The sequence below is a fragment of the Phyllostomus hastatus genome, unplaced genomic scaffold (genome assembly GCF_019186645.2).
Source record: "Phyllostomus hastatus isolate PE091 unplaced genomic scaffold, TTU_PhHast_1.1 phas_contig_36, whole genome shotgun sequence".
Taxonomy (NCBI): Eukaryota; Metazoa; Chordata; class Mammalia; order Chiroptera; family Phyllostomidae; genus Phyllostomus; species Phyllostomus hastatus.
Genome location: NW_025333862.1, coordinates 6,511,110 through 6,654,053, shown reverse-complemented (window position 1 = coordinate 6,654,053; position 142,944 = coordinate 6,511,110). Strand labels below are relative to the sequence as shown.

Genomic DNA, 142,944 nt, shown 5'->3' with positions numbered 1-142,944 from the left:
TGAGGGTGGTGCCTGCTCCACCCAACTACACTATTCTAGAATCTTCCTCCTTGGCACACTCTTTCCAATCCCTCCACAAACTGCAGAATGATCTTTCTTTCCTCACTACCCCCAGAAGACATTTCTTGGGGTAAACAGAAGACCTTCTCCAGGACCAGACCATTCTATCACAGGACTGCATTGTGAAAGAACATCCTTCAGAGCACCGTTACCATAAGTTTTATTCCCCCTTTACTCGGGGAAGGAGAATGGAATGTTTATAGAGCTTTAGAGGAAGGATCAGGCAAAGTTCAGCTTGTTTCAGGAAAAGTTGATCAAGAATGATTCTTGGAAGAGGGAGGACCTGTGCCCACAGATCACAACTATTGATTGGACCATTTGAATTTTTAAAAAAACTTTTATTAGTATTTATTTTATCCTAAATTTATTCCTAGGCCATATGTTTTTGTTTCTTCAGTCTATTCCTGGATATCTTTTTTTTTTTTTCCTGTGCAGCCACCTCTTCTGGGTTAATAACAGTCTGCTCTTTTTCAGTAAGATCATCTCAGTGTGGCAGGGAGAGCTCATGTGTAGGTTAATTCACCCACAAGCTCTGTAACTTCCGTGCCACACCTTGGGAGCTTTGTTCCCCTGAATGTGCTCAATCACCAGAGAATCTACATCTAAACCCTTAAGCTTAGCATTACTCTTTGCATTTTCAAGCATGTGCAGCAAATATTCAGCACTCTTTTTGGGCCACCAACTCTGTGTCCAGGCCCATTGTTTGGCCTGGACACACCTACCAACTCCACCAGTGTAACGACAGAATGGCACACATTGCTTCTGTAAAGTAACACCCTTAAGATACGGTGGCTTTTCAGATATGCATACCCTTGATGGCCTGGGCAGCTTTGCACATGTTCTTAAAGTGAACACAAAGATTTGGACCTCTTGATTTGCATGAATTTGTGGGGTTTTCTGGGTCAGGTGAATAGCAAACCGTTTTCAGAGTTCACATCTGGCTGCTTTCAGGAAGAGGAAGACCATTTGAATCTTGTCAAGAGAGGTAGGGGGAACAGCTAGGGTCTTACGACATTGTAATTTACAGTAAGAAATTTATATAAAATTTATACATAGTCTTCCACCTGTTTCTGGCACAGAGCTCTCAAAGGCCTTGGAATTTCCTAAGTGATAGAGAGTGATTAAGGTGTCCTTGTCATGTTAATGGAGTGACTTTTAGAACACCTCTAGATCACCTAAGTATGGGGGCTAGTTGGCAGGTGACCCTACCAAGTGATTAGAGGGTTAGAACTCTCAGTCCCACCTAGCTGACTTTCAGGGAGGGAAGATGGGCTGGAGGTTGAATCAATAACCAATGGCCAATGAATTATTAATGAATCATTTCTATGTAATGAAGTTGCCCCTAAAAGAAAAACAAATCACATAAGGACAGGATTTTGAGAGCTTCCGGGTTGGTGAACACGGGGAGGTACAGGGAGAGGGGCATGCCTGGAGAGGGCATGGGAGCTCTGTGCCCCTCCCCACACACCTTGCCCAGTGCATCACCTCCGTCTGGTGGTTCCTGAGTCATATATCCTTTTATAATAAATTGGTAATCTAGTAATTAACAGGTGTCTCTGTATTTTGTGAGATGCTCTAGCAAATTAATCAAACCCCTAAGGACAGGATAATGGGAACATGCAGCCTCTAGCCAATTGTTCAGAGCACAGGTGAGTGACAACCTGGGCTTGTGACTGGCATGTGAAGAAGGTGGGGCAGACAGTCTTGTAGGACTGAGCACTTAACCTGTGGAATTTGATGCTATCTCCAGGTAGATAGTGTCAGAATTGAGTTAGCTTGAAACACCCAGCTGGTATCTGAGAATTGCTTGCTGATATGGGTCTGCCACTGCTTCCCAACACACACAAATTGGAATTAAATGCAGAATAACAGGGCTAAAGTCATGTGTATGCCAGAGGGTTTGGAAGAGTAGCTGCTGGGAACAGACATGAGAAGACCCACCATAAGAAATTCTCAGTCCACTCAAGATGAGGTAGTACACAAACAAATCAACATGCCCCCCTCTCTGCCCCTTTAGCATCATTGCTAGCCCCTTTCCTTTGCTCCAGCCCTGCCCTGTGTCCGCCTCACTGGGTACAGAGGAGCCAGGGCTCAGCCAGACCTGGTACTTTGGTCTGGGCAACAGAAGAGGGGCCTTGAGACCTGGGCTCTCGGGAGGGGAGAGAAAGAAGAACCAGCTGAACTAGAAAGAAAGATTCCTCTCTTTCTCTCCCAGGCTGAAGAGAAAAGGAAATGGGAGAGCATGTGCGGTGAGCTGTGAAGGAATAAGGGACCTCAAAAGGTTGGGTGCTCCCCCATCAAGAGCCAGAGAAGTGAGTGCTGCTTTGTTTTCTCCATGCATCTTGTAGGATTTAAAGAAGGCAGGCTGCTGACTGGCCCCATTTTGTAGGGCTTTGCATGAGAAGGGGGCATGTTACCTATTCAAGGTTTATCTTCCCGACACTTCAAGGCCAATATTCAAAACATCAGGTTCCAAGTAAGGAAGGTTTATTGATTTAGAAGGCACTAGCTCAAGAAGATGGGGGGAGGGGCCTTAAACTTTCTACAAATCCATTTTAAGAAACCCTAGAATTCAGACTTCTTTTAGGTCAAGGGAATGGCGAATGGCAGGGCAAGAGGTGTATGACATCTAGGCACCAACTTGGATCCAAGGAAGAGCCTGAAATCTCTGAATTTTTTTGTTCCCTGTCCTTTGTCTCCTGCTGATCTGAGTCAGTGTTGAGGCTCCTGCAGATTTTTACCAAAAGCTTAAGCCTCAGGCAAAATTCTTCTAATAATTAGCAAATCTATAGCAGGAGCTACTTGCCTGAAAGCTGTGGGAGAAATGCAGGCTAGAATTAAGATAGAGTCAGGAAGAGCAAGCATTTCATTCTGTTACAGGCGTGGTAAATAGCCCAAAGGAGAATATAATCTGATGGGGAGAAGGCAGGGCAGTAGGCAGATTGAGCTGAATGCTATGCACAGCCTGGAAGATCCCAGACACAAGATAGCCTGAGGTTGGGGCTGCCTACAAGTGGGATGGCCTCACCAAAGGCTGAGAGGGCCCAAGGGTCCTTGATAATGATTCATCATTCTCTTGTTCCAGTTCCAACTCTCTAGACTGCTCTCAGCCATTGGACAAAGTATCCTCCAGATGCTTGTAGGTATGAAACACACAGGAGAGGTAGAAAAAGGCAGACCCCAACAGAGTCAGCAGCCCAGCCCCTCACTTAGTCCTGTACTGGCCTGATGGAGTGACCACCACACCCACATGCCTCACCTTGGCCAGGTATAGACTATATACATTTCCTCCTTGGTTTAGCTGGGTCAAAGCTGGAATTATTGTCAGAGGATTTTATAGAAAACTAAAGAAAATACAAAACCCCTAAATAAGAAAATGCAAAAGCCATGAAATAGAAGAGTCTGTGGAGTTCAGATTCCTTACTCAAGTCCAGCCACAGACTACCTGGGCTAGTCTTAGTTCTGTGGCTTCATTACAGAAAACTAGAGGACCTGGGTTCCATTCTTCTCTGTCCCTCCAGCTCCTAGCATGCTGCTGGCCATCCTATAAGAAGGTAGTAAATGTGTCATGTTGGATAAATAAATGAATGGATTCCCAGCATACAAAGGCAAGGAGTGGCTTACTCAAAGGTCACTTGTCCAAACATTTGGTTGTCCTCCCTATCCCACAGAGAACCCACTTTATCCATCTTCTCCCTAACCCCTACCTCAGGGAGCAGAGAATAACCCAAATGAAGTGATCATACAAAGCTGGGCAAACATGATTTTAAAAAGTCAAGGGTTTAGAATGCTCCCCTAAAGTGGGTTTTATTTCCAGTAATGCGCAAGTCTTGCTGGACATAAGGCAATGTGCCTTTTGACCTTCCTTTGGGCCTGCCATTCTCTGGGAACTGCTGCAGTCTCACCTTGGTGTGGTTCCTGGGTGTTTTACCCTCTGGGTCCTCTCTTTGTTTGTCCACGTTGTGGACTTCATCCTGTAACTGGGACTTCCCATCAGAAAATGGCCTCTCTGACCCTGATCTCCAACAGAGGTGCCCACAGCACCTGCAGAGTGTTGCAGGCTGGGCGGATATGCACAGACAACAGACGACAGACAGTAAGGACCTGTGTGTGTGTGCTGCAGGGGGCATGGGGCTGTGAACACTGTTTCCTCAAGCTACTGAAATGGAATTTTGCCATAGTCTTGTGTAAGAATGATATACACTTGAGTAACACACAAGTATTCTTTTTTCTTTAGAGGCTTTGGTACAAATAAATGAAAATACTTATCCCCATAATGCATTTTCTAAAAAAGTAAATTTGCAAAGCACTACATCAGCTGCCTAGGTTTCCTCATCCACACATAAAATAACTCATGTTTTAAAGTTAACCAGCAATGAAAACTGTAAAGCATATTTTCAGTTCTTTTATTTTTTCTGGAACTGAATTTGGTGATCTACATGTGTAATTTATAACACAAGTGTGCCACAGACAGTAAATTTTGTGGATGCGAAAAGACAAGCTAAGGATGATGTAAAAGAAGCATTATAATATACTTCAGTATTTGGATATAGGTGATTCACTTTTTACCAAAAACACAGTAGGATAATTTGACTACCTCTTAGAATATACAAGAAAGAGGAAAAGTGAAAAAAGGGTGATAGGAGGACTGGAACAAGACATGCCTAGCACAGTAATCCAAATAGAGGAGGTACCTTCCAGACAAGAAAAAGCTAAAGGAGTTTATTACCACTGAACCAATATTACAAGAAATGTTAAAGGGACTTCTCTAGGAAGGAAGAAAAGAGAGAAACATAATTACAAAGAATAAAATGACAATAAATATGTGCCTGTTGACAATCACTTTAAATGTAAATGGATTAAATGCTCCAATCAAAAGACATAGGGTTGCTGAATAAATAAAAAGATAAGACCTATATATGTGCTGTCTGCAAGAGACCCACCTTAGAACAAAAGACACATGCAGGCTGAGAATAAAGAAATAGAAAAGGTATTTCATGCAAATGGAAATGAAAAAAAAAGCTAGGGTAGCAATGGTTATTATAAGACAAAGGAGACTTTAAAACAAAGGCTATAATAACAAAGAAGAAGGTTATATAATAATAAAGGGATCAGTCCAACAAAAGGATGTAACCCATGTAAATGTTTATGCACGCACATAGGAGCACCTAAATATATAAAGCAAATATTGATAGACATAAAGGGAGAGATTAATAGTAATGCAGTCAATAGTAGGGGACCTTAATAAACCATTGACATCAATGAATAGAGATCCTCCAGGCAGAAAATCAACAAGACAACAGCAACCTAGACAGATGGATTTAATTGATATTTTCAGAGCATTTCACTTCAAAGCAGCAGAATATACTGTATTTTTTGGACCATAATATACACCAAGATTTTAGAGGAGGAAAATAGGAAAAAAATTTTTGAAGTAAAAAATGTGGTAACATATTTAATAACATAAATAACATAATATTTCACCAATGTAAATGTAAACAGAACTCAACAGCAGCATTAACAACCATTATTCCTCCCAAATTTGATGGGGGAAAAATGCATCTTATAGTCCAAAAAATATGGTACATTATTTTCAAGTGCACATGGAACATTTTCCAAGATAAATTATATGTTAGAACACAAAACAAATCTTTTTTTTATTGTTGTTCAATTACAATTGTCCCCATTTCCCCCTCATTCCTTCCCCTGTCCTTCCCATCCTCCACCTCCCACATTCAATCCTCTTCCCTCCCCTGTTGTCCTTGTCCCTGGATCTTTTACATGTTCTCTGACTTGACCCTTCCCTTCCCCTTAATGCAAAACAAGGCTTAATACCATATTTTGCCATGTATAATGTGCACTCACATTTTTGTGCATGTTATACACAGGATTATTATATTTATGTATAATTGTACATATACCCATGTATGTAATTGTTATATCCACATATAATGTGCATCCTTATTTTTCCCTCAAAAATTTGGGCAAAAAAGTGTGTACTATACATGGCCAAATACAGTAAACTCAAAAAGATTGAAAACATATCAAGAATCTTCAACCACAATGGTATGAAACTAGAAATCAATTACAAGAAAAAAATAAAAAACACATGAACATAGGGAGGCTAAATAATATGTTACTAAACAATGAATGGGTTAACACTGAGCTCAAGGAAGAAATCAAAAGATCACTTGAAACAAATGAAAATGAGAACAGAACAATCCAAAATCTCTGGGACACAGCAAAGAAGTCCTAAGAGGGAAATTCATAGCAATACAGGCCTATCTTAAGAAACAAGAAAAATCTCAAACAATCTAACCTTACACCTAAAGGAACTAGAAAAAGAACAAACAAAGCCCAAAGTAGTAGGAGAAAGAAAATAATAAAGATCAGAGTGGAAATAAACAAAATAAAGTCTAAACAAATACAACACAAAAGATCAATAAAACTAAGATCTGGTTCTTTAAAAAGATACAGGATTGATAAATCTTTAGTGAGACTCATTAAGAAAAAAAGCAAGAGGACCCTAATAAATAAAATCAGAAATGAAAGAGGAAAAGTAGCAACTGACACCACAGAAGCACGAAGGACTATAAGAAAATATTATGAACAACTACATGCCCAAAAATTGGACAATCTGAAAGAAACTGATAAATTCCTAGAAATATACAATATTTCAAAACTGAATCAAGCAGAAACAGAAAATCTGAACAGGCCAATTATAACCAAAAAAAATTGAAGCAATAATCAAAAAAACTCTCAGCAAACAAAAGTATCTATCAAATGGCTTCACAGGTGAATGTTACCAAACATTCAAAGAACTAACACCAATCCTTCTCAAACTAGTCCAAAAGATTCAAGAGAAGAGAGGTCTTTCAAGTTCATTTTACAAGGCCAGCATTATCCTAATTCCAAAACCAGATAAAGAGTCTACAAAGAAAAAAATTATAGGCCAGTATCTCTGACAAATATAGATGCAAAAATTCTCAAGAAATATTAGCAAGCCAAATTCAGCAATATATTAAAAGGATCACACACCACAATCAAGTGTGACTTATTCCTGGGATGCAAGGTCGATAAAATATCTGCAAATCAATTAATGTGATATACCTCATAAACAAAATGAAAGATAAAAATAATACAATCATATCTGTAGATGCAGAAAAAGCATTTGACAATATTCACCAATCACTTATGATAAAAACTCTCAGCAAAATGGGACTAGAAAAAACGTACCTCAACATAACAAAGGCCGTACATGACAAACTCACAGCCAACATCATACGCAGTGGGGAAAAACTAAAAGTGTTTCCCTTAATATCAAAAATGAGAAAAGGAGGTCCACTTTCACTATTCTTATTCAACATAGTACTGGAAGTTCTCACAGCAACAATGAGACAAGAAGAAATAAAAGGCCTCCAAATTGAAAAGGAAGAAGTAAAACTGTCATTATTTGCAGATGGCATGACACTGTGAATAAAGAACCCCAAAGATTCCCCCCAGAATCTATTAAAATTGATAAATGAATTATGTAGCAGGATACAAAATAAATATTCAGAAATCAGTTGCATTTTCATACACCAACAATGAACTATCAGAAAAGGAAACTAAGAAAACAATCCTATTTTCAATTGCATCAAAAAATAAAATACCCCAAAATAAATTTAACCAAAGATGTAAAAGATCTGCACTCAAAAAATGATAAGACATTGAAGAAAGTGAAAAAGATACAAATATATGGAAGCATATACTGTACATATGGCTCACAAGAATTAACATCATTAGAATGTCTGCACTATCCAAAGCAATCTATAGATTCAACAGAATTCTTATCAAGATATCAATGATATTTCACAGAACTAGAATGTGTATTCCAAAAATTTATATTAAACCACAAAAAAATTTATATGAAACCTGAATAGCTATAGCAATCTTGAGGAAGAAAAACAGAGTTGGAGGTATTGTACTAGCTGATATCAAACTATGCTACAAGGCTATAGTAATCAAAACAGTATGGTACTCACATAATAGCGGACATATAGATCAATGGAATGGAATACAGAGCCCAGAAATAAAATCATGCCTAAATACCAATTAATATTTGACAAAGGAAGCAAAAACATACAATGGGGTAAAGATAGTCTATGCAATAAATGGGAAAAAAAGACAGATACATACAAAAATATGAAATTAGACCACCTTCATACATGATATACAAGAATAAACTCAAAATGAATTAAAGACTTTACAATGTGTAAAAGTAGAAACCATAAAACTCCTAGAAGAAAACATAGCAGTAACTCTGTCATTTCTCTTAGCAATTTTTTTTTCTGATATATCTCTTCAGGTAAGGGAAACAAAAGAAAAAAATAAATAAATGGGGCCACATCAAACTAGAAAGTCTTTTCATGGCAAAGGAAATCATCAACAAAATGAAAAAACAACTTACTGAATGAGAGAAGATATTTGCCAGTGACACATTCGATAAGGGGTTAATATTCCAAATTTATAAAGAATTCATACAACACAACACCAAAAAGAAACACAATCCAATTAAAAAATGGGCAGAAGATCTGAACAGACGCTTTGGTAGAAAGAACATACAGAGATTGCCAATAAACATGAAATGATGCTCAACATCACTGATCACCAGAAAAATGCAAATTAAAGCCACAATTAAAATCACTTCACACCTGTGTCAACCTAAGAAATATTTAAACCTGTAGCAGGGATGTCCAAACTTTTAGTGTCTCTGGGCCACAATGGAAGAAGCATTGTCTTGGGCCACATGTTAAATACACAAACAGTAATGAAAGTGTTTTAAGAAAAACAAACAGAGGCACAAGTGGATGCACCGTACCTCCACACACAACCAAGATTAGAACAACAACAATTTAGAGGTAGAATAACACCCAGAACTGATAGAGAATTTATCTGAATGGAAGTCGGACAGCCAAGAAGTTGAAATAGACCCATTCATCCAGACCGGTAGGAGCAGCAGAGAGGAGCAGCCGGGCATGGGGTCACAGCATGGGGAGAACAGGGAGAACTGAGTGCGTAAGGCAACCAGGAGCGCATAAGGCATCTGGGGCACAGAAGATCACAGTGGGTGGACCCTGAGTACGCAAGTGGCAGCTGGCGGACCCAGTGAGGCGGCTATTGTGGACCAGGGCAGAGCGCGCAACCCAGGATCCCAGAGAAGGGACTAAGGTCCCAGGAGAATGGAGCTACCGCCATTGTTCCCTCCCGCCCCCACCCCCTCCTCGCCCCCACATACAACATCACAATCTAGCAACTGGGGTGCCCAACCCCGGTGAACATCTAAGGCTCCGACCCTCACTGTAATAGGAGCAACCAGAACCCACCCCCCAAAAAAAGAGAGAGAGAGAGAGAGAGACGTGTCTCAAACAGAAGCACAGATCAATGCCCCAGGACTCATCCTTTTGAGCGACTAAGAGATAGCCAATCTATCAGATGCACAGTTCAAAACACTGGTGATCAGGAAGCTCACAGAATTGGTTGATTTTGCATGCAAATTAGATGAAAAAATGCAGGTTACCATAAAAGAGATGAAGGAAGATGCACGGAGAACCAATAGTGATGGGAAGGAAACTGGGACTCAAAACAATAGAGTGGACCAGAAGGAAGAAAAAAACAACCAAACAGGAACGAATGAAGAAATAAGAATTCAAAAAAAAATGAGAAGCTTAGGAACCTCCAGGACATCTTTAAATGTTCCAACATCTGAATTATAGGGGTACCAGAAGGGGAAGAGGAAAAACAACAGATTGAACACGTATTTGAACAAATAATAAAGGAGAACTTGCCCATTCTGGCAAAGGAAATAGACTTCCAGGAAATCCAGGAAGCTCAAAGAGCCCCAAAGAAGTTGGACCCAAGAAGAAACACACCAAGGAACATTATAATTACATTAGCCAAGGTAAAAATGAAGGAGAGAATCCTAGAAGCAGCAAGAGATAAGGGGACAGTAACCTACAAAGGAGTTCCCATCAGACTGTCAGCTGATTTCTCAAAAGAGACCTTACAGGCAAGAAGGGGCTGGAAAGAAGTATTCCAAGTCATGAAAGACAAGGACCTATATCCCATATTACTCTATCCAGCAAAGCTTTCATTTAGAATGGAAGGGCTTCTCAGATAAGGTCAAGTTAAAGGAGTTCATCATCACCAAGCCCTTATTATATGAAATGTTAAAGGGACTTATCTAAGAAAAGAAGATAAAGAAAAAACATGTATAGTAAAATGACAGCAAACTCACAATTATTAACAACCACACCTAAAGCAAAACCAAAAGAAACTAAGCAGACAACTAGAACAGGAACAGAACCATAGAAATGGAGATCACATGGAGGATTAGCAACAGGCAAGTGGGAGGAGGAGAGAGGGGAAAAAGGTACAAAGAATAAGTAGCATAGATTGTAGGCTGAAAATAGATAGGGGGAGGGTAAGAATGATATGGGAAATGTAGAAGCTAAAGAACTTATATGTATGACACATTGTTACAGAACAGAACAAGGGGGGCCTGGGACAATATACTATTATTTAAAAGGCCCCCAGGTCCGTCATGTCCGCCGCCTGAGGAAAGATGTCTCTCAATGCCCGAGATTCGTGAAAAGGAAAGGAAATGTTTATTTAATGCTACACAAACTTAAAGTAGTGACCTAATGTCTTTATCAAAAATCCCAAAGTCCCCCAAAACACCCACAAACAGACACAGTCCTTCCTTCCTTCCCCCTTTGCCCAGTCCAGAGTACCGTATTTCAGGGAAGGAAAATGAAGTCCATGGCTCAGGCATCCCTCTGGTTCTTAGTTAGTCCTCTTTCTCGACTGGGAGACCTCCCTGGGTTCCCGGCACCCTCGGCTGAGTCGCCAGGATCTCTGCTAAAACCAGGTGGTGGTTCCCCCTTCTAAAGCTGCGGGGGTCCCCACTCTGTCCAGGCCTCGTGGTTCTCCCTTTCAGGGCTGCGGGAAGGGGAGAGTCCCCACTCTGCCAAAGCCGCGTGGTTCTCCCCCTCAGGGCTGAGGGAAGGGGAGAGTCCCCACTCTGCCAAAGCCGCGTGGTTCTCCCTCCTAAAGCAGCATGGTTCTCTCTGGGATGCAGGAGTCTCCACTCCGTCAAAGCCGCGTGGTTCTCTTTCCTATGGCTGCGGGAAGGGAGAGTCCTCACTCTGCCAAAGCCGCGTGGTTCTCTTTTTTAATGGCCTCCAAGTCTGGGTTTTAAATCCCCGTGGCCAATCTTCCTCTGCAGCCTCATTTCCGACTTCTCCCACACTCGGCTTCACATGCCAGAATTCATATCCTTCCAGCTTTACTGGGCTGCCATCTTGAGTCTGGGCAGGTGTGGCCCCATGTCCTGGAGCCAATTTTCTCCGAGCTCCCACGCAGGCGCTGTAGCTTGGGGGGGGGGGATCTGCCCCCAGTCACGTGTTGGTGGGGAAGTTACTTCCATTCCCCTGGCTCAGAGATGATCACAGTTATTTAACATATCTAAGCGACCAGCCAAAGGCTATAGATATGTTAAATGACCACGCCAGAGGGTAGCTGCAAGGCTGTTGCTATGCAAAACAGATCTCAATGGCCTTGCTCCATTTGTCCCTTCCCCCAGCCCACACCCTGGGTGGGGGGATGGAGACATCTTAAAATCTCCTGGACACCTTAAGTTCTGGACCCCATTTCAAATGCTCATTTGGGGTCCCCCCTCTTGACTGCACCCTGTAACAACCTGGACATGACTAAAGAGGGGGAAGTGGGTGGGAGAGGGTGTACAGGGTGGAGGGGAGTGAAGGGGTGAAAATGGGACAACTGTATTAGCATAATCAATAAAATATATTAAAAAAAGAAAAACAAACAAAAAAAGATTTTAAATAAATTTACAATTTTGTGTTGGGCCGCATTCATAGCCATCCTGGACTGCATGTGGCCTGTGGGCTGCGGGTTGGACACCCCTGCCAGAGAATTATTGTGAGTTTATTTGAGCCAAACTGACAACTGCCAGGAAACAAAACCTCAACAAGTTGAGATAATGCTCTAGAGAATGGCAGTTTAACACCTTATTTTATACATTATAATCAAAGGGGGAGGCATACTGGGGTTACATGAATCCATTGGTGATAGATTATGGAGGCAGGAGAAAGCAAAGCAGGGAAATCTCTGGGACTGGATGAAAAGTAAACTGGAGAGACACTTCTTTTACATCGGTGGGTACGGGACAGCTAACAATGAACATTCACAGCACACATAGAGATGGTATGTGGGAGAACAGTGTAACAAGGAGGGGCTTTGGGGGTCCCTGCTCTGATGTGAGATTGTGCCCTGAGGGGTCTGGAAAAAGGAAATTTTCTTGACATTCCAAAGGTTCATCATCTGAGATGCAAAAAGACAACAGACAGGCTGAGTAAAGGTCAAGATTGACTTTGTTAGGGAAAGATACCAGCCTGGGACATGACTACCTGCTGTGAACTGCTTTTGGTTAGTAAGTTTTTAATTTCAGACCATCCTATGTGGTTACTTCAGGTCTCTGAGTTTGTAAGACCACCACGCAGGATTCCCCTGAGCTTGTCAGGTTTAGTATGTGGCTCCTTTTCTCCCATACCTGTCAGAATGGCTATTATCAATGCATCAACCAACAAGTGTAGGTGAGGATGTGGAGAAAAGGAAACCCTTGTGCACTGTTGGTGGGAATGTGGATTGCTGCAGTATAGAAAGTCCTTGAGAAATTAAAAATGGAACTTCCTTCTGATTCAGCAATTCTACTCCTGGGTATGTATTGGAAGAAACCCAAAACACTAATTTGAAAGAATACGAGTATATGCACATCTATTTTTTTTGCAGCATTATTTACAATAGCCAAGATATGGAAGCGGTCCAAGTGCCCATCAATAGACAAGTAGATAAAAACATGATGCTACATACACACAATGGAATATTACTCAGCCATAAGAAAACAATAAAATCCTTCTGAAACAGCATAAATGTATCTCAAGGGTATTATGCTAAGTGAAATAAGTCAGACACAGAAAGACAAATACCATATGATTTCATTTACATGTGGAATCTAAAGAACAAAATAAACAAACAAAATTTAAACAGACTCATAGATACAGAGAACCGACTGATAGTTGCCAGAGGGGAGGGGGTTTAGGGGCTGGGTGAAACAAGTGAAGGGATTAAGAAGTGCAGGTTTGTAGCTATAAGATAGTCATGGGGATGTAAAGCACAGCAAAGGGAATATAGTCAATGATAGTATGTCTATGTAGGGTGCCAAGTAGATACTGGAAATATCAAGGGGGAATACTCTATAAAGTATATGATTGTCTAACCACTATGCTGTACACCTGAAACTGTTACAAAATAATATTAAATGAGAACTATAATTGACAATATAAAATTTAAAAATGAAAACAAACAGATAAATAGAGTGGGTGCCTAATGAATGGTCAGTGAGTTGATTAGAGGTGATGAAGTCAGGAGTTGAAGTCAGCTGGGTGAGATGTCCACAGGGTCCCAAACAAGGAAATGCCCACCCTGGGGCCCTGAGTCATACTGCTCATGTTCTCCTGATTTCTGATAATGACAACCATCTCTTCCACCAGCTCAGCATCTCTCAGGAATCAAAGCATGTTCACAGTTACAATCTCATTTGGATTTCAAAACACAGTGGATGAGAAAATTGAAATTATTAATTGCATTTTACAGATAAGAAAGCTGAGGCTCAAAGAGACTTAGTGACTGACCCAAAGCCCAGAGTGATGCTTCCAGGTCTTGAACCCAGTTTTCCCAACAACCTGGCCAGGATGATTCCTGACTCTGACTCCATCTGCTAAGACTTTGCTTTTAATTCAACTCTCCACATGGCCCCACACTGAACATTCTCCCAGGACTGACCATGCATAGCTCCTAACCTTATTTCTTGTTAGAGCATGACTACTATGATGCTTGTAGAGCCAGGTTCAGAGATAGGCACACCTATTTTAGCTCAGGAAAGTCTCTTTCTAACCCCAAACCATAAAGTACTATGACCTCTCTGCTGGAATGACCTCCTAACTGGGCTGTCTGTCAAAAGCACTTTGTGATGCTGTGGAAAGCTTGATGGACTTGGAGGCAAATCATGCAAGCATTAGTTCTGATTCCTACCTGGTTAAGTCATTCTGGGTGAGTTCTTTCACCTTCTTAAACTCCAGATAATAATACACACCATTCAGTGTTGTTGACAACATTAAATGAAAGCCAGCCTACTAGCTGCTCAACAAATGCTACCTCTTTCCTGTCTACCCTTTTTCCCTCCCCCTTTCCTTTCCTTCTTTCCCCTTTGCTAGAGTGTATCTTGTACTACACCCCCAGAATGATCTTCCTCAAATTCTGCTTGCATCAGGCTCCTCTCCTGATCACAAATCTCAAGTGGCTTCCCATCTCCAGGTCCAGTCACCTCTTCGTCAGCCATGCAGGGCCCTCAGCTACTGGCTCCACCTTCCTTTCCACACTTCTTCTCTTTTCACTGGGGAACATGCACGTTCTGGCTGTGGATTCTCATTCACACTGACTTGTTCCTCTCTGCCTTGCTTTCACTCCCTCGCCTGTGGATGATGCCGGCCAGCAGTATCCATTTTGGCTGCAGATGTTCGTCAACATGCGAGAAAAACATACACAGAGACAACCAGGTCCTGTGGGGGAATAGGAACAGCAGGGCCACTCCTCATGTGGGGAGCGCCTTGGCCACCCTCTCTCCTGGAGGGCACCATGGTTACTCCTCACGTGGGGAGCACACCACTTGGCCACCCTCCCTGGTGGGGAGAGCACCCCATTCCCCCTCCGGAGAGGCTTTTTATTGGTTTCATTTGAATAAGAATTCAAGTAAAAGCTCATTACTCATTGCTAGGAAGTAAGGATCAAACAGTAGATAACAAGGAACTCTGAGGGCCTATTTTGACTCAGGGTCAAAGAGCTATAAAACTTTAAAGAACAAACTTCTTCCTTGGACCCTTATCATTCAACTGAGAGCATTCTAAACAAAGCAGGTTTCACAGGATCTTACATATTCTTTCTTAGGCCTGATCACCCGGGGAACCCGCCCTTTTCAGCACAGAGCTGTACCACCCTGTCATTGTTTCAGGCTTAGGTGGAGCAAGGGAACTAAGTCAACCAAGAGATAAGGAAATTTTCTCCCAGACAATGAGGACTCAGGCTCTGCCAAAGCCGAAGAGCAAGGGTCCATCACCCCCTTTTGCTGTAGCCCCCAAAGTCCTTTCTTGAGGACCTCCCATGTTATCATGCCTGTCTTAGATCGTTCCCCCCTTGGGGAACCTTACCTGTCATTGGCTAACCGACAAAGCTTTGGGGTTCAGTTATGAATGAAGCAGCAGAAGCAGCATTCCTGCCAGGGAGATAAGCTTTTGTCTCCTTGCTGGCCTACGGTTCCAAGGGCGTTCCCTTAGCCTTAGCCTTAGCCTACGCAGGGGTTACAGCCTCTGATACCAGGCAGGGCCGTTCCCAACACTCGCCCTCAAGGATTGCCTTCTCTGGCTCCCCCTCCCTGCAGGTACTCCTCACTGTTTCGTGGATCTCTCCCTCCTCTTATTTCTGATTTCACATACTGTTCATATCAATTTCTTTGGCACCAAAACACAGAGACAATTGTATCTTTAGGTGTGTATCTCTCTCTTACCAATGTTACTGTCTGTTCCTCCAGGACAAAACACAGTTCTTGACCTCTTTGAGTCCTCACTGGGCCAGGAGTGAAAGTGGGAACCCAAGATAAACTCCAGACTCATGTCTGCAGGCCTGGGTTCTAATCTTGGCCTAGCACTTGCAACTATGTGATTTAGGGAATCTTGCTTTTCTCAGATACACCATGTGTAATTTAACTTTTTTGTCAGAAGATTGCCTTTTAAGAAATGTATTTTTTTCTATTGGATAAATATTTATTGAGCACCTATTATACCCTTGTATTATAAAAATGTCTGTCTTTTTAAGACATATGAGCACATAATCTCAATGTAGTAACCTCAGCTTTGGAACCCAAATCCTAGCATAAAGTTTATGGAAATTAAACAAATTAATTAAGATTGTATATGAGATGCCCTGGCTGGCATAGCTCAATGGATTGAGCGCAGGCTGAGAACCAAAGTGTTGCAGGTTCGATTCCCAGTCAGGCCACATACCTGGTTTGCAGGCCACGGCCCCCAGCAACCGCACATTGATGTCTCTCTCTCTCTCTCTCCCTCCCTTCTCTCTCTAAAAATAAGTAAATAACATCTTTAAAAAAAAGATTGTATATGAGGTTGTATCATTCTTGACAAATAGTCTTTGTTGAAGACTATTTGAAAATACCAGTGCTCAGCAAGTCTTTGCTAAATCTGAGTATCAGGTTCTCAATAAACTGAATGTAATTAACCCACTCATTACAGTACTGAAGATACGGTATTGAGAAGAATATACCAGTGTCCTGTCCCCATGGAGCATTCAGCCCAGCAAAGGACAAAGTTGACATTAGATAAAAAGTGACAATTGTCACATGGAATATTATGAGAGCATGGAAGGGGACCTAATGTGGGGTATGGCATTGGAGTAGACTTCTCTGAAGGAAGAACTGAGCTCACATATGAAGGATCGATAGATGATGGGCATTCCAGGCAGTGAAAACAGCAGGTGCAAAGGTCCTGAGGCAGGAAAACACAGAACCCTTTCCAAGGAATGTGAACTCAGCTTGGGGAGCAGAGAGCAGGGCAAGGGGAGGCTGACGTGGGCTGTTCTACAGCATGCAGAGCCTGGCAGGCCATCCTGGGTGATTTGGACTTGCCGTGCAGCAGGGGGCCACTGGGAGTCTTGGACCAAGGAGTGACATATTCAGGGTTGTGTTTTTGAAAGCTCACCCTGGTTGCTGTGTGAAGACTGAATGAAAGGGCAAAAGAGGGAACTCAGGAAAGTGAAGGTGAGTTTAAAATACACTGGTGCCTGGAACAATCAGGATAACAACCCTGAAATGTGTGGGCCTGACAGCTGACCTCTGGGGTGGGCGCCCAGAGAGCAGCAGCAGCCTCCAGTCCTGAGCACCCTCCTCTTACTAAAGCACATTCGTCCCGACCCACCACCTCTTGTGTTGTCCACACTTCCTTCTCAATGGGCAGCCTGGTTTAGGATGGGGGTGGAAAAAAAAATGCAACCATCACCCCATTCTGAAGTACAGGCTAAGCCACAAACTGGTTTGAGCCTGTCGGTTTAGAGCTGCAGGGCAAGACCCACCTGGCCTGGCTCAGACTGGCCTCTCCGCATTCTTGTGCCCACGCTCACCCCGGGGAGGCCAAGGCAGAAGTAGGGACCTCCTTCCACTCCTTCCTTCCCAGACAGGTGGCAGCGGCCCAGCCTCCACTTACATAATCTGAGCCCAGGCATTGGTCTACTTTCTTATTTGGGGCTGGGTGGTTTCTGGAGGTAGGATTAATAGGTAGGTTCTTGACTAGAGATGGAAATAAGAACCAGTTCCTAGTCCCAGTAGCCCACTAGGCCCCAATGGTCTAAATTTGGGGCATATCCACAAATCAAACACTCTAGGCTCAGGTGGATCTCTCAACACTCCCTGTTCAATATTCTTCTCTTCTGTTGTGAGAAACTGCAGTGACCATTGACTGGAGCCAGGGGACTTTGATTTTAGACCTCTGCTCTGTCACCAACATAGGCAAATAACACAACTTCTCTCGGCTTCGTTTTCTTCGACTGTAAAATAAGAGAATGATTACTTGTGCTTTGTACACCTCACCGAGAATGAAGGTCAGAGTGAAGGTACTTAGAAAAGTTAGAACCACAATACCAGTGTAAGAAGTGTTAACAGCAATATGAATGATAACAATAAAATCAGTAATAATAACCTACATCCATCCTCACCCATGGCTGGCAGAGCACTGAGAACCCCTTAACTGGGGCTCCAGAAGTAGTGCTCCAACCAGAGCTAAGGCCACCTCCCTGGCCCTGACCCCCCACAGCCAGCACTGGGACGGAGGCTCAGCCCCTCACACTGGTGCAGCACCTGGTGGGGCGGCTTCCATGTGGCACTGAGCATAAGCACTAGGCCACACCCCTCTCAGCTCAGACACACTTGTCCTGAAGCTCCACCTGACTGAAGGAAGTGTGGAGGTCTTGAGGGAAGGGTGGTGAACACAGGCTCAGAAATGTCATTGTAGCTGCCCTGGGCAGGATTGAAGCTGCTGCCTAAAATTGAGAGGGTTTGGTGTCCAGAGACCAGGTAAAAGGAGGAACTGAGGCCAACTGGAGGACAAAACATGAAGTAGCTACATGTGCCTTCCAAGTCCTGACCTCACCTCCCCACAAGATGCCTCTCTGTCCCAAGGTTTTTCACAAGGGTTTTCATGTCTAACCACCCTCCACCACTGTCATTACCTCCCACACACCCAGGGCTCTGGCACTGCTCATGAGGTTAAGCCAAAGGAAAGAATCTCTAAGAACACATATATGTACATCGAAGCCTAATCAGCCAAGATCATCAGGCACGAACCTGTCATCTGACAAAATCACATTTATAGATTCAGTGTACTGAGGGAGGGCATTCCAAAGGACCTTCAGAATGAGGCTCAGAAAGAAGAAAGACAGAAAGTATCTTTCTCAAGATTTGAGTTCCTGCAGAAAATTTTTGAGGAAAGTCTCAGGGAAGTGAGGTTCAGTTCTGAGTTAGCTGCTGTTTCTGATACGAGACTGGGGTACACGGACATCAGCTAGGAATGGGATGCTGTCAGGAGCAGAGGGCCATTAACCGGTACCAGATGAGCAGAGCAAAGCACTCTGGGAGCATCACTGGTTAGTTAGAAAGCTGTGCTCACTCAAAGAGGAGGGTCTTTATTTTTTGTGACATTTTACATCTGCAAAGTGTAAAATGAGAGAAAAAATGTTTTCTGTTAATTTTGCAGCTGTTATCTGTGTCTGTCCTCCCAACCTGATTAAGGGCAGGGCTGCTTTTTTTATTTTTTATCCTGAGTTGATTTTCACTTTCAGTTTGGGACAAAGCTTTCAGTCTGTCACCTGCCACCACCGATTACAGAAGCTCAGGTTGTGTGTCTGTCTATCTATCACATATCTATCTATCTATCTATCATCTATCTATCTCATATCTATCTGTCACATGATGATTAGGGACATAGTTCCTAGACTCAGCCTGCCTGGTTCTACCACTTTCTTATCTCTTAGGTCTTTGGCAAGATATTTATCACTTCTGCCTCTCAGTTTCCTCATCTGTAAAGCAGGGGGGAAAAAATAAGAGCACTTGCCTCAGAGGGTTGTTGCAGAGATTAACAAACAGTAAGTTCTTAGGCCAGTGCCAGGCCCTTACTTAGTGTTCAATAAACATAAGTTCTCTTTCGTTTTATTATTTTTTATTTTACAGGTAACCTAGCTTCTGATTAAAGATAGCAGATGCACTACACACATTTTCTTCCCTCCCCTCAAATAAGAGACTCCTCTATATAAAAATTAAGAATTAAACTGTATAAACTCTGAGTACTGAAGAGACCAGTGGAGAGATTATCAGCAGATGAGAGAAAATAAGTATGAGGAAAAAATGAGGCAGATGGAGGAGTGACAACCGTGAGGCTGAGAACAGAGCCCAGAGCCTGAAGGAGAGAGTGACTGGGAGACACAGGCCAGAGGAGGGGCTGCCATGCTCCACAGAACCCAGTGGACTTGGGTCTAGGAAGTGCCCAGTGGAATGGAGCCAGGAGTGAGACATGGGCATGAAAGGGGATGTGCTGAAATCCGGCTACGCAAAGCTCAAAACATACAGGAGCCATGCCCCAACCTCCCCAGGGCAATGGAACAACCCCAAACCAGAAACAAAAAAACAGTCTCAAACAAACAATAAAAAATAATAAAGGGCTTTTTTCTTGAAAAACTGAATGGTCCCAGAGAAAAGATACTCTCAAAATGGTATGTAGATGTCCCCCAGTGCAACCACTGGTTGCCCAATTCCCCAGCCTGAGGCAAGGTAAGGACCTGCACACAGAACTCTCAGTCTGATGTTTTAAGATGTGAATAGACAACTGAGGACAGCCAGATACCTTGAAGGAGCCCTTACCATTGTGGGAGGGGGGAGAATTGTAAACAAATGGATAATTTATAGAAGAATTTCTCTAAATATTTAAATTAATATCCTAAGACATATTTATTACATCCATTAAAAAAAAAACAACAACCCCCAACTAAACATCAAGTGTAGGCATAGAAAAGAGGGATTTTATTTTTAGAAATCAGGAAATATACACATAGATGAGTATGTATATCTAGATAAATAACTGATATATAGATAAACCTGAGATAGATTGGTTGATGATAGATAGATAGATAGATACATAGATAGATAGATAGATAGATAGATAGATAGATAGATGATAGATAAAAAGAAAGAGAGTTGACACTCACTTTAAGAGATAACATGTACTGTTAAAATAAGACCATGAACACCCATTTGCCTACCGCCAAGCTTCAGGAAAATACTACCGGTTCCTTTGACAACTCTGTGGTCCTTCCTGATCCACCTCCCACTCCCTCTAAGGTAACAACTAGCCCCAAATTTGTGTAATCATTCCCTTGCTTTTCTTGTACTATTCACACATAAATCTATCCCTAAGCGATGTATTGTTTAGTTTTCTTTATTTTTTATCTTTATATCAATAAAATCATACTTCATGTATTTTTCTGTGACATGTTTTTTCATTCAACATTATATTTGCTTTTAAATAGTTTTATTAACATATAATTCACATACATAAAATTCACCATTTTAAAGTGCACAACTCGACAATTTTTAGTATATTCACAAAACTCTGCAAACATCATCACCATTTAACTCCAGAACATTTTCATCATGCTCAAAAAGAACTCCTCCACTTGTGAGAAGGCACTCTCCACTCCCCTCTCCCCAGCCCCTGGAAACCACCAATCTGCTTTCTGTGTCTATGGACTTGCCAGTCCTGGACGCTCCATGCAGATAGAATCATACAATATGCAATCTTCTGCACCTGGCTTATTTCACTTGGCTTCATGTTTTCAAGGTTCATTCATATTGTAGATGTATCAGACTTCATTATGGTAATTTTTGGTAATACTCCATTGTATGGATATACTACATTTTTGTTTATCTACTCTTCAGCTGATGGGCAATTTGAATTGTTTTCATTTCTGAACTATTATGAATAATGCTGCTGTAAACATTTGTGAAGGTTTTTTTGGTTTTGATTTGTTTTTGGCATGGATATATGTTTTGATTCCCTTGCAAAATACCTTGGAGTGAAATTGCTGACCCATATAGTAATTCTACATTTAATGTTTTTTAGGAATGCCACACTGTTTTCCAAAGTGGCTGCACCATTTTACATTCCCATTACATTTTATCCTTTATGCATTTTACAGTTGAGGGTCATTTAGGTTATTTCCAGTTTCTGGCTGTCATAGACAACAATTTTATAAACATTCTTCTATAGGTCATCTGGTGTGCATGTTCAAGAACTTCTTCAGACTGTATGTCCAGAAGTGGAGTTACTGGGTGGTACGATATATACATTTTCAATTTTATTAGATAATTCTGAATTGTTTTTCCACAGTCCCATTCTAGTAAGCACTTCTCTCAGTAGTATTTAAGAGTTCCTGTTTCTCTACATCACCTCCAACTCTTGACATTATTGGAGTTTTTAAATCCTGGCTAACTGAATGAGCATGCCATGTTCCCTCACTGTGTGTTGTTTTTCAATTGGCATTCCCAACTACTCATTTTACTGAGCATCTTTTCATAAATTGATACATAGAAATTGAAAGAACAAGAGAATTCTCCAAAAGAAGAACTAAATGAAATGAAGGTAAGCAATTTTTCAGATATAGTTTTGAGTAACAATTACAAGGATACTAAACAGCATGAAAAAAAGACAGAAACCATAAAAAGGGACCAGTCAGAAATAATGAATGCAATATCTGAAATAAATAATACACTGGAAGGAATAAACAGTAGGTTAGATGAAGCAAAATATTGAATGAGCAATTTGAAAGACAAGGTAGATAAAACATCCAAGGAGAGCAGCAAAAAGAAAACATTATTTTTAAAAAATGAGGAAATTTTAAGAAAACTTTGGTACAGCATGAAGCATAAGAACATCTGCATTAAGGAAATACCAGAAGGAGAAGAGAGTGAGCAAAGGATTGAGAACCTAATCAAAGAAATAATGACCCAAAACTCCCCTAACCCAGGGAAGGAAAGAGACACAAGTCCAGGAAGTGCAGGGAGTCCCATACAAGATGGACCCAAAGAGACTCACACCAAGACACATCATAATTAAAATGGCAAACCTTAAAGACAAGGAGAGAATCTTAAAAGCTGTAAGAGAAAAGCAGTTAGTTACCTAGAAGGGATCTTTCATTAGACTAGGGGTGTCAAACTCATTTTCACCGGGAGTCACATCAGCCTTGTAATTGCCTTCAAAAGGCCGAATATAATTTTAGGACTGTATAAATGTAACTACTCCTTAACAGTTAAGCGAGAGTTCAGCACTGCCGTCGGGTAGAAACAAGGTGCCGGGCTAGATAAAACAAGGTGGAGGGCCGGATTTGGCCCGCAGTCCTTGTGTTTGCTAACTGTGCATTAGACTGTCATCTGATTTCTCAACAGAAATATTTCAAGCCAGAAGGGATTGGCATAATATATTCAAGGTGATAAAAAGCAAATACTTACAACCAAGGCTACTTTACCCAGCAAGGCCATCATTTAAATTGAAGAAGAAATAAAGAACCTCCCAGACAATAAAAAGCTAAAAGAATTTGTTAACACCAAACCAGTATTGCGACAAATGTTAAAGGGCTTGGAAGAAGGAGGAGAAAACAGAGGAAAACAGTTAAAAAATAAAATGGCAATAAATATGTACCTATCAATAATCACTTTAAATGTAAATGGTTTATGTGCTTCAATCAAAAGACATAGGGTAGCTGAATGGATAAGAAAACAAGATCCATATATATATGCTGCCTCCAAGAAGCCCACCTCAGAATAAAAGATACATACAGACTAAGGGTTAGAGGATGGAAAAAGACATTTCATGAAAGTGAAAAGGGAAAATAAGCTGTGGTAGCAATACCACAGCTTATCTGACAAAATAGACTTTAAAACCAAGGCTATGGTAAGAGATAAAGAAGGACATTATGTAATGATAAAGGAAACAGCCCAGCAAGAGGATATAACCCTAGAAAAATAATTACACACCCAACATAGCACCTAAATATGTAAAGCAAACCTTGATAGACATAAAAGTAGAGAACAACAGAAATACTGTCATAGTAGGGGATTTTAACGCCACAATGACTTCAATGGATAGATCTTCCAGACAGAAAATCAACAAGAAGACAGCAGTGTGGGGGAGCTTTGTCCACCAAGCCCCTGTCTGCCACAGATGAGAATAAGTCTACCAAGACATGATCTGCTTGGGGAGGAAAGGTGGCTGATCTCTCACAGGAGAAGGACCAAGAGCCTTTTCCTCCACAGCTTTTATTGGGTTCGTTTACACAGGAATTCAGGTAAAGCTCATTTCTCATTGCTGGGAAGTAAGGATCAAATAACAAGGAACTCTGAGGGCCTATTTTGAGTCAGGGTCAGATAGCTAAAGAGCTGTAAAACTTTGAGGAACAAACTTACTTCTTGCTTGGACCCTTATGATTTAATTGAGAGCATTCTAAACAAAGCAGTTTTCACAGGATTTTACATATTCTTTCTTAGGCCTGATTGCCCCAGAAACCCGCCCTTTCCAGCACAGGGCTGCACCACCCTCCCTCATTGTTTCAGGCTTAGGTGGAGTAAGGGAAGTAAGGCAGCCAAGAGATTAGGAGATTTTCTCGCAGACAATGAGGACTCAGGCTATGTCAAAGCCGAGGGGCGAGGGTCCAGCACCCTCTTTTGCTGTAGCCCCCAAAGTCCTTCCTTGGGGACCTCCCACATGATCTTGCCTGTCTTAGGTTGTTCCCCCTTTGGGGAGCTTTACCCATCATTGGCTAACTGACCATGTATTGGGAACCAGGCAGGGTGAAGTAAAAGGAGCAGAAGCGGTGCTCCTGCCAGGGAGAAAAGCTTTTGTCTCCTTGGTGGCTTATGGTCCAAGGTCATTCCCTCGGCCTTAGCCTTGACAGGGGTTACAGCTTCTGATACCGGGCAGGGTGGTCCCCAACAAGCAGCCTTAAAAGATACACTAGGTCAAATGGATTTAATTGATATACAGAGAGCATCTCATCCCAAAGCAGCAGAATATACATTCTTTTCAAGTGCACATGGAACATTTTCTAAGATAGACCACATGTTAAGACACAAAACAAGTCTCAATGAATTTAAGAAAATTGAAGTCATATCAAGCATATTCTGTGACCATAATGCTATGAAACTAGAAACCAATCGCAGGAAGAAAATTTAAAAATGCACAAATACATGGAGGCTAAATAACTTTACTAAACAACGAATGGGTCAAAAATGAGATAAAGGAAGATATCAAAAGATACCTTGAATTAAATGAAAATGAGAACACAACAACCCAAAATCTGTGGAACACTGGGAAAGCAGTCTTAAGAGGGAAATTCATAGCATTAAAGGCCTATCTCAAGAAACAAGAAAAAGTTCAAATAAACAATCTAACTTTACACTTAAAAGGAACTTGAAAAAGAGCAAAAACAAAGCCCAAAGTGAGCAGAAGGAAGGAAATAATAAAGATCAGAGCAGAAAATAAAGTAGAATCTTAAAAAACAATACAAACGATAAATGAACACAAGAGCTGGTTCTTTGAAAAGATAAACAAGACTAATAAACCTTTAACCAGACTCATCAAGAAAAAAGGAAGAGGACCCAAAAGAATAAATTTGGAAGTTGAAGAAGAGAAATAATGCTGACACCAAAGAAATACAAAGGATTGTAAGAAAATATTATAAACAACCATATGCCAACAAATTGGACAACCTGGGAGAAATGGATAAATTCCTAGAAACATACAATCTCCCAAAACTAAATCAGAAATAATCAGAGAATTTGTATAGATAGATTACACCTAGTGAAATTGAAGCAGTAATCAAAAAATTCCTAACAAACAAAAGCACTGGACCAGATGGCTTCACATGTGAATTTTAGCAATCATTCTGAGAATAACTAACACCTCTCCTTCTCAAACTATTTCAAAAAATTAAAGAGGAGGGAAGTCTCCCAAGCTCCTTTTATGAGGCCAACATTATCCTAATTCCAGCCAGATAAAGACACTACAAAAGAAATTATAAGCCAATATCCCTGAAGAACATAGATGCTAAAATCCTCAACAAAATATTAGCAAATTTAATACAGCAATACATAAAAAAGATCATGTACTGTGATCAAGTGTGATTTACTTCAGAGTGCAAGATTGGTATAACATTCTCAAATCAATAAATATGATACACCATATAAACAAAATGAAGGAAAAAAACCACATGGATCAGATCAAAAGATGCAGAAAAAGCATTTGATAAAATTCAGCACCTATTTATAATAGAAGCACTCGGCAAAGTGGGAATAGAGGGAACATGCCTCAACATAATAAAGGCCATATATGACATATTCACTGCCATCACCATACTCAACAAGCAAGAACTACAAGCATTCCCTTTAAGATAGAGAATAAGATAGGGATGTCCACTTTCACCTCTCTTATTCAACACAGTACTGGAAGTTCTAGCCACAGCCATCAGACAAGAAGAATGAAAAAAAGCACCCAAATTGGAAAGGAAGAAGTAAATCTGTCTTTATTTGCAGATAATACTGTACATAGAGAACCCTAAGGATTCTACCAAGAAATTACTAGAACTGATAAATTAATTCAGTAAAGTATCAGGATACAAAATTAATATCCAGAAATCAGTTTCATTTTTATATACCAGTGATGAGTTATCAGAAAGGGAAATTAAGAAAACCACCCATTCACAATTGCTTTCAAAAGAATAAAACACCTAGTAATGACTCTAACCAAGGATGTAAAAGACCTGTACTTAGAAAGTTATAAGACACTGAAGAAAGCAGTTAAATAAGATATAAATAAGAAGAAGCACATATCATGTTCATGGACAGAAAAAATTATCACCATTAAAATGACCATACTACCCAAATCAATCTATAGATTTAACTCAATTCCTTTCAAGATACCAATGTTGTATTTACAGAACTAGAACAAATACTTTAAACGTTTATATGGAATTATAAAAGGCCCTGAATAGCAACAGCGATCTTGAGGAAGAAAAACAAAGATGGAGGAATCGCACTACCCAATATCAAACTATACTATAAGGCCATAGTAATCAAAACAGCATGATACTGGCATAAAAACAGACACATAGATTGATGGAACACAATACAGAGCCCAGAAATAAACCCACCCCTTGATAGTCAATTGATATTTGACAGAGGAAGCAAGCACACCCAATGGACTAAGGATAGTCCATTATTATTCAATAAATGGTATTGTGAAAATTGGACAGATATGTACAGAAAAATGAAACTAGGCCACATTCTTATACCAAACATAAAGATAAATTCATAATGGGTTAAAGACTTAAATGTTAAGCCTGAAGCCATAAAAATCCTAGAAGAAAACATAGGCAGCAAAATCTCAAACATTGCTCGTAGCAAGATTTTTTCTGATATATCTCCTTAGTTGAGGGAAACAAAAGAAAAAATAAATGGGACTGCATCAAACTTAAAAGTTTTTGCACAGGAAAGGAAACCATCAGCAAAATAAAAAGGCAACCCACTGAATGGGAGAACATATTCACTGATACATCTGATAAGGGGTTAATATCCAAAATTTATAAAGAACTTATAAAACTCAACACCAAAAACACAAATAACCCATTTTGAAAATGGGCAAAGGACCTGAATAGACACTTCTTCAAACAGGACATACAGATGGCCAATAGACATATGAAAAGATGCTCAATGCAACTAATCATCAGAGAAATGCAAGTTAAAACCACAATGAGATATCACCTCACACCTTTCAGAATGGCTATCACCAATAAATCAGCAACCAACAAGTGCTGGCAAGGATGTAGAGAAAGGGGAAACTGCACACTGTTGGTAGGAATGCAGACTGATGCAGCCACTGTGAAAAGTAGTGTGGAGATACCTCAAAAAATTAAACATGGATCTGCCTTCTGACCCAATGATTTCACTTCTAGAATTTATCTGAAGAAACCAGAATCACTAATCCAAAAGAACATAAGCCCCCCTATGTTCATTGCAGCACTTTTTACAATCATCAAGATATTGAAGCAGCCCAAGTGTTCATCAGTAAATGAACAGGTAAAATAATTCTGGGCCATTTACACAATTACGGTTAAATAAAAGGAAAACTTTACTCTTTGTGACAGCATGGATGGACCCAGAGAACATTATGCTAAGTGAAATGAGCCAGTCAGAGAAAGACAAATACCATATGATTTCACTTAATGTGGAATCTAATGAACACACTGAATTAGCAAGCAAAATAGAGACAGACTCATAGAGAGCAGTCTGACAGCTTTGGGGGCCATGGCTAGGTGGTGGAGAGATGGAGTGAAAAAGAAAAAGGACTCATGGACAACAGTGTAGTGATTGCAGGGTCGGGGAGGCAGTATAAGGGGGATAAATGGTAATGAAAAAAATATAATAAAATACATATTGGGGGTATAAAATAAAATAAAATGTTAAGGAAGGAAGGAGGGAAGGAAGGAAGGAGGGAAGGAAGGAAGGAAGGAAGGAAGGAAGGAAGGAAGGAAGGAAGGAAGGAAGGAAGGAAGGAAGGGACGAGCAGCCAGAGGAACTGACCCAGCAGGGGAGAGAGAATGGAAAACCAGGCCTACCCCTGGGGTTAGAGAAACATGGCACTGAGAAGAGACTAGGGCAGGAGGAATTCGGCTAAAAATAAGAGAATTTATTCCAGAAAAACTATAAACTCAGAAACAAAGGGCACAGCTGGGGATTAACTGGATGTGTACATTGAACAGGGACACCTCCAGCCTTTCTCCATTTGGTCTCAATAATGCAAGAAGAGGCTCGTCCCCCTCCCCCACCCCAGGCCCGGAATTGGAAGATTCTCTGGAGAGACAAGTCGGCCCAGGAAAAATGGCCATTGCTACTAAAGGTGGGGATTTCCGCCAGTGAATTGGGTGGGTCCCCGCCTAAAAAACAAAATAGAACAAATGAAGCCTAGAAAGCCTCCATTGGAGCCTGTCAGTTGGACTGACAAATTCCCAAAATATGTGCAGCCCAACCAACCGATGGTCAGTGCCTCAGTCCACGAGGCTTTGGAGGGAAGCCTGTAAAATCTGAGCCCAAGGCCAAAATAAACAGAGAAAGGGAACTTGGGACAAACAGACACTTGCAGGTATCAACAAAAACTATATAAATAATCCTTTTCAGTAAATAATAATTAATATTCCTGGAAACATGAGGAGATACTGAATGAATCAAATCATGTTACATTTTTTAAACGAATGATTTAAAAATGAGAATGAGGGGTCAAATATATGGTGACAGAAGGACACTTGACTTTGGGTGTTCAACACACGAGGCAATACAGACAATGTGTTACAGAATCGTACACTTGGAACCTACATATTATCAGCCAGTGCCACCCCAATAAATTCGGTTAAAAACTTTAAAAATAAAAAGAGAATGTTCTTATAAAATACAATATGATAGCAGAAGTTTATAAATATAAATATATATAAAATAAATTTACAGAAATCCTCTTCTTTGGTCCTGCTCCTCTTACCTCCCTTTTAACCTTGTAAGTGCAATAACTGTGTATGGGGCCAGGTGGATACTGGAAATATTGGGAGAACACTTTGTAAAGTATATGATAGTCTGACCAGTATGCTGTACACCTGAAGCTAATGCAAAGTAATATGAATGTAAACTGTAATTTTAAAGATTTTATTTTTATTTATTTATTTTTAGAGGGAAGGGAAAGAGAAAGAGAGGGAGAGAAACATCAATGTGTGGTTGCCTCATTTGCCCCCTAGTGGGGACCTGGCCTGCAACCCAGGCATGTGCCCTGACTAGGAATCGAACTGGCGACACTTTGGTTCGCAGGCCAGCACTCAATCCACTGAGCTACACCAGACAGGGCTGTAAACTGTAATTTTTAAAAATATTTTTTGAAAAAAGAACCTGTGGGTCACATGGAGACCACCAAGTAATCCAGGATAATTCCCCCAGATCAAGATCCTTCATTTAATCACACCTGCAAAGTCCTTTTTGCCAGGTAAGGTGACAGATTCACAGGCTCTGAGGATCAGAATGTGGACACCATTGTGGAAACCATCATTCTGCCTACTACAAGTGTCCTTTAAGGTGAGGTCTCAAAGGACTGTAGTCCATTTCTCCTTTCTGAACAGGCCCCTCTACCTCTGGTTCACAGAAAACTCACTTTTTTGCCTGACAGAATCTAAGCAACTGTCCTTGGCTTGCCCCACTCCCCAGACATCCAGCCAAGCGGCAGCGCCTTTCCCTGGACTCCACTGGCAGGAAGGAGTCAGCCTGCGCCCTGACTGCAGGGAGCACACACACTCCACGTGTTCAACGAAGCCCGTGTCATCATTCCAGCCACAGGCAAGCACCGCCGTTCTCCTTCCTGGGGAAGGAGGTTGGTCTCAGCCCAGGCCTCTGCGGAGAAGTCTGCTTCACTGTCTCCCAGTCTCCACCCCCAACCCTCTCCCATCTCATTCAGGAGTCACCGCACTGTTCTCTTCATAGAATTTTCTGCAGGCCTGCCTCCTATCTCACTCTGGGATTACTTATCTCTTGTTTATTGGTGAATCACTTAAAATATTTAACTTAATCTGCTTTTATGAAAACAATAAGAAAACTGGGCAGAGGACACAAAAAGGCAATTCACCAAAGAATAAATATTCATTTAAAATTCATTCTCCAAGCCCTGCCTGGTTTGGCTCAGGGGATTGAGTGCCGGCCAGTGAATTGAAAGGTTGAGCATTTGACTCCCTGTCAGGGCATTCAGGGCACATGCCAGGACACACACTGGGGCCAGGCCTCCAGTAGCGGGTGTGTGAGAGGCAATCGCACACTGATGTTTCCCTCTCTTTCTTCCTCCCTTTTCCTCTCTCCAACGATAAATAAATAAATACATACATACATACATACAATTTTTAAAAAATTAATTCTCCAAGTGATAAAATATAATCAAATTAAAATAAGATACCATCTTCACGAATGAGCTGCGCCAGGTCCTAAAGTTTGGTAACACCGTTTGAGGGACTGCATACACTTTCCACACACTGCTGAGGGGAATGCGCATACTTGGGATGGCAGTGTTTCAGCAGGCATCAGTCTTTCAAATGGATGCTTGATGAAGTCATTGGAGGGTGTACAAAGATGAATGAATAAAGACATTCACTGAATCGCTTTTTTTATTAACAGAAGTGATTGCTTATTAACCAATAAAGGATTGGTTTTTAGCAGCTTACAGTGTCTGTATATAATGCAAAGCTTGGTAACCATCTGAAGTGATGTTACAGAAGATCAAGTGGTATCAGTAAATAAGTCTGGATACACTGACAAACGAAAAAGCATGCCTTGAAAAACAGTATTTACAGAATAGTTTAATTTTGTGGGAAAACACATATAAAAGATAAACGTTCAGATGTTAAAATTGGGTATCTGTATAGGGTGGGTTTATAGGTACATTTTAATTTTCTTTGGCATTTCTATATTTTTAAAAATAAACTGTGAAACTACATTATACCTTTTATAGTCAAGTCCACTTTAAAAATAGCAAACAGTTTGTTCTATCTCTTCAGCACAGCTGTCTTTGGTTTCAACGTGAGCAGAGCCTGCTGGGTGGGAGTTGTCCCAGGGCTCTCTGCCTACAAGATGGGCAGGAACACGGAAAATGGCCCCACAAGAACAGGGCGGGAGAAATCCCACGTCAGGACGGGGAAGGGTGGGGTGAGCGCTGGCTCAGACAGGTTTCTGCAGCCCGCGCGCTATTAATAGGTGGCATGTCTACCCTCCGGGGACCCCAGCAGCAGACACTGGGTCTGTGCCCAGGAAGGAGGGGAGAGAGGGCATCCTGTGTGAGCTTCAAAGGGCTGGTTAAGGAAAGAAAAAAATGTATGAAATAATTGTAGCACTATGCAGTAATAAATTCAAAATAATATGGAATTATTTTGACATCCTGGGTGGATTATATAAGTGGTAGCAGTAGTACAGAGTAGATAATCAGAGTTCTGAGAATCTGCTGAGAAAAGGTAGGTGAAATATGTGGGCAAATAGATTGGCTGTAGCCAAAAATCTCCTTAAGGAGTGCCTCACGCCTATTCCGTTCTGGTGGAAAGTGTTTGTGGAAAGAAGGAAGGAAGGGAGGAAGGGGAAAGGGGGGAAAAGACAATTCAGGTGAGAGGTATGAGTAAGTCCGTGGTTCTCAGTGGGGTCCTTCGACCAGAAACACCAACATCACCTGGGCACTTGTTAGAAATGCAAGTTCTCAGGCCCCACCCCTGACCTAAGAATCAGAAACTCCGTGGGTGGGGCCCAGCCTTCCAGGTGATTCTGGTGCAGCTAAAGCTTGAGAACCACTGGGCAAAGCAAAGGCTGGAAGGCGGCCTAGGCAGGTTGGCTGGCTTCACTGGAGTGAAGAAGCCACATCGAGGTTGACGGGAGGCCAGGTGGGAAATGTAGGAACTGGGAAGGCTCTGTAGTATTAGAGGTAAAATAAACTGATTTTTTTTTCACAAATGACATGGGTGGTATTTACATGTAATGAATATAAAGGAAATGTTGTTTTTTTTTAAATCACCCATATTGTCTCCTCACCAGCACATCAGTTCACTTAGCACTTCCTTATAGTTTTTTACAAATGTACAGATAATGTTAATACTGCTATAATGAAGTCATGTGAGCCATTTTGGGATTTTGTTTGTTTTAGCATTTTGTAGTGGGCTTTTCAATATATTAAACAAATGATTTTAAATTTTTATTATGGTTTGTGCTATTGTATTTTATATTTTAGGGTGTGTCTTGAAGATTGTTACAGCAGAACCAAATAATAAAATAATCAAATAATAGGTTTTAAATTTCAAAAGTGGAGGTGCAGGCCAAAGACCAACACACTTGGAAGTAAATAAGTAGCCAGAACCAGTTTTTCTCACCTCAGAAACTCAATCAAGTGCACTGCGCTGGGGCAGGCCTGCAGAAGGAAGACCTGTGTAACCTCCCCACCCACCCACCCACTCCCAGGACCTCATGGGTAGGACCCGAATCCTCTTCCTGAAAAGAGTCTGCGGACGTGACAGGTGTGGCAGAGGTCCTTCCTCTTAGCACCACGAGAGCAGCTTCTGAGGGGCCACACACCACAGCATGTTAGGGAGGAAGCGACCTGTAGTTCTCTGGCACCCAGGAGGAAGCAGAATGCCTGATACCACAAGAGACCTGGGTTTTGAGTAAGGAAGCTCACAGTGTGGCAGATGCCACCGTGGTGAGCAGGGACCAGCTCTGACCCACTGAACCTTCATGGTTAAGCAGGGCCGTGTCTCGGCAGAGGCCACAGGGGGTCAGGGGTGGTGTGAGCCACGGCACAGACTCCAGGCCTCATCCTGCAAAGGCATAGAAGAGACCCCTTCAAGCTGCCAGGAGTGTGAGCTCTGAGTTTACTGCTTTACATAAAAGAAGTCTGAGAGTGAAAGGCCGATGTCACTTCCTCTCTGCTATGAACAGAAGTTAGCACCCAGAAGAAAATGCAATTATCCAACAAATATTTACTTTTATATTTCTAAGTAATATATAAATTTAGAAACTACCAACACACACACACAAGAGTCCCTTTCTGGGACTTTTGTTCCTTTATTAACTTAAAATGTATCAATAAGTGAGAACAAAACTTTAACTCTGTTTGGGACATGTTGTATCTATAGGCAATGCAGAAAGAGATCTCCTTTTTCCCCTTTTAAAAGGCATAGTTGTGATTTCTTTATACTTGTGTCAGAAGGACTCAAAACTCTTTCTGTAGCGCTGTTAGCCTCCTGCCAGGTGGGTGGAACAGGAAGCTTCCCGCAGGAAGTAGATGTGGGGAGTGGGACAGCCTTGGAACCTGCCAGATCTGCCTCTAGCGAAGCCCTGCACGTCCTCTTGTTCCCTCATATCCCATGTGTCCTTGTTTGTCTGGGATAGTCCTGACTTACACCTGTGGTTCCAACACAAGGGCGAAAAGTGCCCACTTTCACTTTCAGAAGTGTCCCTAATCTGAGTGATAAATTATATGGTCACCCAAGCCATGGCATCTTTCTGACGCAAGGTGGTGGCATCTGCCCGCAGTTGAAAAAGTACTGCAGCCCTGGTTGGTGTGGCTCAGGGAACTGAACACCGGCCTGCGAACAAAAGTGTCCTGGTTCAATTCCCAGTCAGGACACATGCCTGGGTTGAGGGCCAGGTCCCCAGTAGGGGGCACATGAGAAGCAACCACACAATGATACATATTTCTCTCCCTCTCTTTCTCCCTCCCTTTCCCTCTGTCTAAAAATAAATAAATAAAATCTTTAAAAAAAAAGTACTGCAGTTTGTGGGCAGTTCCAGCATCTGTGGCAGAGAAAGGGGCCCCTTCACTAACCTAGGACAGGGCAGAAATAAAGCACCATTCCAAGGGGACCTTAGAATGCGAGGAATTAGGATGTGAGGATTTGTAAGGGCTCGCCTAGTCCATCCCCTGCCATGGGGCAGATGGCACAGCCATACTTGGCAGCTGTGAGAGAAGCTGTCCTCCCTCAGGGTGGGGCCTGTCTCGGCATGTAAAATTAGACGTGGTTCAGGTACTTTCTGTGTGACACCCAGGGACGGGTCCAGTGCCCCAACAGCTTTTGAGATGCTCACCTGCACTATTCCTTGCACTGAAGGTGTAGGTGCTTAGGGGTGGCCAACTGATCCACGAAGAAGGTGTTTGCTTCCAGATGATACTTTATCAGCTCTTTTCTTTTTTCCTTCCTGTTACTGGGTTGAATTCTGTCCCCCCAAACATAAGCTAAAGTCCTAACATCCAGCACTTCAGAATGGCTTTATGGAAAATCAGGTTATTAAAGATATAATTAGTTAAGATGAGGCCATACAGAGTCGAGTGGATCTTTAACCCATTATGACTGGTGCTCATGTAAGAAGAGAAGAGGAATAGATCGCAGTGATGGTGCCATAGGCCCTGGAACACCCGGGGAGCTGAGAGGCAAGGATGAATCCTCCCTACAGTCTCTGGAGGAATCATGGTGCTGCCTGCACCTTGATTTTGGACTTCTAGCCACCAGCACTGCAAGAGAGTAATTTCTATTGTTTTCAGTCACCCAGTGTGTGGGACTTCACAGCAGCCCTGGAAAGACATGCCCTCCCTCCAACACTGTTACTGGTTCCAACGTATTACTACCTATTGCTGTGTAACAAGACTACCATGCGGGTAGCAGATTAAAACAGCCCACATTTATTATCTCAAGATTTCTTTGGGTCCAGAATCCCAGCACAGCGTAGCTGAGTTCTCCGCCAGGCTGCAGTCAAGGTGTCAGCCAAGGTTGGGTTCTCACCAGAGAGTCCAGTGAGAGAAGGATCCCCTTCCAAGTTCACATGACTATTGGTAGGGTGCTGGACTCAGAGCCTCATCTCCTTGCTACGTGGTCCTCTCTGTAGAGCAGCTCATGTCTTGGCCACTGGCTTCAGCAAAGACAGCCAGGGACAGAGTCCCCTAGAATGATGGCATGACAATCTTTTGCATCTTAATCACAGAAGGGACCGCTCATCATCTTTGCCATGTTCAGTGGGTAAAAGAAGTCACAGATCGCACCCACCCTTGAGGAAAAGGTGTGAAGAGCAGGAAGCAGGATCACAGGGGCCACATTCTGTAAGGGGAGCAGGACAACAGATTTCCTGAGAATTAGGCTTCCAGGCTGGATTTTCAGGGGCTTGGGCTCCACAGCAATTTCTAGTCACTGTCTCCCCACACATCCAAAAGCTAAAACAGAAATTTTTCCTCAGCATTTCCAGGTTGGGAGCAACTTCTCACAGGTCTGTGGGGTGACCCCCTTCCCAGCCGTCCCCCTTTCTCCCTGCTGCCAGTTGGACCACGGCACAGAAGGAGGCCCCTGACCCCTGGGGCAGGGCAGAGTGTGCACCCTGCAAACAGGTGGTCCCAGGCAAGGATGGGCTGTGTTCTCCCACAGTCTGATGGCATTGCCTTCCCCTGAGGAGAAATCAGCTGCTGCTGCTGCTCCTGTGCTTTTCCTTGCCTCTGGGGCTGAGCTCAGGAACAGTCCCACTGCATGGCAGGGACAGCGCTCTCCTGATGTGTCTCCACATAGCCCCCCATCCTCCTTTGCAGTTAGGCTGGGGCCACCTGACTCAGCCAAGCCAAGCACGTTTGCTGTGGCACTTCTGGGGTGAAGAAATGAAAACCAGTGTGCCTCCTCTGTCCCTGTTTTCCTCGACTCAGCAGACTTGGAGGCCATGTGTCAGGAGGGCAGTGCCACAAAATAGAGAGAGCTCAGTTCCCCTGAGGTGGCCCTTCTTGGGGTAGAGCCTCTGTCCATCCACATGGGATGTCCTTTGAGAAATAAAGTTTTCTGTGTTAAGCCATTTAGATTTCAGGGTTTGCCTACTACATCAGCCCAGCAATAAGTAGCCTAGCCCAGAACCTTTGTGTGGGTTTCTTTATCAGCCCCCAGGCAAATGGTGAACAAGAAGCCCAGTCAAGCTCATCTGAAGTCTCCAGAACCTGTGCTGGGGTCAGAGACAGGCACTCGGAGAGAAACACTGACTAGCGACTCTTTTCTGTGCCACTTACAAGCTGTGTGACCTTGGGCAAATCAGTTAACCTCTGTGCCTCAGTTTCCATACCTGTAAAATGGGTTCTACTGGTACCTTCTCATATGGTTTTAGTGAAGAGTAAATGTGTAAACAGGTAAGCAGTGCAAATAATTCCTACCTCATTATGCATTTTATTAGCTAGGTGCAGATATGCATTCTGGGGTGTTGAGGGGCATTACCCAAGCCCATCAGCACAGGGCCCTAGGGACTTCTCCTTGGCCTTTTTCCCAAAACAACCCCCACTCCCTCCTCAGAGTCTTTCTCCCCTGACTGCGCCTTTCAGGGTATTATCTCTTTTTCCTTAACACTAGAGGGCGCTTCACAACTGACACACCATCCAGAACTCCCGTACAGGTTCTCCCAGCCTAGTCAGCAGCAGCGGCAGCTGACAGGAACCAAGCAGGTGGCTGAACTTGAACTTGGAGTATATCACTTTGAACAAAGAGATGGACTTCTCACTCATCAGAATGGCAACCTAGCTTAAGTGTTGTCAGCACACTGCTATTTTGACTTGTCCTGGACCACTTTCTTAGGCCTGTTCTTTTCCTTCCTAATAATTAACATATGTGATTATATACCAATTAGTTTAATGTTCCTCTCCCCCCACCAGGCTATAAGTGCCACAAAAGGGTGGGCATACCTGCTTTGTTCACTATATCCAGCATCCAGCTGGTGTATGTATTCTTGAGAAATACATGAGGACTCATTAAAGTAATCCCTCTATTTCTTCTCATACCCTCTTTCCACTTACCTACACACACCCCCCACACACACCGCTGGACATCAACCTGACCTCGTGCTGCTCATCACTGCCATCCCAACCTCACCATCATCTTTGATTATTGTCACAATTTCCTGACCCTTCTGTATTTTTCCAAATGTTTGCTCTCCAATACATCATCTAGAAGGGAGCAACTTAGGTAGTGGGGAAGGGGGACAAACTTCCTTACAGCTCCAAGATCCTTGTCTACATAAAGTGGGCATAATAACATGGGCTTAGTGGGTCATTGCAATGTTTAGATGAGATCATGGCAGGCATGTGGACTGGCAGAAAATAGACATTCAATAAAGGATTCATATTTGCATCAGTAATAGTCTACGATTTTACCAAAGGAATGGGAACTATTCAGGCGAGCAAACAGGAGACTTTAGTGGATTAGTTCAAAGACCACTGAGGGAAATAGAGAGTGCATTTAATCTAACATTTCTCTTTCCAGAAGGTATAATAAGCATCACCAATAAGTAGGAACTAGAAGTAGTTAGATTTGTTGCAATGAAACTTCCAGGAAATTAGAAATATTTGAAAATGGAATTTCAAATATTATGGTGAATTCTCTTTCACTGGAGGTAATCAAAGTGAGGTGAAATGTTTCCTTTTTAAAGAAGTCTTTGAAGATATTGTACATCGAGTAGAGACTGAATTAGATCACTTCTAAAATCCCACACACTTCATGATTTTATGATAATGTATGATTCTATGAGAAACTTTTCCCAGCTTCTTCTTAATGAACTTTCTCATCCTTTTGAGGTCTTTTTTTTTTTTTGGAATATGTAAGTTTGTGTTGATATTTGAGTTTTCCTGTTTCTTCTACAATTAGGTAGAACATCTCTTGAGGACAGTACCTTTGTGTCTTTACCCTGCCAGCCTCTCCTTATGCATCCAGCACTGTGCCAGGATCACCGGGCGCCAGGAGTTGTTAGAGTCCAACCAGGTCTCTGAGAGAGAAAAGTGTCCATTCTGTTTATGCTACGTCATGGGGCTGCAGGTTCCCATTCCCGTCTCTCCTTAGAGATAAACCCCAGCTTCATAAATTGAACTGTTAGGAAGAAAATAACCTAGGAACATTGGGAGCCTATAAATCAGCTATTGAAATGCCCAGTGAGGCTTCATTGTTTCCTTGGGCATCTTTGTGTAGCAGGCATAAAAGGGGGAGGGGTGGTGGGTGAAGGATTAAGGGGAATGATCTCTGAAGGTAAGTTACCTTCCAAAATTAAGTAATTTTGTCATTGTAGATCTTAAAAGAGACATGATGAACAAACAGGCTTTATTTAGAACTTAAATCAGAGTAAAATTTCCATCATGATGAAGCCTGTCACAGTGTAGCAAACCCGAACACTGAATACATCTGCTTGTTTCAGTATTTGGTGGGAAGATGGTCCTTGAGAGCCCCTTGTTTTCAGCTCCTGCGGGATTTCAGGCAGGTGGGGTGAGCCACACAACAGTCTCTCTGTGAAGAAAAGCTGCAGTGGCCCAATGTCACACCCATAGAAAGGCTTAGATCCAAAGAGAGTGGAGACATTCTGGGAGTACATGGGATCCCAGAACTTAGGACAGGTCAATGGGGTGGATGGCCCCTGCCCAAATTGTTGTTTTTATCTTTCAGATTCTTCGAAACTCTGACCCACAGAACTGGCTCGCCTCTCCCTTTCCAGAGCTAGCACTACTGTCTCTGACCCCTGAACCCCCACCTCCACCTTGCTTGAAGACATTGCAGAGACCTCCCCTCCACCTCTCCTCTTAGTAACCAGGCAAAGTCACAACATAACCCAGCGGGGACATGCTGGGCCTGGTGGGGAAAGACAATAGACCCCCAGGAGGCACAGTCCTGGCCAACGTGCAGCAGCTGAAGGCAGAAATGCTGGGTCTGGGACCAGAAGGCGCTGGACCAAGGGGGACCAAATATGGGTTAGGACAGGAAAGAGTTTATTGATTTGGGAGCACTCCACAAGGATACAAGATTTAACACCCTAGCAAGGACGCTAGGAGATGACTTTGCTGTTCCAGTGGCTCCAAGAAATATGGAAAAAGGTGAGGTTAAAATGCTAGCATTGCCCCAGCAGGCAGTGAAGAAATGGAAAAGCTCAAGGAAGTGGGCATGCTAGTGTGGATGGATACACCTACCATAAGGCTGGAAGACCTACCAGATGACTCTGTTCCATGGAAAGGCCTTCGGAAATCCACCACTCAGAGAAGCTAAAAGAAATGAGCTATCCACTGGTATAGCTCAATGGATAAAGTGCCAGCCTGTGATCCAAAAGGTCACTGGTTCAATCCCCACTCAGGGCACATGCCTGGGTTGCTGTCCAGGTTCCCAGGAGGGGGTGTTCAAGAAGCAACCACACAATGATGTTTCTCTCCCTTTCTTTCTCGCTCCCTTACCCTCTCTCTAAAAATAAATAAATAAAATCTTAAACTAATAAAAAAAAAAGAAATGAGCTAGAGAGGATACCAGCTTCACCAAGAAGATCAACCAGGGCTCTCCTCTGTGAGCCTGGACTGGTGTAGGTTAGGTGGGTGGAGGCTTTGCTCAGTGACTGCAGTGGTGATGACAGGCCCAGAACCATGGAGGCCCAGTGGATACAGTTCTCACAATGAGCAACAGGGTGGTAGGGGCAGCCAAAAGGGGCCTGACCCACAGAGACTTTTGGAGACAACTAAAAATACAGTGTCCTTAGAGGCAAAATGAACAGCCAACCAACAGAGCATTTCCTAGCTTATGCCATTAGAAGTTAAGAATGGATGACAAGGAGTTGAAAAGCAGTGGCCCCAGTAGAATGTCATGATCCCTGGCTTGTTTTCTGGCCCTGAGCCAATTTTCAGACTCACACTCAGCCAGTCCCCAGGAGAAAACAGCCTTCAACACCACAGCAAGCAGACAGTGATGACTCCGTAAATCCCCCTGAAAGGAACCCACGGTCATTTATTTGGGTAGCTGTATGCTTGGGGAAAGGAATTCCCAAACATTCTGAGAACTGTTGGAACTGACATGATAAGGAATCCCCAAACATTCTGAGAACTGTTGGACACAGAGTCAAAGCTGACATGATACCCAGGAGAACCAGAATATAATCATGGTCCCCTCTTCAAGCTAGTATAGTGGGACATGCAGGGCCAGGTAATAAAGTTCCAACCAAGGTCTGGCTCACAGCGTGCCCAGTGGGTCTGCAGATACCCCTAGTGATAATTTTTCTAGTTCCTAAATGTATAGGTGAGGCCAACACACTTGTGAGTTGGATCACTGGGTCTTAGGCTTGTGGGGTAAGAACTATCATAACGGGGAAGGCTATGAAGAAGCAATTGAAATGACCTCACCCCAGCCAAGATAATACCTACAAACCAATGTCTCATGGTGTGAGAATTGTGGGTAATAGTGCCACCCTTAAGGATCTAAAGGATGCAAAGTGGTAGCTTCCATAATATCTCCATTCAGTTCTATAGTTGGCCCCTACAGAAACCTAGGGCACCGTGGAGGATGGCAACAAGTGACTGCCAACTCGATGAAATATTAGCCCCCATTCCAGCCACTGTATCTCTTTATCCACTACAGTCTTCCACCCCCATCCGCGGTTTCACTTTCCACAGTTTCAGTTACCCAAAGTCAAGCTCAATGAGAAAATACTAAATGGAAAATTCTAGAAATAAACAATTCACACATTTTGAATTATGCATCACTCTGAGTAATATGATGAAATCTCGCACCATCCCACTCCATCCCACCAGGAAGTGAATCATCCCCTTGTCCAGCGTCTCGATGCTATAGACACTCTCTGCCCATAAGCCCCTCAGTAGCTGGTGAATTATCAGATGGACTGTCACAGTATCACAGTGCTTGTGTTCAAGTAACTCTTATTTTACTTCACAAAGACCCCAGAGTACAAGAGTAGTGATACTGGCAATTCGGATTTGCTAAGAAGAAAAACAAAAAGTACTTCCATTGAGTGAAAAGATAAGTACAGTACAATCAGATATTTTGAGAGAGAGAGTTACTTGACTCTTATTATAGTTTTAATTATTCTATTTTATTATTTTTTATTGTTGTTAATCTCATACTTTTCCTAATTTATAAATAAACTTTATCATAGTTATGTATACATACAGAAAAACACAGTATATATAGGGTTTGGTACTATCCATGGTTTCAGGCATCCACTGGGGGCCTTGGAGTGCATCTCCCCTGCAGATAGGGGAGGGGAGGGGTGGGGCTACCACAGAGCAGATGGACTTGGCTTCCAGCACAGAGTATATAGCCTTGGTTTGGTGAATGCAATCTACACTATTCCCTTCAGAGAAGATTAAAGACCATTTGCATTTACATGGGTGAATAACAACATATATTTACAGTTTTGTCCCAAGGCTATGTTAACTCCCCTGCCTTCTGTCCTAATATAGCCCAAAGGAATCTGGACCATCTGGACATCCTGAAGAATGTCACATTGATCCATTGTTTATGATATTATGTTAATCAGGCCCTGTTAGCAAGACATGGCTAGCATGTTGGAGAATTCAGCAAGACACTCATGCTTCAGAAGATGTCAGGTAATCCTTATGGAGATTCAGGGGATGCCACATCAGTCATATTTATTTTTAGGGGCCCAGTGATCAAGGGTCCACCAGGAAATCTCATCCTGAGTCAAAGACACCACAGCTCCCTCCACACCTCCCACCACAATATATCTTATAGGCCTCCTTGGTTCTGGAGAAGGCATATTCCACACCTGGAAATACTGCTCTGGCCTACACACCCAGTGGCACAGAATGCTTCTACCTTTGAGTGGGACTCAGAGCTCTGCAGCAGGTCCAGGCTGAGACACACGCAGTCCTGCTACTTCATGCTACAGGTATGGGTGTTGGGTACAGATGCTATGTGGCACTTACAGCAAGCCCCAGTTGGAGAATTGCAGCCTAGTCACGTAGTACCCTGTGGTTCTTTGGTAAGGCCATGCCTTCTGCAAGGGAGAGTCATGTGTCTTTTGAGAAACAACTCCTGGCATGATACTGAGCTCTGGTAGTGATGTAATACCTGAACATAGGACACCAGATGAGTAGGCATCTAGAACTATCCATCAGGAGCTGAGAACTATTATACCCACTGAGTCAAAGATCAGGTAGGGACAGTAGCCATTAGTCATAAATTGGAGGTTGTACAGCTGAGACCGAGTGCAGGAAGGACTTGAGGGCATAAGCAAGTTGCATGAGGAAGCAGCCAGGCCCTCATGCTGACCACCACAGCTGTGTTAGTGCCCCTCAGCTCACATGGGCCATGTAGGCACCTCCTATAACCACATGACAGGAGGGCAAAATCCAAGCTTTGCTTATAGAGGAGTTGTTCCAATATGTGGGTTCAAGTTGAAAGTGAACAGTAGGTGTGTTACAAGGAGTGACCTTGAAACACAGTGGCAAAACAAAGGCTTTCCAATAGGTGGAACTTTGGACAGTATACCTGCTCATCTACTTGGTGTGAAAGGAAAAAAATGGCCTGATTTTAGCATACAGAGGCCTGGATGGAAAAAGATTGAAACATTGGTTAGAGACACGTGGCTGGACATGGGAGTGAGTGGCAGGAAGTGTGAAGCTCTTTGCATTGCATGTGAATGCCCACTAGAGAGTATACACCATGGAAGAGACATTCAGCTACCAGGCAGACACAACAACTTGGCCATCTGACGTCAGCCAACTCCAGGCATTAGCCACTGTGGTGCTGGCACAATGGACACTGAGGGAAGTAGCCACAGTTAAAGGGATGGAGCTATGCACAGACTCCCACCAAGAGTAAAGGCTCCCACTAACCAAGGCTGAGTTTATAGGTGTTACTAATGAACATCCAACTTGTTAGCAAAGAAGAACACCAGGTTCCCCACCTATTACCATTCCTTAGGGAGGCCAACTGCCTTCCTGGTGGCCAATTAATTATTTGCCCCTTCCATCCTACAAGAGCCAATGATTTATTATCAGAAAAGATAATGTCTACTCCAAATAGCATGGTAACCAGATAATCCTAATCAGTAAGAAATGTATTCAGTTCAATCTCAAGACTCAAATCTCTCCACAGAGTTTATGCTAAGAACTATTGATCAGTTTTTCTACAGCGATGATACCATCACATTGAGATGAATTACATCTGAGGTCTTAGACAATATACTCCTGTGTTCTAGGAAATGATCTCTTGGAATTCCTTACTTTGTGCTTTTACTAGCAGTGTGTACATGAACATAAACCATCTCAGCACTCTCCTGATAGTCTATGGAAAGGCTTCAGCGTTCGGAGAGGCTTAATGTTGCTGGATGGCAGTCTTTGCTCTCAGCCACATGATGGTGAAGGTTGTGAAACCTGCTGAATGTCATTGCCCAGCAGTCTTCTGTTATGCCAGGGAATATACTCCCAGACCCCAGTAGATGCCTGAAACCACGCAGAGTATGAAACTCTCTCTATATAAAATGCATTTTGCTATACATTCATAGTTACAGTAAAGCATAATTTATATATTAGGCACAGCAAGAGATTAACAATAACCAATAATAAAACAATTATAATGACATACTATAACAAGAGTTATGTGGTCTGTCTCGCTTTCTCTCTTTCCCTCAAAATCTGTTAGTGTACTATACTCACCCTTCTTCACTGCGTCACAGTGTGAGATGATGCAATACCTGTGTGATGAGATAGAGTGAGCTGAATGACCTAGGCACTGTGACTTAGCACTAGGCTACCATAAGGGTCACTGGAACACAAGCACTGTGATACTTTGACAGTCAAGCTAATAACAAAGATGGCAGCTCCTAAGTGACTGATGGGGGCAGTGTGTGCAGTGTGGGGACGCCAGACGAAGGGATGATTCATGACCCACCTGGATAGAGCAAGGCAGCACAAGATTTCATGGCGCTGCTCAGAATGGTGCACAATGTAAAATGTATATATTGTTTATTTCTGGTATTTTTCCACTTAATATTTTCAGACCATAGTTGACTGCACGTAACTGAACCTTGGAAAGTGAAATCACAGATAAGGGGAGAGGACTATTATAAAATGGTTATTGGTACTATACAAATACTTCCTTCTGTTATCATTTGCAGGAGTGACAATTCTCACAGTTATAGTCTTCCATGAGCTTCTAAGTAAATGATGAAGAACTTGTAGGGCTTGTAGTAATCCAAGTGTTTTTAAGCAATGTTTTCTTCAACATTCAATATTCTGACCCAAACTTTGGTGAGGAAGGGCGAGGAGGGCTATTTACCCCACAAATAATAGGGATAAAAAAAATCTCACATGTGTGGGTTGAGTAAGCTGAAATCCACGATAATGCACAAGGAGGAATGTAACCCTTCACTATATGGGTGCATAAAATATTTCCGTACATTACTCTTAATTACTCACTAGAAAACATGTTTTGGAAAGGGAAGAGATCAATATGTATTGTTTTATCACACAAATGACTTCCCTTGCACTGGTTAGTTTTCTGCTTGCTGATTCCTACGCTTGTGTGTCTATGTAGCAAATATAACCCTTTGCTGAGAGGATTTTAGCCCTTTTAAACTGGGATGGCGGACTGGGGGTAGATAAAGCTCTTCAGAAATCTGACATTTGGTCTAAGTGTTATTTAGGGGTCTGTGACCTGAACTCAGCAGATCACAGTGTCATGAACCTGTGTAAAGAGGCCGCCTGTGGCTTTGTGCTGGGCAAGAGAATTCAGCTGCACTCCCCAGAGCAGGAGCCAGTACAGCGTGCTGCCCCCATAAAGCTCCAGAGAGGGGACCACCTGGGCTCTGGGACAGCAGTCTGAACCCTGGGCCAGTGCTTTGCAGCTAACGGGACTTTACTCTAATTCATGTCTTTAGTAATCAAAAAGTCTTCAAAGGGTCCAAAAGTAAATAAAATAGAAAAGACACCCTTAAGGATGTAAAATGACTGCATTGTTTGTAAAATAAAAATTAGATAAATATTTATTTTTAAAATACAAAAATCAATTCAGACGTGACCCAAATTGATTTCTTTTTAATCTTTCAAATACCAAAATGATGAAGTGGCAAAAAAGAAAGAAAAAGGAAATGTAAAAAAGTAACAGACTTCTGAATAGATGAAAACCTTCAAAGGGACTTTTTTTGAGGGTTTGATCATTACCAGACACTCTCTCTCTGTTGCTGAAAGCTAAACTGTTACTATTATTATTATCATCTACCGTTTCCTGATAATTTGCAAATCACTTTAAATTACATGAATTATCACACTTAATACACATAGTAACTTTACGAGGTACAGACTGTTATCTCTCATTTTACAGATTAGGAAAACAAGGATTAAAGACAGTAAGTAATCTTGCCCATATCACTTTCTTAGTAAAAAGTAGGGCTGGGATATTAACTTGGAAGGAATCTAACTCCAAAGTCTACGTGACCAACCCATTAATCAACCTAAATGTCATGCAGCTCCCTGAGGAGTTGGGATGGGAAGTTAACCAGGCATTAACCCTTTCTACCACCTGCACAGGGACCATTCAACTCTAGAATAGCCTCTGGAGGTAGGGCCGCCATGAACACTTCTGGGGGTTGTGCACTGTTCAGGCACACCCCACTGAGGGGATGCTGTTCTCGTTGCAGATGTGATCTAACTGGTACGGGAGTCTATAGGTGACTGTGAAGATACTGAACTCGGGGACTGGTGCTCTTGACCAAGCCCTGGACAGCAGCACACACAGCTGTGCAAGGTCACTGGCACACACACTTGCACATGATCGCCTTGTCCCAGCCCAGGCATCCTGTGCAGTTGCTTCATTTCCTCCCTTTTTGCTTTCAAAGTAACTCAAGTCTCACCCCCAACCTGTCTTCCAACCTGGAAGGGGGAATGCATAGGGAATACATGCTGCCACTATGGTTATTCCAATTGTGCAACGATATGTCAACTGAATTTATTTTTCTTAAAGAAGGAGGGTCCTTTCTGATTGGTCCATGGTTGTCTACAGGGGTCCTGGTGGGAGTCCCACTTACAGTCTGCAGTGCCTCCATCCCCCAGAGCCCTCAGCTGCTGAGTGCTTGTGCAACCGGACGGGAGCCTGGTCCGGAGCGGTCTGCCTACGGCCAGCTATAGCGTGTGGGTTCTTGGCTTCGTGTAGGAAAGATTTCACAACAGGTGACTGTGAGGATACATTTATTAAAGCTGGGGACAGTGAAACAAGGGAGGACTTAGCAAAGAAGAAGCAACAGGAGAGCCTATGCAGGGTGCTTTAGCTCACTGGGAAGTCAGAGAAAAGGCAGCCTTGAGGACAGGTTCAGAGGATCAGCCTAGGCCAAGCTGCCAGCTGCCCATTGCCTGAGAGTTTAGGAGACATGTGCCTGTGAAGAAAGAAGCGGGGGGAGAAGAAGGGAAGGAAATGGCGCAGGCTGCTTCGCAGAGGGAGAGTGTGCACTGGGTCCTTTTTCTTGAGGCTTTTCTCTCTCTCTCTTGTAGGTGGGAATCTTAGGGGAGGTCTCAGGGGAGGGTTTCAGTGGAATATTCATCAGTTCTCCAGGTGTGCTTTTTTAGGGTCATGGTCTTTGCCGATTGGTCAGTGACAGGGCAGGTCTTTAGTCCTTGCAGTTGGTCCTGGCATCTTCCACCTGGTTTTGCATCTTTTCTGGGCCTGGAGCTGAAATACAACTGAGGCCTAGATGTTATCTAGGCAGAAGGAAAGGCCAGGGGAGGAAAGGTTACCCTGGGGGTGAGGCCCCTGCTTTCCCAGTTCTGCCCCATGCCAGGCACCCCGGGGCCTTCCCTTCGGCCCTGGTGACCATCTGCACCTGGCTGTAAATTTCTCAGCCATTGTTCTCAGCTACCTGTCTCAGTTTCCCTGTCCCACTTGCCAAGGAATTTCCTTAGTTTCTCACTATCCTGTCTCACTAAGGCTGTGCCGGCCATTTTCGGGTCAGTTTAAAACCAGCAGAGGTAAGCAGGTCACATCTTTAATGAGGAAAAAACCCACCCATGAAATATTTTCCAAAGGGGAGTGTTGGGGGATTTTTGAGTTTGTCATCCAGTCGGAGAAACCCCACTCACTGCTCTTTTCCAGGGAGATCATCTGGTTTGCTGTGTGGGGCTTTGTCCAGGGCATGAATTAGTAACCACCAGGAGAGCAGTTGAGCCGCAGTCAGTGCCCCACACTGCTTCTCCATGGGAGCTGAAGGGGCCAGGTCAGCTAGAAAGCACCAGCTGCCCACCAGTCAGCAGGGGAATTCCTCTCCTGAATTTTCTTTCTCTCCAGCCCACGTTGTTGCATCACTTGTCCAGGAGAGACCTGAGTGGGCTGGCTAAGCTGGAGCACCCTGAAAAGTCTAGGACCCTGCCCTGGAGGGCTAATGAGAGGTGGAAGGATGTAGATCAGTGTATTTTCTTTGAAACTACTATCACCACCCCAGGAAAAGTTCTGCAGGAATAAGTGACAGTGAGAACAACAAGGGGACAGGACTGGCTCCCATGTACATGAAATAAAAGCCAAGGCCGAGGGTGAAATGACTTAATGCAAGTCGTGGAGAGGTAAGTGGCAGAGCCTCACCTTGCACCTCCATCTTGTAGAGCTGACTCCAGCTGCTTGTCAACACTCCCATGCTGCCTTCTCAGTCTCCAGGGCTACAGAGAAGAAGCTAGAAGATATGCAACAACCAGCATCTCAAAAAGATAAAAAGGAAAGTCCCAGTAGAGTTTATTTCTAGACTGAGATGGATGGAAAAGCTCCAACTGAGCCCAGAGAACAAAAGGTGAGAGAAGACGCTCTCCCCAGAGCCTGGGGTCTTGTCTCCAAATGCGGAAGGTGGGTGGCGCGGTGCAGCAGCAGCTGTCCAGCATGCACTCACATTCCCTTCCCAGAGCAGCTGGGCTCCCTCCCAGATGCCTGGGCAGATTCTGGAATTCAGGACACAGCACCTTTCTCCTCCTTCCCTCCTCTTCTGCTCACTCCCAGGAGAGCATGATTCCTGAGAAGCCCCTGAAAGCTCTTTTGTTGTTGTGGAGAGGGAAGACACACAGCTCAAGGTCATTGTGTCAGCCAGAGAGGCAAAGCGGAACCTCCTTAATCCCAGTTCTTTTCACTTTCACCTACACCACACTGGCTCATTCCTTTCTTGTGTGCTGCCCCAGGGGTGGGAGGATAGGTGAGGAGTGGCCCTCGGGAGGGCAGTACGGATTTGGTGGGCCGTACACCAGCCTGTGCTGAAGTAGTTGCTTCTTCCAGCAGAACAGAGGGACAAGAGGGGTTCTGAACCTGGCCCTCATTCCCTAAAATGTTGTGCAGAAGAACAGAGGCCTGTGTCCCCAGGCTCCAGAGCTGAGGCTCCCTGCCTCCTAGAGAAAGGTTTTCTGAAGGTCGCCGGTAGGGTAGGGCGGGAGACTTGGGGGTATTGTGTTGCCTCCTTCAGTTAAGGCTGATAACTCCCCAGGGACATTTTATCTCACCCTCTGCTTCCTCATTGCCCCTCTGAGGTAGAGAGGTGACTGCCCCACTGGACTTCAGAGGAAATCGGCCCCAGCTCAGAGCTGCTGCGTCAACACTGAGCTCTTTAGGAAAAAGGCCAGGAACCTGGGCGCCAGCCTCAGAATTAGCCTGAACTTGGTGAATATTGATTGTGTAAACAATAGATTAGGTGCAGGCACACCTGGGAAAGCCTCCAGGTGCCAGTAGGAAGCCAGAGCTCTGAAAGGCAGGGAAGGCCTAAGGCTGCTTGGCAGTGCCCAAGACAGGAGGGTGGCTGGGGGAGGGCACAGAGAGGGCCTGAGGAGCCCCTGGACTTTTCCAAACCTGACCACTCATGCGGCTCTCCCTGGATAGAGCCAGCAAAGGCACTGGTGGAGATGGCTGGACCGAGCCAAGCTGCTATAGGGCAAACCCATGGATTCTGCTTTTCTCTTGTTCTCTCCTTTCTCTCCCCTTCTCTTCTCTTTCAGCTCTCACCCTTCCTTTCCTCTCCCCTTGCTCTTATTTTCTCTGACTTCCTTCCTGCCCTCTCCCCATTCCCCTTTCTCCTCCTTTAGCCTGTGTCCAAGACTGGCCAGTGATCTCGTTTGACTCAGTAGCTCAGTTAGGGAAGAGGGACAGGAGGCCCCTGGCCCTGGGCCAGACCACTGACTTCCAATGCCTGTTCTTAACATTAATGGGGTATGTGTTAGAGCAGGAAGGAGAAAACAATGGCTCTTTAGTTGACTTATTTTTTATCTGTAGGCCCCAGGAACTGCAGACAGTAGATAGATTCAAAGAACAGAGCTTTAGTCAACAAAAAAGCACCCTTGAAAACCCTATGGGGAATAAGAAGTAGAATGTACACGCTGTCATTTTAATCAGAGTGGTCTGGTCTTGTTCACTATAGCCACACATGGTCCATCTACACTGTGCTGGATCCTGCATCACACACAGCCTAGAGGTGGACAGTGGAGACACATAGTCTTCAAGGAGCTTCCCAGGCCAGTGGGAGACACGAGAGCAGGGGGAAGATAGGTGTGAACCAGGGGACAGGGAGGGCTTTCTGGAAGCTGGAAAAGAAACAGAATAGGACCCTTGAACAGACAACTGCTTGGGCTGGGAGTTAATTTTTAACTCCTTGTTATGACTAGAGGCACACTACTCATGAAACAAAAAGTGTCCCCTGAAGGAATCTATTCTCTTACAGAAAAGAAGGGGTGAGGAGAGATGGGGAGGGGAACCATTCTCTAGCAGGCACACCGTCAGCACTTCTAACACAGAAGTCTTATTGGTGTTATGCAACAACTCCATAAGGACTCTGTCCCTGAATAGGGAACTAATCCCTGACAGAGAATAACCTTTCCAAGGTTCCACCTGAGGTTTAAACTTCCAGTGGGTGGTCTTTCCACTACACAATGATTCCCAAACCCAGAGCTCCACGCTGGCAAGTGGGTGCAGAGGCTGGAATTCTACAGAGGACACTTCATCTCTCCTGAACACAGAAAACGCCAAGGCAGGGGATGTGTTACCCTTGGTGGCAGTGACAGGCTGAAGGTACATGGTTTGGAGGGTGAAGATGGGGGCCAATTTCTCTCTTAGAGATATCCCACCCAGCCCCAGCACTGAGCAGACCAAGATCCCCAAGCAAGAAGGTGGGGCCCCACTGCTACTCACCCCAGCTTCCCACTTGCTTCCCTCTCAAACTGCTTCATTTTTAGTGGTTTGTTTTGTTGGGTTTTTTTGCAGGTTACTAACCAGAGGGCAAGATGGAAAATGTGTGTCTTTCTCATACTGTGCCTGCTGCCAGGTGAGACCCAAAGAGCTCAGATACAGAGCTTGCAAAACCAGACTGAGCCTTCCAAGCTATAGAGGCTCCTGGTAGGCACCTTGGTGGCATTCAGCATGCCCTCAGCAGTTTGGGCACAGCCATGGCTTTCTCTCCTGGGATCCAAGGCCATGCAGTGGGTACATGATTGGGGCAGGTCTGGGCCCAAAGGGAATAAGGGCACCAAGAACTCACAGGAGAAGGCAAATGCCTTACTTGATGATTTCCAGAATATTCACTGTTTTGATGTTCCCTATTCTCTGCTCTCTTTCATTCAAGTTAATGGCTGAAAGTCAGCTATTGGCAAGATCAAGGCTCTGAGAGGCAACAGAGAGGGAAGTAACTCAGGCCACATCTGCCATGCCCACAGAGCACCAAAAGCACATCACCACTGTCCCTGTCATGTCTCTTCTCTCTCCTCCATACCCAATCCCAGGGGGGCCTAAACCAGAGTTCAGGATAGAGAAAAGGGTGGGGCAAAACAAGAGGCCCCAGCACACCTCTTCCCTCTGCACAGGCCTCTAGACCTAACTGAGTAAAAGGAGAAGGCTTCAACTGGGTAAGAGATTGGAGATGCAAACAGTCATTGAACTGAACTGGTTATATAATTTTGTATATGCAACCAGTCCAGACTGATGAGGTGAGACTATGAAAGTATGCCTGACATTTTTATCAAGGAGCAGAAGCACACAGGTAGAGCATGAAGAGGCAGTAAGAAAAAGAATAAACTTTGTTGCTGCTTTCACCAATCAAAATTAAGTCACTCAGTAAACAGGCTACACACATACTATAGTTCAAGCCTATTGCCAAAGCAGATGTAGTCACAATACTGCTTACCTGGGCTTTGACAGTGGCCCTTGGCTGTGCCCATTTCTACAAAAAGGCAGCCACTGTGAACATTTTTGCAGTGCCATCTGCCATGCCCACAGGGCACCAAAAGCACATCACCACTGTCTCCGTCATGTCTCTTCTCTCTCCTCCATACCCAATGCAACCACTGGTCTGTGGATATGCCTGCCAGGCAAACCAGGATTCTTGTTTCACTCCACACCCCCAGCAGAAAGGATGCTGATCTGTTCTTACTATTTAACACTTCTCTTTATTTTTCATTCGTATAAGATGCAGCCTTCTGCCAGATGTTGCCTTAGCCCTCTTACGCGTGTTTGGATAGCAGCTTTTAATTTTTTATTTATTTTTAAAACTTATTTCTTTTTAGAGAGAGGGGAAGGGAGGAAGAAAGAGAGGGAAAGAAACATAAATGTGTGAGAGATACATCAATTGGTTGCCTCTCACATGCCCCGTACTGGGGACCTGGCCCACAATCCAGGCATGTGCCCTGACTGGGAATTGAACTGGTGACCTTTCAGTTCGAAGGCTGCCACTCAATACACTGGGTCACTTCAGCCAGGGCTGGATGGCAGCTTTCTAAATATCTGCATTGGAGCATAGTGAAAGGAACCCAGGCTCTGAAGGGATTTTCTGTGAGAGCATTGGGCATATGATGTGTTAGCTAAATCATGGCCAAGATGATTTTTGGATGCCAATGTCTCAGATGGGGCCTTGGATTTAGCTTCATTTTATATCTTGAGCCTACTCCTCACCCAAGGACTAAGTTCTCACATTTCCATATTGATTTTTTCTTGCCTCACTTTTAAGGAGACACTTTCTCACCTGCCCCCTAATTCTGGCAGAGTGTGGAGCTTGCTAACGCCCCACACAGTGACTGTACTCAACACTCCCTCTCCTTAAACTTTGTTTTTCTCTGCCTGCAGCTATAAATTCGTGGAAGGGTCCGAAGGGCCCGAGGCTGGTGTCTGGGAAGCCTGGGGGCACTGTCACCATCCAGTGCTATTATAAGCCCTCTGCCATCAACAGGCACCAGAGGAAGTACTGGTGCCGCCAAAGCCCCCTGTCGTGGCTCTGCCACACCGTCGTGTCCACCAACCACTACACTCACCTTCGCTACGTTGGCCGAGTGGCTCTAACAGACTTCCCAAAGAGAGGCTTGTTTGTGGTGAGGCTGTCCCAGCTGTCCCCGGACGACGTGGGGTCCTACCGCTGTGGCATCGGAAACAGGAACAATGTGCTGTTCTTCAGCATGAACCTGACCATCTCTGCAGGTATGGGCTGACGGCCAGTGAGTCAGGGTTGGTGAAGTGAATGCCAGGAAGTTGCAGGTGCAAGGGAACGAAGAGGTCCATGAGGGCTCTACCCACAAGGAGTGTGATGAGGAAAAGCTGGGGCAAGACAAGGGCTCGAAGAAGAGGGCTTTCATTTCTAAGGAAACTGCCTTCAGAAGAAAGGCAGATGTTAGGGTAAATGTCTCAGCTAATGCACATCAGCTATCCCTCCCATTTACCCCAAGGTGTGTGGCACATACATTTGGAGAGAGTCCCAAGAATATAGTGAATTGGATAAGGTGGCTGCTTATGGTAATCATGCCTCTGTTGAGATAAGCAGAGGAAGTGAGACGGGCCGGACAGAAGAACTGGGCCTGGGCTCTTCCTAAGACCGAACCCTAATAGCCACCAGGCCCATGCTCTGTGTGGCAGGCTCCAGAGAAATGATCCAGGGTCAGGCACCATGAGGCTGAGGAAGGTTGTGACAGGCCAGTGGGCTTGTTTTCTTAGATGCCGCTAGCTTTCTAGCTGCCTGCTGAGACTGGCTGCTCCACTATGACTGGACGTCTGTTTCTCTTATTTGAAGACAGTACATCCTGGGCTCCTTTTTCCCTCTAGGAAAGAGGGCTGCCTGCAGGCCCTGGACAGCTTGAGGATAGAGAATATATGGACATAAAAAGTAAGATAGGGCCATAAAATGTCGGTGTTTGCAACAGACTAGAGAATACATCTGGTTTTCCCAAATTCTTATTTTATACAACATATTGGCTGAAGACGGTATCACTTAGTGAGGTTGCATTCCATGTAGCAAACACTTTCAGCCTGGCTTCCTTTGCTAAACCCTGCAGGCCACGGGATAGCCTTCCCACGTTTCCCTCTGCTGTTCCTACAGGTCCTCCCAACCCCATTCCCAGAGCCACTCCAGCTGCTAGTGAGCTCATCAGGAGATCCTTTGGAACAGCTGCTCCAGCAGCCAACAGACAGACCCCAAGAAATACCCAGGCTATGGAAAGACAGGACACAGGATGGGACAGAGTTGCTCTGACTCCAGAAACCAACAAAAAAACAGCATCGGCTAAGGGAGTGCAAACCTCAGGAACCCCTGGGATCGTAGCTGCAGGGAGAGTTAACCAGGGAGAGAGTTCCATCTGGGCAACCATACCTATCCCAGAGAGTTCAGCTGCAACAATCACAGGCATGTCCGATGCAACAGAAGATGCTTGGCTGTGGGGCACCAGAAGCTCTGGAGCAAACAGCGCTAGGGCCAGTGAGGAAGGGAGAGAGACAACGACTGAGGCTGATAGACCAAGAGAGGAAGCAGAAAGGGTCAGAATAGTCCTAGACGCAGACTGGGTGGTCACAGGCACCATTAGACCATCAACCCTGGCCACAGAAAAAGGGGCATGGGAAACCCTCCAAGAAGAGAGATTGGTTTCTAAGCCACAAGCCCTAGACTTCATTGAAGAAACTACTCGAGCTGCAGGAATGTGGACCTTGGGGCCCATGAGCATAGAGATGTCATCTGCTGAAGGAAGCACTGAAGGGGAACTAGACCTCCCTGCTGGAGACAGTGGTCCCCAAATAACACCAAGACAGGACCTGGTAGCAGGACCCAGAAGGCCCCTTGGCAAGGGGTCCTCCATGAAGAGGTAAACCTCCAGGCCCCCTGTTGGCTTGGGCTCCACACTGCCCTTTCCCCTGGGACATCCCTCCATGAGCTGACCTCCGTGCCCCCCTCCTTCTACTCACTTCTCTCATTTTGTAACCATAAGACGGTAAAGGGCAAGGGAATAAAACCAGCCACCCTCCCCCACTGGAGGCCTGTGCTAGGAGAATCTGAGCATTTTGATGTGGTTTTCAGCAAAAATCTAAGCAATGAAACCTTTGGGACTTTTTTTTTAAAGATGAGGAATGGAAGCTCCAGAGAGGGGGAGGTGACTAGCTGAAGCCACAAGGAAAGACTGTGGCAGAGCCAAATGTCAAGGGTAGATTCCCTGACCCTCACCCAGTCCCCTTTTGCAACATGGCTCAGTAGTGGGGCCCACACATAGGCAGAGGACTTGGGAATAGGAGTCAGGGCTCAGGAACCTGAAGACAGGGCTTCTAGTCCCAGCTCTGCTACTAACCCACCATGGGAATGAGGGCAGCCAACTCACCTTGGCCTAGCTTCTCACCTATAAAATGAGGGGCCAGGGCCAATGGCCTATAGCCCGTTATTCAGCTCCTACCTCCACTCTCTGGGATTCTCCCCACCCCTGCTACTTGCACTCCAGTGCTTCTCCAGAAGAGAAGAACATCTCTCGGATCCTGACTCGTGTCTCTACGGTGCTGTTCCCGCTTATGCTTGGGGCTCTTGTCTTGTGGAGAAGGAAACTTCGGAGAAAGAGTACTTGTGAGTTGAGTTTAAGGAGCCCCCAGGCTGGGAGGGGGAGAGGGCTTAGCTCCCCTCTGACACCCTCAGGACTGGGTGGGGTCAGACTTGGTGCCAGGACTTCCAGATGTACAATAGAAGTGCTAGATTCTAGCCTGAGCCATGTAACCATTCTTGGCCTTCATTCCTTTATCAAAATGGGAAAATCATCTTTGAATTTATGTCTCAGTGGCACCCCAGAGATTAAGGAGAAGCTCTTCTGAAGATGGCAAGACCTGTGCTCACCATAAGCATGTGAACCACATAAGCAACCCCAGCAACAGATAGTGCCAGGCCCAGAATGGGACCAAACTATATCTACACCCCTGAGTGGCTCTGCTAAAAGTCTCTTACAGCAACGTGCCCAGGTTTAAATACCCCTGAAATGACTTAAAACTCCATGGTGTTTGAATCTGGTGAAGAAAGAAAAAGGGTGATATTTTCTGGGAACAAGTGGAGGAATTGAAGATTTTCAGACCCAGTTACTGCCAGTCTAAGGGCTCAGAAAATTCTTGAAGGCTTGTGGTGGGTGGGGGCGGTTCTCGAGGAGTCAAATTCAGTGCCCAGTCCCCTCATAGTGTGTTCTGTCCATGTAGCTCAAGACACAGAAGCGGCAGAAGGAGTCATCTTGATTCAGATGAGACATTTTTTGGGGCTGAGCCTCCAACCAGACCAGCTGACCCATGTGGAAAGGAAGATACTCCAGGATGACTCTCCTATCCATGCCACATGACTGTCTCAGAGAGGGACCCTGGACCCTGAGGAATGAAAGGATAAGCTGCTTGGTCTCCATGGAAGGAGAACCAGGACCAAACACCATGACCCCGTCTTGTTTTTCTCTGCCTGTACAAAAGGAAGCCAATGGAGCCAGGGCTCCATTTGGGGAAGCAAAGACTGACCATCCTTGGACCTACAAAGGACAAGAATTTGCCACAGTCAAGGATGACAGTATGGCTCAGAGAAGGCTTCAAGAAAGGATTAACTGAACACTGGTGGAGGTCACCTAGGAAAAATGTGAAATTTCCATTCCTGGAGGTTTGAAAATGTAAGAGGCTTCCAATCAGTGTGGGGAATTACAGGTTTTCACCCATCACTTCTAGCCTGTGCCAGTTGCCCCCTTTCCTGACATCTGCTGGCATTCAGCCTGCTGCACACATTGAATTACATCCATGTATACTGGTCTTGCCTCTGCAAGTGGATTCTAAGCTGCTTTAGGGTAATAATTGTGTTTTATCTCACTGTGTCCCCAGAGGACTTCCAATCCAGGAGAATCCCCCACGAATATTGTGACCAATTGGCCAACTGGAAGGGCATGGGCTCAGCTGCCTCCAGGAGCCCTGCTCAAGCAGACACCTTGGTTCTCCCTTCACTTGGGAATCCCCTGGATGACTCCATAAGCAGATGATTTTTCATAGAGACCAAAAGGACACCCAGTCCTCCAATCACCCCTCCCCATTGGGCCTACTTACCATGCTGTAGACCTTTTGACCCAGTCAAGATTTTCTGGGATTTTCCTAAATTCATGGAATAGGGGGGTTATTTTTCAGTAGATTGTCACCTTCACAAAGCTTCTCTTATTCAACTGCTTATTAACCCTTGATAGTATAGATGAAAAGAGGCCTCATACTAAACCTGACAAGCTCAGGGGAGGCCTGTGTAGCAGCCTTATTAACTCAGAAAACTAAAGTAACCACAAAAGATAGCCTGAAATTAAATCTTATTAACTAAAAGCAGTTTATGGCAGATAGTCATGTCTTAGGCTAGAATCTTCCCCGACAGAAGTCCATCTTTACCTTAATTAAGGTGTCTGTGGTCCTTTTGCATCTACGATAACACACTTTTGGAATGTCAAAGTAATTTCCTTTCCCCAGACCCCTCAAAGCACAGATACCACACCAGAGTACCAAAGTGATGACCACAAATCCCCTCATTGTTATCGAGTTAATTGTTGACTATTGGCTATCCTGTTCCCACCTGTGTAAAAGAAGTATGTGTCTATCATTTCAGTTTTTATCCAGTTCTAAAAGTTTCTCTGCTTTGCTTTCTCCTACCTCCCTAATCTATCACCAATGGATTTCATGTAGCCCACTTATATCCTCTCTTTTGATTGTAATGTGTAAAGCAGGGTGCAGAGCTGCCATTCTCTGGAGCATTTCCTCCATCTGCTGAGGTTTTGCTTCCCAACAGTTGTCATCATCTTGGCTCACATAAACTCATAAAAAATTCTTACAGGTTTGGACACTCCTTACATTGACAACAGCAAGGTGTTGGTAGAGCTAGACAACAGTTGGTGGGGGCTGAGAGAAGGTGGCCGAAGGGAATCTTATGTGGATTCTGCTTTATAACCATTTCACCCCCTGTTGGGGGACTTTTACTCCACCCTTGGTCCCATTGCCTTTTCAGGAGGTACCTCTGCTTTTTTATTTTGCTAAATCTATTAACCAGCTGCCTGATCTTAGTGTCTGGGCAGAGAAGGCTTTGAGCGATGGAAGAGAAGGGCGAGAAAAGTTTTGGTACTGAGTCAAGAACTGTTGGGTAGACCTTTCCAGAAGCCTCAGTCCTGCCTCCTAAGCTGTCAGCAGCACCAAAAACCATTTATCAATACCTCTTCATAGCTAGTGCTGGACCCAGATACTGTCCCAGGAAAATCAAGGGGATGCTGTCTTCATGGTTTGTGAGAGCCTCATTGTTTTTGGATAAGTAGGACACCTGTGTGCATCTAACCAAGGGGAATCATACAATTTCAGAGCTAATAGTTCCTTAGAGATTAACCACTCTAAAACCCTCAGCCTAATGGGAAGTAACTGAGGCCCTGTGGAGGGAAGTAACTTCTTTAAAGTCACTCAGTAAACTCAGTTAGTAATAGCAAAGTGAGGACTAGAAAAGAGAACTCAGGACATTGATCTAATTTTTTCTCCACATCACCATTATAGCAATGATCAAAGCAAAACTAATCAAAAAATCAATTACACCAAGTATCTTGCTCCAGGCCATTTTCACGCACACTATCTCAGTGACCTGCTATGAAAAACCTGAAGAGAGATAGAACAGACAACAATACCCCACTCAACCAATGACTTAGTAGGCACTGAAGGATATGCAGTTCAGCCAAGGTCACTCTGCACCTTAGAAGCATGGATGGGCCAAGAACCAGGCTATGTAAGGTCATTTAACCTAATTAAGTGCCTACTGGGAAATCCACAGAACACTAGCTTCTTAGGATTATTAAAAGGTATTCGGAGAAAAAGTAGGTTTGGGTAGATCAAAGAAGTTTGGCCAATGAGGGTTAAACAACAAACAATTTCTTCACATAGGATTTTTTAGAGCTCTTAATACAATGAGGTGCATTGTGAATAGCCCCAAGAGCTGGGGATGTCATGCCTGTTTCCCCAGCATTTTGGACTCTTGTGTTATAGTGAAGCAAGCTTACAGGACTGGATTTAATTCACTAAAATAGGGATTTGCAAATTTTTTGTACAGGTATCAGAGGGGACAAGGGTTGGGGAGAAAAGTGTAAAGGTATTAAGCAGGAGAAGGAGAAGGAGAAGAAGACGAAGAAGAAAGAGGAGGAGGAGGAGGAAGAGGAGGAGGAGAAAAACATATGGACAATAGTGTGGTGATTACCAGAGGTATAGAGGGTTAGGGAGAGGTAGAAGAGGGTAAAGAGGGAATAAATGGTGTTGGAAGAAGACTTGACTTGGTGTGGTGAACACACAATACAATATACAGATGATGGATTATAGAATTGTATACATGAAACCTATATAATTTTATTAACGAATGCCACCCCAATAAATAACACTTTCCTTACCCCCAATCTCCTTGGCAGTCAACAACTAGCAACCCCCCTTCTCCCTCTTCCTGTTGATCAGATTTCTATCATCATGCCCATCTTAGACTTCATATAGTATGTGTTTGTGTCTGACTTCTTTTGTGCAATGTGTTTCTGATATTCATCCAGGTTGTTGTGCATACCAATAGTTTATTCTTTTTATTGCTAAAGAATAACTGTATGCATATATCTCAGTTAGACTATCCATTCACCTATTGATGGACATTTTATTGTTTCCAGACTTCTGGTTATTATAAACAAAGTTGCTCTCAACATTCCTCCTGCCCCCCCAAAAAGTCAAGTGTGTTAAAAACAAAACAGGCCCAATATGGAACCACTTATGCTAAGCCCCCCACATCACCAAAGTGAGACTTAATTGTAGTTTCGGCCTCTCCCAGAAATGGAACCTTAACCCAGTCAATCAGAACTCCTCTGGTCAGCACTAGTGAGGCAGTCTGCCTGCTGACCCCTTCTGTCCCCTGAAGGAAAATGACTGCCACAACCAATTTACTTTTTGCCGCTGTGACTTACCTGTCCCTTTCCCTTCTGCCTATAAAAGTTGGTCATTTTGTACAGTTCCTTGGAGCTCCTTTCTATCTACTGGATAAGATGCTATCTGACTCATGAACTGTTGAATAAAGCCAAAAAGGTCTTTAAAATGTATTCAGTTGAATTTTGCTTTTCAACAAAGGCCAATTAGTAACTATTTTAGACTTTGTAGGTAATTAACCTCTTTCACAACTACTCAATTATGCTATTGTAGCACAAGATGTGGCCAGAGACAACACATAACTGGCTGATTTTACCTGTCTTCCAACAACACTTTATTTACAGAAACAGGTAGCAGGCTGGATCTGGCTCTCGAGCCATCATTTGCCAATCCTTGCTCTGAGCCATAAAACCAAACAAGACTCTCCTGTTCCTACTCTGATGTGAAGGATCAGACCCTAACTTCTCCTCAAAAGCTCCATAGGGACTGCCCCTTCCTCCAAACTCCTATAATACTTTCTGCCCAAACACCCATCTTATGAGAAAGGAGAGTAGTCCAATGAGGGTATTGACCAAGTGCCTGAAGTCAGGAGCAGCTTCCAGAAGTAGGAAAGGCTGTCAAGTTTGGGTGTTGTAGGGAACAGAGAGGCCCACCAGCAGGAGGAGCCGGTACAAGTTCAAAGGGTCAGAGCACAGCCAAGATCAGGGTCTCAGGGGTGAGTTTGGAACTGGGCAGAGATAAGACCTGAGCGAAATCTTTCCTAGTAAGGAAGTGGAGCAGCTCTGAGTGTTTGCAGTTCCTTTTTTATGGGCTAACTGATGCCTGGAGTCAAGTAGGAGTGCTTAACGTAAAGGACCAGAACAGGCAAAGCCAGCCAACTCCACCACTTGGTATTGTCAATGGTTTGTTTTTCACTGTAAATCCCCAGCTAGCATGATCCCCACATCACCAGACACAGGGCAGGGAAACATCCACCACCAGGCTGGAGTCAGGGACAAGTCCATGGAGACTTCTAACCCCAGATGCAGGGAACCACTGACTTCCCTGTGGCCCAGATTCCCTGGGTTGGGGCACCACTCTTCAGTTCTCCCCTCCTATCGCAATGCCACCACCACTCAGTAAAGTGTCTCCACACAGCAGGCACTACTGTAGCTGTTTTTCACGTTCCATGATAGGACTGGATGTAACATTTCTGTAAGGCAAGTATAACAATTTCCATTACAGATGAGAAAATGGAATCCAGAGAAATTAAGTAGTTACACTCCTGGGAAAGGGTAGACTGGGAATTGAACACAAAGGGAGTGATGGAGCCCCACAGCTTAAATCCTTGAGCAGCAGGCTGCACTGCCTTCCTCCATGCTTGAATCTGCGGCCTGGGTGTCTGGTCAGGTCCTTTCCTGTTGAGGCTTCTGAAGCCTTCTTTGTTTTCCTCCTTTAAGCTAATGTGTAGAAAGAGCCATAAAAATTTCCAGTAATTTGTTTTCTTCAGCCACGTACCTGGTTTATAATAATCCTGTTCTGGCTAAGTGAAGTACAAAAAGCTCAGGGAGCTAAAACTGAGAGCTCAAACTTCAGTCATCAGCCCTGAGGTGCTTGTGCATTTGTACAAGTAGAGCTCAGATCTCAATTACCTGTGGGGGTGTCCATCCTTCTCAGGTAATTCAAAGCAAACGCCTGACACCCAGCCAACTTTTCCTTGTTCTCCACTGTCACTTTGGGGGGGTTCTTCCTCCCCCCAGCAGCCAGTGCAGTCTGGAAATACAGGATGGGTTTAACAGCAGCCTCAGTCAGATGCAAAGAGGAAGGTATTTTCATGGAAAGACCTGTGATGTACTTCAGCCGAGTAAACATGGATTGCGTGATTATTTTTCATTGGTGCGAATATTCTAAGAGAAAGAGCTTTACAAACATTGAACAGAGAATAGAGATTCTACAGAAAAGGAAATGAACTCTGTAAGTGCCCCTGCATGCAGGGTTCAGTGCCACCAAGCTCTCCATTTCTCATAAAGTGACACAGCTTGTCTTACAGGCACTGGCCCTCTCAGACCAACGTGTTTCCTTTGCAATCAGGAAAAAGGTGAGCGGTTACACCAGAGCCTGCTCTACAAAGGATCAGCTAAAACCCAGATAGGCAGCAGAGAGGTGCCAGCTCAGGGAAAGAACCCAATGCCATACTTCTGGAGGCACACAGAAGTCAGGAGCACTGAAGCTCTGGGCCAGAGGGCCACCGTTTGCCTCCTGGTCCCACTTTGTGGGAGACACACATTCATTCCCTAATTAGCACAGGAATTTCCTATGTCCTGCCTCTTCCAACCTCTGGCCGAGTTCCCATCCCTTGCTTATTTGCTGCCTTAATCCAGATCTACCAGTTCTGCTCTGAGCATAGAGGGCCAATTAAGGGCCACTTCTTTCCCTAATGTTTCAAGTTTCTGGCTTCCCAACCCTGAGTGTCTTAGAGAAGAAGAGAACCAGGACCCCTGTGAACAAAGGTGTTTTCTCAGTTGCCCCACAATTTGTCTGAAGAAGATGCACTTCACGCCTGACGAGAGCTCAGGACAAGGGCATAGGGAGTTTGTTTCTCCAGAGCCTGGCATGGGAAGGACAGGCTGGTGTGTAGATGCAAGGGCCTAAACCCTTCCTTTTGCCTTCAGCACTCTCCTTCACTTGTGTAATGCAACTAAAAATTAATTACAGCATACATCCCCAGAAAGACCATTGCACACCACCGTACAGAAGGGAATGCTGAGGTTTGGATGGGCACAGGCTGCAGGAGATCACGGGATATTTTTCCAATATCTGCCTGCCAGGCAGACCTTGGGCTAGAGGCCAGGTTCAGACCAGGAACAAGGAAACAGCAAGTTTTTAGGAGGACACCAATGGCTTATGAGAGGGGCTGGACCCTGTCATCTGACCCTCCCCTAGTTGACTTTGGATACCTACTCCAAAAATCTTCCTCCTTCCGCCCCTCCCCAGGCAAGGTGTGAAGGAGGAGAGGGCACAAGAATGCTTTGGTAACCTCAGAAAAGTTTGGTTTATTTGCTCCTGCCTCTCAGAACCAGAGCAGTGAAAAGCTCTCTCTGGCCCAGGGGGAGCTGAAAGTGCCTTTGGACAAAGGTTGGTTCTCCATTGCCAGGCCCTCTCAAGTTCACCTCACTCCTTGCTCTCCACAAACGACAGCCTCCTCAAGGCAAGACATAGCCAGTCTCTGCCTTTACTCCTCTAACAGCCAAAAAGATCAAGAGTTACAGACACTTCTACATCCCAGAAGCCCCAGAAGGAATGTTGCTTTTATTCTCTGCTTGGGCGTCAACAGAGCTGGAAAAACAGGTGAGGGATTGGATATCTGGACAGTGACACAGGGAGGCAGGTGGTCAGGGAGAAGGAAATGACTCAGTGTGTTCATGTAAAAAAATAAAGATTTGAGGCTCACATGTACACATTTGGCTACTATGTATCCCTCTCTAACACTATCCAGTGACTAGAACCACTAATCTGGTCACAGCTCTCTCCCCATCTGTCACACCCTCTATGTGCCCACCACCAGCCTGTGATCCTCTGACTTTCTTCTCACTGGGGTTGTTCTTGGCATTGACACAGTGCAGCCAGATCATACATACCATGCTCCAAGCTCCTTAAGAAGGGCCTCACATAATCTCTATGAAGTCACCCAACAGCCAGACAAATATGGAGTGTTTATGATTTTCTTCCTACCTACTCCCTAACAGGGAAACCCACCTGACAAAAGGTTCCAGCTTTCAAACATAAGTCTGGACTCAGAAACCTCCCAAAAGCTTGCCCAAGCCCAGCCAACTACCTGTACTATTCAGACCCCCACTCTCTTAGTAGGATTCTAAACAGTGACCACACTAGGAGCCACAGGGCCAGTGAGCAGCACTCAGCTAAGCAACAAGGGCAGTAGTCCCCATTCCATGCCCTCCCCCAGTCCAAAAGTTGATATTAGAATAGGCAGAGTAGATGCTGTACTTCTGCCAATACATGACATCGAGGGTGAGGAAATACTGGATCATTATTTGCTGATGACAAAGGTGAGGTTACTTGGGCATGGATTATCCCAAACAGTCAATATTCTTAAAAAAAAAAAAAGAGGAGGGGGCTTGCTAATTAGTTTTGGTAGACTCATTGTCACAATTCTATTATCCAGTGATTGATACTAAAATGACTATATTATGATACCAAAATGACTATAAATGGCTTACTAAAGAACACTGGATTTCAGGGCTGGGTGCCTGGGGATTAAACATTGACTCCAGACAGGGGTTAAACATTGACAAAGAGCTGCATGTAGGAGCAGAGGGCTGGCAGTAAACAGCAGCAATAGGCATTTCATCTGTCCTCTCTTACCTCGTTCAAACGTCACATTCATAAGAAGCATCCACAGTGAGGGCCAGAGGGCAAAGGATACCTGGGGAATAACTGTATGGTTTAGGTACCCCTTCTGTTGGTAGGTGGGTCAACCCAGGGTCCAGAAGCATCACGCTAATGATGCCAACCTGAAGGGTTGGACCTATGTAGGCCTGTGTGCTTGGTCCTCTCCAACCCTCCCAAGATCAATCAAAGGTGCAAATGGGAGTTCTTGCTGCCTATGAACACAATTCAAAAGATTTATCTGGAGAATGAAGGTTTTAAGAAATGCCCAATGCTGAGAAACCTTGGTTCCTGACCTGTCTATACCATTACCTCACTGTGCAAGCTTGGGCAAGTCATTTCATTTCTCTGCCCTTGGTTCCTCATTGACCAGTGGGAAATAACACCATGTTCAGAAAACCTGTGCTGTTCTGTTTATCTAAGCTGAATCATAAGCACCTAGTAGGCGCCAGCCAATACACGTTATACTTAACGTTTATAACATACCTATGGGTAAGTATAAGTAGCCCATTTTATAAATGAGAAAACTGAGGCCCAGAGATATTAAATAACTTATCAAGGGTCCCTTGGCTAGCAGGTGGCAGGGCTTGGATATGAACCCAGGGTGTGCTGACTCTGGAGTTTGTGAGCTTCCCACAAGGCTGCACTGCCTCTCCACACTGGCTGCCATTGGGCTGGTATTCTCCTTGGCAGCAGTGGTGATGCCGAGGTGATGACTCTTCAGTTAAACTGCATGCCTCTGGGGAACAGAGATGCACACTCCTGCATGTCTTGAATCTGCCTGGACCTTGAACTGGTCATGGACATGGTAGATGCCATAGTAGGCTGAAAAATGCCACTCCCCCAAAACATGTCCACCTGATGATACTTGGAATGTGTAAATGTGACCTTATTTGGGAAAAGGGTCTTTGCAGATATGATTCAGTTCAGGATCTTGAGATGAGATGATAGAGGATTATCCAGGTGGATCCCAAACACCATCGTAAGTGTCTTTATGACAGAGAGACAGAAACACATTTTAGACATACAGAGGAGGCAACACGAGAGCAAGGGCAGAGGTTGGAATGATGCAGCTACAAGCTGAAAAACGTGAAGGAATGCCAGGTGAACAAGAAGCTAGGAGAGGCCTGAGCAGATGTGTCTAGAGCCTCCAGAGGAAGCACAGCTCCGTCCACACCTTGATTTCTGACTTTGGGCCTCCAGAACTGAGAGAATACATTTCTGTTGTTTTAAGCCACCACAGTTATGGCAATTTGTTACAGCAGCCACAGGAAACTAATGCAGTGTTCAGTCAAAACAGAATCCTAGAACTGGAAAAGCTTTGGGATCCATTTGGCCCAGCCCTCCCATTTGACAGATGGAGCAGCTATAGCCCTAAAGCAGCAAGCAGTTGTCAAATTAGAGGCAGAGCCAGAACCAGGACACAGGAGATTTGACCCCAGGCCAGTGCTCGGAAGGTCCCCACACTGACTCATGTCAAGTCCCAGAGCTATGAAAGTAAAATGAGTTGTTCTTATTATTATGTTTCTCATATTATAATTTTAAAAGAGGGGGAAGTGTTTAAACATATGAAGTAAGTTTTGGAAGGTAAAATGACTGCTCTTACCACCATTATTATTGAGTTGGGCAGTTGGACCCTCTTGGCCAGTCCCTCCTCCCCAAGGACTAGGATACAGGGGTTACATTTTAGGGCCACTGAGTCCTAGATGGGGAAACCACTGTGAGAGAGGGGAAGCTGGGGGACTCCAATCGCACCACTAGAATGTGGCTGAGCTCCAAATTAGGCACAGGGTTTTGACTTCCTTGTTCTTACCTGGGCTCTACTTCTCATTTTCCCCTTTCCCAGAGCTGGGTGGTAGGCCAGGTGGGCTTCAGAGATGTGTGTATATGTATGTGTGTCTGACACAGTCTGCTAAGATGATTTTGGGGACTCCTGGGAACACACATCAGGACACAATCTAGGAAACTTCCCACCATTAGAGAATAAGGGAACACGGGATGGGGGGGTAGGTCTGGGGCCCCTGAGGCAGCATGAGAAGCAATAGTTTGATGGGTGTGCTCCTTCCCTCCCTACACTCATCTAGTTTCTATCCAAGGATTCAGTAGGCCTGCGTACCCCAGACTTAACATAAACACCAGAGGCGAGAAGGAGATAAAAAGGAAAGAAGATCCAGAACAAGACTGAGTTTCAAATCAGGAATGATGTGACTGAGATACCATTGAATTGTAACTAGTTTGCCTGGAAGTGACTAGGTCATTTATTTCTTACATTAGTCAGATTGTGTGTTTAGGGTCTGAAATTAAGCTCCGTAATGGAAGACATGGTTTCTATACTTGCCATCCAAACTTGTGATTGTGGATGGATACCAACCAGTGAGTGAGTGGTGAGTTAAAATAATACCTGGGCTCTGACTGCCTTGTGCTTTCCAGGGCTCTATTTCTTCTTTCCTCCTTCCCCTTCTGGGGTTTGGCTTGTAGGATGCTTCAGGGAGAGCCTGGGTCAGCCCTGCAGTTAGGAAAGGGCAGGATTCTGTGTGGAGCAGGGTGAGGGGTGGGGACATGTGTGTGTGTATGTTGGGGAGTGGGCTTTACTCTGTGACCCTGGACTGCTAAGATCATTTGGGGGTCACCTGAGCATCCTAACCAGGTCATGAGCAGAAGATTGCCAGGGATGAACTGAGGTAGGGAAGGAGGTTTCTATCCCAGCTTGGCAGATCCGCGCCTTCTTAAATGTGGCTCAGAGCCCAGGTTGTGACAAGACATGGAGGTTCGCCATTTTCGAGGCAGCAGGTATCTTTCATTCCTCTAGGGAGTGAAAACAGCTGTGGTCCCCCAAGTTCCTGGAAACACTGGAGCTGGTCAAGGGGCACTGAAGGAGATGTGTAGCATGGGCTCAGTTCAGGCCAAGTATCCTGGAGATTGGGTGGCAGTGTTCCCAAGTGAATGGGACCAATTCTTACCACCTGTGCCTCATCCAATGCATATAAATTTCATACCGTGCACTGGACCAGATGTTTTACCTCTGCTATCGGGTTATATCTTCAGCCTACAGGTTTAGTGTTATTATTCCTGTTTTCCAGGTGAAAAGAAATACAAAGTTGCCGTGCCTATGGTCTTACAGCGAGAAAGTGGCAGAAAAGGCTGTTCGTGCTTGGGTACCCTGTCTCAAACCCTGCAGCTGCACTGATGGAGGGTTCCCAATGAACGGTCTCCGCAAGGTCAGGGGGAAGCAAATGGAGGCAGTCAGGAAAGTCCAAAGGGAAGGAAAGCAAGGGATCTGTGAGAGTCACGTGCACCTGGCTGGCCGCCATGCCTGTGGGAGAGTGTCCCTTTAAGAACCCAGGTGTGGGTCAAGCACTGCACATAGTTTCAGTTTGGCAGCAGCATCCAGTGTCCTGCTGGCAGCTTCTAGGAAGGCAGGGGGTTCGGACTGGCCGGCAGGCTGTTCCCCCGAGACTGAGTCGACGGGAGAGAAGGAAGTGTCTAAAAGTAAGTGTGGCTACTCTGGGATCCCCAGATGGGATGCCCTCTGGAAGGGCCTGGGATGGTGGCTTAGGCAATCACCTACATTCACAACACTCAGGCTTCCAGAGTGGGGTGAGGACAAGGGCTGCAGCCTGTGTGACTGATCATATGCTTGGGGAGCAGAGGTGCATATCCCAGAGAGATGGGTAAGGGCAAACATGCGAGGAAGCCCTCACCCCCTTTCTGCGAGGTATTAGCAGGTGGGAAGGAGGAATGTCTGGTGAGCATGTGTAGTTATTCTCTAAGTTTGGTTGCTGAATTCCCTACTAACTCCTCCATGGGTTAAATGCGTGACCTTAGGCAAGTCACCTAACTGTTCTCTGAGCCTTAGTCTTAAACCTGTAAAATGTGGATAAAAATAGCACCTATCATTAGGGTTGATTCGAGGTTTAAAAGTGAGGTTCAAACATTTGTGAAATTGCTTTGAAAACTCTAGAGCAAAAAAAACAATTGCTTGGTGTTTTTTAATTTAGTTTAGTTATTCAAGGACTTGTTGAGCACCAGATCTGGATAAGATAATGCACAGAAAGTGCCTGGCTATTCCCCCAGCCTGACTCTTTCCCTCTCCCCAGCTTTCTGGTGAGGGTTCATGCAGCAACTTTCCCTGGGCTTCGAGGGGGCTCTGAGAGCCTTTCCAATTCACCCCAGCTTTGCTCCATAATGTATACCGCCGTACCCTCCTGCCCTTGCTAAGTTGGGGAAAAATGAGGTCCTCCCAGAGTAAGCAAGTAAAGTAGTCAGGACCCCCTCCCAGGCACAGGCAGCTTTCTGGAGAATTGTGTTCCCTGCAGCTCTGCAGCCAGGAGGCCTCAGACATAGGCCTTTCCCCCTTCCATGCTCTCCCTTTGCCCATCCTGATAGTGTCCCCAAGCCAGTCACAGACCCTCCAGCACAAGCACAGCTGTACAAGCTCCACACCGCACTGCCCCAGTTCCCTCTTTGCCGCTGCCTCAGGCCTGAGGCCACCCAAGCTGCTGGCGCTGTTTTGGACACAGCTTTCGCTGTCACTCTCCCCTTCCCTAGGGGTATCACAGCTTCCTTAACATCTGGAGAGGGGATGTGCCAATTCATGGGTTAGGGTAGAAGACCACTATCTGGTCTGCCCTCTGCCAGCTCTGGAACTCTCCATTCAGCCTTCTCCTGGCCTAAATGTGGTGCTGTAGCACAAAAGGCCATGAACCAGAAGTCAGGAGAGCATCTAGCTCTGCGATCATTGCCTGTCCCTGAGCCCCTCCAGATCAGCAGTTGCTGATCTTTTTGGCACCTGGGACTGGTTCACTCACTTGCCTGCTTGCTATGCAGCCAGGTTCCTAACAGGCCATGGACTGGTACTGGTCCATGGCCCAGGGATTGGGAACCCCTACTCTAGATCTCGGTGACTGTTTAATAAAGAGTGTGACAGCAGCAGCTTCCATATGGTAAATCTGCCTACCCTGGCTTCAGTCTCATTCCCACCCAAAACAAGCCTAGGAGGCAGGCAGGGTAGGTATCACAATCCCATTTTATAGTCAGGATAGTAAGATTCTGTGAGTTAACATGGATGGTGTAAGGTCACCCACAAGTACAAATGACAACATTTCAGCACAGCCATTTTGATTTAGTGATGGGGACATTTTGATATCACCTGAAAAACAAAATAACCACCTTTTTTTAAAGGTAATATATTATTCATGCGTGTGCTCAGCAGAGACTCCCCACATCCATGTCTTGGCCCATCTCTGAGGGCTGAGGCCAGGGTCACCAAGTCCCTGGCTTTGACACAGTATGACATAGTAGAAAGAAGCTTTGGAGGCAATGTGTCTTGTCACAGGACACAAATGTAACATGCCCTACCCATTGTAAGTGCCAAATAAATAGCAGCTATTATTATTTTTCCGGAGGAAACTTCTTCTTGGCATGTACCTCTGGGTTCAGGTGTCCTTTTGCAGGAAGTAACTTTTCTGTGAAAGGTGGAGAGCAGAGAACTGAACTAACTTCTCTAATATTACATTTCCTTCTCTCTCCTCTCCCAGCTGTTTCCCTGCAACTCCAAGACCCTTTGCAGTATAACATAGTGACAAAGAGCTTATACTCTTCATCCAGAATACTGCCTTTGAATCCCATCACAGCCACTTACCAACTGTGTAACTGTGGGCAAATTTTTCACTCTCAGTGCTTCAGTTGTCTCCTCTGTGAAATGGGTTGGCCCATTTAATTCTATCTTTTAGGGTATCTGCAAAGATTAAATGAGTTAACACATGTAGAGCACTTGGAAGTGTTATTCAGTACGTGCTAGCTATAATTACCACCATTTCTATCATACTACATAACACGTGTCTCCTCTTTCAGGCCATGCTGATCCAATCTGAGCAGCTCACCCCCAGTGCCAAAGGATGCCCAATTAATAGAATTCTATTCACTTCTCACTCTAAGGTGAGAAAAAGAGAAGACTGTTGATTTTAGAGAGGAGATGTATAAGAAACTAGCATCTTTTAAATCCTGACACTAAAAACACTAAAATTGTTTCATTTAATCCTCATGGCAATTCTCCATACTAGGTACAATTATCTTCATTTTACAGATGAGGACTTGAGGTTTAAAGAGTTTAAACCTCCTGCCCCCCAAATCACATGGCCCCGAAGTGAAAGAGCTAAGAACCAAGCTGATGAGTCCATGCTTTGTTGGCCACTCTCCAATTGCAGAGCAGCCATGACAGTCAAGTCCATGGATCCCAGTCTTCTGTGTTTAAGAAACTGCAACCTCAGAGTTGAAGAGCATTTTATACTATTCAAAGTGCCTCTATATACATTTTCCCATTATCCCTCTCCATATTTTCCCATCCCACAGTAGCCCTTCAATCCAGGAGAGTCAGGGACTGCAAAGCCCATTTTACAAGTAAGAAAGTTGAGCCCAAGTGGTAGAGGTCTTCTGTAGCCTATGACAGAGCAGGACTCGGGACTCTGGGTTGTTCTCCATCCTCCAGATTCTTCTTTATGTTACTGTCCCTATAGTGTCCCAAACCAAGAAGGCTTTTGGCAAAGCAAGAGAAATCAGTTCTGACTTTGTCCTTCTCAGAAAGAAGGTGTGAGAATGTAATCATGCCCTGTCCCATCAGTCTTTGCTTTGCAGCAGGTCTTTGCCAGGGATTCTCTTGCAAGGCCCTCTGGGGATAAACAGATTGATGTAGTTGGCCCCTGCCTTCAAGGAGCCTGCTGTCTTGTCGAATGGATGAGATAAATACCTACACATCAAGGTAAAGTAGGATGGAGTCAATAATGGGGCTTCTAAGTCTTTGTTGAAACGTGGAAATCCACAAGGCTTATTCCCAGAGCTTCATGGAGCTGATATTTGAAATGCTTAATTTCTGCTTCAGTCTTGCTTTGACAGCAGGTCACTTAGACAGGGAAAGGACCAGAATGTCTTGGATCTTTCTAGCTCATGCATTCTTCAACCCCTTGGCTATTCTTTCTCCAGATACCTGCTCTCAAGAATTCCAATTCCCTTCCCTCAACACTGCCTTTACTTGGAGACTCTCCCACACTCCAGGGCTTACATAAACTATAAATTCTAAGCTCCCACAAGCCTAAGACCTTCCAAAGTACACAGACTGCTCTCCCTCCTTAGTGGGGCTATAGATTCTGAGCTCACTCTAGTCTGGGCTTGGCCCTTGCACCCACAGGAGGTGACAGTGTATTTCAAAAGGGACTCAGGAGTGAGTAGAGGAAATATGGAAAGGAGTTGTTCAGTACAAGCCAAGAAAAGCTCCCTCTCCAACCAGGCCAGCACTCTTCACTCCTCTGAGCTCCAAGCTTCCTGCTCCTCCAAATTCACATTCACAAGAAGATGTCAGAAACTGTGAACTTGGTTTCAAGGCCCCACAGTGCATGCTCTCTGTTCCCCTGAAGCCCCTGGGGCTGTCAGGGCCCTACTGATGACCCTCTGCTGTGTACCAAACAGACATAGAGCCCAGAGTTGCTGAAGGCCATATGACTTAGCAACAGCAAGCCAGGACCTGGTCCAGGAGATCTTCTCCCTCTGAAAAAGAAGGAAACCTAACATTAGATGGACAAAGATTGGACTCAAGCTATGAGACCTGAAGATCAGTCATTGTAACTGAAGAGGGGCAAGCTAGATTAATTTAACAAGGAGACAAACGCTATCCTCCAGCATGGCCTATATCCCTTCCCCATGCCACAGTTATGTAGCCATGTTATAAATATATCAGGGCAGGGACTCCATAAAAGAAAATGATCTACAACATCCCATCCTTACCAGTGGAAATACAACTCCTGTTTTAGGAACCAGAGAGGTGCCTTCATGCATGATATACTAGCCTTTGTATATCCCAAAAGAATAGGCCCCTCCACTCATCCAAGCAGTGATAATAGGGTAGTGATCCAATTCTGCTTTGGGTCTTGGGGCCAAGACTCTCTCTAAGCCCTATATTTCCCATCTGCAACATGAAGATAATCAATCTACCTCCTGGGTTGTTGTGAGGACAGATGAGTCATATAAGAAGCTAGAAATGCACCAGGTGCATAGTAGGTGCCCAATACTTTTTATGCTCTTTCCTTAAATAAATCCTTAAATCTAGCTCTACCATGGCACTGGGACCTCTGTGAGACCTGAATCTCCCAGGTTTGGAAGAAAGTCTGGTTTTGAGAGGAAGAGATCCCTAATAACCCTCTAAGCCCAGGGTTCTTTCACCTGTTAACAGAGAAGTCATGCTTCTAGTTTAGCTTTGGGCAAAGATTTTCTGTTCCTAAGAGTGTGGGTGCCCTTGCCCTCCTGCCCTCTCCCCTGGGACTAGACTATGTGTTTCCTCACCAAGATCGCCCTCTGCCAGCTTTGACCTTCTAGCTGTGCATGCCAGATGCTTTCATCCCTGGCCCAAGATTGTGCAAAGTGTGATGGGTACACAAGTGTACCCTCCCCCGACATGGACACCAACAGCCATCCAAACATGTCACACATGAGAGGAAGCCTGGGCTGGAAGTCAGTACCCTCACTGGAAAACCTGGCATCTGACTCTCTGTGAGCCAGGGCGAATCATTTTTATTAATCCAGAGGAGAGCTGCATCCCCCAGCTCAGTCCATGGAAAGACCCATTCCTGTCTCAAAGAAATATTAGGAAGCTTGCTTATCTAAAGGCAAGAACAGGAAACAGAACCAAGGAGAGACAGTGTTGGTTTAGGCTCTTAAAACAGCATGAGGTGGTCTGTCCTCCCATCTGCCAGTGAACCCAAGGCCATTGCAAATGGCAGGTGGTGGATTCCCCAGGACTGAGCAGCCAGCCGTCTCATGTATTCTAGAGGAGACAGACTTCTCAGCCTTCTGACACCTGCTCCCACCTGGGAGCCTTTCTCATGGTGATTCAAGTTGCTCAGTCAGGTGGTCCCCCAGCCAGCACCCCCTGTGCATATCCAGCTTGGGACTGACACTGGCATCTGGCTAAGGCCTCACTCCAGAGATTAATCATTGACCTGGTGTGAAAGGTCCAGGGCAATTAACCAGAATCAAGATAGCCTCAAGTTGCCACCTGACATGCATATTTGTCCTCATCTCCCCTAACCTGCTCCCTTTCCTCATCCAAAGAACTAGAGAAACAGAATACCTTTATCTCCACAAGGAAATAAAAAGGTTCCTTGCTGGGAAATTCCCTCACGGAAAAGAAGTAACCAAGATAAACATCTCTATTGCCTTTGGCTCAAGCTCACAGCAACGGGAGTTGCTGGGAGAGAAGCAGGGGCTGAGGCAGTAAGGGGGGCCTGGGAGATCTGTCCTGATCCTTCTTCCACTTTGAGCTTTCTTATCTTTATGGGGGCTCATTACTGCCCAGGCTTGTTAACAAGGTTTTCTCCTTTAACATTCTTGTTTTCAAGTTCATCCCAAAGTGTAAAGCCTATCAAAGTCTGTGGGAAAGTGGGGATTCCCCTCTCCTCCTGTGGGCTGCAGCTTATGTCCTGAAAATAGCCATAGTCAGACTGGGCCTTGGGACCCTCAGCTCTCCCCAGTCCTAGGCTGTGTTCACAGATGGGACAAGGTTCTCATGCGCTGCACCCTCGGAGTGGCCTTGACTTGGATTCTCCGTCTTCGTCTGCCTGCCCTACCCAGGCAAGATAAAAAAGTCCATAACACCTGACACCAGAACCAAGTCTCTGGAAAATTGTGGCACATTGTTCAGAATCTCAAGATCTTGATATTCTTATTCATAAAATGGTTATATCTGTTCTGTCTTATTTAAAAGGAAATTATAAAGCTCCAATGAAATAGTGTAAAGGACAATGCTTTGGTAAGCAATGGAGGCTCTAAGATAACAGGAATAAGCACATGGGATAGGCATGGTGTTCTATTTGAGGTGTAATACAGCACAGTGGGAGAGGTTAAAAGGTTGGATTTTGGAGTCCAACAAAGCTGGGTTCAAATCTCACCCCACCTTCCCCACCCCTACCCCACCCGCCCTTGAGAAAAGCACTTACCCTTTAACCTTTCATTTCTTCCTATCTAAAATGTGGATAGGAAGACCTACCCTATACAGGCTGATGTCAAGTTTAAATGAGATAATACACCTGCATTATTTCACACAGATAAGAACACAATTGACAGTGGTCATGCCCATCACTGTTACATTTGTGACTTACTAGGATTCCTCCATGGGCCTTGGCTTACTCATATGAACACATCATAAAATATGCCAGCCCCCCTCCACCTCCTAGGGATGGAAGCTGAGACAGAGAGATGGGGCCATGTGTTGGTAGTAACCAATCACCCAGTGAGCTGTCCTGAGCTCTTACAGTTTCTGCCCAGCACCATGCCTCCCAGGTGGGAATACAAAAGAAATGGCACTTGTGTCCCTCTCCCAAAGGAACATACAGATGATTTGAGAAGATAAAAATCTACTTTATAACTTCTGAGAGACAAAAAGCACTGTGGGATGATGAGGCTTTGAGCTCTAATGAGAAAGGTGGAGCCATTCATTCTTTCAGTAGGATTTATGTCCTTTGCTAAAGATACAAAACCAAACAGGTGTGCCAGGAGCTCTAAGGTCAGGTAGACTTGGAAGACTTAGGAGCTTCATCACTTCATGCTATTGTCTTCCAGCATCCAAGCAAGAAATTGGACTGGGCAACATAGCCTGGAGGGATCCACCAGCGATGACGCTCTTCTTCCTTGCCTGCCTGCTGGCTGTCCTCCCAGGTGGGTCTGCCAGGTCACAGCCCACTCCCTGCAGGATCCAGTTCCCTGGGGACACTGAGATCCGGCCCATCCCCAAGAATGCCCTGCTCAAAAGATGCACTCTCTCAAGAAGGTATCACATAGATGATTCGGAAAGGCCATGTCTGAAAATGGATTGGGGATCAGAAATAAGAATGGCAGTTTCTCATTTCAAGGCCAGGGTCTGGTCTTCACTGGGAATTATAAAAAGACCTTGACCTTGAACTATGAGCTGCTATGGAATTTGGAGAAAATGACTTATCCTTCCTGGCTCTCAATATTTTTACCTGGGAAAAAAAGAAAATAATCTACAAAATTTTTTTAGAAATATAAGGAAATAACAGACAACAAATTCAAAAGTGTAGCAACCTACAAAAGTTTATTTTTATTTTTATTTATTTATTTTTTTTATTTTTATTTTTTGGAGAGAGGGGAAGGGAGGGAGAAAAAAAGGGAGAAAAACACTAATGCGAGAGAGAAATATCGATTGATTGCATCTCATAGATGCCCTGATCAGGAACCAAACCCATAACCTAGGCATGTGCCCTGACTGGGAATCAAACCAGCAGCCTTTTGGTTTGCAGGATAATGCCCAGCCAACTGAGTCACACTGCTCAGGGACAAAAGTGTTTTTTTAAATAAACAAGGGATACCATTAAATAATTTTGCATTCTACTGTCCTTTAAATGGTTGTCATTAAGACATTACAGTTAGAATTCAGTAATGATTAATCAGTTTTTTTTCCAACAGCAGCAGTTGTCTAGCTGTAGGACATGTAAATAATCCACAGAAGGCCCATGTTTAAGGTGTAAATTTTATCTCCTTGAGGTAGGATCTTGGGATCCCTTAAGCATGCTTTACCTCCCACGGCCTTTAGAAAGCCTCTGTTCTCTGTCTCCACAGTGGTCTCCATGAAGAGTCCCATCTTTGGTCCCCAGGAGGTGAGCAGAGTGGAAGGCAGCTCAGTGTCCATCAAATGCTACTATCCAGACACCTCTGTCAACCGGCATTCCCGGAAGTACTGGTGCCAGCAGGGAGCCAAGGGCCGCTGCACAACGCTCATCTCAGACACCTACATCTCCAAGCAGTATGAAGGCAGAGCCAACATCACCAACTTCCCAGAAAGCAACATGTTTGTGGTAGACATTAGTGATCTCACCGAGAAGGACTCTGGGCACTACAAGTGTGGTTTGGGCATTATCAACCAAGGCCTATTCTTTGATGTGAAACTGGAGGTCACCCCAGGTGAGGATCCTTGGGCTTCTGTGGGAAAATGAGAGGAAATCATCTCAGGGGCAATGGGAAGGCTTGAGGAAGAAGGTCCTGAGAGAGAGGGTGTCCTAGCAGGAGGTGGGGGAAGCTGTGTGTCCTCCTCCCTCCAGAAGCAAGGCCCTTTCACAGAACATGAGAATGAGACAGACGGCACCTACCTGGGGTGTCAGGTGGGCCTTTTGAGGTCTTCAGGGCCTATACATTTTAGGGTTTTATTGAGGCCCTGGCTTAGAAAGGCATCAGGAGGACAATTTGCTCATTGTGTTTGGTGCAGGTGGGACAGGAGGTCTATGAGCTGAGGGAAATAGAAAAGGCAGGGAGAGATTTAGAAGGATCTTTAAATTCTTTCCACTAGTGTACCCTTTAAATCAAGACCTCGAGTACCAGAAGGCTTCTTTGAAAATGCATTTTTTACCTGGGATCCATTAGTCCATCAACATTCTCAGCATAAACTAAATAGCCAGTTCTTGCCCAAAGACCAGAGCTTTGAAAAGATGGGCCCCTGAACAAGGTTGTTCTAACTGAGAGAAGAAAAAAAGATAAAGATTTAGTGACAAGGTTTTAATGACAAAGGCATTTTAGGTACTCAAGGAAAATTAAAAGAGAAAAGCCTAAGGGTAGAAATTTGGAGGGATTCCCAAAGACACGTTTTGCCCTTTGTGCTTAGTGTTATCTGTGGGCCAAATAAAGAGCTCATTTAGGTATCATAGAGATTCGTAAAATCAAAACATCTTAAGATCCAAGGAGAGCTTGGAGTTGACCCTGTGTAGAACATTCAGAAGAACAGTGGAGGCAATGCGTAAGCACTTACGATCAAGCACTGTATTTACATTTGGCGGAAATTCATTACTTCACAAAGAAGTGCATTCCATGTTTAGATTGTTGTAAATTTTTGAAACTCTCTCACAATACACTGAAATCCACCCCCTTGTACTTAACATTTATTCTGTTCATTTCAACACATTATTTTGGACACCTACTGTGTATAGGCATCGTGTTAGGTGCTGTGTGGGAGTAGAACACATATAAAGTGTCTGTGCCCTCTAAGGACTTCCAGTCTGTGGGGAACAAAATTACTTATAACCAGACTGGATGTATATGGTACAGATGTAAGAACAGAGAACACAGAAGAGGCAAGGATTAGTGCCAGCCTGGGGAAGGCTTCGTGGAGGAAACAGCAGTAAAGCTGGGCTTTGGAAGACATTCTGACACTGTCTCTTTGGGGAAGACATTCCAGGTGACAGGCATACCCAGACCCTCACTGGAAACATTGAGTTGTCCTATGTCTTAAGAAAGTGAAATCACAACTTGCCTCCCACCCCTCATCCTGCAGGTCCTGGGCTCCGAAATGACACTGAAGTCTACACAGCAGAGCTGGGTGGAACAGTGACTATCAACTGCCCTTTCAAGCCTGAGAATGCTGATAAGAAGAAGTCCGTGTGCAAGAAGACAGGCAAGATCTGTGTCCTAGTCATCGACTCCAATGGGTATGTGAACCCCGACTACAACAACAGAGCTCACATCAGTATTCAGGGCACCAGCCAAACAGCCTACAGCTTTGTCATCAACCGAGTCCAGCTCAGCGATGCCGGGGCGTATGTTTGCGAGGCTGGGGATGATTCTACCGGTGACAAGAGCAATGTTGACCTGGATGTGCTGAAACCTGACACTGAGCTACTTTATGGAGACCTGAGGGGTTCTGTGATCTTTGACTGTGCTGTGGGCTCCGAGGTGGCACATCTGCCCAAATTTCTGTGCCGGGAGGTCAAAGGGAAACCCTGCGAACTGGTCATCAACACACTGGGGAGGATAGCTCAGGCGTTTGATGGAAGGGTCCTGATTACTCCCAAGGCAAAGGGCTTCTTCAGTGTGCATATTACTGGCCTGAGGAAAGAAGATGCAGGAAGCTACCAGTGTGGAGCCCACTCTGATGGTGAGCCTGAAGAAGGCTGGACCAACCAGGCTTGGCAACTCTTCGTCAACGAAGGTAAGACTTGAGAGAAAGAAGGAGAGGTGGGGTGACTGGCAGGTGAGTGCCTACTTCACTCCCTATGAATCTATTCAATGTTCATCAGTCGGTCAACAATACCTGCTCACAGACAAGCCCTGAACTGTATGCTATCTGAGTAGCTGTTCAGGACAGCTAGAAAACACAGCCTCGGCCTTATGTTATCTTTTCATTCTTCTTCTCTGTCATCGTTTTGAGGGTTTGCCCTGGTTAATAGAAATGAGGAGAGTCAAGCTCCTGACTGAAGCAAGGCACATAGATTGTCTGGGTTTCAGAGAGCTGCAATCAGGACATAACTCGGAATCCCAGGGCCATGGTTGGGCTTGCACTCCCTTACCCATAGCAGAATGGTACTTCATGCCTTACACTCAGATGGCAGAAAAAGGAGCTTGTCTTGCTCTCAAAGCTTTCCCAGGAAGACCATGCCCTGCCTCTAAATTTTCCTCTTTAATATCTCTTAGGGTTAATTGTCATTCAGCAAGGTCTGGCTTACTTAGCTCTACTTCAGCGAGCCATCGATGTGGTGGAAATCCCTGCTGCTTCTCACTCTGGACCACTCTGCATACAGTGATCCTCATAAGAAACCACCAACCAGTACTTACAGTTCAATGTCACTGCCCTTGTGACTTTTAAGGGGCTAACATTCTTTGGGCATCATTTCTGCATCTGGCTTGGGGTCTCTATCACATTCCTCAGCAATTTCAGTCACCCAGGGTTCTCACTGAACCTCAGCATGAACTGCTCAGAGGAGGGCTGTCCTTCTCTTTAAAAAGGCCCTCAGGGTCCTAGCAATAAGTTTATCTGTGCTACACAGTTTACATTTTAAATCATACTGTTCTAAATGTATTTTCTTAATTTGGGAAAATCCATTAGGCTATTTTTGTGAGACAAACTAGTAAACAGGCGAAAACTTACAGAGAAGATTTTATAGGAAGCCCAAAGAGAGGAGCCAATAGTTTCTCCTTAACTCCTTCCAGTTTCTCCTCAGAATGGGGCAAAGAGGGAATGAGATGTCTTGACTAGTGGTGAGGTTTACAGGGTCTGGTTGGGTGGTTCCAGTTACAGGCTCTATGACATTACAAAAGACTCATTTTCCGAGAAGGGTGAGGTGATTAGTCTGAACCTCACTCCCCACCTGGCTGAGACCAGGGGGAAGAGCCTGCCTCTGACGATATTGGGGTTCTTCCATCCCATCTGTCTATTCTTCTAGAGACTACAATCCCTCGTAGTCCCTCTGTGGTGAAAGGTGTTCTAGGGGGCTCTGTGGCCATGCTCTGCCCCTACAACCTTAAGGACAGAAACAGCCTGAAGTACTGGTGTCGCTGGAATGAGAAAAGTGGCTGCCCACAGGTGGTGAGCAGCATGGAACTGAATAATAAGGAGGAGAACAAACACTACAGGGGCCGGCTTGTCCTGCATGAAGAGCCAGGCAATGGCACCTACACGGTCATACTCAACCAGCTCACCAACGAGGATGCCGGATTCTACTGGTGTCTGACCAGCGGCAACACTCACTGGTGGTTCACAGTGGAGCTCAAGATTGTCGAAGGTGAGAGCTGAACTGGGGCAAGAGGGAAGGGAGGCAGCTCAGGACCACTCCCCACCCAGTCAGCAGCAGCAGCAGCACCCCCAACCATTCTCCCTTCCATTTCACCCACCTCCATGCTGATGAGACAGACATCAGGAGAAAGCCTACCTGTGGAGAGGCCATGTTTTCACACCTGCAACAAGCACCCTTCCCTGCACGCAGTGTTCACTCTCTGAACCACCACACATAGCATGACCTACCTGCAGTAGAGCACAGCTCTTTGTATTGAGTTCAGAAAAGAAGAGCAAGGAAAGCAAGCTGAAGCCAGTTGGCAAGATTCTATGTTCTCTGAAAGACTGATTGATTTGTGGTGGTCACTCCTAATAATTATTACATAGGTGCATAATTATATTTCCTATGCATTCAGGATAATGTTATTGTTTCTAGTGCTGTTCAAAGAGGAAATGGGCTGCGGACCAAGGTCCCCATCACAGTCATTTCCCTGCAGCATCATCAGCAGTGCCAACTTCTGTGCCTATTCTCCCCTCCCTCCCTGCTCCAGGAGAGCCAAACCTCAAGGTACCCAAGAACGCCATTGGATGGCAGGGAGAGACTCTCGAACTGCCTTGCCACTCGCCGTGCAAATTTTTCCCATACGAGAAATATTGGTGCAAGTGGAGCAACAAAGGTTGCAAGGCCCTGCCTATCCAAGACAAGAGCACCAAGCAGGCCTCTGTGAGCTGTGACCAAAACAACCAGCTCACCTCCCTGATCCTGAATCCAGTCAAAAAGGAGGACGAGGGCTGGTACTGGTGTGGGGTGAAGGAGGGCCTCCGGTTTGGAGAGACTGCAGCTGTCTACGTGGAGGTCAAGGAGAAGGCGAAGGGTGAGTCTCCAAAGCCAAGGCCTACTCCTCCCTGGACTCCAGGGAAATGCTCCTGCCTGATTGGTTCTCCATCAGGGTTGGGGTGAGGGGGCACATTTGGCTCTAAGAGGCTGGGGCAGGGGAGATTTAGCCCCCACATAGTCTCAGCCCTCCAAAAAGGCAACCCAAATAAACACATAAGCTAAGGAAAAAGAGTGAGTTTGCCATTTAATCTCAGCCTCAAGACAAGTCCCATAGTTGCCCCTTCAGGCCATTTGAAAACCTTTTTTTTTTTAATTATTTTTTAAGATTTTATTTATTTATTTTTAGAGAGGGAATAGAAGGAGAAAGAGAGAGAGAGAGAGAGAAACATCAATGTGCGGTTGCTAGGGGTCATGGCCTGCAACCCAGGCATGTACCCTGACTGGGAATCGAACCTGCGACACTTTGGTTCGCAGCCTGCACTCAATCTGCAGAGCTATGCCAGCCAGGGCTGAAAATCTTTTTAAGTGTAGAAGTCTTCCTTTTTATATAGCAATTTCCAAGTCACTGTCATATGCAATACACTCTGCCAAAGCCCACTCTACAACACAGCCAGAGGCCTTCTCCCACAAGGTCTAATGAAAAAATTTAAGGCAGTCTCTTCTAGTAAGTTTGCATTTCACACCTCTTTTTAGAATGTCACATGAGCTATTTTATCACCATTGAGGATACTTTTAGTCCTTCTAGAAATGCAGCTGTGCCTGGGTCCTGCTGGTCAGCCTCACTGAGGGATCCAGTGCCAAGCTACCAGCAGGGCCAGCACTGTCACCCAGCCCTACGGTCAGGAGGCCTTGGGTAGGGTTTTTAAAGCTGTGAAAAACCTCCCTGTCCCCAAATGTTGAGTCGTCAGCCCTTATGCACAGTTGGATCTATGATACAGAGCCTTGTAGATGAGAATGAAATTGGTGTTAATGGGACAGAGATGATCTGTGACAAACAAGAGAAGACCATCAATCTATTTCTAGCATTATCTGGGACCCTCCCCTAACAGCTTTCAATGCTCATTCTGACCCATAATAAAATCTAATTCCACAGACTCCCTAACCTCAAGAAGTGAAAACATAGAGAAAGAGCCATAATCCAGTCCCACTCTGCTCTCTCCAAGGGTCGCAAGATGTCAGCCAAGTGAACGCAGCTCCTGGTGAGGAGGTGGTAGAACAAGGTGTCAGACAGATTGAGAACAAAGTCGCTCAGGATCCCAGAGGTTTTGCAGAAGGAGTAGTAGTAGTGGAGGATACTGGAGACCTAGATGGCGGGAGCAGAGCATCCGCAGATCCCAGCAGGTAAGGAAGGATTTGGGACTCCCCACTCAAAGAACATCTCAGAGGAAGAAGACCTGAGGCTGGGCCACCAGATCTGAGCAGCAGAGCCTGTCGGCTTACCGATAGTGAGGGCAGCCCTCATGGCCTCTGCTTGTGCTTAGGAGCGTCTGGGGTCACTCTCTGGCCTTCTCTGCTGGCTGGGGCAGCCTTTACCATCCAGTTCAATTTCCCAGACCCAGGATGCAGAGAAAGACCAGCCCCTGCCATTCCCAAGTCTGGGAAGGTTTCTTAGAAAAATGGAGCTGGAGAGCTATATTAGGAGAAGGGACTGGATTAACCTGAGAGGAAGAACTAGCCAGAGCCAACCTGCCAGCAAATTGTGGGACACCCAGGTTTCCTTTTCAGTGACTGATTAACTGAATCTTTCTTCCATCTCCAGCTCTGCAGGACAAGGAGGGAATTCCACAGTACTGGTCTCCACCCTGGTGCCCCTGGCCCTGGTGCTGGCACTGGGAGCCATGGCGGTGGCGGTAGTGAGAGCTCGGCACAGGAGGAATGTTGGTGAGCCCTGGGGTGCCCCCTGCCCCTCATCTTCAGCCCCTTGGGGAGTGCTGCCATGGTCCATACTCTTTCATAAGCTCAAGAAAGACTGGAAAAGCAAGGTGGGGAAAGCTAAACCCACAGGTACCCAAAATTTAAATTAAGTGCTGCTGCTGTCCAAATGCTATCTCTGGAAGGATATTCCCAATTTCTCAGGTCTAAGTTCAGAGGCAGGGCTGCCAGGAAAAGGAGAGGAAGATGCCGGGGGGCCTGCACTTCCAGCCTAGTTTGGAAACTAATTGGATGTGTGACTTTGGGTGTCCTCATTAAGCTGTGGGCTCAAGACAGTGATCATAACACCACCTCAAAGGGCTGTTGTGAGGACCAAATGAGGTGCTGTGCTTTGAAAGGTCACAGAGTGACAAATAAGTCAGGGATTATTGAGTCTTGGTTATTCATGAAAAGGGACTGGGGAGGAGACTCAGAATGTTTCCAATCTACTTTGGGTCATAGCCAGAGATGAGCAACCTTAGACCCTGCTCCCTATCCCACTGTCCTGTGGGGCTCCCCCTGAGAGAAGCAGCATATCCTCTTCTCCTATGTCCCAAGCCCCATCCCTACACCAACTCCTCTTTCTCCTGGACAGACCGGATTTCAATTAGAAGCTACAGGACAGACATTAGCATGTCAGACTTTGAGAACTCCAAGGATTTTGGAGCCAATGACAACATAGGAGCCTCTCCAGTCACTCAAGAGACATCTCTCGGAGGAAAAGATGGTATGTCCCTCACTTGAGAGGATGGGTGCCTGGCCCCCTGGGAGAGCAAGAATTAAAGCTGACTCTGTGCTAAGTGGGAATATGAGGCTAATGAGAGTTAGTTCATTCCCTTCTCTTCACACAGAGTTCATGGCCACCACTGAGGACACTGTGGAGACTGAAGAGCCCAAGAAGGCAAAGAGGGTAAGAGTGAGGAGGGAGAAGCAGACCTCCCTCTCCCTTGTGTGACAAAGAAATATGGCATGAGGGACTGTAGTTAGACAGCAGAATAAACCACCTCACAGTGGGGGCTGGTGTCAGAACAGCATTCAGGAAAAACGTTTGAGGGTGAGATGTATTTTACTGGTTGTGGCACTGATGTGGCTGGGGTAGAGGCAGAAAGTGAACTATGTTTATAAACACGAAGGAGGGAGGAAGACTGGGGGAGAAAGAAGGCACGTGCAGGAAAGACTCGGCCACAGGGTGAGAAGGTCAAAAATCAAAGGCTGGTGATTAGGTGGGTGCTCCTCCTGGGCTGTGGTGCCCGTGGACTCTATGTCCCCACCGTCCCTTGAAAGCTTGCTCAAGACCAGCCTTTTGCTTGGGCCTGGGACACATTTGCTAGTGGTGGACAATTTGATAGTCACTAGATTATGAACTCAGGATATTTAGTGTATCCTCTCCTCCCGACCCCCGCCTGCTGAGCTGCTGCTCCAAATACTGACTACTCTCCAGCTGCCCCTCAGTCCTCCAAGGAGGAAACTCACATGGCCCCCCCACCCCAACCAAGTGCAACTTCACTTGAAATCCTATCAGAGGCCACTCCTGCCTTCGGGTCCTATACTAGCCTCTCCTCTGCCTCCCTAATCCCGAGGTAATAGTGTTGACCATATCTACTGTCTCTCAGAGAAGTAGAGACCCCAGCATTAGGAAAAATTAGGGTGAGTTAGCTCTGGAGACAAGCCTTGGGTTGTGTCTCTGGGCTGGTGAAGAAAGAAAAGCCTGAACCACCGTGGTTGACACCAGCCTAGACCCTCTTGCCCTCACTGAACTGTGTGGGCAGAGCTTCCGGGGACAGGCCCAGGCAGCAGAGGGTTCCACTCCATGTGTCGGAAGGAGGTAGTGAGACAGAGGGAGATATTTTTAGAAGCTGCAACTTTCCATTTCTCAAAATTAGTCCCTGTTGGTAAGCGTGGGGTCATCACAGGTTTGGGTTACTGGACCACAATTATGAATTCAGAATATTTAGTGTATCCTCTAACCCCAGTCCCCACCCACTGAGCCACTGCTCCAAACACTGACTGCTCTCCTGTTGCCCCCTCAGTCCTCCAAGGAAGATGCTGAAATGGCCTACTCTGCCTTCCTGATCCAAGCCAACAACATGGTGACCGATGTCCAGGACGGCCCCAGCGAAGCCTAGGCAGAGCACTGGCCATCACCTCCTTCCATGCCTGACAATCGCCTTCAGAATCAATCACACTGATCTTTAGGGCCTTCAGCTCTGGGGGTTTCACTGTCTGCACTCACACCCCACCTAGGCTTTTCCTACCTGTCCTCAAGGAGTGTGCTGGTCCCTCCTAGTGACATCCCAGCCTGGCCTCATTCCTATTGGGGGTGGGGAGTTCCCACCTGAGGGAACTTATTACTCACGAGACAACTAAGGTGTAGAAGGAGAATGAAATTTTTAGAGAGGCCTTGTCAAACAGAGAGCCCAGGATGTGTGGGGAGATGATTTTAGAAAGGAGGTCCATTTGGTGCTTCTCTGCACCCTGATTATGGGATGTCAATAAGATTCTCCTTTTCACTGAATCCCTCCATCTCCCATTCCCTCCTTCCCATTCATCCTCTCTTCTGCTTTCGTTCATTGAAAATATATCATATATGAATCCTTACCAGCACCCAGGCACTCTGTTAGATGCATGAACAGAGAAGCTACATACCAAGTCTGCAGCCTTTCTGCGAACATCACTGAGTCCTTGGAAGCCACAGCTCCTCTCAGGGTATATGTACTCACTAAGACCTGAAATCCTCATCAAGAGTACTTACCTCTCTACCCATGTTGGGAGAAATCATACCATGTCTGGAGCACTAAGGCCTGAGGGATACATACAATGAATCATGAACACACAGTCCTAACATTTCACAGGAGAGAAAATTGAGGTCCTGAGAGTTGAAGAGGTTTGCTCAGGACCACTAAGTGAGATACACTAGTGTCAAAGCTAGATTTGCTCTCTCCTATTTTCTGGGCCAGAGATCTCTCTCTAAGGGCCCCTGCTTGCCTGGTGAAAAGAGAATTCTAGAATGAAAAGAAGTAAGAGGAGGAGGAGGAGGAGAAGGAAGCGGAAGAGGAGAAAGAGGAGGAAGAGAAAACTGTACATGGAGGATGGTCTTTCACAGGTCCCACTTCAGGGAAGACAGCCATTTCCCTTTCTGTCACTCACAGGGACCTAAGAGGATAAGAGAATGGTCAAATACTCATAACTTCTGTATGGGAAGAGTTCTGAGTTGAAGGGAAGAAAAGAGGATATTTGATGGTGCGAAGGAGGGGCTGATTTCCAAAGAGCTAAAATTTGCCCTAACTAGTATGGCTCAGTTGGTTGGATGTCATCCTGCAAGGCAAAGAGTTGCCGATTTGATTCCTGGTCAGGACACATGGCTGGGTTGCTGGTTTGCTCCCGGTTTGGATAGTGTACTAGAGGCAACTGATTGATGTTTCTCACATCAATATTTCTCTCCCTCTCTTTCTCCCTGCCTTCCCCTCTCTCTCTGAATAAATAAGTAAAATCTAAAAAAAAAAAAAAAGGCAAAACAAAACCAAAAAAAAAAAAGCTAAGGTTTAAGGTCATTTCCCGCCCCCCCCCCCCCAAGCTCTGTACCTCAACCAGCTGGCACTTGCTAACAAATCAAAACTGTGACTTAATTAATAATTAAGACCAATTAAAGACCATGATTGCCACCAAAGAGGCTCAGACTGCATTTGTCCCCCATATCGTCTGTTCCCCCATACTTTCTGTTCTCCCATACCTTCTATTTGAACCCTTCCAGAGCAGCTCACTTGGGTCCCACTTCCAGGCACCCCATGACATGTATCTAAACCAAAGTTTCCTCCATCTCCAGCACCAGGCTGATGAGGGCTATGAAGCTGCCTCTAAGTGGGACAGAGGTTATCCACAATAAAAGAATAGTCAAGACCTCAACGTTCTGTGTTGCAGAACATAATTAAGGCTATTTGTTATCAGCTAAGCAAAATAAGTCTGTCAGAAAAAGCTAAGAGCCATATGATTTCACTCTTATATGGGATATGAAACTGAAACTCATAGACACAGATAGACAACAGTACGGTGGTTACCAGAGGGAAGAGGGGGAGGGGTAGTAAAGGGTAAAGGGGGCCAAATATTTGGTGATGGAAGATGATTTGACTTTGGGTGGTGGGCACATAATGCAATATGCAGGTCATGTATCATACAAGTGTACACTTGAAACCTATTTGACTCTTTTAACCAATGTCACCCCAATACACTTAACAGAATAAAAAAAAGACTATTTGTAATGGACTAAGCAGGTATAACCAGTGTTCCTCTTGTCATTAAAAAAATTATTGGTGAAACTTGCATAGCATACTTGACCTTGAATTTCATACTTTCCTGGCATATCCTCCAAGATTAAGTAGCTATTAATCAAAACTCAAGTAATCAAATGAACAAACTCCCTCCATAGGAATATCACCTAGACTCTAGTTAAAGGGTAACTTAGGTTGTAGAACAGTTGATCCAAAGTGCCCTGTCACACTGTCCACTGGGGGACAGTGGTCAAATAAAGGACCCCATTGTCCACTAAGGACATTCCTAGGTTCTGGCACAGAAACTTGTCATCCTATGAGCCCCCACTCCACTCCACATTCTTCCTCAGGGCCTCTGTGTGTGGAGAGTTCTCTCTAGGAGAGTTCTTTCCAGATTTCTATCCTGAATGAGGTGGGGCAGAACCTTTGCTTCTACCCTGGACTCAAACATAATGTTCCTGATGTAACATGTTTCCTAAGCCTGCCCTTGACGGAACTTAGACATCAGGCCTCTTCAGTCTCCCCTGCAACTCCACCAACTGCATTGCCCAGTCCTGAGCCTTAGGTTCCTCGCTGGCCAGGAGAGATAGTTGTCTGGAATATAGCTATGATCTCTATAATAGGGACAAATATCTGGCTTCTCCTGGAATGAGAGCAAATCATTCCAGGAGCACCAAAACTACAAGGTGTGTCAAAACCTATCACAGTTTTACCCCTGGGAAGCTAGGTCATGCCTGAGGCAGAGGATTAAGGTGCAGTCTCCATATTAATGTCAATAACCTGCGATCCTGAGCTCAGGCAGCCTATTACAGTACCTAGAATCAAAGGCAAAGAAATGTACTAAAGCTGCAAACAATTTTATATTATTCTTGACTGATGATGCCAATAGGTAATAACGAGTATAAAATGTACTGCCCAAAGTCCACCTGCTTCTTATGCAGCATGTTGGACAGAGAAACTCTTCTATGAAGAAGGAAGCTGGTCTGTAGCCAACATGAGATACTAATAAGTTAAAAGGTCACCAACTGGGAGGAGTGTATTGATTTCCTAGGGCTGCTGTAACAAAGTACCACAAACTGGGTGGCTTAAAACCAGTAATTTATTCTCTCACTGTTCCAAAGGCCAGAAGTCTGAAATAGAGGCATCTGTAGGGTTAGCTCCTTCTGGAAGAGCTGAGGGAGCATCTGTTCATGACTCTCTCCTAGTTTTTGGTGTTTGCCAGTAATCCCTGGAATTCTTTGGCTTATAGATGCATCACTCCTATCTCTGCCTCCACTACCACATGGCATTCTCCCTGTGTGTATCTCTGTGGCTTCACACAACCTTCTTATAAGGACATCAGTCATTGAAGTTCATCTAGTTCAGCCTCACCTGAAAAGTTCCTATTCCTAAACAAGGTCGTATCCCGAGGTTCTAGGTAGACATGAATGTTGGAAGAACACTACTTGGCCCAGGGCAAGGGAGAAACAACTCAGCTGTGGGCTTGATGACGATGAACCAGTTAACAATGATCGGTGTCCAGCAACCATTCAGAGATCTACTGAAGTATTTCTGATGACCAGACAATCTTCCTCAAGTTCTTGAATTATCTTGTTGTTGTTGTTTCATTTAAAAAATCCATAATGTGACAATGACTATGCATTACTGAGGCTAAGAATCTGTTTATGGTAATAGCTGATTGCTGGGATATGGTCTGGGAAGCTAGTCTCCAAGGCAGAGAAACAAAGTGGGGTCCCCTGACCCTGCCACCCCAAGCTTCTTCTGAGATAATGAACTGTACCTAGGAGTCCACACAGTAAAAATCACTCGAGATCGTCTCGGAAGGACTGCATGTCCAAGTAGGCGAGGGCACAGCGAGAGAAGACGGAAGGCCGAGAGCAGTGGAGCAGGGAGGGAGAGAAGATGGTTGAGCCATGCGGCTCCAGCACTGGAGGCCTGGAGGTTGTCCTGGGCTGAGGAAGAGACGTGCGGCCAGACAGCCCACCCTCACCGACGCCAACGGTCTTCATTTGAATGTGTGATGGTGAGCATTCTAAAGTCCAGGTTTTTGCTGAAAAGTCACATTAAAAATTTACCCAAAATTCTCACATATTTTGGTTCTAACCTTAGAATGCCAACAGGAATATGACCACATTCAGGAGAGAAAGCTTAGCAAAATTCTACCACTTCTTGTAGCAGAAAGTCGTGAGGAAGCTTGCTGTGAAGGATAACCATGCCAAAGCACCATTTCCGTGGAGGGGCTCGCCCTAGGACAGGTGGGTCTACAATCCAAGTTCTCGAAAACAAGAAACCGTGGGGTGCTGAGCCAGGGGCCTCTGCCTGGGTGGGCTCCCTGGGGAGTCCAATAGGTGGGGGATTCTCACAGACTGGCTTTGGGGAGAGAGTGCTGGCATGGAGAGGACCACTTGAGAATCTTGGACCTCAGTCTGGAAAAGCCCAGGAGATGGCCCCTGGGCACCAGGCCACATGGGAGGTCAAAGTAGGGTGATGCAGTAACCAAGCAGAACGAGTAATGACAATCTCCACCCTAATGACCAGGGCTAATCCCCACTGCTCTGAGACTGTATTCCAGGCACTGTGCTAAGCCCTGTGCAATGCTGACCTCATGCAATCCTCACAACAACCTCATGAGGAATATTCTCCTTTTCCATGTGTAACACAGGGAGGGCAATAAAACCTAAGTAGCTACAGAGATGAAATTTTCCTAGAGGACTTAGAAGCACTCCCCAGTCTCATTTATTGCCTCCACCTACCTGTGATCAGGCTCTAAATTTTCCCATCAGACTCATCCCTTCTGATCAGGCATCATTCGTAGAGGGCGTTTGGCCCCTGAGCCCCTTCCATCAGCACACTTCAGCTCCTTAGGCCTTCTCCAGGGAGTAGGCGCACCATGGCAACGCAGTGGCCCTTGGGTCAGGTAGGAGAAATGAAATTTAGATGGGGGACAAATAAGAGAGGGAGAAGACAATAAGGGCAGGAAACTTTTCCCACTTTGAGGTTTAGCCAAGGGTTGGTCTTTCTCTGGGGCCCTAACCCTGAGATACTGGGGCAGCATCTGGATGCAGAAACTAGACAAGCCACGGTCTGGAAGTTTTGATCCCTCAGACTCCAGACATTCACTTCCTGCCTGGAAAACCTCAGACCCCAAATTCTTGCTCTTAACAACCTATGCAATGTTTCTGAGGGTTTTATTTGAGCCACAGGTGATGTGAAAATCTCTCCTCCCCACACATCTCGCACATCCCCAGCACCTCCTGGAAGGCCCAGCCATGGCAAACCCCTCATCTTCACACACCACATGTCCACGCATCACACACTCACTGCCACACAACACAGATTCACATGTCATACATTATGCACTCACATATCATGTACACATTTAGCTACACATCACATAGTCACACATTACACACCACACACATCATACATTCACACACTAGCATGTCACACATAACACATTCCCACTCTACACCTCACACTGTCGTGCATGACACATATTTTGCACACTGACATGTCACGGTTGTGTACCACTCATCTCTCACACAGCCCATGCTACATATTCACACTCACACACTCAGGCCCACAGTCATACCCACAACACATTCATCCATTTGTTCTCTCTCTCCAAGGCAAGCCCAGGCCTAGAACCCAGCAAACACCAGAGCCCAGCTGTGTGACAGCTGTAGGGCACTAAGCAGAGCCCTCTATGGTGGGAAGGGTGGAGGCTGAGGGGTCCCGAGACCTCTGGCAGTCACTCACTCTAACCAGAGGCCTGAGGCTACTCACTGACACCTCTGCCCTGGTGGCTGGAGGGAGTCAGGAGTACAACTGTTCTGGGCTGGTGGAGGCACAAATAGGAGTGGGCAGGGCATGCTGCCGCCCCCACACACACTTCCTCTACACCTGCACTGAGCCTCACACTTGAATTCCACTGCGGATGTCGTCCTTCAGTGTTGTGAAGGGCACGTGACAAGTCTGGTGTGCAGGGGCCAGCGTGGAGCGGTGTGCAGTGAAGGGCCTGGAGGTGCTGTTAGCCACATCATCCCAGACGGGTGTGGGGGGGGGCTGAGTCCTCTGTGGGCACAAGAGGCACCAGTGCCTGGAGGTGTGGCCCTGGGAACCGACCTAGGATGTAACCTCCAGGAATATGGCATTGGGAATTTGCCCATAAGTGATGCCCCCACGCATATCCATAGTAAAGGGCTCTTAAAGCACTTCCATCAGTGTGCTTTCTGCTGGGCCTCATGAAAGCCATGTGAGGAAGGCAGGGCAGGGACTATCCCTATTTTATCCATGAGAATGCTGAGGCTCAAAGCCTAGAACCCAGGACTCCTGACTGGAGCTCCAAGATCTTTCCATGATGCCCCATGGCTGATTCCCTCAGTGTCTCTCTCTTCTCCATCAGTTATTGTGCTGTGACCTTGGGCCCTTGAGGTGCTGAAGGGATGGATAGCTGCACCTGGCAACTGCGTCTTTAGACAGAGTTCTGTGTGACACGTCACTGGACAGGGGCAGTCACTGGACAGGGGCCCTGCCAAAAGGCAGCACCTTAGGAAGACAGTTAGGGGAGGTGAAGGGTGGCTGATTTGGGATTAAGACCCCAGGAATAATACTGTGTAGGAGGGAATGCCAGGGATCATCTACTCCCACCTTTATTTCTAGATAAAGAAATTGAGGTTCAAAATATAGCTAGCATTCCCACACAGTGTGTGCTCAAACATTTGTCAGATGAGTACAAAGGCTATATAACCAGCACTTCTGACTCAGGTGAGAGCTTCTGTCCACACAGCCTTCCTCAGATGGATAAAACTGTGAGGAGGCCCTTTTATCCCAAGGGCAAGAAAAAAGTCAAGGGACTCTGGGTAAGACATCAGTGAATACACATAACACATGGGAGGCTCCTCCAAGAAAAAGTGCCCAAGACAAAGAAATACGATGCTTGGTAGTTTCTAAAATCTGCCTAGAAACCTTTGAACCCTGGTGACCCATTCTTATTCAACACAACATGTTTTCTCAACTCCTGACTTCCTCTGTGGTTTGCTGGTGTTTTCTTTTTTAGTCTTAAGGCTAGTACGCAAACAAGAGGGGCTGTTATTTCCTCATTTTCAAGCCTTGATTCTTTCACACGGGCCAGAAATATCTTTCAAGCTCCAGATTGTGTCAGGTTCCTCTTGTTATCTTTATATAAGATATCTTTAAATATCTTTCAAGTTCCAGATTGTGACAGGTTCCCGGGTGAGCAACAGGTTTCTGTCCCTCTGTCCTGGGGCTTTTGAATGGGACCTTGCCCTGGAAGGAGCCATGGATCTCTGGCTTTGGCTACTTTACTTCCTACCAGGTAAGTGCCATGGGGAATGAACTTGAACATCTTAGGAGGTTTGAATTGGCCATAGGCAGAAGAGTAGCCCACATCTCCAGCTCTGATGTTTCTGGACAGATTTCGTTACAAACAAGTACCTAGGTCAGGACAGAGATGGAGGCCACAGGAGGCTTTGGAGACCCTCCCCACTCCTGCTAGTGGTCCTTTCTCCACTCTAGACACATCTCCTGTTCGGCTCATATATTGACCCATAGGTCTGAAGGTGTCACCTCTCCCAGACATATAGCCTATTAATATGGGATTTTAAAGCAAGTGGCACCAAAGTTCTTTCTTCTTACCTCTACCTTCACTTTCTTTGAATCTCTTTCATTCCTGGTTTTCAACTTTCAACTCTAAATGAAGACTCCCTGATCCATTCGGTAGTTCTAGTCCATTTCCCGAGCTCTCTGTTTCAGTTCACAACCATTTCCTGGGCACCCTCACTTCAATATCCCATGCAGATCGGAATGAAATGCAACATGCCTAACAGCTTACTTCAGTTTCCTCATTGGTCACCATCCAAACGAGCTAATCCATTTAAACTATCTCTGATATTAGCTATTAAATGTTAGAGTGGCTTTTTACCCCCTCTTCCCATTTGTTCCCAACTACATTTTGACCCAATCAATGGCCAATTCATTGTACTTTCTAGATTTTCATTTACCAGGATGAGAAGCAATGGCAGCCTCTGCTAGAGAGGGAATGGAAGAGAAAAGAACAAGTGGTCACCTCTTACTTAGCTTTTCCACTTCCTCCAATTTGACCTGCCTATAGTTCCAGATTATGTTTCCTAAAAGATTGATTCTAACCATAGGACTGCCCTTTCCACTGCCTACTGAATTAGATACAAACCCCTCCCTTGTGCTTCTCTTTACTTCTGAGCTTATCACATTCCCCTCCACTTCCCTAACCTCTACCTAAATAGGACTTCTCCTTGAACATGTGCTAAACTTCCTGCCACCAGCCCTTGCCCCTGCCATTCCTTCAGCCAGGAACATTCTTATGCTCACCGTCACCTTCTATGGGTCTTTCAAAGCTAATCTCCACCATCACCTTCTTCCTGTATGTTTTCAAGGAACCCCTCTTCTGAAGCCATAGCCAACCCCATTCTGCCTTGTAGTGTGGTTTGGGGTGTTGTCTACACTATTTTTTTTTATTAAATGGTAACCTTGAGGGTCAAATGGATTTTTATTCATACTTGCTTTCTTTGTGATGACTTGAGTATGGATGAAAGTCAAATGTTTATCAAATTTAAGACTGAAAAATCCCAAAAGCCCAAGGGAATAGGGTTTTGATAAAGCGTCAGACTTGGTGAGAGGTGGTAGGACATACGTGAGCACAATGTGAATACAATTAAATTTAGGCCTCAGAGGGAAGAGGGGTTGGGTGAAAGCAGGTGTCTAGAAGTGAAAGGTACCTAAACTGCGACATACTCATCTGTCCTAAGCAATACTATCATTCTCTCTGGACCAGAAAGGTCCAGGCTCTGGTCCTCCTCCATTTGTGTCCATCCCCACAGGGTGAGGAGTTCCACAGGGCCAAGGGGATATACCCTCTCTAAACCCACACCCACACACCCTCTTCTAGACCTCAAGTTCTCTGTCCAAATGTCTCCAGGCCCACTTTCAATGATGGTGTGAGCCTCTCTCCTGGATCTTCTATCTTAAGGTGACCCCTTGGTCTATTAAAGGGTGGCATAGGTGGCTGTTTGAAAAGGAGACAGATGGAGCTTCTACCTGCAAGCTGGGGAATCCATCATTCAAATAAGGGTATAGAATATACTTTAGTTAACAGTTTATTAGTTTGACTTATAACTTTAAAATATTTAGACATATGATATTTTATTTGGACATATGGGCTGTTATTTGTATTCATGCCCCAGGTTCTGCCAATGTTGGGGTGGTACTGTTCCCTAGAACACAATGCATGAGGCCCAAGCTTTAGGCTACACTGTTTGGAGCCTTAGGTGGTGTTATGTAATAAAGCAAAGTAGTATGTGGTGTACACTTTTAAAATTTTTTACCTTGACCAATAATAATAGTAATAATACATATGTACTACATACATTGATACATGCATATGTATACTACATGTTCTGACCCAGCACACACACACACACACACACAAACCTACAATTTGTTCTTGATTCTTCCCTATGGGGATAAGTTTGGGCTTCAGCAGTTGCATAGATGTTGGTTCTATTTTCTGAGATGCAAAGAGCTTGTGAAGGAATGGGTTTTTTGAAGAGACCAAGGGTTCTTTATTTTGCCATCGTAAATTTGAAACACATATTAGATACTCAGCTGGAGTCCAAGTGGAGACATCAGAAAGGCAAGTCTGGAGCTCAGAGGTAAAGACAAGACTGGAGATACATGTTTGGGTGAAATCTGTATAGAGTTGGCATTAAAGGTGGTGAGAGTAAATAAGCTAGTGTGGGGAGAGACTCAGGGAGGACAGAGAATGGAACAGGCCCAAGTATGAGGCCCTGGGGTGGCCCAACATTGGGAGGTGGCTAGAGAAGAAGTCAGTAAGGAGATTATAAAGCAACAGCCATTGAGAGTGTGATGTCAGGGAAGCCAGGAGAAGAAAGTATTTCTTTCCTTTTTTCTTTTTATTTTATTTATTTTTTTTTGAATGTGTGACTTTTTAGTAGAAAAAAAAATAAACAAAATCACAATGATGAAACCTAGAGGGATAGGGACCAGGGTATCCCAGGGCAGGCTCCTGCTCCAGGCCCCTCTGCTGGCCTGGGATTGTGCTTGCTGGCGGCAGCAGCTGGGGCCAGGAGAAAGTGTTTCAAAGGTTCAGTTTCATCAAATGGTGCCAAGAAGGAGAGTAAAACAAAGACAAAGGAGTGGCCATTAAACATGGCAATAAGGAAAATTTGAGTGACCTTGACTAGAGCAGTTTCAGTGGAATGATAGAGACAAAACTCTGACAGGTGTAGGTAGAAGAGGAATTGGCAGGTATGCAAGTGGATTCAGTGATTTTGATGACTCATTTGAGAAAGAGAACAGACAGAGGTGGCAGCCAAAGGGGAGGCAAAAACCAGACGAGGCATTTTCAACATGGGCCCTACGGAGCAGGTGTGTAAGCCATGGCGATGCAGGAAGAGGAAAAAACAATGAAGCAGGCAGAGAAAAGAATAATCACAGAAGAGAAGTTCTAAAGAAGGTGAGCAGGATGGACTCAGGATACAAGTGAAGGCACAGGCTTCTGAGAGGTAGTGGGACATCCCATTCATTGGAACAAAGGGCAGACTGCAGGTCTGGGCAGACATGGGTTAGTGTATGAGGAAGTAGAAAGTTAGGTTAGATATTTCTCATCCTTTAAAAAAAATCCACGCTCCAGCTAAAAAACATGAAAGTCTCAGGCCAGCTTCCTTCTTCCAGAGATTCTGCCATGACTTGAGTTATAAGCTCCTCATCACCACTCTCCCCTTAGAGAAGCATTGCTGTATGGAAACCAGAGTCTATCTCCAGAGTCTATCTCCATCACCAGCCAAGACCATGTGATCCTTTACCTGATTTGTATTATGAAAATTATATTTTTCCATGTTCCAAATATCTATTTATATCTAATTGTATAATTAGTGACTTTTGAAATCATGTATATCCCTTCCTCCCCTATAGCTAGCATCACTGTAAATCAAGTCACCAATTATAGATTAATGTCACTCAGTAGCTTCTCTAAAATACCATTAAACATCTTGTTTCCTCTACATAGCTTCTTCCACCCCTCCTTTCTTCCCAGAATCATTTGGAAATGTGCTGTAGTTATAGCCCAGAACTGCAATACTTTAAGGACCCCTGGGATGCTTATTTACACTGCAAATGCATAGGCCCCAGTATGAACCAATGTAATCACCATGCCTAAGGGTAGAACAAAGTATCTGTATCCCAGAAAGTCCCTCCCACATGAATCTTGGCACATTGTGTGTGAGTTCTAAACCAGGAGGTTCTATCTCTTTCCTCTGTTAGGGAAATCTGCTTTTCTAAGCCTTGGATATAAGTTACAATCTACTATGAACTCTCAGAAAAGCTGGTCATTTTCATCTTGTCAACTAGTGCTTCCTTGGGATCAGAGCTCAGTGTACCCAGCAGCTTTGCTTGTGCTTCATCTGTCCAGTGTTTGCACAGTGAGGATGTCTTAGTTCGGGCTGCTATAACAAAATACCATAGAATGCATGGTTTAGACAATAGGTGTTTATTTCTCACAGTTCAAGAAACTAGATGTTCAAGACCAAAGTGCCAACTGGTGCCCTCTTCCTGACTTGCAGATGGCCACCACCTCCCTGTGTGCCTATCTCGTCTCTTCCTGTATGCATGGAGAAAATATGGACACTGATCCCACTATGAGGGCTGCAGCCTCCTGACCTCACCTAATCCTGATCACTTCTCAAAGGCCCCACCTCCTGATACCATCACATTGGGGATGAGGGTTTCAACACCTGGATTTTGGAGGGATACAAATGTGTAGGCCATAACAGCAGATGGTATGAGGCCACTAGAAGTGTCTGCCTAGGTGATAACCCCCCCTTCTCTGTCATACACCTATTTTATAGCATCTTGTTCTTGGGGAAGCAGCATTCACTCCCATCTCTGGCTGAGTTGGTCCAGACACATTCACATGTTCACTCTCAGGTGCTAGGATTTACAATACCTACAGGCGGGATCATCTGGACACATGGGGGGATTTCCCCACCCCCTCGATTGGGTCTGTGCCATTTGCACAGGTTCTCTTCCATTGCCATATTCCAGTCATGAGACTGCCAGGGGATGTAAAGCAGTGTTGGGTTATTCGTGTAAGGGTTTCCATGTCAGATCTTACGTATCTGGCTGGCCCCTCTGCTTCTCCCTACCACATTACAACAGCTGCACTGCCAGATAGCAACACACTCCTAGAAATGTTCCCTTCCAGCCCCTCTCCAGACTCTGTCCACACTTCACATTCCCAAGACTATTTCTGTCTCTCTACATGTCTCCATGTTCTTCCCTCTTCTTAAACATCTGTCTCAGGCTCTCTGTTCACCAAGAAGCCCCAAGCTCCATTTCTTTCCTTGACTCTCCTCATTTTGCCAAACCCCCAGGAGTTTTTCTTAATGTGTGGTATCTGGATGAATTTCAGAAAGTTTGTGAACTTCTTTCCAGCCCATGAACATGCTGTGTTCTCTCTTGTATCCCGGCCTTGATGGCAGCTGTTTACATTGCTGGAAGCACCTCTTCTCCACCATCCAAGTCCCCCAGCACCACCCCAACACACACACGTCACCCCAGAAATATGCAGACACTTATTGGACCCTCTTAGTTGACAACCATACACAGGCATACCTTCCTCTCCAGCTGGTTCAACTGCATTAGACCTGCCTTCATCAGCCACAAAACAGCTTTTGATGTCAGAGACTCATGAACCACGTATTTTGTCCCTCCCTGCTCCACACCCTCCCCAGCACACACAGGACATACACACCCGTGCACACATGCACAAGCACTCATGCACACCCTTGCTTCCCCTGTACATTCCCTTCTGCAGTGAAGACAATCATTATCCCTCAGTCACCCGCTACACCCAGTCCTTCAGGTCACAACTGAGATATCACTTCCTTCAGAAAGCCTTCGTCAAACTACACCATCTCTCTGCAACAGCCTGGATCAGGTGCCCCCACTTGATGCTTCCAAGAAACCCTGTGTGTCTCTGTGCCTTTTCACAGGATCCATGACACTGTGCTGTAGTGGCTGTCCATTTGTATCACCCACTAAATGATTCCTTCTGTGAGGGGAGGAATGCCAACTATCTTACTGTCCCATGAAAGGCATTCAATATGTGCTAACTGGATGACTTAGTAAACAGAACTGGGTGTGAGTGGTTGTTTTGGCTGAATGGATCTAACAAAACACAACTGGACAGAGAGACCTGTTGCAGCAAAACTCTACCAAGCATCCTAACACCACACTGAAGTCAGCTGGGGGTTATGTGCTCTTTGGGGTTACCATGGAATATCCTCTCTCCTTGGAGTAGTTTTGACTGTATTCTTGGGGGGTTGGTGTCTGGGTCCTTAAGAGTATGGGTTTGGTGATGAGGCTGAGGGTTACGTTCAGGCTTGGGCTAGGGAGAAGCATGGCTGAGACACAAGTTTGGGCACAGAGATGAACCCAGAGTTGGACTGAGGATATAGAGAGGAGGGAGCATGGGAGGAAGCTGGGGATGAGGCTAGGGCTAGAGATCAGGATTGGACTGGGGCTGGGAGCTGGCTGAGGCTGAGCGGATAATGGGGATGGGGCTGTTCTAGGGATGAGCGTGAGGCTGGGCTGGGGCCAGGGCTGGAAAGAGGGCTGGAGTTGGGGGTGTGGCTGAGGATGAGGCTTCCTACACATTAACTTGCTCTCCTCACAGCATCTGGAGCTCTGAGGAAACTCCCAGAAGTCAAGCTGGAGGGGATGCTGGGCAGATCTATTATCATCAAGTGTCCACTTCCTAAAGTGTCTATGAGGTTATATCTGTGCCGGGAGACGGCCAAACCTGAAGCATGTATCACCGTGGTGTCCACAACATTCGTCAAGGAGGAATACAAACAACGAACCACCCTGAACCTGTTTCAAGACCAGAATCTGTTCGTAGTGGAGATTACAGAGCTGACCAAGAATGACAGTGGAGTCTACGCCTGTGGGGCAGGCATGCGCACAGACCGAGACAAGACCCAGAAAGTCATCCTGGATGTCCACAGTGGTAGGTGCCTGACCTGATGGAGGCCCAGCCCACCCCAAAAACATTTCCACTGGGAAGGCTGGGGCAGCCACCGAACTATGGCATCCCACAGACTCTTATGTTCTTGCCATATTAGCCAGTCGGATGATAAGTGGGACTTGTGTAGTTGAAACCTCATAGAGTCAATTCACAGTCCGCAGAATTTTCTATCCAAACCAGACTGGTGCTCCCCTTATGTTGTATTGTATCATCCTACCCAGGACATGAGGGGGATGGGGGTTGAGATTGAGGAGGAAATTGGAAGCAAAAGGACATAATTGTCCCATTGAAAATACCAGGGATTAATATAAAGGAAAGACCATCCTTTCTCAAGCCTCATTTGTAGGTCAAACTTGCTGCTTTATGATCTGACCCTTTCCATATTTCTGCAGAGTCCTGCCTTTCTCCTTTTTTCTATTGACTCCCTCACACATGTGCAGCACTGATTCAACAGTCTAAAGCCCAGGGGCCTCTGACAGCTTTACAGGGACTATTGGCTGGGTGAGGCTGAAAGAGTTTTTTTCTTTCAGGGAAGCCCTTAGCCCCCTTATTTTCCTGCTCCTCTTGTTGGACCCTGCCTTCATCCCCTCACCACCATCCACCCCAGCTGAGTCTGCTTCAGCTCCTACCCCTGTCCCTTCCCCAGGCCTCCTCTCCTCCCAGAGCCCACCAGTGTATTCCTCTTGTCTCCAGTAGACTATGAGCCATTCTGGGAAAAGGAGCTGATGCCTGAGATTCCACCATGGTTTCAGGAACTTCAACAGGTGTCGGTGCCCCCTTGGTTCCGGGATCCTGCATATGACAGTCCTTTCGAATTCATCATATCCAAAGGTCAGTTTCCCAAAGCTAGGGTAGGAGACGTGGAGAAGGTGCTATGGCATTGTGAAAATGGAAGGAGGTTTTGTTCAGTTCATAGAGTGATTAGCAGGGCAGAGCTGAATCTCAGATGAATATTTTCCTGCCTCAGGAGAGGGCTCTTCCCTAAAACCTGGCTTCTATGACCTTCAAGCCCAGCCTACAACCTGAGTTCCAGAATTTACATCACCACTAGGTGGCACCATAAGTAATTAAGTTTGTGCTCCATTCACAAAATCTAGCTCTTTCACAATGATCACGGAAACCAAAATGGGGCAGACGTTTCCCAGCTGGAGTTCATTATGATTCCTGATGCCCTCAGGGCAGTCATCCAGTTGCTGGCATACAGTGTTTTTTTAACAACTCTATTTTGTTGTGGGAAAAAAAATGATTATACTAATGATACTGTTATATTTCCATATCGTTTTCCTGTTTTAAATGTATTTTGACATGCAATATTTTCCTCATATCCACACACCTACCCTGCAAGGTAGATACACTAATTGAACATTGTGTCGCTAAAGGGATAGTGTAACTGCACCCGGGGTTGTGACTGACAGGCTTGGGACAAGGGAGAAGAGATAAGCACGTGGCAGAGTGGACCTGAACTACAAACAAGGTTTTCCATTCATTATCTGAGGAAGGCAACTGTTCTGCCTAGGAAGTCAGGGAAGGCTTCCTGGAGAAAATGGTGCTTGGAGTAAATATGGATAGAATTTACCATGTGTAGGTGGCATGTTAAGAAGGCATTTCATACCACAAGGAATGCCGGGACAAAGGTAGTCTGGGTGAAGGGGAAGAGTGTGTTCAGGAAAGAGATGGTAACCCCATCCTGCTGGAGACCAGAATGTATGTATGGACGGTCACTCTTTCCTGCTCTCTCCTGCAGTAAGCACATCAGCTCCAAGTACAGAGGCCCCTCCAGCACACCACCCCTCCCCCACCACCCCAGTCGTTCACCACCCTCGAGTTTCCAGAGCATCTTCAGTGGCTGCTGCCAAGCCCACAACCCTCCTGCCATCCACCACAGACTCAAAGACCTCAGCACCGGAAGGGCTGCTCAGGCCCCAGACAGCCAGCTACGACCATCACAGCAGGCTTTACAGGCAGAGGTAAGAGGCCTCCAACCTCCAGGATGGGCTAGAAACCAGGCAAAATAGTCTAGAGTTAGGAGATCCACTGAAATCTTCCTAAAATGTCTACCAACCAAGACCCTTCTTGGCTTTGTCTCTAGAAGGCCCCTGTGAAATAGACTACCCATGGGTATCGCACATCAACTCCTCAGTGCTCCTAACCTGAGTGCACTAGTCAATGGCCCACAGGGGATCTTGTGGGAGCCAGACCCAAAGTTTTCAGTCACTCAGCATTCATTCCGACATGTTTTGATGGATAAAAGCTAAATGAGGATAAAATGTACTACTAAAATTAAGTACTATACTTTCTTTCATGTGTTTCCTTTTACTTTTTCAATGTGGTTATTAGGAAATTTAAAATTACTGACTCACATTATATTTCTACTGGATAGCACTGGTCTAAAGGCAGGATGCACTCCAAAGAATTGCTGCAGTCGACCACAAGGGGGCAGCATAAGAGCAGCCACCAAAGAAAAGCTACAATAATTGGAATTCTTTTTGCCTAAGCAAAGATAAACATGTTAGTGGGGAAAGGGACCTTCAACATCATTTGGGTTTTATAAGTGAAGAAACTGAGACCATGAGATCTAAGTAGTTTCAAATGGAACTAGGATTCCTGATTATTAGTTCAGAAAATTACAACAGCCTACTAATGAAGAATTCAAGTCAATTCAATCAACATTTTCTTACTGAGGGCCAGGCATTGTGCTATGTCCTATAGATGTAGAACAGTGAAGACATGAAATATGTAGGCCTTGCCTTACTAATGAAAGTCAGACTCTGACAAGCATTATAATTGCTATGAACACAGGAATTGGGACAGAAAGAAAAGAATTGATCCTGATTTACCATGATTAGGGAAGAAAAAATGACCTATGCGTTGGTCTTTTGTGGAGAAAATGAAGGGAAAGCCTTCTAGGCAGAGGGTGTACCATGAGAAAAACATCCTCTTTTCTACAGTTAAAAGAAATGAAGTCATTTAATATTTGCAATAATCTTGTGAGGAAACCGAGGTGCAGAGAGCTAGAAGGGGTTCCAACATTTGTTAACTGCTGCTTAGACCAGGTGCGTGAAGTTCTTCTTAGCTACTCTTCAGTGAATCCTTAAACGGTTCTGTGAAGTAGGCTTTACTAGACTCATTTACAGGGAAATGAGGCTCAGAGAAGTTAGGAGACTGGTTCAAGATCACAGAGCCAAGAAAAAGCTGAATTGAAATTTGAACCCAGGTTTCCTGACTCCAAAAACAAGGCCCTTTGTTGTGAGGGGCAAAAAGTCGATGTTAACAGGACAAACTGAGCCATTTCCAAAAACTCACCACTCAACAGGCTTCCTGAGACCTCCTCCCCCTTATTGAACTCTTCCTCCCCTCTCCCTCTCCTTCCCTCCTCAGAGCCTTCAACCGTGGCCCAGTGTCTCGAACGGAAGGCCAAGGATTTCACATTCTGATCCCCACCGCCCTGGGCCTCATCCTGCTGATACTTCTGGGGCTGATGGTGAAAAAGGTCATCCGAAGGAAGAGAGGTGAGCGGTTGGGGGCTCGGTTAGGGAGACCTGAGCGGCCCCAAAAGCCCGGAGCATTCAGACCCCCGTGGATCTCCGCGAGAACTCCTGAGCTGTGGATGAGCGGCCTGGAGTCTGGGGAGCGAGGGATGGGGGAGAAAGGTCCGGAAATGGGGAGAGGACGACGAGGAGAACCGCCCGGGCCCTTCGGTCTTCAATGGAGGGCAAGACGGTGCCTGGCACTTTCTGAGCCATTCTCCTGTTTCCCTGGGGCTTTTTGCCGAAAAGCTCTCTCCAGGCGGGTCCGCCGACTGGCCGTGAGGATGAGAGCCCTGGAGGCCTCTCAGCGGCCCCTGTCGCAGCGGCCCCCGGTGTCACAGTGGCCACGCTCCCAAAACAACGTCTACAGTGCCTGTCCTCGGCGCGATCGCGGGGCCCACGCCGCGGGTAAGCAGGGGTGGGTAAGCAGGGGTGGCGAGTGAGCCGGCTGGCGAGCGGGGGGGGGGGGGGAGGACGGGTGAGGGGGGGAGGTACGGGCGAAGGGGGTGCGGGTGACCGGTGGGGGGGCTAGTACGGGTAGCAGAAGGTGGGTTGGGGGAGTGGGGAGTGGGGCGGGTGAGTGGACCGTGGCGGGACCAATCCGTCAGTCCGGCGAGCGGGAGCAGCAGACGCAGCGCTCAGCGCGGGGAGGAAAGCCTGGAGCCGCCGGGCGGACCCCTCCCACCCTGGGTTTAGTGCAGGGCTGGACTGCGGCCCGACCCTCGGCCACGCCCTCATCCCGGCCTCCCTGACTCCCCTAGGTGAGCGCGGGGCTCCGGCTCCCCCAGACCCCGGAGCGTCCGCGCCCTCCGAGCCGTCCGCCCCGCTGCAGGTAAGCTCCGCCCCGGCCTAGACCAGCCGCAGGGGCCGGACCCCGCGGCCCTAGAGCTGGGCTAGGACCCAGAGAAGTTACTCCAGCCGCGCGTGGCTCCCGGGCGCCGGCTTTCCGCGCAGTTCCTAGGCGAAGTCTGGGGACCAGTGGTTATCAGTTTCCTCCTTCAAGGGCGTCAGTAGACTGGACTACCCAACAATGTGGTAGACTTAGTTACCTGGCTTTTAGCCAAGCATTTTTCCTGAGTGCTTGGTAGAGGCTGGTAGATGGTAGTTCTACAGTGCAGACGGACTTTTGTGTGGAAGAGACTCGATTTCTAGGAGGCCTTAAGGAGATAGAAGCTACACACTTTCACCCTAAGATGAGGGAGAACTTTCTATTACTCCCGAAGATGAGAGGAGTTGGTTTACCCGCCAATGGAGGCGCTTAAGCCTGGCCCAGAGGATGACCTGCCCAATGTCAAGATATAGAAGATTCAACACCTGGGGAGAGGAGGGTTCCTCTTGAAATTGAGGAATGGATATAGGGAACTCGTGTTTCTGTCGATGGCCATGGGTAGATGGGTAAAAAGCCTTTAGACTGTCCACTTATCTTTGTTTTCCTAAATTAAGATAAAAAAGATTTTATTTCCTAAAGTAGCCCACAGTAGCTAAAACACTATTTCCTTAGAAACCAAGAAAAACTAAGTGTGGCCAATGTCCCTTTCAAAATTAGTGTGTAGACTAAATTAATGCAACAGACCCTAAACCAGAGGGTTCACAAGATGGAAGCTGTTTCCTCCCAAGTAAAGGTAGAGGAGGGGGCAGAAAGAAGTGGCCTGAGCCAGGAGGTCATCCAGGGACTAACGTACCTTCTGTCTTATTGCTCCACCATCCTCTGGAGTCTTGTCTGGTCCATGGTCAATGCTCAATAGTCACATCCAGCCCACTGAGAGAGAAAAAGAAAGCTGCTTCTTTAAGACTGGACCCTGAAGCTTCCCGCGTGGCTTCCTCTCGCATCCCATTGGCGGAGAGTTGTAGTCCCTGACTGGGCAATCTTGTGCCTTGCTAAAACGGGGAGCCTGATGCCCAGCAACAAGTGACTGCTCTCCCCACAGTCCTTTCCAGCTTCTTGAGTTTGCTGTCCCTCACCCCTGCTAAAGAGGGTTTGCAGTAGCATAGGCAGGTCCAGCAGTGCCCATCTATTCTACCCACTCTCCCCTTACACATGCCCTTTGTCCTGAACTGCTCTGTGACCACACGTGCCCTCACCTGGGACTATAGCTTGCTCAAGTTTTACCCTTCCGCCTTACTTGAAATTCTTATTCTCACTACTGGGGACGAAAATGTCAATGGAACAAGTTCACAAGGTGCATATGATTAATGACTGAATATTTTAACTTTCACAAGGAATATTTTAATTTTTTAAGTCAAATAAATTAATCTCAACTGGCAAACTACAACAGGCAATGGGAGATAAGTACAAAAACTAACAGGTCCTTTCAATGAGTTGCTGAATACCTACTGTGTTCGGGGGCTGGGCTTCTGGTTCTCAGCCCTTGTGTTTAAACATGTGACCCATCACCACTGCAGCCTTCTTGGCTGGATGTTACCATAACTGCAGCATGTTGGGGTCATGGCTCAGCCCTGTACCCTGAGAACTGACCTGTTCTGAAGGCAGATGATGCTGAAGTTTCTGTCTGGGGAAAAAGAGCACCATTGTGCCCACGTGTCCCGCTGCCTGACTTTCCTTCTCCACCCAGCCCCTTTCTGGAATACACTGTCATGCCACATCACTGCCTCTCCAAGCCCTTACAGAGGTGCTGGGGGTGACTCACCCCACTTCCGAATAACTCCCTAAGAAGGTGTATATTTATTCCACAAATCACATCATCCAATCCCAGAGAGGAAACTCCTCTGGCAGCTGGGTTTCCTTCAGACTGGTGCTTAGCCATGTGACTTTAGTCTGAACCCCATTTAAGGCATTTCCTGCCCACATTTGAAGTGAGTGTTTTCCAGTTATCTCAGGTGAGATGGCACCCTGAAAATCCCCAGGGCGGAGACACCTGATGGAGCTCAGCCACCTCTGTGTCTTTGCCCTCTGGAAGTCAGCAGCCGTAAACATGCCTACCATTGCTAGTTATGGGAACCCGCCTGAATACTAAAATCTCCCTACCCAGATCCAGTGATGCCTCTTTGGTTGTTCCCAGGTGTCCGAAGCTCCCTGGCCTCATGTGCCATCTCTGAAGACCAGCTGTGAATATATAAGCATCTACTATCAACCTGCTGCCAAGGTGGAGGACACTGATTCGGATGACTACGTCAATATCTCCTGCCTGACTCACCCCTCCAGCTGTCCTCCTGGGCCCAAACTTTGATGCCAATGAGTCTTGTCCATCTGCTGGTTTCCAACACCAGCTCCATCTGTTTTCAGAGCCCTCTTACCTCCCACATCCCACCTTGAGTCTCTCCCTGTCGAATCACCCTAAGCATAGCTCAGTCCCCACAGCTCTTCTTGAACATTTTTGCAAAACTCCCATGGCTTTCAGGTGGGCTCTGGCCAGGCAGAGCATTTGTTCTGATGTCACCTGATCCCCCTTCAAGTCATGTAACAGGCTATGGGATTTGCAGACTATCTTTGATCAGAAGGTTTTTGCTGCCTTGGCTCTAGGGTGTGGCATTAGGCTGGAGCATGGGCATAGCTGTTGCTTCTGGAACTTTTGCCAGGCCTGGGCCTCATACCAATAGAAGGCCCCTGGACTGCACCATGAGGGTATGCCTCAGCCCTTGAGCTAGGAAGGGATCTGGCATGAAAGAAACACCCCTGGCAACATCTTTGCCCTGATCTTAAGGGTGGCACTTACTAGTGAACTTTACTCATCTTGTGTCCTATTGTAAGGGCAATTTGTTTTGATGTGATGAAGGATTCTAAATTTTCAGAACCATATATATCTCTCTATATCTATAAATCCTCTTTAAGCCTCCCTTCCTTGATACTCATAAGGATCCTGACTCTGGCATTGCCTTTCTTTTAAAAACAGTTTTTGTCTCCTCTTTACCCTTCCATTCCCCAGCACTGCTATTTGTGCTCGTATCTTAATCATCTTAGCAATGAGTATTACATCTCTCTGCTTTCAGAAATGCACCTTATCTCTTTGGGGAAGGAAAGTGGCTTGGATTCCCAGGAGGTCCAGATGCTCTGAAATAGCACTATATCATGGAGGAAGAAGCATCCCACCTCCTCCATATACTCTTGCACTTAAATTTTCTGAGCAAGGGCATAGGCAGACATTGTATCTTTAGACTGAAGTCAACTACGAAACTCAGCCAGAGCCTGAGACTAGAGAATGCCCAGTCTTGCGGTTAGGAAGATGGTCTCTCCCAGACACAACACTCAGCCTCACTGAGCCAGAAATAGAAAGGAACGGCTGCCAAACTTGAGCTCCCTGCCTTTCATTAGCAGGGAATGTCATCACAGTTTGGAGAGTCCATCCATGTATAATGACACCATCAGCAATGTCAGCTTGACCCTGGCACCCTCTCAAGTGGCCGATAAGGGAAGAATAAGTAAGATTAGAAAGGAGGCACCCAAGGAGAAGGGATGGTCGGGAGTATGGGCAAGAACTGTAAGGTTTAATGAGCCTGCTTTGTGTTGGGCACTTAACACATTATATCTTTTATCGTTTATATTTCCAACTGGTGTCCTCACCCCCACCCCACTGCTCTGTTCCTAGAGATGTCATGGCAATGTGATTTCCATGCCCAAACATTCAACTTTGTATCCAGCATCCCTCGTTGTTCCTCAACAATTCAAAGATGGCAAAAGAAATCCAGTTTATTAAGCATTTACTGAGCCCCACATGGTTCCAAGGATCATGGAGGATAAAAGAGAAGCACGGGGCATTGTTTCTGGTGTCTTCACAATACTTAGTCTCACAAATAAATATAACATAAGTTAAAACACTGACAGGAATTAAATAGACTTGTAATAAATACAGAAATCTTCTTCGTAGATTATTCGCAGCATCCAAGGAAACCTTCCATGACTGTTGTTGGGGCCACTTAAAGAATGAAGTCTCTGAGGATAAGCCTGGACCAAGAAGGGGACCTGTGGTCAAGGGTGTGAAGTGCCCAGAAAACATCACAGGAAGGGACACTCTTTTGAAATGACATGGAGAACAAGGAGAGTATTCTGGTCCAGGCATCTAGAGCTGGTAGAACTTTTGCATCCAGGTCAGAAGAATGTCCACTTCTCCAAAGGCTTTGGTCTGAGCTGCTTCTATGTCCAGCTAAGGGAAGAGTTGAAAATCTGCCATGTTAGCTACAACAATAAGTTTTCTTCCAACCCACCACTCCTAGAGCTGGCTGGTTCCACATCACAGGATTGCTTCTGATGGAGTCAGCTTCAGCCACACATCACTTGTCCCCCACTATGTGTGCTGTCTGCTTTGGGGTTGAGGACAGTTGGCCAGTGGGGGCAGCAGGTCAAAAGCAAGGGAAAAGCATTTGGAGCCCTGGCAAGAGCCATAGAATCCCAGTGCAGATGGATCTGGTCCCCCTCCTGACTACTGTGCAGATGAGGATACTAAAGCCTGGGTGGTCCATGTCCTTTGTGTGTTATTACTCTTTATTTATTTTTAGGCTGACATATCTGTTTCTTAAAAAAGTGATCAAAACCATATATGTTTTGGGGGCTGGGATGAAATTTGGATTTTCTCTGTTGTCTTAATTTGGGAAAAGGTCATATATTTTCTCATGATATTTTCTTCTTACAAACTAGACCATTTGAGCATTGTGGACAATACCATGCATGGGGATGTGTATTGGAAATTATGGGGGGCAGGGGTTACAATGGTAGTCTCCCTTCTTTCTCCCTCATTTCTGACTCTAATTGCCCAGCTAAAGTACCCATAAGCCCTCTCACAGGAAGAATCCGCAGTTGTGAAATCAGACTGGAGGGAAATATAGTAGGATTTTAATTTGAAAACTGGCAGGAAAATATAGTAGGTAATTTATGGTGCTTAAGCAAAGTAAATGCTAATTCATGTAAATATTCCTGTGCTCCTGCTAAATCAGGTGGCTTTGGGCAAGCCCAGTGGAATCACCTGCATTGCATTCTGCATTTGGTCTCTGAGGCACCCTTCTGTGATAGTTCAAGCAAGCCCTGGACTCCTGGCCTTGATTACCTGTTTAAATGCTCCCTGGAACAGCAGGAACCGCCTGCGTGCACTCTCACTAGTGGAAAACTTCTCCTGCTGGATAACAGAAAAAAAGTTGTGCCAAGTGTTGGGTAGGAGCAAAGAAAAGCTCCCTCCCACTCCTTCCTAGTGATGGCAGAGGTTCCCAAGGCCAAGGAGGAAAGCACCAAATCCACATCCTCAAGGAGCCAATGCAGAACACCTGCCATGTGGCAGGGCCGCCTCTAGTTCCCACAGCAGTCTGGCCAGGTGAGGGTGATCATTCCATTCTATAGGTAAGAAAACTGAAGGCCAGAAAGGTTGAGCACCTTGCAAAGGGTTAACCAGCTGGTTAGAAGCAGAACTAGACTTCAACCCAGGACTGTTGGTGTCCAAAGCCTATGCTCTTTTCCCGATTGTGGAATAAAAGCCAGGACGAGATTCCTTTGGAGAGGAAGAGGAGTCCTCTCCAAACACCATTTTCCATGGGCCCCCATCCTAGCTTTGCTCTACTCACACTGGGTTGCAGTTTTGACAGGATGACAATAAAATTGTTGGCCAGAGTAGAGAATGACTTCTGGATCCTGAATTCAGCTGCCTTCTTATGATAGTTTTTGAAAACGGTATTCAAGTAGAAGTTCAGCAAGGCACGGATGAGGTAACAGCTCTCAGCATCCTGGAGAAGGTCTAGGTCATGGTGGAGCCAAGGCCTCTACCCACCCCAGCCCTGGATAAACAACCCATGTGTTGCCAAGGCAAGGTAAGCACAAAAGAGGCAGGAATCTTCTAGGAGCTACTGATAACATTAGATCTGAAAGGGCCTTCGGAGTGGCGCCTTTCAGAGAGTGGCACCTTTGGTTTCCAGGAGAAACCACAGACCCAGAGAGAAGGATTTCCCCAAGGTCCCACAGCTAGTCAGTGGCAGACACAGGCCTAGTTCCCAGGATGTCTGACTCCCCATCTGCTTAAAACTTTTTTCTCTGCCCTATGACCTCCCTAATAGCCCTGTGAAGTGATAGACCCATGAGGTGATAGGCCCTGAAAAGCACCTGGAACTTGGTGGTTGTGAGTCGGCAGGAAAAGGAACTGGAAGGAGAAGAAAGGAGGAGAAGAAGAAAACACCCCAGCATCCTTGGACACAGGGATTGCTCTCCAACCCCCTCGAGCACACAGAGTAAAGACTACAGGGATCAGGGAAGTACAAGTGTGCTCACTGACTGACCAGGTCGGTGATGAGAAGACAGGAATGGGTGAGGAAAAAAAGGATGGAAACAAACAAAAAAAGACCTAAGCAGATGCAAAAGAGAAAGATTGATGGCAATTCTTTTGATATCAATCATGGAGACAGTTGTGTAGGAGCCTTGATCTCCACTCACTCCCCATGCCATCACACACATGCCCACATAACCCAGGTCCTGGGTGATGACCTCATGCATTAACTTCTCTGGCCCACTGCCCAGCCTTGTCCTGGTTAGGCCCAGTCTGGGGCAGAAGTGAAGTCTTCTGTCAGCTTCTCTAGACAACCCCTTACTCCCACCTCCAGAAGACAAGCCATAGTCTTTCCCCAAGGAAATCTGATTACCGAGATGTTCTGCAGAACCTCTTTCCGCAGCAGCCGGACACTCTTGATCTTATCCTGAGATTGCTTTGGGAACAGAAGGAAGAGTTGTCTCCAGGTTAGGGGTTGGGGGCAGCATAGAAACCAACCTTGGAAATACATTTAGGGGCTGCTTCCCCAGGCCTCTAAATCTCTGTATGTGAGATCTCAGAGCCCCAGGAAAGGCTGGACTGAGCTGGCCCCTCGGGTGGAGAAATGGGTTTCAGCCACAGAAAATCACCAAACTTGTCCCCCAGGGACAGATGGAATTCCAGGAGTTCTTAGAGCCTTTATCAAGGACCTGTTTGATTCCTTTGGTCATTTGAGACAGGAGGAAATAACACTTTGGTTTAAGGGCCTCCAGAGGCAGGTTTTTACCTCTTATTCCATGAGAGTTAAGGCGTGCTTCTTTTCTCTGGAGAGGAAGCTTCTCTGGAGCTTCCCCTGCAGCCCAGTAACTCATTCATTTCAGTTCATGGATGTAAGTCATTGAGAGAAAGGAGCTTTTGAGCTCCTCTGTCCTACCTACCTCCTCATTGTGCAAATAAGGAAACTGATGGGACTGGGCTGTTGTATGGGTTGGTTTCAAGGTCAACATCATACATAAGTTTCCTGTTCCCAGTGCAGTACTCTCCCCTCCCCAGGCTGCCCCATCGAGCTCCCACTTCTGGCTTGCATCTGGTTTATCCTTTAAGAAGTTTAGTGCATTTGTGAGGGTACATATTACAGCACTTTCAGGCATAGGAGAAATCCACAGTCACATTACACAAGCTGCCCTATCCCATCTCAGCATTAACCATTCTTTCTACCGTTAGCCAAGGCATAAGCACACAACAGACTAGCAGGATCCTGGCTAAAGAGCAGGTGAAAATTCCAGTAGGTGGGACTCAAAGGACTTCTCATGACTTTTCATTGATGAAGTCTCATGTCTCCCTGGGATGCAGATAAAGCCTGGATGAATAGGCTCCATTCTTTATTCCTCCTGGTTTATGCTTATTTTCCTATAGATTGACTACCTCTTTCTGAGCCTCAGTTTCCTCATGTACAAGAGGAAATGTGGCTTGTGATGCCTCTAACTTTATAAAGTTATTCTGTAGGAAAATAATTAGCATGATACAAAGAGCTCCATAATCATAAAATATTATCCTCCCCCACACAGTAACCCCCACAGCTGTGTCCAGAATGACACTTCACTCACCACAATGTCCTTCATGGCCCGGAAGGCTTCCCACAGTTCCTGGAAAACTACTCCCTCCACTTGGCAGGTCCCAAATCGGAATTCTTGGCCTTGGACCCCTGGACCCTGGCTCCAGATAAGCAGGATGAGACTCAGGCAGGGGAGGGCAGCCTTGTGCATTGGGGCGCCCATCCACGGCAAAGGAAGGACCAGGAGGATCCTGCTGGAAGAAAGGGAGGCAGCCCACTGAGGCAGGTCCTCTGGCCCAGGAGTGGTATACACAGAAATAATGCTGCTTGATCTGCCTCAGGCAGCCTTGGACCCACAGACAGGAAATATGAGACGACTGTGGTTTCTGAGTTAGAACATTGCAAACATATGGTGCACTGGGGGTGGGAGGGCAGAGACTTTCTGCCCTCATCTCCTACCTGCTGGTCTCACTATCTCACTATGTACCTACTCCAAAATGCCCACCCACATCACATACACTCAGCACCTCCTTCTTTACCCCATACAGTTCTCTCTAGCTAACAACATGCTGGTCAGAATTTGATCAAGAAGAATGAAGAAATGTGTGGGGGAGGTAGGTATTACAATGTGCCAAAGAACATGTATTGGGAGCCCAAACTCGAGAGGATAGAGCTTAACTAAGTGTTTGCTTGTCTGAGTTCTGCCCTTCAGGCAACAGGAACACCTGGGCAGGTGTTTTTCTCATCCCAGGCCATCTCTGACTCCTCATCATGAGGTATCTGAGGGATATGAGGTATCTCAGAGGTATCTGAGGGATTAATCCTCACTCTGCCACCTCAACTGACGACTCATTTTTAACCCGAAGAATTAGCTTTTCAGGTAACTGAAGAAGAGGGAGGAATCACACTTCTGGATGAATCACCTTAAAACCTTTCACTCTATTTCCAGTTGGGAATGACTGTGTGAAGAGGCCCCAAGCTAGAGGAAGATGATCCATTATCTATCCATCATAACTGCATGCAGAGCATTCCTCCTCCCTGCCTTCTTTGATTTTTGTTTTTCTTCTTCCTTTCCTCCCTCCCTTTCTCTCTCTCTCTCTCTCTCTCTCTCTCTCTTTTTACTTCCTTCCACAACCATTGAAGAATCTTTCATATTCAAGGCACTGGTTTCACACCTGAAGACACTCAGCCTTCCACCCAACGCTGGGCAGGCAGATGAGAGAAGACCTGTCTCCAGCATGACTGCCAATATTCAGGCAGTCATCTCTCAGTGGGGTCAAAGTCCAGTATCCTCTGTCATGCAAGTCTGAGCTTCAGCAGCTCCCTCAAGGTCTTCCCATTCTGTTCTTTCAAACTCCACAGGCTTCGAAGCCTCTCTTGAAAATTCATGTCTGGGCCTCATAATTCTCCAGCTCTTCCTCCCATCCAGCCTAAATTCTTCTTAGTGTTAAATCAGAGAGAGAGGCTCCTCATCCACAGTTGTAACTTATCCTTACATACACACTGAAAAGTTGACTTCTGCCATTCCCAATGAGGCAGAAGTCTGCTGCTTCAAAGCAAAGTACTCAGGAATTGCCGCATCACTCACCTCGGGTCTGGAAGCAATGCTTGAGGTCTGCTGTTTAGAGGAGGCTGGCTCCTGCTACAGAGGGGAAGTTGGGCAGGCACCCTCCCTACTCACCAATCAGGAGTATAACTGTGGATGGAAGGTTCCTATCCCAGCTGTGCAAGTTTTTCAAAAGTAAAGGTGTACAGGCCAGCATGGGTTTGTGGAGGTTCATATATATGGGCCTGGGGGAGGGGCAGAGAAGAGGGAGGTGGAGAAAGGGAAATTGGTCATGCTTTCCTAAAGAATTACTTCATTGCCGACTCACTCTTCACTTTAAGACAATGGGCCATGGAGAAAGCCACCCCTGAGGTGAGATGAGACCTGGGTCTGAGTTCTAATTCTGCCACTGTCCGTATGACCAGGGGCAAGTCTCCTAGGTACCTTGAACCTCAGTTTCTTTATCTATAAAATTAAAGCTGGAAAGAGAGAGAGAGGGGGAGAGAGAGAGAGGAAGGAAGGAAGGAAGGAAGGAAGGAAGGAAGGAAGGAAGGAAGGAAGGAAGGAAGGAAGGAAGGAAAGAGAAAGAAAGAAGAGAAGAGAAAGGAGAGAGAGGGAGGGAGGGAGGAAGGAAAGAAAGAAGGAAGGAAAAGGAAGGGAAGGGAAGAAAAAGAAAAGAAAAGAGAAAAGAAAAGAAACAAAAGAAACTGTCCTCCCTCACCCAGAGGCTGGTGTAAGGAACAAACAACACAGAGGTGCTTTGTCAATTCTAGACACATGTTCATACATTATTGCCATACAGAGTACACCCATCTCCTTACTGCCCAAACCATTCAATAATTATGCCTGTAATGATGAAACAGTAACCCAAAGGCTAAGGATAGGGCATGAGCACTTCTTTAGTCAGTCAGAGACAGGAATTTTAAGAGTATTTCCTGACATGCAGCCACCCAGGGTTCTAAACCCTCAACCAAAACATGCTCCCCCTTAGGCTCATACATGTGCATAACCAGGTCTGAAGCTGGGGAGCTGGTGTCCTGTGGGATAGCCTCAGCCTGCACAGTGCTGCCTGGTCTCACCCAAAGGGTGCAGCAGTGTGGCTTTTGGGGAGCATCAATGCAGTCATGAGACCTGACCAAGACCTGGCTGGATGCCCAGCTGGCAAGGCACTCAGGCTTTAGCTGCCCACATGTTAAATGAGGGGTGGCCTGCAGCCTTGTTCTCAAGCATATTCCACGGACCTAGTCCTGAGGAATGCTTGTCTATAACACACTCCATGAAACAAGACACTCGTTGTCAGTGCATTAGAGAAGCCTGGCCTGTGCCAGCCCTGCTGGGAACTGTATGCCGGCCCTGAGAACACTAAAGACTCTGACAAGTCCTGTGAGGGAGGGGCGGGACGTGTGTTTAGCTTTGTTTAACCCAGCACTTCCCATGAGTATTTGATCACATCCCATAGAAACTTTTGGGGAAACGCTAGACTTGAATTAGGGGTTGGCAAATTCAGGTCAAGAATAAGCTAAGAGTGGCTTAGCCCTATGACCTAAGAATGGTTTTTACATTTTTTAATAATTTAAAAAATCAAAGGAACGATATTGTTTTTTGCTAATCCTTACCCAAGGATATGTTTATTGATTTTAAAAGAGGGGAAGGCAGAGAGAAACATCAATGTGAGAGAGAAACATTGATCGGTTGCCTCCTGTACAGGCCCCAACCTGTGCAATCAAACCCACAGCCCAGGTATGTGCCCTGATGGGAAATCAAGCCCACAGCCTTTGGTGTAGGGCACAACGCTCCAACTAACTGAGCAACCCAGCCAGGACAAGAACGGTGTTCTGTAAAACATGAAAACTTTGTGTAATTCACATTTCGGTGTCCATAAATAAAGTTCATTGGAACACAAACATGCCCATTTGTTCACATATTGTCTACGCTGCTTTTGTGCTTCAATGGCAAAGATGAATAGTTGTGGCTGAGACTATGTGGCCCACGAAGCCTAAAATATCTACTCTCTGGCCCTTCACAGGAGAGGTTGCTGAGCCCTGCACAAACATTCTAAGAGTTTCCTAAAGCCTGGGTCTAGGAGTAGGATGTGCTATGAAGACAACGTTCTCCAGTTCAGTGCAGACGGCAGACACTGGGAGGAACAGCCCTTCCCAATCTCTTCAGTTGGTACCAGTACCCCCTCCCTCCGTCACACACACACGCTCACAATGTTGTTTCCTTAAGCAGACAGTCTACAACCCTGGGCTGCCTGCTGCCGCTGCCACTGCCACTGCCTCTGCAAGGACCAAGCTTGAGTCTTTAGCTCCAGGAGGATCTGAGTTTTGCCCTCTAGTCACAGGTAAGACCCCACATCATACGCTTTTTTCCCTTCAGGATTGAAGGCATTACTAAAAATCTATAACTTCCATGGGAAGAAGATGCCAAGAGGCATAGATAAGGCAGAAATGAAGACTAAGTCAGATTCCTGGGGCAACAGATGAAGGAGAGGCAGGAGAGGGCAGGAAAGACTAGACAGTGAGGGCAGGAAGCAGAGAGAGAATTCAAGCCCCCAGGGCAAATGCAATCCTAGAGGAATGCCTGCTGATAGGCAAGAGGGATGAGCTGTTAGAAGAACAGGCTGGAACAGAGCTGTGAGGTCCTGGAGAGGCTCCAGGGGATCCACCTGGGGTCATGAGTAGCTCATTCTGTCTAAGGAAGGATTAATAAAATATGGACTTTCCAGGCAGACACGTGCCTGAGTCTCAGGCTCCGCTGAGCTTATCATAGCACAATTACCTGGGAAAGGAGGCTAAGGAGAGGCCTCAGTGACCCTGGCCCAACATCAACTGTGACTGTTGGTTATGAGGACGAGCCTCGCATGCTGGCAGACCTGGATTCAAAATGCTACTGAGCTACTTACGAGCTCTCTGAGCCTCAGCTTCCACATCTGTAAAATCGAGTCCTCACCGTGCCACAAGGACACAATGGCATAGATCCTTGCTAGGCAAAGAGTGGTCCGAGCACCAGCAGCAACAGCAATGCCTGGGAGCTTATGAGGAACACAGAATCTCAAACCCTTCCTCAAAGCTACTAAACTGATGTGGGTTTTAAGAAACTCTCCAGGGATAAATGCTAACAGAAAGAGTACAATAAAAAAAAAACACCTATTTTTTAAAAAGGAAAAGAAAAGAAACTCCCTAGGTTATTCCTATGTGTACTAAAATTTGAGAAACATCTACATAAAACAAATGAAGGATTTAACCCAATGTCCTCTACGTGGTAAGTGCTTAACAAAGGAGAGTTTCAAGTGGAAGGTAAAAGAACTAGAGCAGTGATCCTCAATGAGGAATTCCCAGGGGAATTTTGACAATGCCTGGAGATGTATTTGGCTATCATAATATATTGTGAAAGGGGTGGGGTGGAGTGGGGTGGAGGTGCTCCTGATGTGTAGTAGAATGGGCCAAGAATGCTGCTAAACAGTGCACGGGATGGCCCTCACCACCAAGAATTATGTGACCCCAAATGTCAATAGTGTTGAAGCTAAGAAACCCTGGACTAGAGGAAAGTAGTGGCTGTGGGGAAAAGAGCTGAAATAGGAACAGAAAAAGGATAAGGAAGGAGCAGTGGACTGATGAGATGGTCAGGGGGAAACAAGATGCCAACCCGGAAGGTAGAGCCCAAATGCTCCTCGGTGGGAGTGGACGGGTGAGTCCGGCCTCTGGCTCACCCCCAGGCAAGCTCCGAGTCTAGGCTTTGAGAGGCTGGAGGAAATGAGGACAGTCCTTTTGTCCAGATCCATATATTTTTACACAGACTTCATCCTGGACTAGACTAAAACCTGAGGCTCTTCTAATCTCCCTAATCTTTGTGGTCTCTGGAACTTGGGAAATTTTCTTTACAAAAATATTGGGTGAGAGAAAGTTGCTCTTAGGGTAAATTTTTCTTTACAAGGCCACTTTCTTTTCCAAAATGCACCTTATTAGACTTAGGGCTTTTATTCTGATAATCTCATGCCACCTCTGTCGTGTGTATCTATCTGCAGAGCTGGATCTTTGCATTTGAGAAGGGAATCTACTCTCACCCCACATCCTCTACAGACTCCCCTAAGCCTATAGAGAAAAAAGAACCTACACAATGGAGAAGGCTCCCTCTCCACTTCCAGGGGGTGCTCACTCTTGCATCTGATTGATGGGAATGCCTTGCAGGAGAGTGATCCGCTTATTAATTAGGATTTCCTGAGAGTCAATAGATAAAAGAAAATTACATCATCAATTTCTCCCATTGAGTTGACTTTGCTTTTCACTCTAAAAAGATTTTTATCTTCCTGTTGGCTAGGAAAGTCATACAGTAATAGATGTGGGGTACCTGGGCATTTGGTTAACCCTTTCCCCTGTGTTAGCTGCCACTATGCCAGGAGCAGAGATGAGAGGTGATGTCCACTGGTTGGCCCCTTAGACTCACATGCTGCCATTCCTCTTTCTCCTCTGTCATTGGCCCATTAAATGATTTACTACAGATATTTCAAAGGATGAAAGTAAAACCAAACACAAATTATTCTTACATCTCTACAGCATGCTCAAGTATATGAAACACTTCTCAGTGAATTTTCCCACTTGATATTCACCATAACCCTTTCAGATATTATTTCTTTGTCTATTAGGAAGCAGAGAGTCAGAAAAGTCTGATAATTTTTCCTAGGTCACATAAATAAATGATAGAATCAGAACTAGAGTACAGGTTTTTTGGTTTTTAGCATACTATTCTTTTCCCTGTGCAACTTTTCAATCTTGCATCCATTTATTTATTTACTGAGCAAATATTTGCTAAGCACACTCTGAGTGTCAGAAGAGGCTATGAAGGAAATGAATTAATATGAAAATGTGTATATAAAAGGTCCAAAAAATACAAATCTACAGAAACACAAAATAGGGCAGTGGTTGCCTAGGGCATGGAGTTAGGCAAGGGCTGGGTGGGTGGCTGAAATGAGAATGACTGCTCATGAGTACAAAGTTTCTTTAGCGGGTAAAGAATATGCTTTTTTTTAACTGCTGAAAATGTTAGAAACTATTTTAATGAAGGTGATCCTGAAACATCTGTGGCTTGCTCGATCAATTCTGACACCAGACCATGACTTCAGGAGCATTAATGTTGGAAATGTGGAAGTAAATAAAAATTTACTTATCTGTCATCTTAATGAAGCTGCAGCTCCAACCATCATGTCAGCTGAAGTTCCTTCAACTGTTGCATCTATATTAGAAATGACAGACATGACATTTTCATGACGAGGATTACAAGTGGCGGCAGGAGACCCTCCATGCAACATAGGTGTGCAGTCAGTTCTGACCAGCTGTCCATTTTGGCAAACAGCATTTTCACTCATAGATTGTTTTTCATTTTTGTTTGTTTGTTTGTTTGTTTGTTTGTTTGTTTTAGGATGCCAACTGCATAGATTTCTTCATTGTGAGAGGTTGGAGGAGGTCTTTCTAAATTCAGAATATCTAGTAGTGGTCTTTCACTTACGTAAGACATGAGGCAGTGTTTTTAGAGCCAGAGGTTTAAAGGAAGTTGATTGAATGAGGCCAAGATCTGCTGGTCTTGAAAATGGAATGTCTTCATTATTTCCTGCTACAACAGTTCTCTCTGGAGCCTGCATAATCATACTAGCATTTGGGACTCCTTCTTGGAATGCTTGTTCCAGGTCAGCATTTGATGGGGCTACCTTTAATCTGCTAATACCTTTGGTGTATTCCATTTCATACTGAATTTCACTACTGTCTGCCATCTCAGCTGCTGTGGGAGGAGGAAATACTGTCCCACTCACTAAATGTTACCAGCTATTACTTGCCATTTGGCACTAGCTGCTCCTGTGCTTCATATTAAATCCTTTAACTTGCTTCAATGTGCACGTACTGAATTTATAGCTATATTTGTCTCCCTGACGAGGCCATTGGCGGAGAGCTTGGGAGGAACCCGGGCGGAACACCAAGAAAATGTTCTAAAATTAGACAATGGGGATGCAGTCTGTGAATATACTAAACACCACTGACTGTACACTTTAAGCAGGTGAACTCTGTGGTGTGTATATTATATTTCAATAAAGCTGTTAAAAATGAACTAGACAATCCTTAGGCTCTGATGAGTCAGTGCAAGCAGTGCTGAGTAATGAGTCTTGCAAGCAGACATGTTGCCACATTGTCTGAGGGCCATTAACAGAAGGATGGAGCCTACAAAAACATCAAGGTGAGACGGAGTTGCCCACAGTCTTGGAACAGTGCTAGAAGGGGTGGAGAAGAGTTCCAGTGGAGGTGACTTTTGATTTGAGGCAGGAAGCCTGAGCAGGAGTTTATGAGCAAAAATAAAGAGAGGGTGCTGCTGGAGACTACTGTGACCTCCACAGATTCTATGGCCATACAACTCCTGAAGGGGACCAAGAAGAGGTTCTGGAAGCTGCTGGAAGATGGACAACCACTGATTGTTCTTTCACTTAATTATTGTTTTTGATCTGTTTTTTGTTTACTTAAAGATGTGTTTCTTAAAGGAAGGAAGACAGGAAGGAAGGAAAAAGTCTTGTAGACTCTCTCCAGACTGATCCCTCTTTAAAACAGAAGAAGCTTCCAAATGCCAATCATCTCTGGTTTCTCATAAGGAAAGTCCTCCCTCTTACCCCTCATCCATTGCTCTTCTTCTGCCTTTCTGGCCTCCCTGCAGCACCTAGCACAGAGCCAAAGACCTATCTGATGTCCAGTAAATGTGGTTGCTCTCAAGTCAGTTCTTAGTTTCCAAACCAGGTAAATGGAGTACATTTAAAGGGGAGGATAAGTTAAATTCATCTTACTTTTGTGTGATTCTCAGCTGGTTATTTCTATGGGTAAAAGTCCATGTAATGGAATGCTTGCTATCCAGCCACTAAAAATAATTTATATTTACATTCTTAAAAAAGCTCATATAACATTTTAGGGTTAAAAACCAGATAACAGAATGACATGTGAAATATAATCTCATTTTTGTAAAAAAATTAAATGGGCATATGTATTGAAAGTGATCTAGAAATATAAATACCTTTGAGTGGTGAGATTATGGGAATTTTCCTTCTCTAATAGCTGATTTATATTTTCCAAGATTAAAAAAGTTTAAGGACAAGTGCAAATGTTTAAAAAATTTATTTTTAATTTAAATAAATCATTAGTTTTACCATTGCCCACTGAAAATCACTGAAATTCTCTGACCTGGAAGGGCACATGTTCTGAGACCTCCCCAGCTGTATTTCCCCCCATACCTCTACACATCGTGCTCCCAGCCAGACAGAGCTGTTCATCTCCGCCTTGTGCCCCCTCTCCTCTGTTCACGGAATCTGGGACATTGTCATCACCAGTTATTGCCTTGACATAGAAAGATGGTCATGATATATTGTTGACTGTCAAAAGCAGATTGCATGTATATATGAGTGTGCATGTGTATATGTGCACGTGGGTGTACACATATATGCACATACATGTATGTGTATACAAATATATATGTATATATATACACATACACATAAAATTGTGCATGTACTCACACACAGAGCCTGTTGAGGATACTTATTCTGAAAGGGTAAGATTACAGACTGGGTAGAATTTTGTTTTAATCTTTAAACTATTTTGTATGATTGGCATAAAAAAATTCAGTAAACACCTACAGAGAGAGAGGGAGAGATTTGCATTAACATTTTTACTGTTTTTCCCCTTGGACATGAACAATGGTTTGGGGGGATTGCCTGAGGGAGTTGGGGGGGTGGGTAGAGGGGGCAAAGGGGGAAAGCTCAGGACAACTATAATAGCATAATCAATCACATATAATTTAAAACTTTACTGTTCTTTAATGTCTTTTCCTTGAAGTTGTTCCGAAAGTTGAAAAGAATTTCTGTCACCTCTGAATACCACAGCAATGTGAACTTCTTTTGTTGCTCTGAATCTCATCATCTCATCTCTTCCTTTTCCTCCTTTCCCCACCTCACCCTACCCCACCCCACCCCACCTCTCCTCTTTCCTCCTCCTCTCCTCCCTCTTCCTCCCCTGTATTTCTTCTTCTTCTACTTCTTCTTCCTCTTCCTCTTCCTTTTCTTCTCTCTCTCCCCCACTCTCCCCTAGAGTAAGGTCATGGGAGGGCAAAGGAATAGATCTTATGTACTTCTCTTTTCTTAACACTGCTCATCCCAACAGAGTAAGTTGCTGAATAAATGAGATACACAATTTACACAATAAGATACACAATTTAAAAAGTATACAGATGATTTGAAATCTGCATTTTGGGTTATTGTCACCACATGAAGAAAGAATTCTCAACTTCTAAAAGCATTGTATTGTAGGTTGGATTTCCCTTTAAAGGTATGGTGAACATCCCAGCTGCTCCTCACCTTCACAGTTTCCTTCTTCATGGAACACAGGAAAAATGCACTTCCTTGCCTCATTGAAGTGAGGTATGGCCACATGACTATTTTTACAAGTGAAATATAAGTGAAAGAAACATGTGTCATTAAAGGTGGAAGAATTTAAAGCCATATTCTCACGTCCTGTTGGTGTTGAGATAGTAGAATTACAGGTTGGAAGCATTTCCATCAGGCTGGGTTTCTGAGTATCCAGGATGAGCAGAGCCCCCATGCTGACATGTACTGGACATATGAAATAAGTGAGAGATAACTTCTGTGGTAATAAACCACTGAGAGAGATCAAGGTATTGTTTTTTGCTGCAGCATAACTTAACCTAACCTGACTAATACATAAGGAATGTTAGAGGGGAAAGGTATTTAAATCCCTTTAAAATTCCTTTCAAACCTCTGAAAATGAATTCAGACTCTGCCATAAGCAAAACTGTAATTCTATATGCTACTTAGAAAACTCATTCTAATCACAGAGATTCTCAAAATCCTTCTTTGATAGAAATAACTGCTTTCTCCTTGAGCACAATGAGAACAATGCATTCAGCAGGATGGGATCAGGTTATGGCAAGAAGTCAACCACCTTGGGATCCAGCAACTGGCAGCATAGTCACCCAGGAGTCACATAATGGGACAACAGCTCCAGAATGAAGGATGGGTGGGAGGATGAAACCCTATCTTCTGGACAGTGTTTTGTGTTCTTGGCAGGAGGGATGGAAAGGATCCTTCTACTAGTGGGTGGCAGTAAACCTTTTGAACAAGCCAACAACCACACATACTCACACATATGCACTCCACCACACATACTCACTTAGTATCAATATTCAAATTGGTACCAAATTGGCAAAAAAAAAAAGCAGGTTAGGACCTGGCAGTTCTGACTTTGCCTCAGAATATGAGGACTGGAGATTTGTTCCTAATAAGGCTTACACATGATGTTTGAAATGCAAAATGACTTGGGTAGTTCAACCAAAATCTTTGTTTGTTTGTTTGTTTGTTTTGGCTCCTTATCTCCAGGCTTTAGCCACAGGTGAATGATCAGATCCAGGGAATCTTCAAAAGCCAAAAGACTGATGAAAAGTAGAAACTGCTTGCAGCAACAGTGGGCATGGTAGGGCTCTCTCCATTTAGACTCTGCCTTCAGCTTCTGGAAAATGTCCTCTTTGCTCATGAAAGAGACGGTGTTTCCCACTGTGGAATATTTTCTGCCTGGAAAAGTCACCACCCCTCTTCCCAGGCTAGAGAAATGGCCCCATAAGAAAGTCGATCCAATCGCTCAATCCTGTTGAGTAAATTCTGCTTTCCCACAATAAAATAATAATAATAATAATAATAATAATAATAATAATAATAACCTGGAATAGTATAACATGAATGTCCAGGTTTTAGTAGCCTGTGACTACAAATTAAAAATTAAAAATCTCAAAATTCTGTGGCCCCATCTGCTCACATAAACAGATTAGGTGCTGGGGAGTTCACTCCCTCAAGTGTTTTTGAGAGTCCCCAAAGGAGTATTTCTATTGGTGTGTCCATGAACTGACCTCTGCCGTCAGGGCTGGCGAGCCTGCTGTTGCAAGCTCCAGCTGCTGTCCCGGTGGTGGTGAGAATGGGGATCTCCTCACCAAGTTCTCAGTGCCAACTTGCTGCAACCAAAAGATGTTAAAAGGTCACATTCACCCCTTATAAGGTGTTTGGGCCCAAAGGATTACAGTGTTCAGTGAAACAGCTTTCCCAGTTTATACTCAAGAGCACTTCTTGGACCTAGGATGCCCACATACCTTGAGAGTGGTTGTTGTTTTGGGGCACTTTGTGGTAGCATGGGACTGGTACGCATCATTTTATGGGGGTTGAGCAGTTAGGGGTGGTCTCAGCTCTAGTCCAAGAGCCAGATTGTAGTATAGTACTTTACAAAGTACCTCCACAATTTGTTACCACAAAAACTGTGATACGGATAGAGCAGATTGCATATATCCGTTTTATGGACTAGAAAACCAAGGTGAAGAGAAGTTTAGAGATTTGCCTGAGCTCATAGACTTGATCCCAGGTCTACGACTCCCAACCTGGGTGTGTAGGAGCAGCACAGGGGGTTGCAAATGTGCAGGCATGAAGTCCTGGCTCTGCAACTTTGACCTTGGGTAAGTCACTGGATTCCTCTAGGCTTCAGTCTTATGTAAAATGAGAAGAACAACACTAGCCACCTCATAAGTATTTGTGAGGATTAAATGAGAAAATACATGCAAATCACAAGAAGAGATCTTGACACATTAGTAAGCATGAGAGTTAGCTATTATTAAAATATTACTGCCCTGGCTGGCGTAGCTCAGTGGATTGAGCACAGGCTGCGATCCAGGCATCGCAGGTTCGATTCCCAGTCAGGGCACATGCCTAGGTTGCAGGCCATGGCCCCCAGCAACAGCACATTGATGTTTCTCTCTCTCTCTCCCCCCACCCTCTCCCCTCCCTTCCCTCTCTAAAAATAAATAAATAAAATCTTTAAAACAATAAAATAAAATAAAACATTACTAATATCTTATATAGCACCATTACACACTTAATACCTTTTACTAATTCAAAAAGCTTGAGATGGCTACACACAACTTTTTGTGCTTTAATTACATGATCTTCCTTTTGGGAAAATATCTGATTAAGTGTTGATTATAGTCCTCTGTGTAGAAAGCAGAATTTAGTGGCCAATCCCAGTTTTTATCAGTCTGTTTAGGGAGCCTATGAAGTTGCTTTAAAATGATAATACTCAGGCCTCAAAAGAAGTCACATGAGAATATGATGTGAAAACTTCAGGATCAGAATTCATTGAGAGAACTCTGGATTAATAATAACAATGAAAATTAATGAGAACAAAATCATTTCCTAACAAGCCAAATCATTTTGTTCTCAAATCATTATGTCTTAAATAACTATTTCCACTTCCCCCTAAAATTTGTTGATCTGAAAAATTTTTATTTCATTTTCATTTCTAAAATAATAGCTTTATTAAGATATAATTCACATGCCATAAAATTTACCTTTTTAAAGTGGACAACTCAGTGATTTCTGGTATATTCAGAGAGTTTTGCAACTAACACCATTCTCTAACTTTGGGACATTTTCATCACCCCCCAAAACCTCATACTTATTAGCAGTCTCTCCCCAATTCTTCTGTGCCCTTAGCCCCCAGAAACTACTAGTTTACTTTCTGACCCCATGCATTTGCCTATTCCAAACATTTCTAGACATTATATTTGAAAAATTATAAAGACAATTTCAAGCTTAAAATATTATCTTCCTCTGAGGTGGAGTTATATTTACTCCTGGAAAGAGAGTAGGGGATTGGTAATCGCAGACTACTTTAGTCCAATCATAGACAGAGACGGTTCAGAGCTGGTTTTCTGTCCCAGTGCAGGCTGGGCTATTTAAGGATGACCATGACTACCAGGGTGTGGCATTTTGGGATTTCAGCCTGAGGCTTGTCAGGGAGGTTACTAGGGACCCTCTTCAGCAGGCTCTGAGCACTGATTGTTGTTACCCTGATCCTGTAAGTCTATGGGAAGTTCTGTACATCTTCTCAGTCTCCCAACCTTTTTTCGACTTCTCTGAATTTGGATAACTTTCCTCAGGGAAAAGCTGTCCTCAAAGCTAGGTTCACTTCTCTAGATTCCAGCTCCCAGACTTCGGCCCTGTAATGATGTCTGTCTTGTTATTTTTCTAATGCCTTCAAACAGTTTTTTTCATATTTTCTAATTTTTCCAACTTTTCTTGAATTCTTTTCAGTGAGAAGTTAAAAGCCAGCAGCTGTTTCCTCCTCCAGGGAGCCAAGATGAAGAGGAGGATCCTTCTCCATATTATTCACCTGCTCTCCAACAGCTGCAGAACAATCCCTTCACTCTGCCACGGGTGGGAGAGGCACACCCACTGTGTGGGGTCTGTGAGGGCTGGGTGAGGCAGCCCAAACAAAGTGCTGAGTGAGTTTGGTAGAAATCACATTCCCCTCTTTGTTCCAGACTCTGTAAAGCTCTGAGCCAAATTTTGATCCGTCTAACAACTTTCAATTCAGAACCTCATGATCTGTCCTCTGTGGAACAATCTTAGTTCAACCTCAGGGTATTGTCTTTGTTCCAAGGGTTTCATCTGTTGTCCTTAAATCTTATTGTATTGCATGTATCTTTATAAGCCACTCTATGTCACTTTGATAGGAGGTAGGACATAAAAAAGTAAAAGAGGTAGGTTAAATAAAGTTGTTTGGAACTGCTATATGCTATACATGAGACAGGGAATAGTGATGTTTACACAAAATCAAATCACTTTCCTAGGGTAGCAAGACTTCAAGGTCCTTTGTTTTCTCATGTCACCTGCTGAGGTCCTTACTCATCCTTTAAGGTCTAACCCAAGGATCCCTCCTTCAGAAAGATTTCCCTGGCCTCCTCACATGGATATCTTCCCCTAAGCACATCGGGTCTTATATGTGGTTCAGCCATTGTTAATATAATGAGAACAGTTTGTGCTACATTGGTGTAACCTGGAAGCCAAGGAGAGTGGACTGAAATGCACATATGTGAACAGTGATGACTTCACTGTACTAGTCAGTGGGGGTGGTAGATGCTGTTGAGTGAGCATGTGTACTGGGTGGCCATCACATTTGAAATGACTGAGTAAGCAGAGCAACGAATCTGTATTAAATTTTGTGTTAAGTTTGAACATTCCTCCATGGAAACTATTTGGATGATTCAGGCCACAGCTATGGGCAACTGGTGATTGAAGGCCTCATCACGACAATGTGCCTACTCATGCATCATGTATTGTGCAGCTTTTTGATGAAACATCAAATCACCAAGGTGACTCAGCCTACCTGCAACCTAGATTTGGCACCCTGAGAGTCAGCCCACCTGCAACTTAGATTTGGCACCCAGAGACTTCTAGCTTTTCCCAAAACTAAAATCACCTTTGAAAGGGAAGAGATCTTAGGTCATTGATGAGATTCAGGAAAATATGATGGGGCAGCTGATGGTAATCGGGAGAACTGTGGGAGGTCCCAAGGTGCCCTCTTTGAAGGAGACTGAGGCGTCTTTGTCTTATGTACAATGTTTCTTATACCTTGTATCTTCAACAGATGTCTCTATGTTTCATATTACAAAGCTGGATACCTTCTAAACAGTGATGGTATTGATGGATAGTGACTTCCCCTACCAACTCCATTCTCTTTATATATGTCTGGAACCTCCACAATGCCTGGGAAGAAAATTTGCCTGGAATAGAACTCTTTTTTTAACAACTTTACTGATATATAATTGTCATGCAATGAACTGCACATACATAAAATGTACAATTTGGTAAGTTTTGGTTTATTTATACCTCTGTAAAACTATCACCACCATCAAGATAATGAACACATCCACCACAGGTTTTTTTAAACCATCTATTGGTGGGCATTTAGGTTGTTTCAAATTGTCTTCTATAAAAAAAAATGAAGCTTCCATGGGCATTCACGGACAAGTCTTTGTATCAACACATGCTTTTTTTTCTCTTAGGTAAACTTAGCAGTGGAATGGCTGGGTCATACAATAGATGTTTGTCTAATTTTTAAGAAACTGCCAAACTATTTTAAAGTGTTGTATCATTTTACATTCCTAACAATAATGAGCTACAGTTTCAGTTCCTCCACACCCTCCCCATATCAGTTGTTGGACTGAACAATTGATATGGTTAATCTTTTTAATTTTAGACATTCTAATAGGTATGCTATGCTATCTCATTGTGGTTTTAATTTGCATTTACATAATGAAAAATGATGTTGAGCATCTTTTCATGTGCTTTTTTTCTTTTTTGCCATCTGTCTTCTTTGGTGTCTGTTCAAACCTTTGCTTACTTTTTTAATTGGGTCATTTTCTTATAATTGAGTTTTCAGTATTCTTTTTTATTTCTTTTTATCCTCACTTGAGGATATTTTTTTTTCATTGCTTTTAGAGAGAGAGGAAGCGAGAGAGAGAAGCACTAATTAGTTGCCTTCTCATATAAGCCTGGACCCAGGATCATACATGTCTGGACCAGGAGTCATGAGGACCCTGGCCCAGACTGGGGTTCAAATCAGAAACCTAGGTATGTGCCCTGACCAAGAATCGAACCCACAACATTCTGGTTATGGGACAATCCTCCGACCAACTGAGCCACACCGGCCAGGGTGAGTTGTGAATATTTATTATATTTTCTGGACTCTAGTTCCTTATCATATACAGAGAGGATATACAAATATTTACTCCTAGACTATGGTTTATCTTTTCAAGAGCAAGTGTCTTTTGAAGAGCGGAAGTTTTTAACTTTAATGAAGTCCAAATTATCAATTCATTTCTTTTATGGACTCTGCATTTGGTGTCATATCTAAGAATTATTTCACTAACTCAAAGTCACAAATCTTTTTGTTCAGGTTACCTTTGAGAAGATTTATAGTGGTATATTGTACATTTAGAACCACTGATCCATTTTGAGTTAATTTTTATATATGAAATAAGGTACAGCTTCAAGTTCACTTTTTTTCAAATGATATCTAATTATTTTAACAGTATTTCTTGAAAAGATTATTCTATCTTAACTGAATCGCATTTGCACCTTTATCAAAAATCAGTTGCCAAAATATGTGGGGAATTTTTTCTGGACATTTTACATTCCACTGATTTGTTTGTCGATTTCTCTACCAATATCACACTGTCTTTATTGCCATGGTTTTATATAAAACTTGAAATCATATAATATTAATCCTCCAATGTGGTTCTTTTTCAAAGTTATTTTGACTATTTTAGGTCTGTTGCATTTTAAAGTGAATTTCTCAATTTCTATCTTTAATAAGGTTGCTGTGCTGCAATTTTTATTATGATTGCATTGAATTTATCATCGATTTTGAGGTAACTGACATCTTAATAACACTGAGACTTGTAACCCATGAATATGGTATAGCCCCTCATTATTCAGATATCTTTCATTTCTCCCAGCAATCGTTTGCAGTTTTTAATGTGGAGAGATCTTTTACACTTTTTGTCCTTAAATTATGCCCAAGTATTTAAAAAATTTGATACTATTGGAAATAGCATAACTTATTAAATTTTTAATTCTGTTTAGCTGGTACATGGAAATACAATTGATCTTTGTATATCAATCTTATATTCTGCTACCAAACAGATCTTTCTTATTAGTTCTAGTAGGTTTTGTGAATTCCATCAGATATTCTACCTAACTGAACATGTCATCTATGAATAATGGCAGTTTTACTTCTTCATTTCTAATCTGGAAAATTTTTGTTTCTTCTTGACTTGAATTGGTGTTTAAAGATCCTAGAAGTACAAGAACCTAGGAGTTTTTTAAATTATATTTTATTGTTAATACTATTACAGTTGTTTCTATTTTTCCTCCCTTGTCCCCCTCTACCCAGACCATCCCCACTCCCTCAGGCAATCCCCACACTCTTGTCCATGGGTCAAAGAAATATATTCTTTGACTACTGTATTCCCTATGCTGTCCTTTACATCCCAATGACTATTCTTTAAACTCATTTTTTGCTCTTCTTTTTTAATCTTTCTTTATTCTTTTTTTACAATATATTTTATCGATCATGCTATTACTGTTGTCCCATTTTTTCTCCCTTTTATTCCCCTCCACGCTGTACCCCTATCCCACCATTCATTCATGTCCATGGGTCACACATCTAAGTTCTTTGGCTTCTCCATTTCCCATACTATTTTTAACCTCCCCCTGTCTATTTTGTACCTACATGTATGCTTCTTATTGTACCTTTTTCCCCAATCTCCCCACTCCCTCTCCCCACTGATAACCCTCCATGTGATCTCTATTTCTGTGAATCTGTCCCTGTTCTAGTTGTTCGCTTAGTTTTTTTTTGTTTTTTTAGGTTCAGTTGTTGATAGTTGTGACATTGTTGTCATTTTAGTGTTCATACTTTTGATCTTCTTTTTCTTAGATAAGTCCTTTTAACATTTTACATAATAAGGGCTGGGTGATCATGAACTCCTTTAACTTTACCTTATCTGGGAAGCACTTTATCTGCCCTTCCATTCTAAATGATAGCTTTGCTAGATAGAGTAATCTTGAATGTAGGTTCATACGCTTGCCCTTCATGACTTGGAATACTTCTTTCCAGCCACTTCTTGCCTGCAAGGTTTATTTTGAGAAATCAGCTGATAGTCTTATGGTAACTCCTTTGTAGGTAACTATCTCCTTTTCTCTTGCTGCTTTTAAGATTTTCTCCTTGTCTTTCATCTTGGGTAGCGTAATTATGATGTGCCTTGGTGTGTGCTTCCTTGAGCCCAAATTCTTTGGGATTCTCTGAGTTTCCTGGACTTCCTGGAAGTATATTCCCTTTGCCAGATTAGGGAAGTTCTCCTTCATTATGTTTTCAATTTCTTGCTCTTCCTCTTCTCCTTCTAGCACTCCTATGATTTGGATGTTGGGACATTTAAAGTTGTCCCAATGGCTCCTAAGCCTCTCCTCATTTTCTCAAAATCTTATTTCTTCATTTTGTTCTGGTTGAATGTTTATTTCTTCCTTCTGCTCCAAACCGTTGATTTGAGTCCCAGTTTCCTTTCCTTCTCTGTTGGTTCCCTGTACATTTTCCTTTATTTCACTTTTCATAGGCTTCACCTTTCCCTCTGTTTTTCAACCATATTCAATCATTTCTGGAAGCATCCTGATTTCCAGTGTTTTGACCTCTGCATCTGATAGGTTGGTTATCTCTTCATCACTTAGTTGTATTTTTCTGAAGCTTTGATCTGTTCTTTCATTTGGGCCATATTTTCTGGTCTTGGCATGCCTGTTATGTAGTAAGGGGTGGAGCCTTATGTATTCACCAGGGTGGGGCAACCCATGTTGCTGTGTTGTGGTGCTGTATGTGGGGGAGGGGTCTGAGAGGGAACAATGCTGCTTGCTCAGCTCTCAGTCAGTGTTCAGCCACTTCCTCCACTACCCACAAGCAAATTGGGCCCCTCTGGTGCTGATTCTCAGGTGGGTGGTTTTGTGTATGTTCTAGGACCCTGTGGATCTCTCCAGTGAACTTTCCTGTGAGGCTGGGTCAGCTGCTGCCCAGCTGGGACAGAGGCTGAACTCTCCTGCTACATCAACCCCCACAAGTTTTTTCAGTCAGAGATTTGGAGGTTTTATTTCCTCACACTGAAGCCCTGGATTGTGTGATCTGTCTCACTCCCTAGTTGTTCCTCCCAGTTGATCCACATGCAAATGTGGAACTGCCCACTCTACTAGCTGCCACTTGCCCACCTGATCCTCCAGCTGCCATCTTGACACAAGTGTTCTACATCCTGGCTGCCCATCTCCACCCCTCCTACTGGTCTGGATGAATGTTTCTTCTTTAACTCCTTGGTTGTTGGACTTCCATACAGTTTGATTTTCTGGCAGTTCTAGTTACTTTTTGTTTTCAAATTTATTGTTATCCTTCTTTTGGTTGTGCAAGGAGTCAAAGGATATCTACTTACACCTCCATCTTGGCCAGAAGTCCCTGATTTGTACTTCTTAATCCTCTCACCTTTTCACCTATCCCCCAGCCTCCCTCTCATCTGGCAACCATAAATATGAGCTCTGTATCTATAATTCTGTTTCTGTTCTGTTTGTTTATTTATTTTGTTTTTTATATTTAATTATTGATAGTATGTATTTATTACCATTTTATTGTTCATAGTTTATCTTCTCCTTAAAGAAGACCCTTTAACATTTCATATAATACTGGTTTGGTGATGATGAACTCCTTTCGCTTTTTCTTATCTGAGAAGCCCTTTATCTATCCTTCGATTCTAAATGATATCCTTGCTGGGTAGAGCAATCTTGGTTGTAGGTCCCTGCTTTTCATCACTTTGAATATTTCTTGCCATTCCCTTCTAGCATGCAAATTTCTTTTAAGAAATCAGCTCATAGTCTTATAGAGCTCTCTTGTAGGTGACTAACTTTCTTTTCTCTTTCTGCTTTTAAGATTCTCTCTTTGTATTTAACCTTTGGCATTTAATTAGGATGTGTCTTGGCATGGGCCTCTTTGCACTGATCTTCTTTGGGACTCTGTGTGCTTTCTGGACTTGCATGTCTATTTCCTTCAAATTAGGGACTTTTTCTGTCATTATTTTTTCAAATAGGTTTTCAATTTCTTGCTTTCTTTCTTCTCCTCTCAGTACCCCAATGGCGTGAATATTGGTACGCTTGAAATTATCCCAGAGTTTCCTTACACAATCCTCATTTTCTTGGATTCTTTTTTCTTCTTACTGTTCTGGTTGGGTGTTTTTTGCTTCCTTATATTCCAAATCACTGATTTGAATCTTGGCTTCATACACTCTCTGTTTATTCCCTTTAAATTGTTCTTTTTTAAAATTCAATTATTTTTAAAAATATTTTATTTATTTATTTTTAGAGAGGGAAGGGAGGGAGAAAGAGAGAGAGAGAAACATCAATGTGCGGTTGCTGGGGGCCATGGCCTGCAACCCAGGTATGTGGCCTGACTGGGAATCAAACCTGCGACACTTTGGTTTGCAGCCCACACTCAATCCACTGAGCTATGCCAACCAGGGCTCCTTTAAATTGTTCTTTGTTTTACTTAGTGTAACCTTCATTTTGGACTGGTTCTTTTTTTATGGTTTCCATGTCTTTTTTAAATGCTGTTGAAGCTCTCTCTGAGTTCATCCACTCTTCTGCTAAGTTTACTCAGCATCCTTATAACAAATGTTTTAAACTCTGCGTCTAGCAGATTGCTCATTTCCATTTTGTTTAGTTCTTTTTCTACAGTTTTATTTTGTTTTTTCATTTTGGCCATGTTTCTTTGCCTCCTCATTTTGGCAGCCTCCCTGTGATTGTTTCGGTATATTAGGTAGAGTTTCTATGACTCCCTGGCTTGGTAGAGTGGCCTTATATACTAGGTTTCCTATAGAGTCCCTTGACACAGCATCCCCTATTACCAAAGCTGGGTACTGGAGGTGAGCCCAACATATGGACTGTGTATACTCCCTTCTTGTAGTTGAACCTTGATTGCTGTTGGCAAGTCAATGGGAGCATTTTACCCAGGCCAATCAGCTGCAAGGACTGGCTGTGACCACTGACCTGGCTGTGACCACTGACCACCAACCTCCAACCACAATGGAGGATCAGCAGTGCAGGGGCCCCCTCCACAAAGCAGGATTTACTTCAGCAGGGCTCTGGTGCCTGCTGAGTTTGTCCCTTGAGCGTGTTGCTTGTGGATGTGGTTGGGTGGTGGTGCTCCCACATGGTCTATACCTATCCACTGTGTGCACTGTCTCTGGCATCTCTCTAGAGGTACAGGCCAAGGTCAGCCATTACCTGTGTTCTGCCCAGGGCTACCCAGCATAAGCTACAAAGCAATCTGCAGATGGCTACTACTTGTGCTGGGCTTGGAAGTGTCCAAGCAAGGCCAGACTGTGAACCAAGACCAGCGGCTGCTAATGCCAGGACTGGGACCATTTAGCAAGAGGTATGGGACTTCCTAAGGACAGGTGCTGTTTGTTTGAGAGGATGTAAGAAAACCTAAGTCTGAGCCAAGACAAACCATTCATATGGAAGTCACTGGAAAGAGCTTGAGTGGGACCAAAGTTTGGCTGGGGAGAGTCTCAGGGAATCATACGGGTTGAAGGGTAGGGCAAACAGTGTGAGGCAAGTTGATGGAGTCTCAGATATGGCACCTGCCTGCCAGCTCTGTGGAGAAAGGGCTCAGAAAAGGAATGATGGCCTCTGCCAGCCCTTCTGTTTGGGAAAAAGCTGCCCCATAGCTCTTGCCCTGATGCCGGATACTTCAGTTCCTCCCTGTATGCCTCTGGTGCCTTTCAAGCTGCTACCCCAAGTGCTGGAGCTCAGAGGAAGTGAGTTTGAGTAAGTTTGTGCATAGGCCCTTTAAGAGGGACTGACTGGGAATCCATCAGTTTCTGTGTTCTGCAACCTCAGCCCCTGCTGGTATTTATACCCAGAAGTTGTGGGGACTTATCTTCCTGGTACTGGAACCCTTGGCTGTGGGGCCTGGTGTGGGTCTGGGACCCCTTGCTCCCAAGATACCCCTCCCTATTTTTATGTGCCACACATGTATCTGGAGCCAGCCCATTCCTCATCTCTGTGCATCCTACCAGTCTCAATATGATTTCTTCTTTAACTCTTTAATTGGAGGAGTTTCATTCAGCTCATTTTCCGGTGGTTCTGAATGATGGTTGTTCTGTAGTTTAGTTGTAATTTTGATGTGGTTGTGGGAGGACGTGAGCCATTTTTACCTAGTCAGCCATCTTAGTTTTCTCTCTGTCGGAACCTGAGCTTTAATGTCAACTCTGCCATCACTCACTACGTAAACTCTGGTAAACCACTTTCCCTCTCTGAACACCAGTTATCCAGTAAAATGATCTGAATGTGCTCTCCCCCTTCTGACATTCAGTAAGCCAAGGAATTCACACTGAAAACTGTTGGCACTCTCTTTGTAATTCACAGTTTCCTGCCCCTAGGCCTTTGAGTCCTACCCTCTTCCAGTTAAGGATTGACTCAGTGCTCCAGACAATTGGGTTGATCTGGAGAGTATCACCTTGGCTCCTCCCAACCTTCCAGTGAAATAGGGGAGTGGCTGTATTCAGTCATTCTCTCCCCATTTGTTCTGCAGCTTCCTGTTGGCAAGGCCCAATCTGTTTTCTAGCAAAAACCAAAGCCTCTCAACTCATGAAAAAATTAGCTCTGGGTCACGTAGGCAGAAAAAGCAATTTCATTTAGTTCTTATTTTTTTTCTTTTAAATGCATTCTATTGTCTTGCTTTTGAATTCAGACCTTATCAGTAATGTGGGGTTATATTTTGCTGAAATAGGGTAGGCTTAAAAGCTAAGTCCTGTCCTCCAGGAACTTAAAAGTCCAGCAGAGGAATGGTCCATTTGCTCTTCATCCCCAAAGCCATGGTGAGAATGAAAGATATAGCAGACTTTTTTATTCTTTTGAGTCTCCATGCGTTTGGATCTCATTCCTAGGTCTGGGAGATGCCCTTCCTTTTGAGAAGCAGCCCATCTCCCATCAGAGGGAAGACTTGTCCCTCCCTGGCATCCAGAGCATAACCAAGGCCTACCCAGTCAGACATGCTCGTCTCACATTCTCAGTCCAATGCTGGTGACACAGGGACCATGCAAACCCTGTCAGGCAATGGGAGGCAGCAACAGCTACACTGGATCCCCCAAGACCATGGTAGCAATCCCATTTCTAAAATTCAGAATCTTCTGTTCCAGCTCTTCTATTTTACAAATGCAGTGTGGAATAAATGAAGACCGGCCAAAAGAGAAAAGTAAAGGCAATTTATTCAGAGCTTGCTATTGCCTGCAAGGATGAGAAAGCTTTACAGTAGAAAAAAAGGAAGTATTCAGGTATGCCTTGATTGGAGGCTGTTGGCAGGGGGAGCTGTCGGTGAGCTAACTAGAAGCCAGTTATTCTGTGTGATTGGTTAGGGGTGCATATTTGGCTTTCTCCTATTCATGCTAAGTGGGAAGTGGAGACAAAAATTAGGGAGGCTGTCAGTTATCAACTTCTGGCCTTTGGGGGCCAATTGCTACAGAATTTATGGTTTGGTTTCCTGGGCTGGTTGCTGCAGACGGTGGATCAGAGTTCTATGTTTATACATGGACTAGTCATTGTCCATATGTATAGTCAATCTTTCAGCAAAAATTGAGGTCCAGAGAGTGGCTTATCCAAGGTCTAATAGATAAAAGTAACCAGAGGTGACAGATTAACCAGAAGCTTAGCATTTTTATCTTGTCATCTTCAAAGGAATTTACATTCTGCTTGTTGAGGAAACCATAGGAAAATGAAGTTAAACACAGATGTTGTAGAGATAAGGTGCACCAGTAATTTAGTATTTAGTGCCGCAGCTTGGCAGGAAGATTTATCCCTCTCTTCTCCAGGCAGAACCGCTGCAATAGGCACAGACTCTCTTGATAAATGCTTTCTCTGTACTGGGCATTCCAGCCAGCCAGCAAAGTGAAGTGGTTAAATGCGTAGTTCTCCAGTCTGTCTACTGTATTCATGTTTCACCTCCACTGTTGTTAGCTGTGTGAACTTGAACAAGATACATTAACTTTCTAGTCTTCAGTTTCCACATCTGTGAAATGGGAATGACCATGGCACACATGTCATCAGGTTCTTGTGAAATTAATAAGTGGACACTTGCAACATGCATAGAACATTACCTGATACATAACAAGTGCTTGTACAAGTTAGTTGCAACAATTTCATTTAGTCCTCACTTCAACTCAGTGTGGAAATCCCCACTTTGCAGATAAACAAACTAAGGATGGCTATCTCACTTATCCAAGGTCAAGATTTTCACTTATGTCTTTATGAAGCCAAAGCTCATTTTTCCTCCCTACTGTGCTTCTGAACACAAGATGCCACTGATGGGAAACAGGAAAGAGTAGAAAAGCATAGAGGGCTGTGCTGTCAGAGTGTCCACATTCAACTCTTGGTTCTGCCCTTGCACAAACTGCTTCCCACCTCTGAGCACATTATCACTTGCAAACTGGTCATAAAACTTCTACTTCAAAGGGCTGTTTTAAGTATTAAAAATTAAGATATATGTGAAGTTCCCAGCACAGTTCCTGACACATGCTAAGTACTTAATTATTTTAATTATTGTAATTGGAAGTGACAATTGTAAACCATTCTTTAGGATCTGTTCCTCATAGCACCTTCATGGAATTTTCCTTAACCCCTAACCTGGCTTGACCTCTCCAGCGCTGAATTTCCCATCATTAGTACAATGGTAAGTCAAGCAGAAAAAAAAGACAAATGATTTGGAGGAGGATACTGTCCTTCAAGGGAGAAAAATAAAGATAACAAAGTCAAAGAGGTAACCAAGAGGTAAAGACGTGACAAATCAATGTTGGAATAGAGTTGCAAAAAGTCCACACCTTCCATGGCCCAGACTTTAAGAAGATGCAGAAAAGCTTCCCAGAAAAACAAATGAAGGAGCTTTGTCCTCAGCTCTGTGAGTCAACCCCTTGAGACAACCTCAGCTCTGTGAGACACACCCATCTGGAAGACTCACACCATTGGCAGGTAAAACGAGCCTCTTCATTGCCAGCCAATGTCTCTTGGAGATGGCAGTTCTAAGTTTAACACTGAGTTTAATGAAGTTGGCTTCTCAATTCTTCCTTGATAGTTGAAGCTAAGTTCATGATGGACTAGTTAGAGAAAACCAGGAGACATGTGACTGGAAATTCTGATAGAAGAAAGGTGACATAGGATGAAAATCTCATAGGAAATGGGTGATTACAATGGGGAGCATGAAAGCAGATATTGCCTTGTTTTCAGAGGAACACGAAAGACCATCTCTTCCCTGAAAAGTAGATATTATCATCCTGTTTTCCAGAGGAAGAAACTAAATTCTAAGAATGTTAAGTTTTACAGCCCAAATCACTCAGGTAATAAGGATAAAGTCATGATTTGAATCACACACACACACACACACTTATATACATATACTCAAAAAGACACTTTTGTTTATATATTTATATACATATATTTATATATTACATATTTACACATATTTAAAAAGGCACCTGTTGCCCTGGCTGGTGTGGCTCAGTGGTTGAGTGCCAGCCTGCAAATCAAAGGTCTGGTTGGATTCCCAGTCTAGGGTACAAGCCTGGGTTGCAGGCTAGGTTCCCAGTAGGGGGCGCATAAGAGTCAACAACACATTGATGTTTCCCTTTCTTTTCTCCCCTTTCCCCTCTCCAAAAAATAAATAAATAAAATCTTTTAAAAAATAAAAATAAAAAGACACCTAAATGTTTAATCTATGGGCGGTAGAGTACTGGGTGGTTTTAATTTTCTTCCTTATATTTCTCTTTATTTTAAAGTTTTTTTCTATTGGGTAGTTCTTAATTGTATCATGAGAAAAAAATTAGTGAGGTAATTTAAACAAACCAGGGTGCAGGCTGAGGGCTGGGAGCTAAAACCAGAGGCAGGAAGGAGAGCTCTCTGAAGGAGCACTAGTCTGCTGTTTCTGAAATTGGGAAAACTGAACTGTTAGGCTGAGGGTACTGTTGAGAGTGAGGTGGGGAGAAAGGAGGCAAGCAGCCCAGGGCAGAATTCCAGCTCCTTATAGCCCAGGGAAGCTCAACATCTCCACATGAAAGGGGCCTTGAAAGAGAACACTGACTTAATCATTGGTCATGAAGACAAAGACTTGTTCCAGGAACAACCTAGATCCTGAGGGTGGACAAAATCCAAAGTGGGAGGGCCTCAAAAGAGGGCTCATACACTTTTCTGGGCAAGGCTCAGTAACTACACTTTGCACGTGTGTGTTCTTAACCCTTATAAATAGAGACTCCCACTCATTTGTGTTGCAATCAAGATCTCTGACTCAAGAGTATGGTAATCTGGTATGAGAAGAAAAAAAAATCCCAAGGTACAGGGAGGACAGTGCTTAAGCCAATAAGGTGAACGCAAGGATGGCTAAAGCCCCTCCCTTAATCACAGTTCCTTTTTGTGGAAAGCAGGGCCACGAGATCAGAAATGTGAATAAACTGAGAGATAGAGCTGGGAAGGTGTTCAGGAGAAGAGAGAAGGCTCAGGTTCCCACCTGCATCCTTCTTCCCCAAAGGAGCCAGTGATCCTCAGATAATTTAAGATGCAAGCTCAACCCCATCATTTTTCTGTTCCTGGTTTTTGTTTTTTAAAAACTCCAAACAGATATTATGCAAAGAAAACTTTATTCATAGAACAAATTTCACATTGGAACTTCTTCCACAACCCCCACTTAGTAACCACTGTTTCAGCTTATAAAATCATTGTGGCAGTCAGTATGTCCTTAATTTAATAAAAATGAATACCCCTCCCCAGCCACTTGTCTAGAATTTAGAGTTTTTTTACTGTTTGAAAATATATAAGATGCCCTAGTCAGGTTATAAATATAGGCAATGAATTTTTTAAAAAGATATGTTCAAGTACAAAAATAAATAGGATAAATAGTAAAAATAAATAAATACATTAATAAATATATCCAATAGTACAAAAGATATTACCAAAATCTTATAAAACCATGGTTTAGACTAAGACAGGAAACGCATGAAAACGACCACAATAAGGAAACAAATATTAAATAAACTATACACACAGTGACCAGCACTAAACAATATAACAAGGAGACAGTGGTCTGGGGTCACGTCTCCACAGTACTCAGGACTGGGATTCTCAGCCAGGAACACTGTCAGCGGTATTGTCACCTCCCTCTTATCTTGTCTTCTCCATCCACTGCAGGAGAATGTCTAGCTCTCCCAAAGCTTTCACCACAGCTTCATGAGGCTTAAGCTGAAAGACACACACTTATGTGGTGAGTAAATCACAAAGAGACAGCATGTACCCCAAGGTCAATCCTCTCCTTTCATTGCCAGTTCTGTTGCAGATTGTAAGCAAAGCATTCTTCTCAACATGGAGGAACTGAAAAGAAGTTATACAGAAAGAACCTCAAGATCTCACAAGAGGAAGGAAAATCACCCTGGTTTTACAGAGGGAAACTGAGGCCCTAGGGAGTAGTAGAATTGAGACTGCAACCCAAGCCTCCTTATATCACAGAAATCAAAGTAATGAGGCTGTTTTTTTGAAAAGGCTTGTGTATGTGTGTGAGAGTGTGTGTGCAAGTGCACATGTGCACAGGAGTTGCCTACTCTTCATACTTCAATTGAACACATGCTTATTGTGCTAAGCACTGGGCTGGGCTGGGATTTGGAGATGAATCGCACAACAGTCCAGTGAGGGAGACAGGCAGAAAGAAGCAATTAAAATGTAGTGTGGTAAGTAAGTGATGGAGTCTATACAGGATGACAGTAGAGGCACTAAACTCATGGAAGTTGCAGCACCTTCTTGAAGGTGATGCCTAGACTGAGTCTTAAAGGATGCATGGACTTAGTCAGTGAGGAGTAGACTCCAGGCCTTCCTGGCAGATGTACAAAGTCACTGAAGTGAGAAACAGCAAAGTGTGGGCTTGTGGGAACTTGTGAGTGACTGTATTTGAGAGTATGTATGAGTGTGTGAATATTAGAAAACTACAGTCTCTTGTTTGTGCAGAAGGAAGATCATATGTCTCTGGAGCAACTTGATTGAATCACTGTCATTCCCTTTTATTTCTCAAAGCATGTTCCAGAGAAAGCACCCTTCTGGAGCCTGATGGGTCTCTCTGGGGTAAAGCAGAGAGATAGTCCACATGACCTCAGAGGGCTATTAATCTGAGAGCTACTGGATTCCTATCAGTATGAACACCCATCCCACCCATCTATGACCTCAGTTCTAAAAACACATTCATCCCAACCAAGGCCAAAATTGCATATACCTCTTCAAAGTGATGCAGAATCTGGCTGTACTTCTTCATTGCTTCCTCCCCACAAGGGCATGTCATATGGGCATGCTGAAAAGAATGCCAAGGAATGATAGGTTTTATTAAATATTCTGATTTCCTGCCATTGACATGAAAGAGATGAGAATTCTCCTCTTTGTATAGATACTTCATTCTTACAGAAAAGTCTTTTCAGGCCTCAGCATTTGGGATCATTAACCTAATCATCTGTAGAAGGGGAAGCCAGCTTTTTAGACTCAACTACAGAGTTCATTGCTTCTTTTTAGAAACAGGTAGCTCTAAAGGAGTTTGTGATCGCAGTATTCCACCTGGCCTGTACCAGCCACATCAGCTGTGGTCTACCCTCTCCCAGAGAGCCCCCATGAAAGAGAAAATTGAGTTAATAAGTACTACTTAAGCTCTATCTTGAGACTGAATCCAATGGCCTGATGATTGGCTGCCTGGACCCTGTATGCACTAGTACAGACACAATTGGATCCCTCACCTTAATTCCATAAATAAGAGATAATTGTCATTAACATGAAACATCTAGCATTTTATAGTTCTTTAGATTTTTTTACATGGAGCATATATCCAAAAGTCAGTAAAACTGAGTTCTTATTACCTAGTCATATGGCTTAACACAGATTATTAGAACTTCTGGACTCAGTTTTTTCCATCTATTAAATAGAAGTAAAAAAAGAGTTTAGCTTCTAAGCCACCAAAGCTGTGTGCTGAGATGAATCCTTTTACTCTAGACCCCTACTCACACAGAGTCGGAGGTCCTTTTTGATGGTAAGAAAAGAGTTGGCAAGACTGCTGATCTTTCGGAGGATATGGTGGTCAGAGGTCAGATAGTTTTTGAATACCGTGTCCAGGTAGAGTCTCAGTATATGGCGGAGGAGGCAGCACTGATCTGCAGGCTACAAAAAAAGATTGGCGTATTGGTGGGGGGAGGTGTCCGGGGACTAGACTCAAGGGGATAGAGTTGCCCCTAGTTCATATTTACTCCCAGAACTCCTATGAGCCAAACACATACCTTCGTCTCTTGTAAAGACTCGGTCTTCCTCAAGATTCTGAGATCAATGATTTCATCTTTGGCTTGCTAAACAGAAGAAAGCAAGGCAAGAAATGACAGGTCATTGATGGTTGCCAGGGACTTAGACATGAAGACCTTTCATTCCCTCCTTGCCATGACCCAGTGAGCAGTGTCCCTTTCCAAAACACTTTTACATCATGAAATACAGATGTTTCTTGGGAATGCATCTTTCTGGTAAGGAGTCGCCAGCCTGCCTCTTTTTGTGAGGCAGAGAGACAGAAGAAGATAAGTAGAGAAGGGGAGAAGCAACTACAAAATTGGGAGTTGCCTCCCCCACATACCACACTGTCCCGTATCTCAGAAAATCCATTTTGCATTTCCTGAAGGTCTGTGGTGATCACGCATCTTCCCAAATGGAGTGTCTTCAGCCCAGCAGAAGGCATCCAGAAGAGATAAAACACAGCCAAGAAAAGGCAGGGGAGGAGACCAGAACCTTTCATCTTGTGACGGAATCTGGAGACCACAGGAGCTAGGAATTCAAAGGAAAGAGCGTGACTTACTGATTCCCCCCATCTCATGCCTTAAGAAGCCAATCCAGTCACCAGAGACATGCCTCCCCCAGATGTCTCATGAGGGTGGAACTTAATAGCTTTATCTGGCTTCCTACAATCTGGTGCATTCATCTAACTTACTGAGAAAAAATGCTGAGCCTCCCCAAAGAAGAGCCTTCCGTTGCTTGCTCAGGATCTGAGTGTGAGTTGGTGCTACAGGTCCCTGCTCCTTTATTCTGTCCCCATCCCAACCCCATCATCATTGCCCAGCAGGTAAGCCCTGGAGCAGCAAGCAGTGCGTAGACAGAGGATGACATCTCAGGGAAAATGTTAAAACTTGTTTCTGTGAACTGACGTATATCGTCTTCCCTTCCAGAATGCCAGTATAGCTCACTCTTCTGATCCCTTTAGACCCTCGGGGAAACTGGGGGAAAACAAAACTCACAGAAGCTGTTGCCAAGCCACCAGAAACACTTGGAAAAAAATTGGATTTTATGGCCACCTCAGGGCAGAGGAGCTTAGCTCTGTTTGACATTTGTCTGAGATCAAATCACTCATTTGGGGAGAGCCGATTTATCTCAGCCCAGAAGGCAAATAGAAAGTCAATGACTTCATAATAATCTCACTGCCAGGGAAAGGCAAGATCAAATGGGCAATCAGCCCAATTTCACCCAAAGCTTCTCCACCCTCCTGCAGTGTCTACTCCACAGTGCCATCTGCAGGAAGACTGCAGTCAGGCACACCTGGGATGAATCCAAGAGCATACTCTTTTCTGGCACTTCAAATCCCACTAAAGATCAAACGATACCAAACACAGAGAAGAAAGGCAGAGGAAAACTCATTGCTTCTTGGGGTGAGCCTTTGTCCATAAGATGGCACTTTATAGTCTTCGCCGAGTTTTAAGATGAAATAATAACGGGCTGGGATTAAGGCAAGGAGAGTGAGCACTGCCTTCAGGCACAAAATTTTAGGGGGCACCAAGTCTCAGTGGTCAACATAAATAATGTTTTAATGCAACATCAAAATTAATTTTAAAAATCATGATAAACAAAATGTCGATATTTTAAATAAGGACAGAATCTGACAGTGCCTTGCTAAGCTGTACTGGAACCCAAGACCAAAAGGAAAATGAGTACTCCCATCTAGTTACATACTGTATATGTTTTTATGTATCTTTAGTGATTAATTTTTTCCCAGAACTATATGATAAAAATATTAGTGATGAATCTTCACCAGGAAAGTAAAATCATAATAAATTCTGTATGGGGCTTAAATAAAGTATTTAAACTTACAATAATGTTGTGAGCTGTAATACGGCTACTTCTAAATTTTTCAATATTTTTCAACTACTTTAATGTTTTGGGGAAAATAACGTACATGAAATACATAAAAACTTCTGTTTAGGAGTGTACATCTTTCTTTTTTTGCCTGAGGCTCCAGTACGGCTGGGCACAACACTGATAATCATCACCACTTACTGGACTCTCCCCTGCGTGCCAGGCAATGTGCTAGGTATATTTTATGTTCATGTCCACATGAGATACTGCCAATGTGGGCAAAAGGAATAAACAAACCAAGCCCAAAAGAATTAGAAAGAACTCTGTGTTTGGAGACAAAAGAACTGGGTTCATATCCCTGCTCCTACAAGTTCCCATCAGTGTAGGTTGCCCCAGTTTGTCCAGGACCTAGGGTGTTCCTGAGACATGGGACTTTCCATTTTAAAACCAGAAGTCACAGGTAAACCAGGATGAGTTAGTCAGTCACCCTGCATCTCTGGGAGCTTAGACAAGTCAACTCATCTCTCTGGGTTTTTGTCTTAGCCCCAAAATGGTGATAAACTTACCCCAGAACTTGTTTTGACATTTAAACAAAATTAAGTATAATTTATACACCTAGCACATAATGAGTGATTAATTCATTTTAAATAAAGAATGATGTTAGTTTGCCTTGAATGTAGTAGGTGTATAGTAAATATATGATAAATTCAACAATTTAGTCAGCATTTATTAAGCACCTACTATCTTGAATATTGGACTAGGTACTGAAGTACAAAGATAAACATGACAATTCCCTACCCTATAGGATATTTTTTTCTAATGGAAAAAGCTCCTTTAGATGTGACCCTGAACACGTCATGGTAGATGATTGGGAGAACTGGGCTGATCCCCAGAACTGGAGACAGTGTAGGTAGAGGGAAAGTTCTCTTACCTGAGCTCAGGAAGGGCTGTTGCTTCTGGTATCCTAGGAGTCTGTTTCAAAGCTAAGAGGCTTCTGCTTATTTATATATGTGACACATGAAGGAAGTGAGCTCACATAGGTGAGGGCTGAAACTCCCCTGGGATTTCTCTGGTGCACAGCACTTCCTCCCATCCAAAGACAGTTTAACTGGTGTCTGGATTACCTCAACACTTCTAAGAAGCACTTCTTAGGAGGTTATTGGTTATAGCAGGATAAAAGATGTGCTCTTTCTTTCTGGCTCCCTCCCAATGGTAATTAGGACGGAAAAGATCACTGAATTAGAGAACTGGAAGAGAATTCATTCCAGTAGGTGTTTTTGTCCCCTCCTTTAATGAGAATCCTACATAACCAGGCTTCTCCCCAAACCAAGACACAGTGGGCTCTCTCCTGCCATTTCTCCTTTGCTTTGGCTGTTACCACCATGTCGCTCCAACAATGGCCGCCCTTCCTTCCCTCCACTCATTATGAAACAGTGGGCCCCAATTCCTTATTCTTGAACTATTCCAGACCACACCAGTCCCACACTGTTCTGACTCCCAATAGCAAATTTTTCTTTGGCATGTGAGAGAGTCTAAGGTTGCCCTGTGTTTCATGGGCCTTAGCCTTTTCTCCCAGAGGACACTGAAAGATTTTTTTTTTATATATAGAGGGACTAAGGAGTCTGGTAGGACCACATTTTGGCAAGATTAAATCAAAGCACTGAGATGAACTAC

At 44.6% G+C, this 142,944-nt stretch overlaps 5 protein-coding genes and 1 pseudogene across 8 annotated transcripts; 3 read left to right on the top strand and 3 right to left on the bottom strand.

The window, feature by feature from the left end:
* Positions 1-46,940: 46,940 nt before the first annotated feature.
* On the top strand, positions 46,941-58,093 carry FCAMR (Fc alpha and mu receptor). Of its 2 annotated transcripts, XM_045841478.1 has the most exons (7): positions 46,941-47,225; positions 47,310-47,446; positions 49,888-49,948; positions 51,739-52,086; positions 52,979-53,735; positions 54,360-54,478; positions 55,093-58,093. In XM_045841478.1, exons 2-7 carry the CDS (start codon positions 47,408-47,410, stop codon positions 55,227-55,229), a joined length of 1,461 nt encoding a protein of 486 aa, XP_045697434.1. In that variant the 5' UTR covers positions 46,941-47,225; positions 47,310-47,407; the 3' UTR covers positions 55,230-58,093. The 2 variants fall into 2 exon arrangements, with proteins under 2 accessions (XP_045697434.1, XP_045697435.1); XM_045841479.1 differs by lacking the exon at positions 54,360-54,478.
* An 8,442-nt stretch (positions 58,094-66,535) lies between these two features.
* PIGR (polymeric immunoglobulin receptor) lies at positions 66,536-85,158 on the top strand. The gene is made up of 11 exons (XM_045841365.1): positions 66,536-66,693; positions 73,810-73,905; positions 74,827-75,168; positions 76,529-77,182; positions 78,414-78,752; positions 79,294-79,617; positions 80,744-80,921; positions 81,340-81,461; positions 82,087-82,218; positions 82,343-82,401; positions 83,522-85,158. The coding sequence occupies exons 2-11, from the start codon at positions 73,863-73,865 to the stop codon at positions 83,615-83,617; spliced, it is 2,289 nt and encodes a 762-aa protein (XP_045697321.1). The 5' UTR covers positions 66,536-66,693; positions 73,810-73,862; the 3' UTR covers positions 83,618-85,158.
* A 5,702-nt stretch (positions 85,159-90,860) lies between these two features.
* On the top strand, positions 90,861-106,800 carry FCMR (Fc mu receptor). 3 transcript variants are annotated; one of them, XM_045841368.1, is made up of 9 exons: positions 90,861-91,094; positions 97,509-97,841; positions 98,553-98,690; positions 99,604-99,826; positions 101,238-101,368; positions 101,636-101,794; positions 102,148-102,218; positions 104,407-104,490; positions 106,210-106,800. In XM_045841368.1, the coding sequence occupies exons 1-9, from the start codon at positions 91,058-91,060 to the stop codon at positions 106,240-106,242; spliced, it is 1,209 nt and encodes a 402-aa protein (XP_045697324.1). In that variant the 5' UTR covers positions 90,861-91,057; the 3' UTR covers positions 106,243-106,800. The 3 variants fall into 3 exon arrangements, with proteins under 3 accessions (XP_045697324.1, XP_045697323.1, XP_045697322.1); XM_045841367.1 differs by lacking the exon at positions 106,210-106,800 and having other exon boundaries at positions 90,862-91,094; positions 98,556-98,690; positions 104,407-106,191; XM_045841366.1 differs by lacking the exon at positions 106,210-106,800 and having other exon boundaries at positions 90,862-91,094; positions 104,407-106,191.
* Positions 106,402-111,505, bottom strand: IL24 (interleukin 24). Its single transcript, XM_045841369.1, has 7 exons — positions 111,472-111,505; positions 110,765-110,789; positions 110,169-110,352; positions 108,956-109,018; positions 107,891-108,049; positions 107,383-107,451; positions 106,402-106,485 (listed from the first exon to the last, which is right to left on the bottom strand). Exons 1-7 carry the CDS (start codon positions 111,503-111,505, stop codon positions 106,402-106,404), a joined length of 618 nt encoding a protein of 205 aa, XP_045697325.1.
* A 4,219-nt stretch (positions 111,506-115,724) lies between these two features.
* LOC123820587 lies at positions 115,725-117,429 on the bottom strand (annotated as a pseudogene).
* Positions 117,430-137,304: 19,875 nt separating this feature from the next.
* On the bottom strand, positions 137,305-139,942 carry IL20 (interleukin 20). Its single transcript, XM_045841398.1, has 5 exons — positions 139,784-139,942; positions 139,443-139,508; positions 139,174-139,326; positions 138,401-138,475; positions 137,305-137,382 (listed from the first exon to the last, which is right to left on the bottom strand). The coding sequence occupies exons 1-5, from the start codon at positions 139,940-139,942 to the stop codon at positions 137,305-137,307; spliced, it is 531 nt and encodes a 176-aa protein (XP_045697354.1).
* Positions 139,943-142,944: the final 3,002 nt, after the last annotated feature.

Excerpts from the sequence above, each read along its gene's own strand:
- FCAMR (XM_045841478.1), top strand. The coding sequence starts at position 47,408 with ATGGATGGAAAAGCTCCAACTGAGCCCAGAGAACAAAAG. Across the intron at positions 52,087-52,978 it reads GAACCTGACCATCTCTGCAG|GTCCTCCCAACCCCATTCCC; the intron begins GTATGGGCTGAC and ends CTGTTCCTACAG. Across the intron at positions 54,479-55,092 it reads ACTTCGGAGAAAGAGTACTT|CTCAAGACACAGAAGCGGCA; the intron begins GTGAGTTGAGTT and ends CTGTCCATGTAG.
- FCMR (XM_045841366.1), top strand. The coding sequence starts at position 91,058 with ATGGATCTCTGGCTTTGGCTACTTTACTTCCTACCAG. Across the intron at positions 97,842-98,552 it reads CATCCTGGATGTCCACAGTG|TAGACTATGAGCCATTCTGG; the intron begins GTAGGTGCCTGA and ends TCTTGTCTCCAG. Across the intron at positions 102,219-104,406 it reads AGCCGTCCGCCCCGCTGCAG|GTGTCCGAAGCTCCCTGGCC; the intron begins GTAAGCTCCGCC and ends GGTTGTTCCCAG.
- PIGR (XM_045841365.1), top strand. The coding sequence starts at position 73,863 with ATGACGCTCTTCTTCCTTGCCTGCCTGCTGGCTGTCCTCCCAG. Across the intron at positions 79,618-80,743 it reads GGTCAAGGAGAAGGCGAAGG|GGTCGCAAGATGTCAGCCAA; the intron begins GTGAGTCTCCAA and ends GCTCTCTCCAAG. Across the intron at positions 81,462-82,086 it reads TCGGCACAGGAGGAATGTTG|ACCGGATTTCAATTAGAAGC; the intron begins GTGAGCCCTGGG and ends TCTCCTGGACAG.
- IL20 (XM_045841398.1), bottom strand. The coding sequence starts at position 139,942 with ATGAAAGGTTCTGGTCTCCTCCCCTGCCTTTTCTTGGCTGTGTTTTAT. Across the intron at positions 139,327-139,442 it reads AGTCTTTACAAGAGACGAAG|CCTGCAGATCAGTGCTGCCT; the intron begins GTATGTGTTTGG and ends CTTTTTTTGTAG. Across the intron at positions 137,383-138,400 it reads TTCTGCATCACTTTGAAGAG|CTTAAGCCTCATGAAGCTGT; the intron begins GTATATGCAATT and ends TGTGTCTTTCAG.
- IL24 (XM_045841369.1), bottom strand. The coding sequence starts at position 111,505 with ATGAATTTTCAAGAGAGGCTTCGAAGCCTGTGGA. Across the intron at positions 110,353-110,764 it reads TCCTCTCGAGTTTGGGCTCC|TCCTTTGCCGTGGATGGGCG; the intron begins CAATACATGTTC and ends CCTCCTGGTCCT. Across the intron at positions 107,452-107,890 it reads TGTCAAAACTGCAACCCAGT|CAGGAGAAGTTTTCCACTAG; the intron begins GTGAGTAGAGCA and ends TCTGTTATCCAG.